Source organism: Limanda limanda, chromosome 17, assembly GCF_963576545.1.
Source record: "Limanda limanda chromosome 17, fLimLim1.1, whole genome shotgun sequence".
NCBI classification, from domain to species: domain Eukaryota; kingdom Metazoa; phylum Chordata; class Actinopteri; order Pleuronectiformes; family Pleuronectidae; genus Limanda; species Limanda limanda.
The window spans coordinates 18,775,418-18,893,242 of record NC_083652.1 but is presented as its reverse complement, the minus strand read 5'-3'; the positions used below and the strand labels follow the sequence as shown (position 1 = coordinate 18,893,242).

General features: G+C 43.0%; 5 protein-coding genes and 1 long non-coding RNA gene across 6 annotated transcripts; 5 read left to right on the top strand and 1 right to left on the bottom strand.

Annotated features, from left to right (window-relative positions):
• Positions 1–11,029: 11,029 nt before the first annotated feature.
• tex2 (testis expressed 2) lies at positions 11,030–22,129 on the top strand. Its single transcript, XM_061089393.1, has 11 exons — positions 11,030–12,745; positions 13,720–13,920; positions 14,930–15,293; positions 16,110–16,414; positions 17,035–17,178; positions 17,303–17,402; positions 19,044–19,164; positions 19,572–19,694; positions 19,980–20,189; positions 20,813–20,933; positions 21,656–22,129. The coding sequence occupies exons 1-11, from the start codon at positions 11,030–11,032 to the stop codon at positions 21,803–21,805; spliced, it is 3,555 nt and encodes a 1,184-aa protein (XP_060945376.1). The 3' UTR covers positions 21,806–22,129.
• Positions 22,130–24,280: 2,151 nt separating this feature from the next.
• On the bottom strand, positions 24,281–25,221 carry LOC133022568 (uncharacterized). The gene is made up of 4 exons (XR_009683022.1): positions 24,996–25,221; positions 24,830–24,899; positions 24,590–24,632; positions 24,281–24,408 (listed from the first exon to the last, which is right to left on the bottom strand). It is a non-coding gene; the product is annotated as an uncharacterized LOC133022568 (long non-coding RNA).
• Positions 25,222–25,366: 145 nt separating this feature from the next.
• Positions 25,367–43,333, top strand: LOC133022567 (serine/threonine-protein kinase/endoribonuclease IRE1-like). Its single transcript, XM_061089391.1, has 22 exons — positions 25,367–25,629; positions 30,520–30,640; positions 32,766–32,799; positions 32,980–33,052; positions 33,282–33,354; positions 34,718–34,840; positions 35,647–35,748; positions 35,837–36,098; positions 36,660–36,738; positions 37,112–37,271; positions 37,650–37,765; positions 37,898–38,092; positions 38,592–38,850; positions 38,939–39,029; positions 39,131–39,320; positions 39,631–39,730; positions 39,863–40,062; positions 40,207–40,354; positions 40,495–40,622; positions 41,093–41,216; positions 41,854–41,921; positions 42,009–43,333. Exons 1-22 carry the CDS (start codon positions 25,549–25,551, stop codon positions 42,549–42,551), a joined length of 3,270 nt encoding a protein of 1,089 aa, XP_060945374.1. The 5' UTR covers positions 25,367–25,548; the 3' UTR covers positions 42,552–43,333.
• A 2,117-nt stretch (positions 43,334–45,450) lies between these two features.
• On the top strand, positions 45,451–64,466 carry samd9l (sterile alpha motif domain containing 9 like). Its single transcript, XM_061090160.1, has 3 exons — positions 45,451–45,487; positions 58,220–58,280; positions 59,156–64,466. Exons 2-3 carry the CDS (start codon positions 58,277–58,279, stop codon positions 63,748–63,750), a joined length of 4,599 nt encoding a protein of 1,532 aa, XP_060946143.1. The 5' UTR covers positions 45,451–45,487; positions 58,220–58,276; the 3' UTR covers positions 63,751–64,466.
• A 670-nt stretch (positions 64,467–65,136) lies between these two features.
• gaa (alpha glucosidase) lies at positions 65,137–73,652 on the top strand. Its single transcript, XM_061090162.1, has 19 exons — positions 65,137–66,076; positions 66,641–66,792; positions 67,038–67,203; positions 67,672–67,768; positions 67,902–68,021; positions 68,217–68,335; positions 68,514–68,645; positions 68,893–69,003; positions 69,095–69,208; positions 69,383–69,467; positions 70,048–70,165; positions 70,421–70,554; positions 71,046–71,197; positions 71,385–71,533; positions 71,631–71,772; positions 72,088–72,186; positions 72,347–72,511; positions 72,639–72,791; positions 73,019–73,652. The coding sequence occupies exons 1-19, from the start codon at positions 65,582–65,584 to the stop codon at positions 73,082–73,084; spliced, it is 2,769 nt and encodes a 922-aa protein (XP_060946145.1). The 5' UTR covers positions 65,137–65,581; the 3' UTR covers positions 73,085–73,652.
• Positions 73,653–79,850: 6,198 nt separating this feature from the next.
• On the top strand, positions 79,851–96,678 carry tbc1d16 (TBC1 domain family, member 16). Its single transcript, XM_061090405.1, has 12 exons — positions 79,851–80,049; positions 80,720–80,882; positions 81,324–81,632; positions 86,247–86,441; positions 87,719–87,866; positions 87,996–88,160; positions 89,065–89,213; positions 91,440–91,574; positions 92,509–92,695; positions 93,551–93,730; positions 94,354–94,500; positions 95,108–96,678. Exons 1-12 carry the CDS (start codon positions 79,869–79,871, stop codon positions 95,405–95,407), a joined length of 2,259 nt encoding a protein of 752 aa, XP_060946388.1. The 5' UTR covers positions 79,851–79,868; the 3' UTR covers positions 95,408–96,678.
• The last annotated feature ends 21,147 nt before the right edge of the window (positions 96,679–117,825 follow it).

Here is a 117,825-nt window from a genome sequence, read left to right as displayed (position 1 = left end):
GCTGCGCTGCTGGGAACACTGGGCACCTGGTGGAGCTGGTCCAGGTGCAGGCTGCAGGGTTATGAACACACGGGATCGACCTATAGATTGATTGATTGATTGATTGATTGATTGATTGATTGATTGATTGATTGATGTAATGCTCTGAGTGGATTTCGTGTGTGCTCCCCGGTGTGGATGCTGCAGCCTTGGATTGAAGGTTTGACGCATTCCACACTCTCCTGCTGCAACACAAACCAACATGATTCACCGGATCGCCGACGCCGAGGGGGGGCTGCTCCGGCTGCAGGCACCGTGTGGATGCTGAGGTAAAGGGAAGGGGGGGTGGGGGGTGTGGCGCTCACCAGCTCCCATTCACCAAAACACACTACGCTCCCGGATGTCGTGCATTCGTCAGGGTCGCTTGTGATCGCTGCAGAGGTGCTCGGTCTCTTCTTCTCCGGGCTGCACAGGCCACAGAACCCGGGAGACAGCCAGCCAGCCCCGGGCGACCCGCCGAGCTCCGGTCCCCCGCCCCCCTGCATGCATACATGCAGGCTCCGGGCACAGGTCCTCCTCGTTACGCAGACACGAAGCTTGGATGAGGAGCGAGCCACCGGAGGAGGATGCTGCGATAACTACTGGTGAGATTATTATTCAATATTTGTCTTGCGATGTCTCCTCTGTCAGCTGTTTGTGCTCCGTGGATCCGGGACATCTCGGTTCCTCCTCCAGTCAGACACGGAGCAGGGCTGAGGGGTGTGGAGGACAAAGGGACGGATGGAGGTGGAAGAGAAGCAGATTGAAATGTTTTTTTTAATGCAAAGAAAAGCAGAGGAGCTGCAGGAGTGTTCACTTCCACTCTCAGCTGACACATTAAATGGAGCTGTGTGGATGCTATAGTCACTGTTTAATGTGTGTGTGTGTGTTTCCATATTAATTACTGTAACATGAACAACATCCCTCCCAGTGTTAACCACAGCTGAGGAACGTGGAACTGTTTTATTCGAGGAAGTGTTGCAGTCTGTAGGCGGCTGATGCATCTGTTGAGCTCATTATCCCACCGCCTGCTGTGAACACTCCACTTCTCCTCCATCGCCTGATTCCTCCTCTTTAATAACAGGCCCACAGCATCACAGTCATACAAGATCAACAGTCACTTCCGCTTTCATCCCTGTGACACTTAATCAGACCCCAAATCCCTTCTTTATTCCAGGCAGAACTGTGTGGGCCTGTGTCTCTTTTCTGCCCAGTGTCCTCATGTTTATAAAGTGATGGACAATCCTTAGGGAACTTAGCTCAGTGATAAAGTGAGTGATCATGTATCATGTCCAGCAGAGATCTTGCAATACAATTTTTTCTTTCCGATAACAATTACGATAAACTTTGTGTATCGGCCGATACTGAGTACTGGAAGTGATGATTGCTATTGTTGTGTTATGACCTGGCTCATGTTAAACCCTTTGAAAAACACATACGGAGAATAAATGCTATAGAACTTCTTGTATTCTCTAGTTTGAAAGTCATAATTGAAAAAGAACACAAATCAAGAAACCTGGGACTACAAAGAGCGCCACAAGTTTGTCAAAGTGTCTTTCTTGCTTTGTAGCTGTCCAGTTTGTCACGTCGCTTGAATGCCGGTTCCAAAGTTTGCTGCTGCACTTCGCACGTGTTTAATTTGCAGGTTTATCTTATTGAAATAATATACGTTAAACACATGGTATTGGATCAGGAAATAGACTCATATACTCGCCAGATGCTGGTATCGGTATCAGAGCATCTCTAATATCCAGGGCTCACAAAGGTCTGATCTTCCGTTTCACCCCTCATGTCAAAACATTTGTATAATTTAACATAAACTAACCTTTGTTTTATGTTATGACTCATCTGCTGATTATTCTTTCAGTTAATAATCGTGACAATTGAATGAATCTCTTCAGTTCATTATTGTTTTTTAAAAGGAAAAACATGTTTGTCATTTTTAATTTCATTATCAAAATAAATATCAGCAGTCGACTGATTTATTGTTAATCCCCAGGAAATAAACTGGGGTTGTAAATAAAAGATACTAGTAGCAGTAGCCCACGATGTGTCAAGTGCCAGTGAGACACTTTATGTCCACCTTTAAAACAAATTTATGTCCGTCTCTCTTTTCCCAGACATGTTAGGAGCCTGATCCATGGCTGTGCTGTGTGTGTCAGTGCAGGTTGTGTTGCGGGAAGAGATTGAATGCTGCTAGAATCTCAAGGTAAGACTCCTCATCTACTTCTTTGACCTTGTGTGAGAGTGTGTGTGTGTGTGTGTGTGTGTGTGTGTGTGTGTGTGTGTTTGTGTGTGTGTGTGTGTGTGTGTGTGTGGGAGGGGGGAAGTGCTCAAATTGAACCATGGTCTTGAATGGCTTCTCCCCCCCTGCCTCACTTCTCTTCTCCTTACTCGTGTCCCCTCCATCCCGACGACTCTCCCTCAGTCCCAGACCTCATTCACATCTTTGACCTTGTTACTCATTGCATGGCTCCGTCCCCGATATAAAGGTGTGTGTTGTACACACACATCCAGAGCTCTTTCTGCAGCTTAATTACACAAATTGCTGTGAGGGTAAAAGCAAACAGTGGCAGCCGGGCCGTCTGAATAAGGTTTTGTTCGAGTGACTAAAAAGAGGCTGTCACAAGGCCGTCGTTCTGGAACACTGGAGATCCACAGAGAAGTAAAAAAATGAAAAGTACATAAAAAAATGAAAACTCAATTTGAACAAAAAAAACACACAAGTGGATATGATGGGTGTGTGTTTATATCATGCATCTGGTTTACATGTGTGTGTGTGTGTGTTCATGCTGCAGGCTGTGAACCTTCAGGTTGAAATGCAGTTCACATATTATTCTGAGTTATGATTAATTTAGCTTGAAGGCATCTGCTTAGTCAGCTATCAACCCAGATGCTCCTTCTTGGTTTGAGACGCTGGGTCAGTGTATTTACACATATGTTGTGTGTTCTCCCTTATGGAGCCACATTACTCTGGTCAGGACAGTGTAAAATATGTGTGTGTGTGCGTGTGCGTGTGTTTGCACTCCCAGAACCAGTTTGGGTTTTACAACTTTGGAGAGACAAAATTTAGAGAAGTGCTGTAAGTGTTAGGTGTTAAGAGGAAGTTCAGAACAGTAACCACTGTAGCTCAACACACAATAAGCATTTGTATTACTTGCTATGTTTCTGCCAGCTGTTGTCAAACCACAACTTCTCCTTTTATAATGTACAAATTTTAAAATACTGTTGCATCACTTTCATTGTTTAATTTTATATACGAGAAAGGAGTTGAAGGTGCAAACATATCGGATATTTCCCCCTTTTTCAATGTTGCAACCAGCTGGTTTCATGATAAGATGATGGGAAGTGCCTCCTCTGTGAGGTTGTGAAGTATTGTAAGCAACACTGTGGCAGCAGTTTGGGGAATTCCCTCTCCTCTGTCAGTATAACAATGCCCACATGTACAAGTGAGAATCGTAAAGAAACAGTTGTTTGCTTTGGAGGAACTTAAGTGCACATTTGTGGATGCAGATCTCAGAACCAGTTCTTACTGCTGAGGGGGAGCAACTCTCCAAAATCCAATTACATTATAGCTCTGTGCTGCTGTGTGTCTGTGGACGGGGTTCTGGGGAAGAAAGTGCAGAAACCCAACAGTGAAGATGGACGTGTTGCTGACGATAAATGCTGCAGAAAGTGCAAAGTGCATAAAGACGGATGGGCAAGATAATTTTTTATGGAATCATGTTTTGATGTGGATGGAAAACACATGTACCGTATTTACTGCATTCAAACACATACTGTACATATGCACCTTATCACACAACCAGTGGTTTTAAATGAGAGGGCCAGCCGAGCAGCCAGCGGCTCTTGTCACTGTGATGAGCAGCCACAAGTGTCACAGCTAATGGCTTCTGACGCTGCCGTGTGTGTGTGTGTGTGTGTGTGTGTGTGTGTGTGTGTGAGAGACCAGCTATTCACCAGGATATGAATTTAATAAAAGCACACTGACAGAGCAAACACTCGGCTCCAGAGCTGAGCAGAGCTGTAAGCGGTGATTCGCCGCAGCTGGAGAAATACTGCGAGTGAATCTAGAGAGGATACACCTGTTTCCACTAAAGAGAGAGGGAGGGTGATGGGCGGCGCTGTCTTCTTATCTCGCCAAACAGGAAATTGACATTAGAGACAAAGGAGGAAGTCGTTGTTGACTAGATCACACACAGAGATTTGAGTTGCCCACAGAATTTATACTTTTATTGCACAAGCCTGTTGTGTGTGTGAACTGTGAAGTACCAGAATAGTCTAGTTTATAGTCAATATTTTCTCTTTTTGTTTTACACATTGTCTGTGTAAGACAAACCCCCAAAATATCTTATTCCTCTGCACAACAGAGATTCTTTATTGTCTAAAATATCTGATTAAATCATATCATTGAGTTTCATAATTAGTTACTCACTGATATACAACATTGAATCTGTATTAATCCGCAGCTCAGAATATCCTGATATACTGTTTGAGTTACATTTGCTTAAAACTACCCCAGACCCCCCCAGCTGTTTCCGGGAACTACATAGCCTCATAATAACAAGAGAAACTAGATTTTGCAGGTTGTTGTAATGTAACTCAGACATTTGCATTCTCACATACAGCCCTTCTGGATTATGTCAGGAAAATGAAAATGGATTGCAGAGTCTGAGGGAGACACAGGCAAAGCGTTAAATACAGTGAAGATTACACATTTCCACAGAACCTCTGCTGGAAATCCATCCCGTGTTATTCCATGTTACTAATATGCAAATTGTGCTCACTCTGTGTGTTGATGCCTCTATTGTTTGTGCACATCACTGTCAAAGATGTGGAGGGGAAATAAAATGGATCAGATATTTAAAGCTGCTTTCACTGTCCTACATTTCTCTAATGATGTCGATCTTCCAGACAGTTCTGATGCTGGGGTTGTAGCCGGAGTCGCTTGTGGTAAATACAGTACACGGGCATAAATGTAAATGTAATTTAAAAGAGTTTTCCCCAAAGGATAAACGCAACTTCACACAGCAACCCACGAATACTAATTTCAAATATTATACTATCTCTTATTAGCCACTGGTAATTGTCTCCCTTTCTTCATTTCGAGGCCTTTGATTACAAATCAGTCAACTCTTATGGGCCACATTTCTAATATTAAACTTTGTCTGTAAAAAAGACCCACGCGGGATGTTTTCCTTTCTTTCCCTGTCTCTGTTCTCCATGTCTCTCTCCCTTCATCCCTCCATCCATCATGTAATTGGGTGGATTATGAACAATACCAAACTCTCTGGCTGGTTGCAGGTTGTCTAGCAGCTTTTACACAGATTATTAATTGCTCAATATGTATTTCCCAATTCAGCGGCATTATGTGTAAATACACACACACACACACATACACACAAACACACACACACACACACACACACACACACACACACACACACACACACACACACACACACGCACACACACACACACACACACTCAGAGCAAACCCTTCCCTGTCCTTCATAAACCTTTAGGACACCAAGGCTGTATGGTGAGGAGGAGTAAGCGCAGAGCAAGATGAAAGCTTCAGTGTTGGCATGGCAACCACCCGACAGTAAGGCTTGATGTTTGACGTGTCGTCGGTGGATTCTGGGTTTTAGAGAACGAGAGAGAGAGAGAGAGAGAGAGAGAGAGAGAGAGAGAGAGAGAGAGAGAGAAAGAGAGAGAAGAGGTGAAGAAAACTGGTTTGATCCAGCACAGCAGCTCCCTGGCTGTTGTCTTTATTGTTGTTCTTTATTCCCTCTCCTCCTCTTCTTTGAGACCAGGCTGCTCGGCACCAGTGTTTCCTGCTGGATGCTGCCTGAGCTCGTCATGTGGAGCTCAAACAGGATTGTGTTGATTTCTGTGCACAGTTTTCATGTGTGCAATTGGAGATGTGTTTGTTGCTGTTGCTCAAGTAGATGTTCGACCGAGAGGCATATTGACACGTCACACATTAGTATCGCGTGTCAGGCAGTCGGTTGTGTTTACGGTCAATATGATGGAGGTTCCCTTCTGGAAGAGCTGATGGCTGCTGTGAAATTCAAAGTCAGAATTACAGATTCCTATTTGATGTTGGGTTGATCTAACTTAAAAACTGTGTGCTACATAACGTGATAGATATACTGTTAGACAGGATTTCCTGTTTTAACCCGCACATTATGTCATACTTGGTGAATAATGATACTAAGTTGTTAATTTACAATAATAATTGACGAATAATAATCGACAATAGTTTAAATGGCTAGTTAATCATTCAAAAATATTTTAAGGAAAAATGGCAATAACTTTCTGCCTCAACAGCCTGTTACAGATTCTTAAGTGTATTTTTTCGCTGGTTTGGAGAATGGTCCAAACCAAGGTTCACATCTTTGTTACATTATTAACATTAGATATGCCTACGTTGCCTGCGTCTATCTACACTTGACACTAATTGGTTGATGGATGGGTGTGTGTCTATTTTTAAACCATTTTGGGGGATTTTGTAAACTAAGTGATATATATATGCATTTATAGACATGCTTGATAATGAAAGTACTTGTTAGTGCACTGGCTTGTGTGTTGCAGTTGCTGCTGTGGAAAGAGCAGCCACGCGCACAGCTTCGTGCTTCCATCCCTCTCTCATATTTTTTCCTGGAAAGTCAGTCATCTCCCCGGAGGCTCTGTCCTCGGCCTTTCTCTCTCTTTTCTGCACACAAATCCATCTATTCCTCCATCTAACTATCTGTCCCCCCAGCTCGAGCTCTGACTGGCCAGCCCAGAGTTAGGGGACTAAGCCCCACCCACCCATGTCACCCCTCACCCACCTGGGTCTATTTTAAGAACCTGCTGCTCCTGTTGGTTCATCACTGTCTGAGTCAGGTCAGAGTTTCCCTAACAGCTGTAGTGAGGAGACAAAGGGTCGATCTCTTGTTAGTTCTGTCTCCTGTGCCCCTCGTCTTTTCTCTTGTCTTGTCTCATCCTTTTTTCATTTACAACAACCGGTGACACTATTAGTTTCTCACTCACTCTGACCTTTATATATTCAATTCCATTATCTGCTGTAAAGGGAAGTATATATCTGCCTGTTAACGTGTGTGTGGTGTAACCAGGAGGCTGGTGGTGCCGGGGACCTGTGCTCCCTGGGGAGAACAGTGGAGCCTGTAGAAAACTCTGGGGTGTGTTTGTTACGTGTGATTCCTTCTTTGCTCATTACCTGACTCCATCCTTCTCCCTCTCTCTGTCTCAGTTTGTTTGCATCCAGGCAGCTCCGTGCATCATGGGACCACGGGGTTCATTTGTTTTGTGCATACGTGTGTGTGTGTGTGCACTTGATAGTGAGAAAACCCAAGATTCTATGCATGTATGTGTCTTGGGGCTGTTAGTGACAATCCACTGCTCCATCATCCTCTCCCTGCGCGTCCTGCGTTCATCTCCCATCTCACTGTCTCGCCCAATCTATCTTCCCCCTGTCACCCTCCCCCCTTTTTATTGCCTCGCTGACTCGCTTTTTTCTCGACTTGCTCTCCGTGTTGCCTCTTGCCCCATTTTCCACCCAGTCATCCGCTCACCATGCTCCTGACGCCAGCGCTCATTTAGTTTCCACGTCTTCCATTGTCATTTGTTCTGTGGAGTGGATATTCGGCGTGCTCAGTTCACCTCCCTCCTCAGCGGACGTCATGTCCTAGTTGTTAATGCATCCAATCACATCAGCACAATGTTGTTTAAAGAGGTGTTAAGTAGTATCAAATTTTGATTAAATTACAACAAAGTAAGTACAGCACCACGGTCAGTAGACACAGTCAGACAAGTTAATCTGGCCAAGAAATAATTGCGTCTGTAAAACAGCAAACAGATTTTTTTTGTATTTGAGAGATGTTGACAGACAGATTGTTACTTTTGGTCAGAGCCAGCCAGGCTAGCTGCTTGCCTCTGTTTTCCAGTCTTTGTGCTAAGCTAAGGTAACTGGGCGCTGCCTGGCTGTTGCCTCTTGGACGTGAATAAAGATATTTCAATAATAATCCCTTAATGTTCAAGTCTATCTGCAGTCTCTGCTGTCGTGTGACCTCGGTGTAAGGACAGTGGGTCCTCGCTGGTTATGAAAGAGGACACATACACTCTCACACACACACACACACTCTCACACACACACACACACACACACACACACACACACACACACACACTCATCCCTCCCACTCCACACGCCTCCTCAGGGCAGGGGGATATTTGTCAGGATGTGTGACAGTTCAGAATCGGTCCGTCCATCAAATGCAGAGAGAGGAGAAGGGAAAGCAGGTGAGTGTCTGTCAGAGAAAAGGAAAGAACGAGACTGAAGAGTATGACACATGAAATCTGCTGCAGCATCTGTCAGGCCAAGTGTGTCAGCTCATGTGGTTTTAGCTGTGATGGAGCTGGAAGAAAATAATTAAATAAAATGATACTGTAGAGAATGCTTGGTTTTTGCTGGGGTTGTTGAATCAATTAATAGAGTAAGGGGAATACAGTAAATTAGTCACTTTTCAGTGAAGAGAGACACAAGATGCTGAAGGCGGCACAAACTCTGGACAATTAATACATCTCCATCTCTCGCTCTGAGCTTCCCTCTCTCCACCACTCCTCCTCCCTCATGTGTTTTCTGCAAGAAGACGAGTAAACGTTAATGGTGTCTGTGTATTTCGAGCTGACGATACAACTAAAACATTGTTAACATAGAAGCCGCTCAGTGCACAGGTTTTCTGTGCAGTTTTTTCTGCTTTTCTCTTCATGTTGCCTTGCTTACTTTGCTCCCTTTGTCTTTCCTATCTGTTCACCCTCTCATATTATTCTTTCACCCGGCTGCTTTTAACCTCCCTCCCCTTCTCTCTCGTCTCCCATGGTGCTGGCTTTAGCTGATTAGAGTGGCCCTGCTCGCTTTGATTAATTGGATGAGTCTTGTCTCTGTGCCAGACTCCTCCTCTCCTCTCTTCTCCTTCCTCTCCTCTCCTCTCCTCTCCTCTCCTCTCCTCTATGCTCCTCTCCTCTCCTCTCGTCTTGGAACCATTTCTCTCTGATCACCCTGTCGACCTCCACAATCTCTCCATCCGTCCTTCAGGCTAACATGACAACAACAACCACTTGCATCTAAATGACTCTGTCTCCCCACTTTTTCATTTACCCTCTCCTCTCCATCAATTTCGTTGTGTCATCCTCCCCATTTTCTCTCTCTCCATCCGTTGCCATTCTGCTGACTTTAATTTAATTTCACTTCACCACCACGTACTTATTCTCAAAATGACACAGACAAAACCCCATTGTAGCAGAGCCGAGTGAATGGCTGGGTGAACCCGACAGCCCCAAGGGGCGCTGAGGCTTTCTCAGAAACGCAGACAATCACATGTGCTAACCACTGTTGTTGTTGCCTCTGTCCGTCCTTCACAGCTGAAGATGAAAAAACAAAGCAGACTGTGTGTGTTTGTGTTTGAAGATACTAACCAGGCATGATGAAACAGCATGAGGCCTCGTTCAGTGAAATCCCTGCATGATGAATGACTTTGGTTCTGCTTTGTTGAGGCTGAAGCAGACACACTTCGCTCTTCTGATCACTGAAGCTGAACAGCTCCTTTGTTGTGTGATTATCTCCTGCATGTTGTCAGGCCGGGCTGGGGAAGGAAGCTTTGTCACTTGTATGCATTTGTTTATGTTTTTAGGGTCACACCATGGTATATATACAATTTAAATACTCAAAGACAGAGACAACTTATACAATGGGCAGTATCACAACAATGCTTAAGCAATAGATATAAATGGGTAGTAATATAAGTAATAACGTGCAGGCATTTTTGTTTATAGTTCCACTTTTTAGATTTATATATTAATTTAAAGCTATTTCAGTCAGAAAACTGAACTCAACGTTTGTGTTTGGCATCTAGGCTCCGACTTAATCACTCCCCCCGATATGATTACATTATATGATGGGAGTAACGAGTTTGTGATACTTGTAACCCCGCCCCCATCGGAACCTATAGGTGGATGATTGGGAGGAAAGGTATGTCACATGATATATGTCACATGACTGGAGCAGTGCAGCTCGAGTTGGCTGCCTGAACTAGCTTGCATGCAGGCGTCGCTCCATTTGTCACATTTACAGTCTCATAGCATTATAAACACATCATATTAAATCCTAATCAACAATCAATTTTTATATACAGACTTTGGGCTAAATCACTGTGTTTGATGTTGCTAACAATGGACATTGCTAACAGTGACGAAACCCTCATGAAACTGTCACCAGACTCAGCAGCCTGCTTCATCTCTGCAGAGCACTGTAGCATCTTTCAGCATATTGTTTTGGTTTAAATGCCACAACCCTGCTGACTATACTATACAGACTGAGCTCTTATGAGCTCGAAAACAGCTTGTGTCATTGATGTGGTTTCAGTGGAAAAAATTGATCAATTCAAGCATGTTTAAGTTCATATAGAGAAGGATAAATGTCCATGAATCCCCTGTGTATCCGTCTTTCCTATGCACCACCACACGGCATTTAGTCATCTGCTGTCTGCGCCCTGCGGAGGATGGAGTTATCTGAAATGTTGATGGCCCTCCTCCTCAGGCCGTGTATGTTCAGAGGTAACCCATTAATCATGATGCCATAGTGGGGGTGAATAAGTGAATAAGTATGGGCGCAGGCAAAACAGAGAAAGGCCAGGCCTGAGAGTGAGTCAGTCTGTCAGCTACAGGCCAGAGCTAATGGATCGGGGAGCGTGGACATACCTGTCCAGTCCACTCACATTAGCATAGATAGAGTTTGTTCTCCCCTGTCCGAGAGTGTGTGTGTTTGTGTGTGTGTGTGTGTGTCTGTGTGTGTGTGTGCAGTGACGTCGTTGATTTGCACTACAGTTTCTCAACCTCCTTCCCGGCTCTGATGTTTCATATCAGTGTTGTTTCTGTTGTTATTAACCGGGAATTGCTTGTGTCTCCGTCTGTCTCTCCCAGGCTGTGAGCCCTGTGCAGGGTGGTGATGAGCAGTCAGGGCAGCAGCAGCAGGGGGAGTGGCCAGCATGCTGACACCCCTCCCCCTCGACACGCCCCTGGACCCAAGCTGCAGGTGCAGCGCTCCCTCTCTCGTGACACCATCACCATCCACTTCTCTGCCCTGGGGAAGGAGGAGGACGATGAGGAAGAGGAGCTTTACGGGGCACCACTTGAAGCTAAGTTTGAGGTGGATGGAGCAGACGGACTGGAAGGCCCAGAAGCTCCAGGGCCTGATGACCAGTGTGTCACCACGGGCATGGAGGCAAAAGAGGAGCTTCAGTTTGAAGCCACAGTAGCAGAAGCCGGCTCTGGAGCTGCAGTGCTCCCTGTTTCCTCCAGCACCCTGTCTGAGCAGCCACACACACCCTCTGCAGCCATGACTATTATCCCCACCTCCACCCACTCCCACCTGAGCTCCAGCCCACCTACCAGCTCCTCCTGGCCCTCAGACCGACCCACAGCTAATCCTCCATCCACAAGCTCCGGCGCCTCCTCCCCTTGTAAGTCAGCAGCGCTGTCGTCCTCCAAGCCTTTTCTCAGCCTGGTCAGGTCTTTGTCCAATGACGTTGAATCTCGAGAATCCACAGCTGCCACCACTGTCGCGCCACCCCAAGCACGGCACCGGCACCTAATGAAATCTTTTGTTAAGTCTCTATCCACGGACACTTCAAAGGCCGAACATCAAGAGGGTCCTCTTCATCACTATCTTCATCAGCAGCCGCAGCAAACTCAACCCTCCCATCGGCCTCCCCCCCGCAACATGCAGCTGTTCAAGCAGTTCTCCCAGCCCCGACTCTCCTCCAGCCCCGTCACTGTCACTAAAGCAGGTAGAGACTCCAAAACAGCCCCTTCTTCCCCAATCATGTCCCCGGATGGTAGGTCTTTCTTCAAGGTCCAAGAGGTGGAGGCCAGGATAGAGGACACCAAGCGGCGGCTGTCAGAGGTGATGTCAGACCCCCTGCAGCTTTTTAGCAAGATGATTGGGGACGAGTCTGGCGCGGGAACAGGCGGAAGCGCCGCTCATCGCGCCAAATTCCTCTCCTCCAGTGCGTCCGAGCTGAGCGCAGTGTCGGCAGTGAACGGACACGCAGAAGGTACAAGCAACTACAGCATCAAGGAGGAGGAAGGGACGGAAGGAGAAGAAGAGGACGAGACACCCACAGGCAGAGGCCCGGACTCCGTGTTTTTCTCCTTCCCATCTCCAGCCGCCACGCAGGCGTCCTCGTCCACTTTCCACAAGTCTCCGTCTCTCACTCTGGGCCGCTGCTCCATGTCAGCTCTGGTCGCTCGACAGGAGGACGAGGACTTCTGTGAACTGTACAGTGAAGACTTTGAGTTAAGTGCTGATACTGAAACACCAGATGGGGAATGTGCACGGCCCCGACACCCCCACGCTGGTAGCACTGTGTTGTGCAGCGAACTCGATGCCGAGGAGGAGGAGAAAGCGGAGGAGGAGTTGGACACTGTGCCTGTGACTGGACTCCTCTTCTTAACACAGTTGTTGTACTTGTACTTAGTCCTTCCTGTGCCACCCTGTGTATCTGCAGTGGTGCATGGGATAGCAGCCGGGTTCATGTTGGCCTTACTGGTCCTCTGGCTGTCCTCTCCTCGCCGCTCCTCATCAGGCACGAGAAGAGGGAGGGGGGGGATAGGACACTGGAACGTGGCCCAGTTGGATATAAAAGAACCAGGAATATTCAAGGTGACAAAAAGCATGGATGTTGTTTTAAGGCTTTTAACTTCAAATTTGTCTAGTAAATTATAGTTTTCATCCAGCAATGGGTTTTTTTCTTTTGCATCTTGGAAGTATACGTTCTCTGCTCTGTAATTTGATCACACTTTCACACTATGTGCAAATTTCCAATCTTGCTGCAATTGAATTGGCTCTGCTCACCGAGCATCCACTGGCACTGACAAGGTAGAAGAATTAAACTCTACGGCCTCATGGGGACCAGCAGCCACATGCTGAGGTTTCATTACATCTCTCCTCCTGTTATGGCCACATTTTGAATCAAACTATCAGATGAGAGCAGCACCATATTTTCACCCCTTCCGCACCTCACTCTGTGATGTTTAGCAGTGTGAGGGAGTTATATAAGCATGTGTAGTTGTGTGTGTGTGCCTTTTGTGGGGATGTTGTATAGGAGAGCCTCATGGCTACAGCGCACAGCTGTTCCAAAAGAGGAGCTCTGACTGCAGTCGTACAAAAAGTGATATTCAAATATGAATAACACACCCGAGAGCAGACGAGTGGGGGGGTAACACCAGAGTGGACAAACTTCCATCGTCCTCATCATGCCCTCCCTCTTTTGATGATCGGCAAAGCCTTGGGTGTGGACATGTCCCACGTTATCTTTACCTCCAGGATTTTTTCTTTTTCACTTTCTATAACATTCTGAGATTTTCCCAACTATTCCTCTTGGAGACTAATTGATGGATCTTGATGAAAAAAAGCTGGCTTGTTTAGCAGACTGATATTTATGAGAGTGTGTATTTTGGTGCAGATCCATTAAAACCACCTAGATCTAGTTGGGCCTTGATGGAAGTGTGCGCTCTGCTGAGTTTGTTGTGGTTAAGGTTGTTGTACAGAGGGTCTGATGTGTTTCTGTGCCTTGGCAGCAAATGTTTGGTTCGGTAATGAAAACTCTTTCCCTCCTCTGTCCTACAATCTCTCAGGGCTGGATGAATGAGATCCACAACTATGACCCGGAGATGTACCATGCCACCCTGACCCACTCTGTTTACGTCCGTCTTGAGGGCTCCGTCTTGCGTCTGTCCAAACCAAACCGGAACATCTCCCGCCGTGCCACACACAATGAGCCTAAACCTGACGTCACCTACATCAGCCAGAAGATCTACGACCTGACCGACAGCATGGTTGGTCTTGGGTGTAGAGAGATGTCGACATAAGAGATAAAGAGGATATGTGTTAAGTGTGTGTGTGTGTGTGTGTCCAGCGTGTTTGAGTTCTTGATGATAAGCTAAAGAGATTGTGACATTAAGCATACGTCCGCTCACATTTGCCTTTGCCTGAGTGCATGATCATGCAAATAAGTCATGTTCCGTGACAAAGCTACTTATTATCAGAGTCACTGTGTATAAACATGGGGTGAATATCACAGGTCACTGACCCTGTGTGTTGTGTAATGGTGCGCTGTCTCAATGGTTTTGCATATTTCTCATTGTGGAGCAAAGGTCATCTACTCTGAATTGATACTCTCGATTGTTACCTGCATTTAGAGAAGCTTCATTTAGATTTTTTCAGATCAATTTAAGGTTTTTCTGAACGTGCATTTTTACCACTTATAAAAATTCAATGTCTCTCCCATCCCATGCTAGTACAACGCCCTGGTAACACAGCTAATACTTCAGGAAAGCCCACATCTATCGCTCCAATGAGTTGATGTCGAGCAAGACTTGATGCCACATGATATGTCATAGTAGAGCCCGACCAATGAGCATTTTTCGATTTTAGGGAATAAAAAATGAATCCATCAAAAATAAAAAAAACAATTGTAAATAATTCCTAAGATGTCGTAATCAAACCCTTAAAAAAATTGATGCTTGATTTTTAACAGTTTAGACATTATGTTAATAAGTAGAAAAAGACTACTATCATTTTGAAAAGAACAGGACATACTCTCACGTTGACGGTCAAATACTAATGGAGTTTAGGGTTAAATAAATATGAAAACATAATATATGAGTCATCTGCACTTGCTAGTAATGCGTTTTTAGGTCAAAATGTACAAGAACATTTCAAACCCTCAGTTGCTGCCATTTAAATATTGGCATTTTACTAACCTTAGAAAAAGAACAACAATAGAAAACTGTAAGATCCTCATCTTCATGCATTTGTTCGAACTCGCTCTGTTTGCCCCCCTAGATCTACCTAATGCCCCAGAGCTTGGCTCGGAAGAGAGTTTGGAATAAAAAGTACCCGATTTGCATTGAGTTGGCCAAGCAGGAGGACTTCATGTCCAAGGCCCAGGGAGAGAGGTCTGAAGCTGGGGAGGACAAATCAACAGCGCCGGTTGAGAAGCTCGAAAAGACAGACAAAGGCGAGAAGGCGGAAGGATCGACATCAACAGAGGAACCCAAGAAACCAGCTTCTGGAGGATGTGATCTGACAATCTACCTGTTTGGGAGGACGGGCCGGGAAAAGGAGGAGTGGTTCCGGAGATTTCTCATGGCGTCCCGCACCAAGTCAGATGGGAGAGGGGGCGGTCTGCCTAGCACCTGCAAGAGTGGTGAGTCTGTGACTGAGCTATGCATATGTAGTATCACACGGCAAGACTCAAATAGTACTGTAAATGGGTGAATTTACACACACACACGTCACTCTCCACAGTCAGAATATCTATTCTCTTGAGTTTGTAACTGCACAACCATCAGATCTATGCATAAGCCTCAGCTTAGGGACCGGCAATCCCCTCAACGGAGCGAACAGATGAGTGTGAATGGGTCAGCAGGATTACATGCACAGAGAGACAGCATATTATAGTACTGGTCTACTGTGCAGCATAAGCCTGCAAGGATAAGGGCCAATTCAAAGGGAAACACTGGCACTGTGTGGGTCCAGTGATAAAAGCAGTGCAGGGTGAACAGGATTACTGGGAAGATGATTTGAGCATGGAGCTGTTTTGTGGATACGCACAGCAGTTATGTTTAAAATGACTATTTAAGAGCGAATATGAATCACAGGATGATGCGTGACATACTCTTGAAAGCATTATGATTCAGTGTTGCACTGATAAATGAATACAAAGGGGATTAGATGCCAAATATCCAAAAACACAAAGTGCATTGCTTTGACGTTTTGCAAATTATCAGGGTTTGATAGAAGTGGTTGAAAATGTTGATGCCGAATTATATCACATTAAAGGTTCAGTGTGTAGAATTGAGTGACATCTAGTGGTGAAGTTGTTGCAACTGAATAGCCCTCACCTCATTGTAACCCTTTAGATTAAATAAAGAGCTCTTTCACCTGAATCTACATGCTGAACCTTTAACCTTCCTTTACTTTTCTCATCATGCTACCCCCCCCACCCCCTCTGTGCTTTTAGCCCTCCAGACCTCCCACAGCCGCAGCAGCAGCACCCAGTCTGGCGGAGGCCCGGAGGCCGACGGCAGGAGAAGCAGCCGGGAAAGCATGGAGGAGCTCCCACAGCTGCGTCACAGAGACACCGCCTCCGCCTCCACCTCCACGGCTCCCTCCTGTGGCTTCACCGGAGGGGTGAAGCAGAAGATGCTGTTGGACTATAATGTCTACATGGCCAAATACGTCAACCCCCAGGCACCACCGAGGAGCCCGACTGCCACTGACAGCCCCGCAAACAGCCCTGAGAGCAGCCCCCAAACTACCAAAAAGGTATGAGCCAGAGGAAAGGCTGAAAAGACATGGGCACACGACCCAGCAAAGAGGGCCACACCTCCAGGCCTGCAGACGTCTGCACTTTAAGTCGGTCCATGGTCTCTTAAAGATGCCTTGGTGAGCTTTTGACCACCGGTAGCACTATGGAGCTGTATGGTACCTCTTTTAAATCCTGAGATAATTATATTCTTTTGTTTTTTTTGTCAGTTTTGCATCTGTTGCGTGTTAGAAAAGTAATCAACATGGGCAGTTCTAAAAAAAAGTTAGTCCGGAGCAACTGAATCTGACATTTGCAATTTCAAGAACATGTCTGTACACAGCTTTTACAGAGTGCATGTTAATGAAAGGTATAAATAGGTTAATTTGCATTTTGTTATATCCGCATATTGTGTTTGATAAGAAAAAAACAGCTTTGAAGATTGACCACCATGTTCCTGAATTGTTTTCTAACTGGGAGGGTCAAAAAGTGTCCAAAACAAAACGTATTAAACTGGCTGGAGTTATATCGATACCTAGATGAAGCCCAAGCTTGATATACGCTGTTATCATACATGACCTAAACCAATAATGTCAAGAAAAGTGAAGCTGCAGTACACACCTGTGTGTGTCTCCTTCAGTTACGCAGGAGTTCAGAAGAGAGTGTGGAGCCTGAGGCCTGGGTCAACGCTTTCCTGGGGAGGATGTTTTGGGACTTCCTGGGAGAGAAGTACTGGGCCAACGTGGTCTCCAAAAAGATCCAAATGAAGCTCAGTAAAATCAGGGTGGGTACTGATGGTGGTATGAATCAAACTAGCTATAAGGAGTTTCCAGCACGGTCAGTTCAAGCCATAACTGTGTGTCTGTGTCGTCTGTTTTCACGTCTCAGTTGTGTCTCCTGTGTTTCAGCTGCCGTACGTAATGAATGAGTTGACTTTGACAGAGCTGGACATGGGCTTCTCCATCCCCAAGATTCTCCAAGCGTCCAAACCCTCAGTGGACCACCAAGGTAGGAAGAGAAACTTACATCATGCTTTTCACAGACTATCCTGGTGGTCTGCTATCGAGATTTATTATTTTTCCTCCGTCCTTCATTTGAACCTAGGGCTGTTTTATACATTGCTTTTCTGACATTATAGCAAGACAAGCTCCCAACTTTCTCTCCGTCTCAATCTATCCATCCGCCTCATTTCTCAACACATCTTCACCTCTCTGGATCTGGACATTTCCCCCCATCCACCCCTGTTCCCCCTCTCTCCTCTGGCGTCTGGCTGCTCTGCACGCCTCGCTCTATTAGGCCACAGTAATTAAACTTCACGTCTTGGGTCCCCCTCATCCATTACTGAGGCGCTGACTCACCGCCGCCTGCCTTGCGCCCCAACAAAGGGACTGGTTCAGCACACGGAGACTATACAGAGATGTAGAGCATATGGATTCTTATGGAGAGAAAATGACACACAAGAAGTGTATGAAGGGGGAAAAGATGAGGGACAGGTTGTGTGGTACTGGTTTCTTAAATGATTATATAATGTGCAGGTTTCAATATCTGCACTGTTCATATTGTGGATTTGTCCTAAGATGGCTTTGTCCACTTTGAGGTTGTGTCTAAGGACGTCGGAGAAAAAAGGCTTTACCGGTTTCTTTTCACTTGTGGGAGCCGGTAATGAGTCATTCTCCCGCCAGCCGCATTTAATGGCTGAGTCTGGGATGCTCATTAATGAGTTGTGTCTGAACCTCCCCACCCACAGATATATACCCACGAACCATCAGCAGTTGATCAGCAGTGCTCATATGATTCGCTGCTTATACCATACCTTAATATTTAATAACTTGTCATGATTGTTTTGTGACATTTGTTTATTGTTTTTTGCCATATTATTTAATAAAAACATATTTTCAGTTAATACAGATTTGTGTATGAAACATACATACATACATACATGTATAATAGTGGTGTGGTGTAAACCTAAACCTGCTGGAGGAAATCCCAGCTCACATTGGGGGAGAGGTGTTGTGCACCCTTTTATTTACACAGTCTCATGGACATCAGTCCCTTGAATCTGCCTTTTTTCATCAAGATCCGTGAATGATTCTCTTGTAAATTTGAGAAAATCTAAAAAAAATTAATAAATGCCCTATTTCATGCAGTAAAAGAAAACGATCCGCCCCTTTGTCTGTATCTTTCCACTGTGTCTGTTGTTCCAGACAGAGACAAGGAGACACTGTCCGACATGACCTGACTCAATACTGGCATTTAGCTTCTCGGTGACGCTGCTGACACACACAATCAAATCACTGAGTGTTTATGGAGAGTGGAAAATGAAGAGGAGGAAGGAGCAGGGAGGCAGAGAAATAATGATTAGCTGTACGGGGGGGTCAGGATTAATTTAAACAGCAGGGGCATCAAAATCGGATTGATTCTCCCGTTGTGATGCAAACACAGGAAGTGAGGAGGCAGCGCTGCTGACATTTTCAGATAGGTCTCCTTCCCCGGCAGCTCTGCAGGAGATCCTTGTTTAGTCACAGAAACTTTATCCTTCAGAGTTTGTCATTCTTTTGGATTTGTATTTTGGATCTCTCTCTCTCTTTATGTATAACTCTATATATATTTATATTTATATCTCTGTGTCACCTCTCATTTTCCATCCAGGTCTGTGGTTTGATGTGGAGCTGTCCTACACAGGCTCCTTCCTCATGACACTGGAGACCAAGATGAACCTGGCCCGACTGGGGAAGGAGGGCGAGGGACTTGGGGAGCACGGGAAAGAATGGTTACATTCAGTAAATTGTATATAATGCAGCCTAGAAAACTATCATTGAGGGCACCAAAATATAATATTTGAATGATTCTCTTGACCAAAACAGCTCTGAGCTAAATGGACAGATTTGAACCTTAGCAATATCAGATTATTCTTTTTCTCTTATCTTTGTGTGCGTACCCTCTCTCTGGACGCTTACTGTGGATCTGTCTAATAACTGTTGAGTTTGAAAATAGATGCCCACAAATGCATGTCACTCCAACAATACATTGTGTTCTCGATTGTCATTTATATCAGACGGGATGTTTTTAATAGGAATTTGTTTTGCTTCTTAGTGGTTCTGTGCAAAACCATTTGGGCCTGATTTTGCAACAGGGAGTGTGTGTTCAAATGTGTGTGTGTGTGTGTGTGTGAGACAGGCTCAGGCCCAGGACCTACTGTCTGGCAGACAGCGATGAGGAGTCGTCTAGCGCTGGCTCATCAGATGAGGAGGATCCCCAGGAGCTCGTCAGCGACAAACCTATTCTGCCCGGCGGCGAGAGGTGAGCTAATGTGTCTTTTCAACATCGGCACGTATCTGAATGGAAAACGTGCGGAAATAAAATCGTGTTGAAAAAGAATGTTCTGCTCTTTCTGTCCACCCACCCACTCAGTCCAACATGTTTAAAAGCTTGGTGCTGACTTAATGTAACACACAGTCACACAACCCCATCCTCTCTTTCAGTTGTGTGTGCTGAGTGGCAAGAGATGTTGCTATGAATAAATTATGAATCTGAGTCACTCCTTGCCTCCTCACCTCCTCCGTTCCCATCCCTCTGCTCACGTAGCTATGTGGGAGGCCACAGGCCCAGCAAGATCATGCGCTTCGTGGACAAGATAGCCAAGTCGAAGTACTTCCAGAAGGCCACAGAGACGGAGTTCATCAAGAAGAAGATGGAGGAGGTGTCCAACACGCCCCTGCTGCTCACCGTGGAGGTGCAGGAGTGCCGCGGGACGCTGGCTGTCAACATCCCACCTCCCCCCACGGACAGGATATGGTACGTTTACTTCTAGGGAGGAGTACATTGAAGAGGGATGTACTCTGTGAATGTGTGGGAATCTTGGAGAGAGAGAAATAACACTGCGCACTCTGCTGGGCAAATATAGACATGCATGCAATGAAAGAAAAACATTTTTTAATCACTGCTGAGATAAATATACTTAACATTGAAGAGAATAAGGTCAAAAGTGCCCTGCATGTTTTCTCATTATAGACGTGTAATATTAAATTATTAAATAAGCCCTGTGAGCTAGCACACAAGCTTAAGGCTTAATTAGGAAACCGTCGACAGCATGTACAGCAGATGTTCCTGACCGGGAAGTGAGGACCCCTAAAGCGCCACGAAGAAAAATCTGATGATAGAAAGAAAACATATATTTCTATTAACCAAATTAATATATTTTTTCTGATATTTCATTTTTTTCCCCGCTTGTGAGTACTGAAGGCTTTCACCTCCTTATGCCTCTCAAAATCCCTCAAATGAAAAACGAGGCACTAATCAACATCAAATACTATACTATTAAAGAAATAGTAACCTTTTGTATGTTGCTCTTAATATACTAATTCAGCTTGTATGAGATTATATAACTTTTCCCATGAACGTTTCCTCGCGGCGGCCAGGTATGGTTTCCGGAGTCCGCCTCACCTGGAGCTGAAAGCACGGCCTAAGCTGGGAGAGAGGGAGGTCACGCTCGTTCACGTGACTGACTGGATAGAGAAGAAGCTGAATCAGGAGTTCCAGGTAAGCAGTGGAAAGATTGGACCCTGTGCATGCTGATGTTTAATTAAAAATAATGTTTACATAGATATGAGGTGATGCTGTATTCCATCGTACACTTTGGAAGCTTCGGAAAGACCCCACAGAGAAGTTGGAAGTTAACTCGAGGACAAAGAGAATCTCCCCCTAGGTTACAATTTAGGATATAAAAGTGGACTGGGATTGATATATGGCTGCCCACCTCCACGCACTTAAAACAATGTGCCTGTGGCTTTCCCACCCCTCTCATATAGACCAAAGTAATGATACGCCCGCTCATAGATAACGACCCTGAGGCACAGCTGCAGCAAAGTGTCCCTGTCAGATCTACTGCACATCTGCATTTATCCCTGACTGACTCCTCTGAGGCTTAACATTATGCACCCCCCCTCCTCAACCAGGCCTCCAGTAAAATACCATGTTGCAGCATGCACAGGTCTCATTTGTGGGTGAGTGTGTACATCTGGCTTTCAACAAATGCCAAACCAGTGTCCAGACATAACAGTGTTGGGCTGGATGTGCAGTCGATGATGTAAATCATGTATTTTTCTCCAGTTCTTAACAGACATAATCTAATGTGACTCTATTATATTATGATCGATGTTTCCTGCTCCACACACTAACAAAAGCATGTGAATAAATGTCAGTGTCCCTCCTTCCCTTTTTTCTCATTGAAATAACTTTACTTGTTATTCTGCCTCCCACAGAAAATATTTGTGATGCCAAACATGGACGACGTGTGGCTACCCATAATGCACTCTGCCATGGACACACGCTCAAATGCCAACTTGGTTACTGTGACAAACGATGCCTTGAAGGACCCAGAGCCTGAGGAGTCTGAGGTCTCCGACATGTGAAGACTGCTGGTCAAAGCGTACGTTGATGGACATTTTTATCACCGTGGCAAAATGACAAGTCCCCGCCCACTCAAAAACCTGCGGGTGCAGCAATGGGCTGGGCCAGCTCCCCCGATGGTTTTACCCATGACCCTGCCCCATTGTGGCAAATGTCAGTGGACACGCTCACAAAAACTGGACGTGCTGGCGAGCTCGCAATCATTTGTTGCCACTGAGAGCAACACAAGAGTTGTTTTATTCCTGTGACATCAAAATATTATGATTCATTGTCAGATGAAATACACGTTGAGGCTGTTTAACGAATAAGAGTATAGGGGTGGGTCGAGTTATAGCCATCTGATTCAACCAGAAGAACCATAATACCTGTGATGTACAGCTGCACCAAACGTGGTGGTTGTACGGTGGAAGCTTTGTGTGCGACCTCTCTCTCTCACCGAGCGGTTCACTGTTGCTGTAACTCTACGAGAACTTTTGAAGCCACTGATGGCGAGTGTGGACGTCTGAGTGAGGGAAGAACCCTGGAACGTAGAGATGACTGTGCTGGAAGCCCCTTGCGTCTGTTTAACTGCACATTTCACAGGGTTATCAAGATTCATTTATCACCCATCCACACTGCTGCCTGTGCCAGCCGCCTGGCACTTACTATATGCAAACAGATCAGCGGCGCCGTGTGCGGAGGTACGAAGACAGTTTGAATCCGCTATGGACACTTATGGCGTTCAGCCTGTTTGCTTTTTACTGTGTCGTATAGGGACTAGAGCTAAATCTGATGTTAGTGGGGTAAGTTAAAATATATCAGCAAACACAGCAGCTACACATTGCCTAGGTCTGATGAATGTATAAATCGGAATGCAGCTCCCCAGCTCATTCCAGGAATATCTCATTCACTGACGTCGTGCTTCTACGCAACATGCTTCTTTTCATGATCTGTTCAGACGTGAGCAAAAGTAATAATTTCCTGTTTTTCTTGCCAAAGCAATCTTTCAGTCCTGTTTGAAGTCTCCTGTATGTGGTTAGCGTGACAAATAAGCAATCGGATAATTAACCCGTGCTCACGCTGAGGCCACTCCACTGATTGTACACTTGAATTTTGGATAATTACATAATTACAGCTGGAAATCCATAAGATAATTTTTCGAGGGAGCAGCAAGAGACTGAAACCCTGTCAACAGAAAGAGTCAGAAGCATACTGGCTCTTGTTTATTTGAATAAGTAACATACTGGATATTAGCCATATTATTTAATGTCAGCAGACATCCAGCTAATTTAGTTAAATTATTGACTTGCTGTTATTTCTGTACTGTACACATTAAAGAGGAATAACACCAATAAACTACAACAGCAAATGTGTAATCTGCCAGGTGACTTTTTACTTTACATGTTTTACATTAAAATGTGTGTGTTGGCAAAGTGTATGAGGCAGAAAGTGCCTTTAAAAATAAACATTCCTCCCTTGTGAACCACCTCATTTGTTGCATCGTTTTGAGGATAGAGATAAAAAAAAAAAAGAAGTCTTTGTGCCATTACTTGTCCGTTGAGACATGCCCTTTGTTTTCACAAGTTTTGGTGTTGTTCATTTTCACAGTGGTGAAAATATCAAACATTGCTGTTGTGTTCAGTGATGTCACAGAATGTCATGGTTCTGATCGTTGTGGATCAATAAAACCTTTTGCTTGTAAAGAATCACTGCGTCTTTGTGATCAAGACAGAAAAAAATAGCAGGATGCCAGATTCTCATAAGGATGAACTCATTACATATCAAAACTATTTTAACCTTTAGGACTGCAAGTATGCTCCTAATAAATTAATCTTTAATATATAATTTGATCTTATAAAAGTGACAATTTACAAGAGCTGGATATTTCAATGTATCTGACAATTCACAGGGTCGTAAGACAAAGATACAAAATCTTGTTATTGTTTGGAGATTTAAGTTCTGGTGATGACCTTACAATTGCAGAAGTAACAGCAATATTTCTTTGATTATAGTGTTTACGTGTTGCTAATGAAATATTATAATCACGTCTCGACTCTGCACAAGTCACAGATCGGTCAGATTACGACATCAAGCAGATATGACTGCTGTACATGTCCATTAGCAAAATGCATTGAGAATATAATGCAATATAAGACACATACATGTCCACTTACTGCAACAAAGTCAGTAATGTACTAATTTGATCAAGATTCATTTAGCTTCAGGACATGTCAGCATTTATAGGCTCTTTCAACTATCTCCCAACATTAATGTAGTTGCATGAAAAGATATTACTTTAGTGTGTTGAGATTTTGTGCCTTGCTTAAAAAGAGAGACTTGGGAAAGTTGCCAAGAAACTCCAGTTATGACAAGAGATGATCTCGCACCGCTCTTGGCCTTTGTGAGCGGCCAATGGAAAAGCCGCTCAGGTTCCAAAGAGTGCATAGACAAAACCCACTATCAAAACATGTAAAGTGAAATTACAGAAGCAACACAGGTTTAAAAACAATGCTTTATTCAGATACTTTTACATTTACAGATCAAGAACTGATCAGGAAATGCAGACATTGTAAGCCATGGTGTCATCTGGTCCTTTACACGGTTCTGGTCCATTTCAGTCTGATGCCTGCAGAAGAGGAAACACTTTTAATGAGCTTGTTATTGTAATACAGTTCATTCAAATGTTGTATGCAGGTCATGTCAGATTGATAGGTTGTCTTCAAGATTTAATCAGAAGTCTAACGCATCATGATCATCACACGTAACCATTTAAAAAAAAAAAGGAGATTTCATTCAAAGACACTTACCATGTTGTTAATGCAGAGATCATTCCACCATCGTCAACAGCGTCTGTATATGAAGATAAAAATGAACGAGTGAGACACATTTAACACACACACACTATGGAATGGCGTTAGTGGGACATGTCAGATTAAAAGTTAACTTCATTTAAACATCAGAAGTCTAACGCAAAGAAATCATCACTCGTACCACCCAAGGAAAGAAAATAATAATACATATTTTCCCTAATAAATAATGAAACGCACCTTAGCAGGCCTCCATCTGCAGCTCCACGTGTGGGTGAGCCATCGCCTCAATCCCAGTTCATCGCCAGCTCTGTGGAAAAACATTAAATTACATGTAAGTGGAAGAAAAAACAATATTTAAAACTTCTTCTTCGTGCAATCTGAGACTAGAAAACATTATTTTTACCATGTGACCCTCCTGGCTGGTGCGGCCTTGTCTCCGTGCTCGTACACGCATGATTTTCAGCGCCTCATCAAATTCAAACTAATTTCTCTTCAACCTCCTGAACCGTAATAACGATTAGTCGATATAAACAATTGTCGATTCACTTCCATATTTAAGGCAAATATTTCGAGTCGAGCAGGTCGACCCGGAGAACGCATGCTTCCAAGAGGAGTGTTGCAGAAAGACATGTCCCCCTCCCGGATGTGGGTTTATAGCACATCCGGGAGTCAGTGGAGCCGCTTCTGATTGGTCCACAGCGGCTGTACGTCTCCCCTCCTCCACTCGTGTGGACGTCTGTCCCAAAGTCCAGCCCCCTCGGTTCTCATTTCAGGAAGAAGCGTATCTCCCCAACGCTGCTGCTCTGGATCAAAGCTTCTAACGCCACAGCGCCGATATAAAAAAAAAAAGAAAAAGATTTCACAACGTCCACTAGTGAGCCGGAACAATCCAGGTTCTCTATGTAGTCGACGGCCGTCCGGAGCCCCTCGTCTACCCCGGTGTGAGACCTCGAAACATGGACTGGACGGTGAGCAGCCGGGCCCTGGTGTGGTGCATCTTGTTGGCGTTGCTTTGCTGCGCTGGGCTCCCACAAAAGGTAAGAGGGCTAACCGGATAAGCTAGCTTAACCCGGGATAAGGTTAGCGCGGAATTTACCCGTTAAACCACATTTTTATCCCCAACATAGGCCGGTTATCTCGCTTCAGTGTTGATACCGGTCCAAGACAAACATTGTCGTTTATTCAAGTGTGTATAAGTGTGTGTGTATCCTGCAGAGAATGGTCTCATAGGTGTAGACATGCTGGAAAGATCAGTGTGAGAGGTTACTAGAGAATTGTGTGTGTGTGTGTGTGTGTGTGTGTGTGTGTGTGTGTGTGTGTGTGTGTGTGTGTGTGTGTGTGTGTGTGTGTGTGTGTGTGTGTGTGTGTGTGTGTGTGTGTGTGTGTGTGTGTGTGTGTGTGTGTGTGTGTGTGTGTGTGTGTGTGTGTGTTACTCGTTTTTGTTTATCATCTGGACCGTTTCCAGTATAAACACTTGTCCTCTCAGGACCAGGGACCTCATGGGGACCAAAGCTCAGCACTACTGAGGCAAACGTCGCTTTTGAGGTCCTAGTTAGGGTTCAGGGGTAAGATGTTAGTTGTGGTGTAAGGTTAAAGTTAGTGCAACACATGGACTGGTTATGGTTAAAGTTCAGGGGTTAGATGTGAGTTGTGGTGTAAGGTTAAGGATAAATATAGGGTTAGGCATGAACTGGTTATGTTTAAGGTTCAGGGGTTAGATGTGAGTTGTGGTGTAAGGTTAAGGATAAATATAGGGTTAGGCATGAACCGGTTATGGTTGAATTTTAGGCTACAATATGAATTAGGGTTAGGTTAAAGTTAGGGTTAGGCACGGTGAAGGTTCGGGGTAAGATGTGAGTTGTGGTTAGTTTAAAGTTAGGCTTTCACACGAACATAGTTACGGTTTCAGTTTTGCTGTCCCACAATGCATGGGAATCAATGCAGTGTCCTAACAAGGATAGCTGCCTAAACCTGTGTGTCAACCATATGTTTATCATTTTGTTTATCTCGGACCCATTCACCAGCAGCAGCCTTGAAAAATACATTATTTGAGTTCTGTGTGTTACATGTTGCAGAGGTGGCAATCCAGGCAGCGTAACCTAATGACCGGGTTGTGTTGATAATCCACAGATTCTTCGATATTGGGCTAAGTAATACATATATACGCTTTGAAATGAATGACAGCTAAAGTAGAGGCTTGATGCAGGAGAGTAGATGGTTCTTACCCGTACCTGTCATCCACACATGGTTTACACTTTAACTCTACCTACCACCGGAACTTAAACTCGTAACATAAATCTGGTAGTGGTGCGGCGTTATCGAAATTTCATGCTCCACAGTGTTGGTGGCTGGTACAAAAGGGAGCTAGCTAACTTGTTGAAACTGATCCAGGTCCCTAGAAAAGCTTGAGGCTGAGACTAGTGGCTTCCAAGTTACTAAACCACTTCAGCTGGGCAGCAGATTAAAGTAGCTTTATAATCCCCTATCATGTCTCAGGTCCTCTTAGCCAGCTAGACTGTCTATTAGAGTAGTGAGGGTGATAGGCTATCTATAGTGTGTGTGTGTGTGTGAATGAGAGAGAGACAAATGTAGTAGGGGCAGCAGAGCTCGGACTCGTTAGATTCCCCTGTAACTGTTTTCTCTTCACAATAGAGCTAGACCTTTCATCAGCCCTTCCGGTTTGTTTATCCTCTCACCGTACGTTAACCGTCTGTGGACCCTTCATAACAACACCAATATTCCTTCCCTTTAACTAGTTTTACAGTACTATGTGTAACGTGTGTTCATTGTTGACACTACCACTTTGGTTTATCTCTTCAAAAATGTCAGGTTCAGTTCGAACTTAGATATGCTGATTTGGTTAAAAACGATGTTGTGATCTTTGACTATCTTATCACAACAGTAGATTGGCTGTGCTTTGACTGAGTGTGCCATGAGCGACGGCCAACACGTGACACTCGTCCCACTGTAAGCAAGACCAGGCCGAGAGCAACTGATAGTGCCTGTGTTGACACGGAGGATTTCAAAATGTCTCTCAACTGTTTTCTGCCAAAAAAAGGACATCAAACAATCACAGACTCTTTGTTTGGTGACACTGTGAAGGAAATCAAACTTCCTGAGCCCTATAATCATTTTCAAACTAACAATTGCCACTTTCCTGTCGGAGTTTGAGACGGTTGGATCATCAGGGTGCCTTTTGCTCACATTTCCGCATGTGCAGAAAGTTTTTTTTTTTACTTTGTAAACACGTGTGGCTGCGCTACATCCTCTAATAACAAGTAAAGACGTGAGATAAATATTTCTTGGTTTCTTATCTTGGTTCCTGTGTTGAATCTTGCTTGCTCCAGATGAGTAGATGCTGTGAGTTTGTGCCACTCTTCAACACAAATTTTGTTCCAGTTTGGACCCAGCTTATATATTTAGTTAAAATTAGGATACCTTTTTTATGAATAATCTCTAGAAATTAGATTTTCTCTCTTGAAGACACTGTTTTCAGGAGTTTAAGGCCTGTGTCTGTATGATTCATCTCTTTACCCTTACAATTGTCATTCCTCTGAGACAAGTGGTTTTTACAGCTTTAAGCCGCGGAGGAAAGCGAAGACTTCAGAACTTGCCAAGACTTTTCGCCCAGTTCTGCTCTCATTATGTATCTGGCTTGCACAACACCACACATTATTTTGTTTTACACACAGAATAAGGAAGTGAGAGGGAATGCCCCGATGTTCCAGTGTTGTAACAAGCTTCATAACTCCCCTCCTCAGTTACTCTAAGCAGCCAGACATTGTAAACTAGAGGTTTCTGAAGACAAACGCTAAGCAGTATTCAGCAGTTATAGGAATATCAGTGTCCATCCAAAACAAGCAGGCTAACAGATGTTCACAAAGTTATTTGCTTGCGAAACCAAAAGGCCTGACAGAGGCTATAGTGGGGCTTTCAGGGGGTGGGGGCATATTAGTTATGATTCTTTCAGTGCAGTTGTGTGATGCTTGCAGCTTTGCAGGCAGCCCAGTGGGAACAGTCACAGGTGCACAATATTGACTCAAATGCTTGTATAAGATGTGAGACTACCACATGGGTTCTTTAGGCAAATTTGGAAAGACTCTGTCTCTTTGTGGGAAACGTGCAATTCATGAGATTGTCTTTGCCTCTGTTTCTGTCTGGCCAGTTACCACATGCAAGCATTATCCCAAATTTAAACTGAAGAAACATGACTAAGAGAAAACCCCCTGAGTGGTGATGTTTGTGCTCACTGTACCACATACTGAGGCTGGATTTAATAGCTCTGGCTGATTTGTTTGTGTTTGGCGTAATTGCACTTCCACCCATCCTTCTTAAATCCTGGATTAATGCTCAGAGGTGTGTGTTAGTAATTAGAAACGGGTCATCTACATTATATGTAAGGGGATATTTACATTACCCCCTGGGGACCTGTTCAGAGGGATTAGCCAGGGTTGTTGATCAATACTGGGATGATTCAGCATGAGATTGATGTTTTTCTCAGCTGCCCAGAGTTCCTAAGACTGAGTAAAGATGGCACTCCCAGGTTTTCATTTCAGAGCTGATCCTAATCGTTGGCAGCTGAAAGGGGCTGATGTCAAATCATAAGTTGGGTGGAAATCAGTTCGAAAAGTACATCACGGACAACCGTTAGATTTCTTGAGCTGCTTTCAGAGTCTTCAACTCTTTTATATGTGAAGCTTGTGTGTTCTAGTTGCTTATCGTTTTGAAGAAGAACAGTAAAGGTTTGGCTGAGGTCGTCCGATTTCCTTTGGTTTGGTGGTCAGTCACAGCTCTCAGGCTCCACCACTGGAACTCTTCCTGCACGTACGGTGGTTTGAAGAGCAATGTTTTTAGAATTCCATAGTGGGTGAGTGGAGCACAGGTCACCCACATACTTGTTAATTCTGGCATAAGCCAAGTCATGAGGGCGGGTCACTTAGCTGCTGTAGTGGTTTTTGGTTCATTTGTTTTCTCTGGGTTTCTTTTGTTTGTTTTTTTCCTTTGTGTGTCTCTTGCCTCCTGGTTACATTTACTATCCATGACTGTCTGTCCTACTGAACCCATCCACCTTTGTGTTCACATGTCTGCTTATCTTCCCTGTGTTTCTGAGTGGGAGGGAAAGATCCTGGAAAGCCAGGTTCCCATATGGCCTGGCAGCTCACTGTGCACGGTGAAGATGCAGTGCTCTTTTCACTCAATTAATTGCAGAATATATCAAAAAAGCCAAACCATCACTGAAGTGAATGCTGTGTTGTAGTTTGAGTAAAGTATAAAACATGCACATGTGCTAATGGGCAGTTTGTTTGCCTTCTTCCAAGCTGCAGCGCTGTAGCTCCAGCTGTTACTTCAAATCCTCTGACCGAGCTTGTTCAGTAGCTAAGCCCAAATCAGTCACCTTGCTAGTCAGTCCCTTCTTAGTATCTTCTTCTTCCACTGTCATTGTAATGTATTGATTTGAGGTTAATTTATTCGTAAAGCAAGGGACCGGCTGCTTGGGGAAGCGCATCACCCTACTCCCTTCCATCTAAATCTAACCATACCAGGGTGATTATAGCAGGTGTCTCTTTCCAGAATGCAAACATTTGTCACACAAAGGATCGGCTGCAAGATGCCTTCATATCGGTGTGTGAATATTCTCAATCTTTGATCCCGATGTGTGTGTGTGAAGTTAAATGATGTCTGAGTGATTAGTGGTTGAAGTCATTATTCACAACCCTAATGCAGTTGCACACATTTTGACCGCACCTGTGGATTTAAGTGGGAACCATCATGCTCCCTCATGCCTGTTCACCAAACTTGATTGTGTGATCGTTTTAAAGCATATGTATTATGAATATATTTTATAAATATGTTAGTGCTGAATAGAATTATGGTTTATCACCACATGCATCCTGTTTTATTTTTGTGTGTGATGTGTCTTTCTGTAGGGGTTCTGCAGTGCTGGCACAGTTTCCCTCCCTGAAAGCCTGCTCTTTGTGTCCACCCTGGATGGAAACCTACATGCTGTTAACAAGAAATCAGGCTCTATCAAATGGACACTGAAAGAAGGTAAGAGGAGAGCACTAGGGTTGAGTTGTTTGTATGACTGGCTGAAGGCACGGTGTCTTATTCAGGTTACATTTGCAAAAACAAAAAGTGTCCTTGTGTGCAGCCACAGGTTCCCTCCGCCACCAAAAAACAAACTTAAGTGCAGGACCCCTGTTCAATGTATTTGCTGCGTCACCAATATCAACTTTTATAGTTGTAAAAAACATTGTATGTAAAAGCACAATCGGTGTACCCACAACCAAAGTATAAATCTAACAATTCAAACGTGATTCTACTTTTAATACAGCAGTTCATCATTTAATATTCTCTAATACTGTTTAGGGTTTGTTTCCACCACATTTAGTTAACCCTAACCCTATTTTCAATCATGTTGAGAAACCAACAGATAACTGATTGTTTATTGAAATGGTAATTCTTATTGTTTATTTTGTTAAAGAATGTACCAACGAGGTCTTTCTATTTATATTTTTAGCTGTAGGAAACATTTCCCAGGATTAAATCTTGTGTTCAAGTCCTACTTGAGGAAAATGCAGCGAGATGTTGCTGTTAGGCATGGACACAGGTTAATGATTAACGGAGAGAGGGGCAAATATAGCCTGTAATCAAGGTCAAGAGTGGGCAAGGGTTAGCACGTTCACTATAGTTTCACCTGCACACGCAGCATGGGCTGTGGTTACCATGATAATGTAAGCACTACATGAGAGTAGATTTCATGAGATAAGATTGACTGAAGTGTTATCGGAAAACATATTAAGAAAACTACTCTTGCTTCTACAAGGTAATATCTCTAACGCAATATGACATTGGAAGACTCCTGATTTTTTAGATGCAGTTTCTTACATTATCCTCACTAGTACAACGCTAAAAACTACAGTAGATGAAAGAGATTTGAGTCTACAAGTCCTGGTTGGCTGCACCTCATTCCCAAATCATTAATAATCAGAAGAGGCTGCTTCCTCCGCATCATCTGTTTTTCTGGAAGAGCTGTTGAATATAAATTTGCAGAGTTCTGCACCAGGCTTTGCACACACCTGTTGTTGTTGTGCTCTAGTCAGGAAACCATACACCTACATGATAATGGGGATGCAAAAATGTTTACCCTGGACCGCACCGGTACAGCTCAGGCCACACGGGCGTCCTCTCTCTGTTTGCTTGTCACTCCTCTTTGGCGTTACAAACATATATTTGCATTTAAGCCAACCATGGTTAACATCTTATTCTGCAACTCAGAAAACCATTGTTTTGTCGCCAGCCGCTGTAATTAAATCATCTAATGAATGAAGATGCTTCTTGAGCACAACAGTCATCCGCATTGGTAATCCTGCCCCCCCCCCCAACTGCTATTTTGACCCTTTCAGGCACCTCCACACGGATCAGCACCATCTGGTCCACGCCCTGTATGTTCACACTGCAGGGAGCTGTGTGTTTGTCTTCTAGCAATGAAGGTGTGGTGCTCACACTTTAGCTCACCTCTTAAAGAGCCATTGTAATTGGTTTAAAGATTCACTCTGGCATTTTTTTTTTATCTAGATCTAATCTATAGATAAATAGATTTCCATTAAACCGATTGCCGTTCTCTGATGGATGCCCAGCATAGCAGTGTAGTATAAATTATTTTATACATAACCTAACATTGGGTCATGAAATCTATTTATATGGTGCCTTTCCTTAAGCACCTCTTCATCTCATTTTAGTTCAGTAAAGTGTAGATTTTAAATTTCGCTTTGCCTCCCCTTAGACTTTTATCTTAAATAATCACAAACTCTTTTATTTCTCGAAAAGGACGACAGTGATGTGTGCTTTCTGGAGTGACCCAGCTGCTTTTTTGTGTCTGTCTGTGGGATATTCAGGGTCATCCTATCTGAATTGTCAGATATGATCTCCCTAAACAATCAATTTTTTTGTCCCCATTGATGTTACATGCTTCTTTTATGAGCAGTTTGCCAACATGACTGTTTGCCTTTTCGTGTTTGCCACAGGGGAATCAGTTTGATTTGGACTTTGTCTTCAGTGTGGACAAATGTCACCGGTGTTCATGTCATTCTCTTACACAACAGCCTATAGTCATGGTTTCCATTGTTGTCTAATATTCTTGTCTATCTTGTCTCCTTCACTCTCCTCACAGATCCAGTTCTTCAGGTCCCCACACACGTGGCTGAGTAAGTATCCATGAGTTATTTTCTGCTTGGGGACACTGGCATATGTCCTCATTCAGTTGGTGAATGCAAATGAATGAAGTAACCTGTTGAGCTTGTCTCGTTTCTGACTCAGACTAACTGCTCAAATACCTTTGCTTGGCTTAAGATTTGATGCAGTTTCTTCTTTCCTCTCTCCACCAGGCCAGCGTTTCTGCCTGACCCAAACGATGGTAGCCTGTACTCCCTGGGAGGGAAGAACAGCGAAGGCCTCACAGTAAGAGGAAATAATTTAATCACTGATTCTGATCTCCCCTCTTGAGCAAGTGACACTCTTCAGTTCCCTTTTCTATAGTAAAACACCACATGTGTCAGGCTGAAAATAATGCACCCTCATTCTGAAGTTGTAGCTGTGGGGGGAGCATTCAGGATGTTCCCCATATCTACGTTATTACGACATACGCAGTGTTGTGGCTAGCTAACGTGGATTCATGTCTCCCAAACAGAAATTGCCGTTCACTATCCCTGAGTTGGTCCAAGCTTCTCCCTGTCGCAGTTCTGATGGCGTCCTTTACACTGGTATGGCTGCCTCTCAAATAGAAATGATGCCTTTTGACAACGTGTGGTTCTGTATGCTGCACGCTCCTTGCCTGCTGAGCACTGGCATTTTGAACCATTCGATTGTGAGACTGAAATGAATTGCGGCCATGAATTTCCTTATCCACAAACGTGTGTAGTCCATGTCCCAGTGCGTCTCCTCACATAAATGAGGCTGGTGTTATCTGGCTTTGACAGAATACGTTGCGGTACCTTTCTCTTCCACTCAACCTCCGACCACAGCCTGTGCTCTTTTGAATTAACAACAGCTAGCGGAGGATAGTGGGTGACATTTGCCTCCCTACTGTCGTAATCGGTGAAGCTTTTGTTTTCATTCAACTGCCACTGCTGCCAGGATAAAAATGTTTGGCGAAGCAAAGGTCTGAAAAGGCTACAGGTGTGGAAGGTCGCTCTTTAAACGTCAGTTTGAGGAAATGCTCAGGTCAAATCTTAATCCTCAGAGAATCCCACAGTTAATAAAATGATTGAATCAAAGGGGTTGCTTCCCTATTTATGGTTTTACTGTTAATTTGTAAAAGTTATGTATGATTGGAGTATGATTGCCGCTCCCTGGATTGACAGTTGAGATGATAAAAGACAAAAGAGGACGTGGGACGATCTTTTAACGATAGAATGGTAACACCCATCACTGTCAAGGTTAAATGGCTTCATGTTATTCTGCTTGGCTGGGCTGGGCTTGTACATTGTGCTCCCATTTGGTCAGTTTGACAGTTTCCTGAAAACAGCCACGTCAGTTTTCTTTAGATAGGTTTAAATCTGAAATGTATTTGGTGTGATTAGCCCTCAGATAAAACACCACAAATATCTCTCCCAGGGCAGACCTGCATGCAGTGGGTGTCAGTTTCAGAGTAGATAAAGGTAGTAGCAGCTAAACCAGAATTATACTTTCGAATAAAGTAGGCCCGGGCTAAATGGCAACAAATTAAAGTTACATATCAGTTTATTGATAATTATCCTGATAAATATCACCTTATTATTTAAATTACAAGTTTAAAGACTTACTTCTGAGTGAAGTTTTTTAAACTCTTCTAAACAAAGATGGACAGAAAACATTTCACTAATCTGAGGTGTATCAATTATTATACCTCCTGTTTTTGTGTACCTCATATAAACATTATATTGATACATTTGACGTTTATATTTTTTTCTATTGATGTAAAAATAATGTTTATTAATTATATTGTTTTATTGACCGTTGCTGTGTTTTATAAGTACATAGATATGAAAACTGACATACCTGTGCTTTTGCCAGGAACAATATGAATGCAGCCATTGTAAGGGAGGATAATTGTTTCTGTGTGCTTGTCTATGTGATCATAAACAGGTAAGAAGCAAGACTTGTGGTATGTGGTGGACCTGTTGACTGGTGAGAAACAACAGACCCTGACTTCATCCTTTGCTGAGATGCTTTGTCCCTCTTCATCCCTTCTTTATCTGGGACGCACAGGTAAAAACTGACTATATTTCAACCCAATCAGCTATTGATTTGATTTGGCTGTTCAAAACCCCTATTTATCTTTCATGCTATAACTCCAGATTGCAAACACTGACACCTCTAAGCAGGTATACCCAGTTTTCTTTTAACTAAAAAGGCGATTTACTCCTCTCCAATTGCCAGTATAGGAGTTTGCCCCTTTGTTTTTTCCCCTGGTGAGTCATGTTTGACGTCATGAAGGTGCCGGAATATGAGAAGTTCTCTCACCTTGCTGTTCCACAGTGTTTCCACAGTGTTTCCTAGAAAAACAATAAATACACAAACATTTATGGGTATTTATGCACCAACACGCGTAGGTTCATAGGTCCATAATGTTGACTGCATCTAGACTGCTAAAATATAGAAGAACAAATACGTCTTCTTCAGAGTAATTTCACCTTGAAGTGAATGCTGATTGTTTCCATTCCCATTGCAGACAAAGGCCAAATGTTAGTGTGTTTTTTGATCAGTGGAAAAGGGGCTTTATTTACAACTTAACCTCCAATTTGCTCCTGCAGTGCTTAACATCTGAGAATGCTGGGACAGTAATTGCAGCCTTGCCTTGAATACTTACACCACATATGCAGGATTGTGTTTCACAGTTGCTCCACATATCTTAATCTATGAATCCCTATCTGAACAAAAGTAAATCAACACCACTTTGCATTTACACCCAGAAATGGATACTCGGTGACGGGCTTTTGAATGTGTTACATAAGGAAAGAAGTAGAAATGTTGTTCCCGTGTGGATAAATCTCTGTTGTTCATCTGCTTGTTAGAGTATACCATCACCATGTATGACACTAAGAGTAGAGAGCTGCGCTGGAATGCCACCTATTCAGACTATGCCTCCACCCTTCCTGATGATGACACTAAATACAGTAAGACCCTCAGACACTCTGCCTCATCTGTAGCTGTAGATTCCGTCAGACGGTGCCAATCACATGTCCACTCTTTGGCTCCCCACAGAGATGGCTCATTTTGTGTCCAACGGCGACGGCCTTGTGGTGACCGTGGACAGTGAATCTGGAGACGTTCAGTGGGTTCAGAACTACAACTCTCCAGTGGTGGCCATGTACATCTGGCAGCGCGAGGGCCTGCGCAAAGTTCCCCACACTAACGTGGCCGTGGAAACCCTGCGTTACCTCACTTTCATGTCAGGAGAGGTCGGCCGCATTACGCAGTGGAAATACCCATTTCCCAAAGAGAAGAAGCCAAAGAATACGTTCATGTAAGCAGACTGAGTGTAATGACTGATTGAGGGGCTTTTATTTTTATGATTGTTATGACTTTTTTCATTTGTATTTTTCTTAATAAGATATCAGCTAAAACAGTCTTTTTTTTGTACCATTTATGCTCTTTATTACTTTTCAGAAAATAGGATTAGAGAGATTTATTCAATGTGTTTGAAGCTTCGCTGTATTAAGTTTTGGGATTAATGTCAGATTGCTTAATGTTGGGATGGTGTCTAGACTAATGAGTGGGTGCCGGAGAACTTTTTTCAATTCTAGATTACCACTGCAGCACTGTTTTCTTTTTATATATTGTGTTCGCACCTGCTTCTGCTGAAAATGACACAGGACTTTCAGTGGTTGGTTCACTGTGAAGATTTGATCTATTTAGGGAAGTGACAAGGAACTCTGAAAACTCTTGCGAATTTCGAATTGGTAATGGTGAATGTACTCACTGTTCTCGAGATTGTATTAATAGAAGTATCACTCATGTATTATCATGATGAAGGTACTTTTGCACTTATGTTACCAATTGTTGGACTGTGTTTGTTCTCTTCAAGGCCCACTTTGTATGTGGGTAAACACTCTACCAGTCTGTATGCCTCTCCCTCCCTGGTGCATGATGGAGTCACTGTGGTGGTGAGTGACAGTTGCATGTGTATTGTCATTTAGGCAAAAGTGGTTAATTTACATTGAGAAATGAAGATGAAACATAATAAACAAACATATGTTTGAGTTTAGTAAGTGCTACCACTTTCCATGGTAATTTATCTCCTTTTTACACTGTTTGGTAATTACTCGTCACTTTTGGTGAGCGGCTTCTAGGTATGCCAGTGAGTTTGTATGCGTACATCCTGTTTCATTTGTGTCATAGCTTGCCCCGGCTCACAAGCCTTTTTCCCCTGGAATAGTAGTTTTCTTTAAGAATACCATAGCTTTTTCTTTCTTATTTAGAGACATCTGGTAGAAAAATCATCTGAGCTCCTAAAAAGTTTTGTGTGTGTATCCACAGCCTCGTGGCAGCACCTTTCCCATGCTGGAAGGTCCTAATAGCAAGGAAGCTGAAGAGGACAAGGAGTGTGTCATCACACCCAGCACCAGTGTCAAGTTCAAACCTGCGCTTCGGGAGCAAAACCGCATCAACTTCATGAGGAACTACCTGCTCCTAATAGGTATTGGAATAGTAGATACTGTAAAGGTGTAAATAGCAGGTCGTCTAATTTTCGTGTAGCTTCCCACTGTCAGTCTTACCTGTTATACTGAAGACCGGACTTTCACCACCATCACCCAGAAAGTCTTAAGCTTCACTTTAGCAATTTATTAGAAATATTATATATATATATAAAGAAAAAACTGCTAAATGGTAAATACTGTGTGTTTAAAACCTCTCATTACTATTCATTGCATGTTGAAGTTTTGGCTGATGATTGGTCTGTTGCACTTTGATTGTTACACTGAGACTGCCCTCTGCTGGTTGCTGTGTATAACAACAAAGGTTTGTGGGTGAGACAAATGCCCATGATTCAGTGCCTCCTGATGATGCATTTCAGGTCATCATGAGACGCCCCCTGAAGCTCCCATCAAGATCCTGGAGAAGTTCCCCGACAGCTTCCCTCGCAATCAAGGCAACGTCATCCCACCCGCCACTGACAAGAAAGTAGAGGAGGTCTGTGTCAGAGTGGGATACTTTAGATATTTTGCTAGATGTTCTTACAGACATAACCAAGCATGTGCAGGTTTTCTCAATCTTTTCCTCCCTGTCCTCACTTCTGCCACCCCCCCTCCCACCATGTTGAAGAAGGTGAATGACAGTGGTATGGATGACAGTCCCTCTTCTACTCTGCCTGACACATCAATCCAAGAACCTGGGGCTGGTGGTCGCACCGTGCGTCCAGAAGCTCCCATGGACTCTATGCTCAAAGACATGGCCACAATCATCTTCTCCACCTTCCTACTGGCTGGATGGGTGGCCTTTGTGATCACCTACCCTCAAGTAAGTTCGACATCACCACCTAGTGGACTGTTGCGTAGCTGCAAACACTGAAAGTAGATGGATGTAAACTCTCATTTTAGGAAATATGTTACATCCTTCCAAAGGGTCACATAATGAATCTGGAGGTGGGGAGATGATTGATGGTTAATTTGTTTTCATTTTTGTCTTATCTATGATCTTTATCAGAGTTAATGCCCCACACATCTTTTAAGTGGAGAAAACTTGTAAAACTAATAACTCAATAACATCTGAAACATGACATGGGTCCCCAACATACAATATTTTCCTGCGAGATGTTGTGGGAGTAGAAGTATTATGTAGGATAAAATAGAAAAAAGTAGCTTAAATTGTACTCAAGTACTGTACTTGGGTGATAGAAAATAGAATAGTTTGTGGTCACCAATAAGTCCTGAATGTCTCGGTGGGCCAAATAAAATACCAACAACACTTAGTTTTATTATTTTAGAATTAAACACAGTGTGCTTTCCTCTCGCCACAGAGTGTTAACAAGCAGCAGCAGCTGCAGCACAAGGAGTTCCAGAGACAGATGGAGGAAAGGTTGGACCTGCTCCAGAGACAGCAGCCGTTTCCCCCTGCAGACGTGGGATTGGCCCCAGACAGCGACTACCTGGAGGTGGCCCGCACTCGCTCCGAATGCTCAGACCACAGCAGCCCCAACGTCACCCCCCGCGCCTCCAACCACTCAAATCTGTCTGTGTCTGAGTTGGGCAGTTCGGCCAATGAGCATGAAGATGGAGGTAAAATTTGAGAGGGATTAAATTGTATTCCCACTAAAAAATGTTTTAAACTGTTTCAAAGTTCTCACTGATTAAATTTATCTTGCAGAGGAAGACTCAAATATTGTCCGAGTGGGCAACATAACTTTTCATCCCAAAGAGGTCTTGGGTCATGGTGCTGAAGGTACCATCGTATACAAGTAAGTCTGAACAACTTATCAATAGTTATTCATAACTTTTGTAAAATTTGTTGAACACTGAAGAACCTTACAATGTTGTATTTCCATTCTTTCTCCACAAGGGGTCAGTTTGACAACCGTCCAGTGGCAGTGAAGAGAATTCTCCCAGAGTGCTTCAGCTTTGCAGACAGAGAGGTTCAGCTGCTGAGGGAGTCGGACGAGCACCCAAATGTCATCCGCTACTTCTGCACCGAGAGGGACCGTCAGTTCCAGTACATCGCCATAGAGCTGTGTGCTGCTTCGCTTCAGGAGGTAATGAATGGCTTTATCATCACTGAGTAGATCACCTCAGTATTTCTTTGGAATTAATGTGTGTTGTCAAGTATTTTGGTTTTAGCAGCTTTATTTCAGTCAATGTTTTTTTAAGGATGCACTACCTTTTCTGTGTCATTAACACACAGGTGTATTATAAGTGGGGGGAAGGGGTAGCCACAATTATTTGTCTTTTGTCAAAGTCATTATTCACAGAGCATCAATAAATAAAACAAAATACCTTCCATGCTAAATTTAATTGAATAAATTTCGTTTTTTAACTTCCTGATTGTCGTCTTTATCTTTCTAGTATGTGGAAAGGAAAGATTTTGACCGTCATGGACTCCAGCCAGTCGTGCTGCTTCAGCAGACCATGTCAGGACTGGCACATCTGCACTCTCTCAACATAGGTATCCATCTGTGAATATGAAGTGACTTTCACATTCTCATTATTATTATTGGGTTATACATAACCTACTCTAAATACACCATTGATTTAGCTGACACCCTGTTTTTTTACACCTCTCTTTCTCATCCTTCAGTCCACCGAGACCTGAAACCACACAACATCCTGGTGTCCATGCCCAACGCCCATGGTCGGGTCCGGGCCATGATTTCAGACTTCGGCCTGTGTAAGAAGCTTGCAGTGGGCCGCCACAGTTTCAGTAGACGGTCTGGGGTGCCGGGCACTGAGGGCTGGATCGCTCCTGAAGTTCTCAGTGAGGACTGCAAAGACAACCCGGTGAGTCATGGTCAGGGTCTGACAATCATTTGCCCGGGGACAGTAAACATTTGTGCCGTGGAGGTTTATTGACCAGACACCGGCCCAGAGTCCTTTTGTTCAGTTTCATCAAATGCAACTCTTCCTTTTTACTTTCCCTCACAGACGTGCGCTGTTGATATCTTCTCTGCTGGTTGTGTGTTTTACTACGTGGTGTCCTTGGGGAGCCACCCTTTTGGCAAGTCTCTGCAGAGGCAAGCAAACATTCTGCTAGGCACCTACAGCCTCGACCATCTACAGACTGACAAACACGGTGAGGATCGGACTTCTGGTTTGGTTGTCTCTGATGAATTCAAGATCAGTGTAACAATAGGGTAGCGTGGATGTGGTCGGAACAGATTTTGGGATTCTTATTTGGTGACTAAAATATCTGATTGTTTGTGTGACTTACAGGGGACATTGTAGCCAGAGATCTAATAGAGCAGATGCTGAGCATAGAGCCTCACCGGAGGCCCTCAGCTGAGAGCGTTCTCAAGCACCCTTTCTTCTGGATCCTGGAGAAGGAGCTGCAGTTCTTCCAGGTCACTTTTTTTGAACTCCTCTTCCAGTTTCACTGCTTATTCTAAAGATCACATTTTTAAGGCTTCCCCCAGATGTGGTATAAACCTCTGCTCTCACAAATCGCATCTTGTACTCCCCTTCAAAATTATTTTAATCCACATTTTTCATTTATAAACTTCATCACAAATCCAGCCTATTTTAATTAAATCTGGAGAGTGATGCCAGGCTCTCTTTATCATACTGTGTAAAGAGCTGATTCTTCACAAGCCAACAACTCCAAATGATTGCAGGAGGTGTAAAAATCATGCTCTCTGGTTTTTACAGCCAATTATGAACCTGGTGAATCAATTTACAAGCAGGTTGCTTACACCTTCAGTTATAGAAATGTGAACCATTTTCTTCTAAACTAGAGACTTCCTGTATAATAACAGCTTTTTTCTGCCATAGTCATCGAAACTCACACACTTTCTTTCTTTGTGGTTGCTCGCAGGATGTAAGTGACAGAATAGAAAAGGAGCTGCTGGACGGACCAATCGTGAGACAGCTGGAGAGAGGGGGGAGGGCTGTTGTCAAGGGTGACTGGAGGGAGCACATCACAGTTCCTCTGCAGACAGGTATGACACTGGCTGAAAGTGAAACATGTCATCCTGTTTGTTCACTTGCATGAAACATGTGTTTAAAGCATTGTCCTGCACAAATTGACATTATTATTATTATAGAGGTAGTTGGAGGAATACTTAGCTACAGGCCTGATGTAAATTTATAAGAGTGAATCATGCCACGAGTACATAAGGGAGTGTTGCTCAGGTGATCTGACTGCATTCCCACCCTCCCAGTGTCACCACCCTATGATATTTTATTTTACTACTTATCTCTGAACTTTGCACTTTGTTTTATTGATGAATAAAACCAATGGCCCAGATAGTCATGGTTAACATTTTTGTTTTGAACGACAGATTAGTACATGTGAGCTTTTTGTGATGTTATATAGACATATATGCTATAGTATTCTCCTTCATTTACAAACTACCTTTATTAATATTAGCTAATTGTTTTGCACTATACACATTTTTATTGTCGACCATTTGAAGTATCACAGACATCAGATGTTATCTGGATTAAACACAAAACCCACACATCTCACCTTTATGTTCTTACAATTCCAAATTTTCTTCTTTAGGTAAATGATGAATAAAAACACAGCTGGGTCATATCAGCATTTCTTCATTTTCTTTTCTCTTTCTCTGGCAGATCTGCGTAAATTTCGCTCTTATAAGGGTGGGTCGGTCAGAGACCTGCTCCGTGCAATGAGAAACAAGGTAAGCGTGTATTCTCGTAGCTACTATTTAGTTTTAAAATGAAACAGTTTTCTACCTTCAGATTTAATGTGTTCCCTTCCTCGACAGAAACACCATTACCGAGAGTTACCTGCTGAGGTACAGGAGACTTTGGGCTCTATACCAGATGACTTTGTCTCCTACTTCACCTCCCGCTTCCCCCACCTGCTGATGCACACCTACCTGGCCATGTGGACCTGTGCGCCTGAGAGGCCGTTCCTGCCTTACTACTCTACTGCAGGGCAGCCTGCAAAAACACAGGCCCAGCACACACACCAAGGGCCACAGAGACAAAAAGAGCAAAGCACTCAACACCTGCAAACACACACATCACCAACCGTCTCACAGCCTCTGGAACCTGCACATTCATCCCAGCCAGTGCAGGTCGGTCACGTAACGCCGGCTGAATCAGAACCCTCCACCTCACCAGATGAGCCTGTATCTGCACATTTGCCCGTTCAAACTGTGAGGCCAGAAGCGTCCGCACCATCAACTGACGGGCACAGTCAAACAGTGAACTCCACATCTGTCCAAGAGATGCAAAGAGAATCAATTCAGTCTGAAATGCACACACTGCCAAATCCTCCTACACTGGACAATGATCCAGTGTGAGCTGGAGTCACTCGGACCTAGCACAGACAGGAGCATTGCCTTTTATCGAGTAGACAAATCGTGGGGCGCAGTTTCTGAGCTTTGAGCGGGTGAGGACCAGGCCTGCAGTGCCTGGGATCCACTGCCAGGAGCAGCAGCTGCACCTCTCTGGTTTAAGTGCCTTCTGCTCATCGGGGTCAAAATGTTCCCCAACAGAACCGTCCATAAGTCTGCCTCTGCCCAGAGTCAGACACCCAGGAGGGTGTGACCGGACAACTTCTTGTACCTGGACTGAGCAAAAACATGCCGGGGTATTGTTGAACATGTGGGTAATTTTATTGTGCAATGTTGCATTTCTGAGTGAGCCTGGTCACTGCACAGTGGCTATATGTATATTTTTGTATAGACTGATTCAAAACTTGAATCATCGATGATAAATCATTTATCGTGGCCGATGTGCCTTGTTTTTTTTTGATTTTTTTTAACATTACTGTGCTATATGGGTACAGATCTTTAAAAATTGAATATGCTAAATGTGCTTAATTCCACTTAATGCTGCTAGACCGCTTCTCTTTTGTCAATTAAGACTTTTGTGCTGACTCATTGAGAGTCCAGTAAGCGTGGACTGTTCCAAAGGGTGTTCAGGGCTTTGTCTGAATACAGTAGGTGATTTTACCTTCATGTGATTATGTAATCAAATGAGTTTAGGGGTCAGGTTGCAGAAAGCTTGTGTACGGTTACTTCTCAAAGGGTCTCAAAGTGAAGTTGATGACATGCATATTAAATTCTATTTTTTATACTAAGACTGTGTTTTCACGTTGATTTTGATGCATTTTAAAATGGGAATGAGGAAAATAAAACAAATAAATTCTGAAATTATTCGTTTTCCTCAGTTATGTTCGACCTATTTGTATTAATAATTTACCAATAAATGCTCCGCACACCTCCAGCTGACCAGAGATGGTTCCGTCCAGATTATCAACTTCCACAGAAACGAAACTGGGAGCGGCCCGAAAATTCCACCCCCGGTTTTCGTGTTCTCCTTCTCTCCCTCCCATTCTATAGTTACATTGACAACGAGTCCAAGTTCAGTGAGTGTTTTATTCATCAGAGACACTAGTGGTGACATTTTTTAAGCTTTACCCTGTCAACTTTTTATTTTTTGAAAACCGTAAGTACACGCTTTCTTATTCTGGCGCTGATTCTGAATTCTTTGAAGATGTGGTGTCGGTTTTGTGGGATCGTGAAGGTTTTATCCCCAGGTTCAGACACTGAAACATGTGACTTTTAAAGCATGAAGAAACATGAACAAGTCTCATTGGAACTGTTTCCACATTTACCATAAAGCTGTGAATACGGTCGCGCTGCACATTTTGGGGGGCGACAGGGAGAGGAAGCTTCGAGAATGCAGCGGAGCACAGGCTTCTTAAATGGATCCAGGGCGACACACGGATAAAAACTGACTTCCAGAAGAGTTTATCCAAGGTAAGAACAATGTCCGCCCTTTAGCTTGACTCTATTCTTTAGTGCTGTAACGATTTTTGATTTTTTATAACCTCGTGGTCCGGAGCAGGTGAATTTTCTGTTGGTCATCGTGACATATTAATTTCTAATTATACTTCTTTTACAGAAGGAAGTCGGTGATAAGGAAACAGCAGTTATTTTTATTGTGATGACCGAAGAAATAAAACCATGGGTGAGTGCAGCGTCGAATCAGTTTTTATTAGATCCGGATTTACGAGTCCTTTTTCAGAATATCCGGATTTCTGAATTACTGGTGGGAAATAGTGCTGGGTTTCCAAAAATAATAAACTGATTCAAATTCATCTTCATTTGAACATACTGATATTGATTCATTTAAAGGACAGAACGATCACACGAAAAAGTTTCCTTCAGGTGCCGTCAAAAAAACAAACACTACACAGAGGACAACCAAAGTCGCCAGGTGTTCACAGTTTGTTCATCTACTAAAGCAAACCAGGCTGTCGAACTTGTTTTTTTAACATATTTTGAATCAATGACACCTGCGTCATACAAAATATTTTCTTGTCCAGTGTTTAATTGCAGCATCGTCAGTTCACAGCTTCCTTACTGAAACTCATCACCTGCATGGGTGCTTCCATGGAGGGGTAAAAAGGTTCAGTGGTCTGTGCGTGACAAGTATAAACAAATAAATAATAATAGGAAATATTATTATTATTATACAACAGCCTTGTTGAATTTTCTATGGTGACACATTCTTTAAAATTTGGAGAAACCCTCAACAATAAGTTCACTGTGTGAAAAGGTTGGGCCACACCCAATCTGAGGAGTCATTTCAAAATATCTGAAATGGATTAGCGTCTTAAACCTTTTTAGAAATCAAACCTATTTTTCTAAGTAATGTACTGATAAATGCTCCGCACACTTCCAGCTGACATGAAATGGTTCGGTCCAGTTTTACAATTTTCACAGAAACGAAACTGGGAGCGACCTGAGAAATCCCAAACAGGTTTTCAATAATCCGTGTGTCCCTCCCATTCTTTTTCTAAATTGACAACTAGTTCAAGTCCAGTGAGTGTTTTATTCATCTGAGACCCTACCGGTGACATGTTTTATACTTCTACTCTGTAAACTTTTAATTTTGTGAAAGGCGTAAGTACAAGCTTTCTTATTCTCAAACTGATTCTGAATTCTTTGAAGATGTGTTTTCTGGGATCTTGAAGGTTTTATCTCCAGTTTCAGATACTGACACGTGTCACTTTTAGAGGAAGAGAAACATTAACAAGTCTCATTGGAGCTGTTTCCACATTTACCATAAAGCTGACTCTATTCTTCAGTGCTGTAACGATGTTTGACTCGCGGATGTTCTCGCATACATGTTTTATTTCTAACTGCACATTTTCTTTTATAGATGGATGCTGGTGATAAGAAACAGGAAGTTTTTAATGCAATGACAGAAGAAAGAAAAACCATAGGTGAGTTGAGGGAAGAGTCAGGTTTTATGAGTCCTTTTTCTACACTTTCATACTAACACATACTCTGGAGAACAAAAGGTAACAGGTTTGGCTCTGTAATCCCTGTGTAATGTAGGCACACCCAAGTAAAACAATCTTATACAAAGTTCAGTATGTTGATGCAGGCCAATAAAGTGGCCCTTATCACTCTCTCTCACTCACACACACACACACACACACACACACACTCACACACACACACACACACACACACACACACACACACACACACACACACACACACACACACACACACACAGAGAGAGTTCATACATGTAAATATGTCTCTGCCCTGGAATCTACAATTGTGAAACATTTTCATTTTATTTGTGAATATACAAAAATGGCAAAGGTGTAAAGTAACAAATTACATTTACTCACGTTACTGTTATTGAGTAATTTTTCGTGTACTTTGTAATTTTGAGTAGTTTTGAAATGGGTAATTTTACTTTTACTTAAGTAGATTTTAACCGAAGTATTGTACTTCGCTACATTGAAAATTACATTCGTTACTAAGTAAAAAAAAAAACATAGTTCAGGGCGCAAGGCAATTCTCACTGCAGTGGTAGATGCTGCATAAAGTGTATGGCGTTCCCTAACGTGCACCTTCAACATATGAAAACTGATTGTAAAGTTCACTGTTCGCGAAAAATATGCACGACATGCACAACACTGCACAGGGATCCATTGCGGAGGGGCTGCAGAGCCGCGAGTTGCCGACCCCTGGCTACGGCGAAAGAGCAATTTTTTTACTGCTCTACCGTTAAAGAGATGCGGACGTCAAAACATGAGTTCGGTTTAATATTAGATCCGCCTCGCATTTTCTCCTCCCGATCGCGCGTCCCACCTGTTATGCCTCAGCACCCCATCGGTGGGGCGCACCATACAGAGAATCACTGCGCTACACAGGGGCGGCCCTAGCACATTTGGCGCTCTATGCAAGCTTCACTCCCCGAAAAAAAAAGTTGAAAAACAGAATTGCAACTTTCAGATGGTATTTTGCCCTGTAAGACTGCATTTCTTTTCAAATAAACACAACAATGATCGAAACGACCTGGTGCAAGCATTCGTTTTAGACAGCGTCTCTCCTCAGGAGAAGGAAAACATAACGTAACGTTTTAGCTAGACCTCAGATAATATGAACGTGTTCACCGTTCAAATTCATTATTTGTCATTAAGTTGCGTTCAGTTCAACGTTCTCATAAAAATGAACGTGTTCAATGAACGCATTCTTTTGAACTTGTTCATGCACAACACACAACACTGAAACTCAATAGCCTACTGGCCTACCTGCCTCGGCCACCTGCGAGTGACTCTTCAGCTGTGCTGGATTGCTGTTCACTGCAAAGCGAGCCCGGATGAGCTCTACTCACCCTGAAAATCAGCTGCTGCTCAAACTCAACAAGAAGTTTGTAGACTAGTGCTCGAAAGGTGGACCAAAGTTTAACCAAAAGTTTAAATATACAGTGGGACAGCGGCATTTTAACTTTTTATTTTAGCTGTCATGTCCCAAAAGTGCTTAAATTTTGTGTTGACATGTTAAATATTTAATGTTTGACATGTTTAGTGTCATTGCACTTACATTTGTAAAGATCTCCTTTAATCAAAAATAACCGTTTTTGGATTGGATTTATGACCCCTTGTCCTTTTTTGCACTGTATAGGAGTGTCAAGTTGTTGGAAGTAACTAAGTAACTTTTACTTAAAGTACATTTTAAATGAACTACTTTTTACTTTTACTTGAGTAGATTTTTAGTACTTTTACTTGTACTTAAGTAAAATTTAATCAAAGTAAAGGTACTTTTACTTGAGTACAATAATTTAGTACTTTTTACACCTCTGAAAAATGGTACATGCTTTTTCACATCGACACCATAACGACCCAGGTCCTGGTTAAGAAACATTATACCTAGATTTAGCCTATTTAGTTCCCTTTATTATGATGAGTGGTTTTCCATGTTTATATCTGGATATTTAAGGCAGGGATTTTTGTTTTTCTTTAGTTGTGACTACTGAAACATATAACACTCTAAGGAGCAGTGTGTTTTTTGTTGTTGTTTTTTCTCTGGGTATGAAAGCGCAATGGAAGAGTACCAAGTGTGTATTGGGCTTCTTACCTCTCGTTTGGGGAGAGGTAATTTGGGGAAGGTGGCATAACGTTTTTTCTGTCTGTATGTATAACTTATTATTTTGTATTAATGGATGTGTGGCAGTGTCAGCGATATCCTGTGGATTCTTTAAAAGCAGTCAAATTCTTGTCTACCTCTGATTATGGTTAATTCAGTGCTGACCAGGAGTAATGATGATATTACTGTGAACTGTATTAGTTGGAACACCAAGGGAGTTAATCACATTATCAAACGTAATAGAGTTTTATCCCATTTGAGAAGTCGTGATGTTAATAATAACGTTTTCCTTCAAAAAACCCATCTCACGTCCTCTGATCATAACAGATTATGTAAAGGGTGGGTAACAAGATCAGCGAAGATTATTACTTCCTTCCTTCAAGTATACAATATGATTGATCCCTGGCGTTTCCTGTACCCTGATCTAAGACGTTATTCATTTTTCTCCCCTGTGCATCATTCCTACTCGCGCATTGATTATTTTTTAATTGATAGCCAGTTGCTGACCTCAGTCAGAGATTGCAGGTATGAAAGTATCGTGGTTTCTGATCATGGGCCTGTAGTTTTGCAAATATCCTTCCCTAAGAAAGTAAATCGGCGCCCATGGCGCTTCAGCAATACTTCACTCACTAATGAAGAGTTTGTTAACCATATAAACACACAAATAGATTTTTTCTTATCCATGAAGGATACACCAGATGTTAGCAAGTCCACTCTTTGGGAATCGCTTAAAGCTTTTTTGAGAGGAGAGATTATTTCATACACCACCTGGGAGGGCAGGAATAGAAAACAGCGCCTTAAAGATTTTACAGACCAAATTCATCAGCTGTACTGTAAATATTCAACTGCTCCCACCCCTGAACTTTTAAAGGAGAGGTCAGCTCTGCAGACAGAGTTCGACTTGATGACCACCCATTATACAGAGCAACTACTGCTTCAATCTCGCTCTAATCTGTATGAACACTCAGATAAGGCAGGCAAGACTCTTGCTCAACAGATTAGGCAGTTCACAGCCTCTACCCTGATCACAAATATCCGTAAACAGGGGCGTTTCTAGGATTGAAAGAAAGGGGGGGCTTAGCCCCTAATGAAGTTGAATGTTTGCGCGCGCAACACGCGCCAATTTTTTTTGAGCTCATTTGGGGCTGCGGATATCCATTGTTTCAGACAGTCCATAGATTGGTTCAATCAGAAAGACTGTGATTTTTCTCTGTATCTTTGCTTGCATTCATTCAGTATAAGATTACAGAAGAGACAGAATTTCAGGGTCATTGTGAAATTTGACAACACAAATATGAACTTTTCTCAAATAGAGAGAAATAATTTTCCTGCTTGTTAAGGAAAGACGGATATACTAGTTTTGACTAGCATTAAATGATTATAAACATCAACATTCTATAGGCACTGATATTATTGTTTTAAAATACTAGAGATAGATATTAATGCAAAGAATAGAGAGCTGTCGATAGTTATTTCTTACATTTCAAATTTGCTCGTTCACACTCTTGCTCACTGGAGAAATTTTCTAACAAAATAGCTAGCTAGCTAGCTTAGTGTTAACATAGCTCATTACAATATTCCCTTTCATTTGCCTCAAGTAAACCTAAATTCAAGCAGGTAACAAACGTTAGAAACTACAGTTAGCCACATTCTGTAACCACCTGTACTTACAATTTCACTCCGTGCATAATTTACTATGAGCTAAACTCCTTGGCTGTAATCCTGCTGTCTTGATGAGAGACGATACTTGACAGAGAGAGAAAGCCAGCGCAGCAGCGATACAGACTCCCCAAGGTCCTAGTGCCCGGTCTTTTATTGTTAAGTATGATGAGAGGCTATTGGATTGTAATTTCAAGGGGGAGAAAACATACAAACCAGAAACGCACTCACATATGTAGCATGTTAGAGTTATAAATAACTTGTCCATCCATGTGTAAAACAATAGTTTATTTTTTTATTTTTTTTATTTTAATTTTTTTTTTTTTAAATCCCAATAATTATTTGGGGGGGCTGAACAACATTTTAGGGGGGCTTCAGGCCTAACGACGCCCCTGTCCGTAAACATGACAGTCAGATCTCTAATGACGAGCAGGAGATAAATAATGAGTTTAAAGCATTTTATTCCTCCCTTTACACCTCTGAGGTGATCCACAACCCTTCTAGGCTAGAGTCATTTTTTCAGAGCATGGACTTGCCTCATATAAGTGAATGATTTATGGAGCAATTGGAAGAACCTCTGTCTGTGGAGGAAACTAGATCAGCTCTTTACAGTATGCAGAATGCTAAAGCTCTAGGACCTGATGGTTTCACGGTCGAATTCTTTAAAAGATTTGGAGATAAGTTGCTGCCAATTTTACTCACTCTTTTTGAGGAATCCTTTGTCAAGGGCCAACTTCCACCCACACTCTCTCAGGCTTCTATCTCAGTTATATTGAAAAAGGGTAAGGATCCCCTTAGCTGTGGGTCTTACCGTCCAATATCACTCCTGAACGTGGACTGCAAATTGTTAGCCAAGGTCTTGGCTCACCGCCTAGAAGCTACCCTACCTTCGATTATCTCTCCTGATCAAACTGTTTTTTTTTTTTTTTTTTTTTTAATATTCTTTTTATTGGTTTTTAACCATTTTATAGAACAAACATTAGAAAATGTTTGTTCAAAACAAACAGAACAACAACAAAAATCCCACCCCAAACTAACAATGAGCACTGCAGTATATATCCTTACACACATATATACATATATTTATATACACACATACACATACCCATACATATATACATATATACATATACACATATATATATATATATATATATATATTTACACACATACATATATACACACATACATCCGTGTATACACAAACATACATACATACACAATCAGCAGGATGACAGGAGATAGACAAGGGAATAGCGTATATAAAATAAAAAGAATGAAACAAATAAAATAAAAGAGCAGTTAGTCCTCCCCTTCCAGAAAAAGAATATGAGTTATGGCTTTTGTAAGAATGAATGCACCGGTTCCCAGATCTTCCAAAACCTGACTGATTTGTGATTGAGGTCGTGGGTCAACTTCTCAATGGGGAAAAGAGCAGAAATCTGCGATATCCACATGTCGACTGTAGGGACCTGAGGGGTTGACCACCTCAGCAAAATACATTTTTTAGCCAAAAATAAAAGAATTATCAACAAAGAATTAGTGTCCGCATCAAAGAGATTGTCTGGGGTATGACTGAGGAGACAGAAAGAGGAAGTCAGCAAGAATATTTTACCCGTGACCTCCTGAATTACAGAGTGTACCCCCTTCCAGAAAGTCTGTATAAGGTCGCATGACCAAAACAAGTGAATAAATGTACCTTTATGTACTTTACATTTATAACAAAGGTTAGAGGTGTCAGGGAACATTCTCTGGAGGCGAACAGGTGTGTAATAGGTTCTAAAAAAAAATTTAAAGTTCTGTTCATGTATGGAGATTGAGGTACATTTGGGGAAAACCCCACTACAGATCTTGTCCCAGTCTATAGGGTTAAACGTCACCTCCAGGTCGCGCTCCCATACCGGCTTCAAAGAGTCATAACCTGAAGATTCAAAATAAAAAAGTGAAACATAAATCTTTGATATCAGTTTTTTGGGAGACTTAGCCAGAATTATTGTGTTTTCCAACTCTGACAGTCCCATGCGAATCTTGCCTGTCCTCAGAAGGGACCCTATGAAGTGACGAATGTGGAGATACTTATAAAAGTCTTTGTGAGGAATATTAAAATCAGCCCTGATTTGCTCAAATGGTTTAACAGAGTCGGAGTCCAACAGGTCCATAAAATTAGATAGGCCCTTAGATGCCCACTCCATCAGACCAATACTCCTAATCTGTGCTGGTAAATCTGGATTCAGAGCCAGGGGAGATCGGAGAGAGAGAACAGGAGGAATATTCTGGTATTTCCTCACGTCTCGCCAGACTAGTAGTGTGTTATAAACAATTATGTTATTCTTGAGATGATTTAAATGATCTATATTATTGATGAATGGAAGGGAAGTAAGTTTTCTGGGATAACAAGATTGAGATTCAAGACCCAACCATAAGGAATCTTTCCTATTCAAAAACCACTCTGACATCATTTTAAGTTGTGCTGACCAATAGTATAGTTGTAGAGAAGGCAATGACAAGCCTCCGAGATCCTTTGGCTTAGTAAGAGTAGAGAACTTAACTCTTGGATGTTTATTGTTCCAGATATAGCGAGATACATGAGAATTCAGAGACTTAAAAAATGCAGAGGTCAGGTAGCACGGGAGATTTTGAAATAAATAGTTCAATCGAGGAAGAATATTCATTTTTATAGTGTTGATTCTCCCGAGGAAAGAAGTTGGTATCGAGGCCCATTTTGTCAGATCGTTCTTAACCCTTTGAATTAGAGGTGAGTAATTAGTTTCAAACAGATTATTTAAATCAGGGGTGACAAAGATACCTAAATATTTAAAACCCCTCCTGGACACTTGGAAAGGAGATTGTATAGACATATCCTGGGGGATATCAAAGGGTGTAACAACCGACTTCCCCAGGTTGATCTTATAACCCGACAGGGCACTGAATGTGGCTATTGATTTCAAAACTGCCGGAATTGATTTCTCAGGTTTATAAATATATAAAAGGACATCATCTGCAAATAAGGAAATAATGTGGTTTTCCTCACCCACCCCAATCCCAAATATATCAGGGTTAGTTCTGATGGCCTCGGCCAGAGGTTCAATAAACAGTATAAACAGTAAAGGTGACAGGGGGCACCCCTGTCTGCAACCCCTGCGCACCTGGAAGCCATCAGACATCAAACCATTTGTATTAACTGTGGTTATTGGGTCTGTATAGAAGGTTTTAATCATGTTAATGAAATTAGAGCCCAGGCCGAATTTTGCTAACACCGGAAACAGAAAAGACCATTCAACCCGGTCGAAAGCCTTTTCGGCATCAAGGGAGACTATAAGTGCTGGATTTTTGTGTGCGTTAAGATATTGAACAATATTAAGAACGCGACGTACATTGTCTGTGCCATATCTTGATTTTACAAACCCCGCTTGATCTGGGTTTATTATTTTCGGAAGGATGTTTTCCAATCTCCGAGCCAGTACCTTTGCCATAATTTTGTAGTCCACATTGAGGAGACTAATAGGCCTAAATGATGAACAATCTAAAGGGTTTTTATCTTTTTTTAGAAGTAAACTAATGGAAGCGTATCTCCAGGAGGGGGGCATGCCATCTCTCAAGATACCATTAACGGCAGGCATAAAAATTGTGCGGATCTCTGGCCAGAATTTCTTAAAAAATTCCAGTGGAAACCCGTCGGGGCCTGGACACTTCCCATTTGGCATAGACTGAATTGCAGCCCAGACCTCCTCTGGAGTGAATGCAGCATCTAGGTTGTAGCGATCCTCCTCCGCAATAGTAGGTAAAGGGACATTGTTCAAATATGAAGCAATGTCAGCCTCGTCAGCCTTATCTGTACTATACAGGGATTTATAAAAATCCCGGAAAGTACTACTTGACAATCGTTGGATCATGTGTGACATCCCCATTCTGTGTTCTTATCATATTAATTGAGCGATCATTATTTAGATTTTTCAGTTGGTGGGCAAGCAGGCGACTGGACTTATTGCCAAATTCATAATATTTCTGTTTAGTGTAAAGTAACAGTTTCTGAACATGGCGAGTATGATCCAAGTTAAGTGCAGTCTTAACAGCGACTAGCGCCTTTAAGTTTGCTAGAGTAGGTGACTGTTTATGTATCTGCTCCAGCCTAGTCAATTATTTTTCAAGATTCTTTCTGTTTTCCTCTAAAACCTTTTTCTGATGAGAGCTGTAGGATATAAGGTAACCACGTAAAGTGGCTTTAGCTGCATCCCAAATTGTGGCAGAGGACACTGGAGAGCTTTTATTGTCGAGCCAGAATTGTGATAAGTTGTTCCGGACAAAAACGCAAAAAGAGTCACTATTTAAAAATGATGAATTGAATCTCCAAATGGGAGTTCTAGGAATGTTAAATAATGGGTTAATGCATAGATGTACCGGAGCGTGGTCTGATAAGACAATAGAATCTATACAGCAAGTCTGGACAGAGTGTAAAAAGTCTTTGGGAATAAAAAAATAGTCTAGTCTAGAATACGAGTTATGGGGATTTGAATAAAACGTGTAGTCTCTCCTTTTAGGATTTAAATGTCGCCATATATCTATCAATCCGGTATCTGTGTATAAGTTTTTAAGGACAGCAGATGCTCTCGGGTTAGACTTGTTTGCAGGAGAGGATTTATCCAGAGAGATGTTCATTATACAATTCAAATCGCCGGCTAGGAAGCCCAAGCCCTTGCAGTGATGGTTAAACATCAAAATCATTTGCGACATAAACTGGGGTGAATCAATATTTGGTGCATAAATATTGAGAATAGTTATATGTTGTCCAAGAATCGAACCCTTAATCAAAATAAATCTCCCCTCTGAGTCCTTTTCTTCATGTTCCAAGATGAAGGGAAGGTTCTTATTTATAAGAATGGCTGTACCTTTTTTATTCTTTGAATGGGAGGAAAAGTAAACTTTGCCTACCCAGTCCCTCTTAAGTTTCAAATGTTCTGTATCAGATAGCCTGGTTTCCTGAAGTAATGCTATATCACATTTTTGTTTTTTCAAATATGTTAAAATCTTCTTCCTTTTAATTACATGGCCCAGTCCCTGGACATTCCAAGTTATAAGTTTAAGTGAACTAGACATGAGAGCCGCAAAGCCGGAAAGTGATTAAATAGCAGGTGCTGAGTGCGGGGGAATGAGTCAAAATGCAGGCAGTTGTATGAGAAAATAAACCTAGACTCCAATCATCCAACAAAAGGAAAATGAAACAAGAAAAATATAAACAGCAGCGCTTACCCTCCCCTATCCTGTCCCCGAACGACAGGAATAAACTACCCCAAATTAAGTCACTGGGCATACTAAGCCTAGTCTAAATCCTAGTTTAGCAGGTAGATCACAGTAACAACTAGGACACCAAAAACATTATCCACACCCCAGGCTGAATAATATACAGCACTATGAGGAACCCCCGAGTAATGGGTTTCCAAGTTTTGCCTGGACCACAACATTAGTGCAAAGTGTTCTTTGAATACAGACTACACACAGAGCTGATACGATAAAGATATATGAATTAACAAAACTAAATTAAAAGTGCAAGTGCGGTATTTGTAGCAAAAAGAGAAAAAAAGGGGAAAAAAGCACTGCAGTAGAGTATGAAATCACACTAAGTATAATACAAAATGAGAGTAAAATAAAAACACCTTATTCCCAAGGGAAAAAACTACGAGTCGATCAATCAGCTCCGTTGATATTAAACTATTCTCACAAAGTTCATGTGGTGGTCACAGAAAAATACACAATGTTCAGCGGGGGCTCCGTGTGCATGTAAAGTCTGTTCTTTTCCATTGTAACTGGTAACAACTGAGATGCAGAAGAAATTACCTCATTCAAATCAAACTGATCAAACTGGTTTTAATATTCGTAGGCTTTTAAATATCATGCAGAACGCGGATCCCAATCGGCCAATACCCTAAGTAATTATCTCTCTGGATGCTGAAACAGCGTTCGATAGGGTCGAATGGGGCTACCTTTTTCAGTGTCTAGAGAGATTTAAATATGGTCCAAAATTCATATCATGGTTAAAATTGTTATATAAATCCCCAATGTCGTCAGTACGCACTTATAATATGGACTCCCAATATTTTCCGTTGCAACGTGGCACGAGACAAGGATGCCCATTGTCCCCCCTCTTATTCGCGATAACTATCGAACCTCTCGCAACATCACTGCGCTCCTCACCTGAGTTTCGCAGCATTTTAAGGAGATGAAAAGAACATAAGCTATCATTATATGCTGATGATTTATTGTTATATATTAGCGATCCCCAGAATACTTTATCTCACATTATGACTACACTGGATCGTTTTACCGAGCTTTCTGGGTATAAGATTAATGCTTAAAAAAGTGAGCTTTTTCCTGTCAACTCTGCTGCACAATCACTTTCTTTTAATTCCTATCCTTTTAAGGTGACTACTGATAAATTCACATACTTTGGTATAGTTGTAACTCGGAAAATCTCAGATCTTTTTAAACTTAATCTTACTCCTCTTTTAGAACACACCAAGATGGCCTTCGACAAATGGTCTTCTCTTCCTATCTCATTAGCTAGCAGAATTAACCTAATAAAAATGAACATATTACCCAAATTCTTATACCTGTTCCAAACTATACCAATCTTTATCAACAAATCTTTTTTTTCACATCATTTGGAATAAGAAACCACCTCATATCCGTAAGGAATTTTTACAAAGACCCAAATCGGTGGGTGGGATGGCTTTACCTCATTTCCAACTATACTATTGGGCAAGTAACCTGAGAGCCTTGGCTTACTGGCTTCAAACCTATGCTAACAACGAAACCCCTGCCTGGGTCCAAATGGAGGCTGATGCGAGCCTCCCATTATCCCTCCCAGCCTTGTTGTATTCAGCAATGCCTATCACACCACGCCGTGCCTCTATTGCCCCCCTTGTCTATCATTCTCTCTACGTATTTGGGCTCAGGTGCGAAAACACTTCGGTTGGCAGGCTAGCTCGCTTTGTGCCCCAATTGTGGTAAATCATCAGTTTCCCCCCTCACTTGAGCACGACTCTTTCTTAGTCTGGCTTGAGAAAGGTATTGTCTCATTTAAAGATCTGTACATAGCAGGTATTTTTCTTAATTTGACCAGCTCAGAGCTATATTTGATTTACCAAAATCACATTTTTTAAGATTTCTACAGGTCCGAGATTGGATTCGTAACCAAACTAGATCATTTCCCGCAATCCCTGAACAAAAGCCCATGGATACTCTGTTCCCAACAGCTCCATCTAATAAAGGCATAATATCCATTATGTATATGAAACTCTAATCTTTACAGACAGCATCTCTTGATGCATTGAGAGAAGCATGGCAGGCTGATCTGAATTTACAAATCACAGATACTGAATGGTCAGATATATTTACAAGGATACACTCCTCATCAATCTGCCAGATATGGCCTACTTCAATTCAAAGTAACACACAGACTGCACTTGTCTAAAGCTAGAATCGTGAAGATGTATCCAACAATTGATGATTCGTGTAACGGATGCAATTTTTCACCTGCAACATTAGCTCATACGTTCTGGTCCTGTCCGAGACTCTCGGGTTACTGGTCGTCCATATTTGATGCCCTACCCAAGATATTTAAAAGGCCAATAGAGCCGAACCCGCTCACGGCTATATTTGGTATTCAATGGTCTAGCACAATCTGATCGCATTGCTTTTGTCACCCTCTTAGCGAGAAGAATAATTTTACTTAATTGGAAACAGGCTGCCCCGCCCTCCTATAAACATTGGGTTAGAGATACGCTGCAACTCTTGAAGCTAGAAAAGATCAGACTGGTTCTGCAAAGTCCTAATGAAAACTTCAGCAGGATATGGCAACCTTTTATTACATACCTGCTTGAACAGGTGGGAAGTTTTGTTCTATATGTCATGTACAGTATATATTGTCATTTATCATTACTGAAAACCACATGAATGTTCTCTCACACACACTTTTTGTTTTGTCTGTTTTTTTGTTGTTTTGTTTTATTGATGACAATGATGTGTATATATATATATATATATATTTTTTTTTTTGTTTTAAATTATTATTATTTAATTTTTTCTTTTCTGTTTGTCCCCTGGACAAACCATTTGTTCATATACGTCTGTATGTAAGAGGTTTCATTTTCAATTGTGAAAACCAATAAATAAAGTTAAAAAAAAGAAACATTATACCTACATTTGTCAAATCTGGGGTAGTTTATGACAGAGAGGAAAAAGACCGGTTCACTTTTGTGATTGTCTGCTAGCTAACAAAATTACCAACTACCTATTTTGACTGTTTTAACCATCACATGCCCTGTTCGTCCTAATCCAAGCCTTATAGGCCTACTAACCTTAATCTCAAAACAAATCGTATTCTTAAAAAGTCGACATTAAGTGTCTAAATGTCTCTCCCTTCCCTTTTTTCTTTTTCTACATAGCTTTGTTTATTTTTTTTAGTTCAAAAGTCAAAGTCAACTCTCCAGACTAATCTTTTACATTTGTTGTACTGGAGGCAGTAATAACCTTTCACACCACACAACTGAGTTTGCTACCATGTTTAGAGCAGCAGTATGTTTTATAGCATCGATCACCTTTACAACGATCATCACCTGATGGACTGGATTGATTTAGTGTCACCATTACTGAGTTTGTCCACCAGAGAGCACTGTCAATTTAGTTTTGTGGGGATCCTTATCAAAAATAAATGTGCTTGTTAACATTAACACAATATTCTTTCAATCAAAAATACCGATGTCTATATTAGCTTTGTAAAGTAACAGTGTGATAGTTTCACCATCAAGTCTTGTTAGTTGGTGACTGCCTGTGAGCCAGTTTTTTTTAACCATACATTTACCTGAATTCAACATGATAATGGACTTATTGGAAGTGTGCATCTTTATTTACAGAAGCTGGTGATACATAAACAGAAAGATTGTTAATGTGAAGACAAAAGAAAGAAAACCATGGGTAAGTTGATCGACAAGTAATATTTTATGAGATCTCGAGCTGTGATTCCTTTTTTTGACTTGAATACTAAAATACTTTTTTAAATAATTAACTTAGGTTTTTTGTCTGGCATAGGCATGTAACACAGACAAAACAAGTTTCAGCCTTAGGCCCAATGTACATGTAGCAGAGAACAATAATGCACCATCTCCTGGTGTTATTTATATGAAAATTAAGATTCATAGGCACAGTAAAATATACCAATATTTTTACCTTACTGTGAGTCCAAATTATTGTCTAATGTTAAAAGGGTCACTGTTGTCATTTTACAAACCTGTAAAACTGTAGTGTTCTGATTCATTTTCACTGTTCATTTTCCTCAACTTCATTGTCAGCCACAGCAGTCAGCTGTTTTCAGCAAAAGTGCTGTTGGGTGTAGTTCACCTCTGACACACTGTACATCAGGAACAACACAACCTGGTGGATGAGGTTGAACATTAAGCTGCTTGACTCATTTTTTGCTCAGATTGGTGGAGACCAGACCAAAGCTAGCAGAGGGGACAGAAACATTAGTTCAAATGAATGCTAATGATCCCATGTGTCTGCTGTATGAGCAAATAAAACACATAATGTTTTAGAAGATAATATTATGTCCATGTTTAAGTGGATTAAAGTTGCTCCAGGTTTAGGTGAAGCCATAGTCCATCAAGTCCATAGACAGGTTTGGGAAATAAAAAAATTAAGATAAGGACTAACTCACTAAGTATGCACTACCACCAAAGATGTCTAAATTTGCTAATTAAAATCATTGCTGTTGTATATAGGGTAACTATAGTGTATCTCTGATTCTATAGGTAATTAAACCTATTGCTCTTGTGTCTCTTGTCACTATTTAGCAGATGAACTTTGCCAGTCACCCAAGAATTGGACTGAAACTCAAGTGAGCAACTGGCTAAGATCCATTGGTGTAAATGAAAAATACACTAAAAAGCTCTTTGAGGAAGAAGTAGATGGAGAGATCCTTATAACACTGGATGAGGACTTTTTGAAGACAAAGATTTGCATGAAGTTAGGCCCTGCTCATTTGATAATTAAAAAAAGAGATGAGCTCCTCAAATCCCAGCAAAAATCTCAGGAGAAGAAAAAACCCGACATTGCTAACAAAACTGAGCTGGAGCAGGAAAACGTTCAAAAATCAGTTCAATGTCAAGTTGCAAGTGAAGCCCCTTCAGCACAAGTTCATGTGGGAGGCTTGGAGGAGAGCCAAACAAAGGAAGACTGCAAACCAAGACCATTTGATCAAGAGGGGGATGATCACATATATTTTAAGCACAGGGTCCTGCAACCTGAGTCAGGCGCTTTTAATTTGATACAGCCATGCCATGAATTTAAGTCTCTAACTGTAGCTGCCGGATTGGATCGCGTGAGGCTCCAAGCCAAGTTTGCCAAAGAGGTTCTTAAATTTGCAACTGGCTGCATGAATATCAGATCAAATGGCACAATACACTTTGGTGTGATGGACAGCAGGGAGGACACAGGATACATGCACGGTGAGGTAGTTGGCATCCCTGTGAAAGAAAGGGACGTATATGTAGATGCTTTGGACTACATTGAAAGGAGTTTCTCATCTGACGCAGAACATGTGCGCCAGTGTGTGCGACCACCAAGATTTATTGATGTTATGGATCGGGAAAGTACAGAAAAGATGTATGTGGTGGAGGTTGACATTGTACCTTCGATCAGCATTGTTAAGAGCAAGTGGTATGCAGTCCGTCTGCCCTACTTCAATAAGTCGGCCAATAAAGTACAATTCGAAAAGGAATCAACTCTGCGGAGGGTGGGTTCAAAAACAGAGCCTGTGTTGGACAAAGATTTGAGTGAATTCATCCAGCGAGTCAAGGATCGTGATGCTCAGAGAGAAGAAGCAGAGAGAAATCAGTTCCACAACGCTCCACTGGTCGGCCAAGACCTTGGAAGGAAACTCACAATGCTAATGACCAGTGGGAAGAAGTTCATTGAAAATGAAAAATTGTTAATACTTGTCACAAACAAATTCAAACCTGATGATCTTTGTCACATTGACTGGCTGCTTAACATGAAGATATTCTGCGTGTTTGACTTTGACCCTGAATCAAAGGTATCAGGTCTTTGCAACAGATACCTTCAGCATCATGCTGCAAACATGCACTCTCTGCAGAGCTACAGGAAGTCCAGCGAGACAAGCATCAAAGAGTTCACTAGCAACCTGCATCTGTTTGATCAAACCAGCTGGATCTTCTGTAATGGCCGTTCTGACTTCAGAGGAAATGATACACCATGTGAAGAGATGACTTGGATCAAGACAAAAATAACCCTCTTAAGGGAATCTGTGTCTTTGATTTGTAAACATATCTTGCCAAAAGGGGCATTCCAGGTCATTTTTCTTCTCACATCACCAGTTGAGAAACCATTGTTGCACACCTTTTATGAGTTTTTCACAGACATGGAAGGCCATGATGACATCATCTGCATCTGTGAATCGGAGAGTAACTTCCTGAGGTGGCAAAGCTTTGCACAGGGATCGTGTGGAACAGAAACCGTGAACAACTTCAGTGTTGTTGGGATGAAAATGAGTCATGTTAATGCAACTGTGCAGAATGTACAACCTGTAAAAGCCTGTAACAGCAAACATTTGCCTGTCTTTGTGAAAGGGATCTGCCTACTTGAGACAAACAAAGAGGAAGAGATGGCTTCTCTAGAAATTCTGACTGTCAATCATTGTGATGAAACAACCGAAAACTTCATCAGTGAGGAGAAAGAAAACGTTGAACAGCAGTTCCTACGTGGTGGGAGAGTGACCTGGCTGAATTTCTGGCTTGCTGAACACAAGCATGTTGGAGAGGTAATTGAAAGAGATGCTTATAAAGATGTCTCCGAACTTCTCAAGAATGCCTTGAAGTACAATGCAGAACAGACTCCGGTGAAGAGTATAAGCATCTACCATCATCCAGGAAGTGGTGGAAGTACTGTGGCAAGACAAGTGTTGTGGAAAAACCGGAGAGACCTAAGATGTGCAGTTGTGAAGCCTTCATACTCAGCTTCAGACGTTGCGCAGCATGCTGTTGACCTCAGAGAATATGAAGAAAAGGATCCACAGAGGTGTCTTCCAGTGCTGCTCCTCATTGAAGACTCAGACAACGAATATCTAGATGATCTCAGGAATGAATTACAGGTTGCAATTAACAGCAAACAATTCCAGTACGGAACACCGTGTTTCATTTTGTTGGGCTGCAGTCGATCCTATGACCCAGAGAGAAGATGCAAGGAGTCTCCCTTACAAAATGTCTCTGTCACTCACAAACTGTCTGCTAAAGAGAAGCGAATGTTTGTTAGAAAACGAGAGAAGCTCGAAGAACAATACGAGTATCAGTTCATCCTGACTTTTGTTCTGATGAGTGAAGAATTCACTGAGGAATATGTTCAACAGTTTGTGAAGCATTTGCTCCAAGACATTGACCATGAATCTGCTGTCACCCGCCTCATTCACTATGTAGCACTACTTAACAGTTACATTCCGAACTCTTTCATCTCTCAGTCCCACTGCGAAGCCTTGCTAGCTTTGAAAATGTCAATGGAAAGGTTTCACCAGTATGAGTTTGAGAGACAACTCAGTGATCAGGCTAAACTCGTCTTCTTTCACCTCAGAGATGAGAAGACCCACATTAAATCTATCAGAATCATTCACCCACTTGTTGCAAAGGAAATTCTCCAACAACTTCTTGGAAGCCAACAGACCCACAGTGGTTTGGCAATGAAATTGCTCTGCGAGAATGTGCTCTTCGAGCACAGATTTGGAAAGGAAGATTATCTGTCGTTCTTGAGAGCCCTTCTCATAAGGAGATCCAGAATAAGCAAAGGAGATAAATGTGACAGTTTTTTCTCTCCTCTGATTGAGCATGTGTGTAAAAACGAAAAACCAGACAAAGCAATTGAGTTACTCAAGGAAGCTTTCAAGCGTTTCCATGATGATCCATTCTTTGCACAACAACTTGCTCGTCTTCATTATAAATATGAAATGTTCGAAGAGGCGGAACACTGGGCAGACACGGCAGCAAGACAGCTGCCAAACAACTCACACATACTTGACACAAAAGGACAGGTGTACAAAAAATGGTTCCAAGCCAAATGCAAAGCCATTGACAATGACTCCAAACCAAACACTGCCAAAAATACAGCAGATGCTGTGAAGACTGCACTGAAAGCCATGCAGTGTTTTCAAGATTGTGAGAGAGCAGCTGCAGCAGATATGGAAAGGATAAACAATTATGGATATTTTGCTGAAGCTGAAGTAGGATGCAACCTGCTCAAGCTGATATTTTCATTGCAGCTTTTTGCAAATGGAGCCAGAGGCCATGGAGAATGTCTGAAGTACTTGTGCAGTGATTACATTCCAGAGGAACTTAAAGATGACTGGGAACCATTCCATGGTTGTTTGAAAAAGCTTTACAAGACAGTGGAAGATGCCTTGGAGTGGATTTCAGGAGACCTCAGTTACTTCCAGACAGACACTGTTGCAGGTGAAGATGAGATTCATTTAAGTCCTGATGGAAACATAAACAATCCACTGAAATGGTTGGCAAATATATCCTCTGAGTTTGGAAAGTACTTCAGTGATGCTTTTTCGACCGCATTTCTTCAAACTGGCAAGTCAACCGCAGCCAATCTAACTCCTATTCAAAAACGCATGGTCATCTATCGTCTTGGCGGGGGTAATGTCACATCCATCCTCTCTAAGCTAGGTGAAGAGAAGGTTGCAGTAGATATTTTAAACAAAATCCTTTCTCTCTACCCCAGCAATCCACTGAAATCAAAGTTGGACCAGCGTGATATTGTGAATTACACACTGGCCAGCATTACTCTGAACTGCTTGTCACCGATGGCTCCGAGAGTTCCTTCCCTCAAAGTCCTTCAGGACCTTTGTCGTCAGTTCCCAGCTGACAAAAAGAAATGTCAACCAAGTTCCTTGTTCCTACTTACCTTACTGTTCTGGCCCGAGGATAAAGACACAAACCCTGAGAGGGAAGACAAATATGAAATTGTCCAATCAGCTGTTCAACACATGGAGAAAAGTTACTGGACCAAGATGAAGGACATTCTTCCACGGAAGAGAAGACTTTACACCCATTTCTTTCTGGGCAGTGGAAATGGATTGGACAAATTTATCCACAAGAGAAAGTTTGAAGGACTTGTAAAGGGGACATCTCTCTCTGAGAAGCGGATGAAGTGGTTAAGTGGTGAGGTGTGGAAGAAGCCTGAGATTGCCAAGTTGTTAAAACGTGTTTCTGGATGGACTGATGATGGAGTGGTGTACCTCGAGGGCCCTCAGAAACAGAAGTTCAGGATAATGCCGCTTCATGTACCTTCACTGCCTCATAGCAATGAAAACATCACCTTCTACCTGGGGTTCACCTTCAAAGGTCCTGTTGCCTACAACATTGTGGTAAATAAATAGGATCGTTGTTCAAAGACAAACTGTCATTTACCAAGGCATGGGATTTTTGGTAATAGGAGAAAGACAAGTTTGATTTGGACTTAAAAAACATGCAAGGTTTCCTTTGTAAGTTTGTCAAGCAGGAAATATTTTTTAAAAGATTACGTTATTAAGATATAAGTTGTTTTGAAACATTTTGCATTTTCCTCTCTTGTACTTGTATAAACAGTGTAATAAGGGTACTCAAAACACAACCACTATGTTTCATTAATGTCCTCCTTTTTTATACATAAACAAACATTTCTGAAAAAATAACAATTTAAACAAAATGTGCTACTTTGTGATTTTATAAAAATTAGTCTTTTTAAGACCTGTGTTGAACTGTTATTTTCGATTGTTTGTGGATGTAGTTCAGATGGATTGAAGTTCACACCTGTTCACGATAGCATACACTCACTCCTTCATGCTTTCCAAGATACATTGTAGAAAGGAAGGGAAGCTAAATATATTTTTCATGGGATTTGTATCAGCATTTTAGTCAAAGATGTATCAAAAACAAATGAACACAACAGTGTTCAATTCAATGCCTGTGCATATTGATTATGCAAATGAAAAATGTTTGAATAAATGTCTGTATATATTGAAAAGAATGTTCTTGTGATGTGTTTGTATAGATATTGAATATATTCTATGCAAGCTATGGAACCTACTTGTTCTCAAAATGAAACTGCACATAAAGCCAGTTGCACTATTTAGCATTGTACCTGTCACAATGAATAATAATAAAGTTTAAAATTATGTGAAAATGTGTGAGATTCATCAATTTTAAACTCCTCCCTAAAGGCTGGTTACGGGTTTAACGAACACAGGGAACATTAAATATTGAATGGATGTTTTAGTCTGAAAAGAGGAAACGATGTTTGGTTTTGTTGCTGCAGCCACAGATGATCACCGCTCTATCTTTCTCTACAGCAGGGGTCTTCAACGTTGTTCAGTCCAAGGACCCCCAAACTGATGGAGAGATAGAGCAGGGACCCCCTACTATATATATTGTATGAAATTGTGTGTTTTTTTATTAAACTAGGCCTAGTGCCATGTGTAAACATAGCTACCCTGTTATTGTGCAATCAATACTAAGCTATTCAAATAATACACAGAAAGATAACGTCTTCTGCCTCCATTTATCCGTTCGCTATAATATGTTGGATTCATGTTGTGTATTTAAAGACATTGCAATTTGTGAGAAATATATCGGTTGAAAAAAAAATAAAGAATTGTCTAATCAAGCAAAATTTCGCGACCCCCCCTGCAGTACCACCGCTGACCCCCTGTTGAAGACCTCTGCTCTACAGCACAGCAGAAAGTCCCAGCAGCACGTTTTGCCCCAGTGTGCTTGCCCTAGTTTAGCATTAGCCTACATGCTGCTATGGTAGCTTTAGCATCAGCAGGCTTGTGACGCCCTTGTAAACATCGTGTTTTGTCTGAAACGCGCTTTGCTCCACAGTCTTTCAACAAAACGTGTTAAACGCTGCTCCCACGTCATTTATCTGGAGGAAACAGCCACATATAAGCTCCGAGCTGAGCGGTGTCCTAGCTAATCGCAAGCTAACAGCTAGCTAAGGTAACTCCAGCCTCGATTGAGCCACTGAGAAACACTTCATCTTCCGGAAGTAGAATGTAACAGCCCGACGACACGGTTCCTCATTTATTATTATAAGTTAACTGTGGCTTTGGCGACAGCTGCAGCTTATTCTACTCTTGAATATTAACACCATATAATGTACAGTGTACGTGCTGCTGCGTTCGACTCTCGTTCCCTTTAACCCGGAAGTGCACCTGAGGTGACAGCACGATGGGTTTGTTGTTCGGTGTCACTACAGCTGTTGTCCTCTCAGCGTTTGCTTTGTGCACATGTTTCTACATCAACCACCTGTCTGACCCCGAGACCAAACCTGTTAGTCCAGTTCAGGCGAAGCTACATGAGATCCATGGAAGGCTTGTTGATGATAATCCAGACAAACCAAGATCCCCACAGAGGAACACGTCCATGGGTAGTAAATGCACCATGGCACCAGCAAGTCGGTTTGACTGTGCCAGGGACAGGGCTCTGAGCCGGAGACAGTGTGAGGAGAGAGGATGCTGCTATGCCCCTCAGCCCACCTCTGCAGGCCCCCCCTGGTGCTTCTACCCCAGTTTGTACCCCGGTTACCAAATGGGCCCCCTCGCTCCCACCATGAAGGGCCAGGCTGCCACCCTGACCCGTGCCAAGCCCTCCTATCTCCCCAGAGACATCTCCACTCTCAGCCTGGAAGTCACAGAGGAGCCTGCGGGCTGCCTGCACCTCACTGTGAGTATAACCCCCCTAAGTATCATGCCATTCTAAAAGATGCACTGAAGAACGTGCAGGAGGGCCCACTGGAATTCCCAGTTGATGTGCACATAAGCATATAATAGTAGAATGTAGTTAAAATGAAAAATACACTGCACACTGAGAAAACTATGTCTTTCATTGAGTTTTACAGATTCAAAAGTATCAAGGAGGAATACAGATTTTGAGATCCCATTTTATTTGATATTTTATATATGAGGATTTAAAACTTGAGTTTCTATAATCTTCTATAAGCGACTCATGCAAAACATTTGCTAGCTTGGTCTCTAAGGCCTGGAAAAGAGACAGGATGGATTATTTAAGCGATTTAGATATTAATTTGGTTGCAGACACAATCTGGCAATCTCAAGATTTGTTTGTAAATGTTGATAGTGAGCTTCACGTAGCTGTATGCATGAACCAGTGATAAAATAATTAAAGCTTTATTCATTCATTCATATGCTTTGGATTAAGATACTTCTACTTTTACTCAGAGTTCTCATTAGGACGCGATTGGACTAAACTGAACTGTTTTCCTCCAAGTTGAAGGACCCATCATCTCAGCGATATGAAGTCGAGCTCCCAGCGGGTGTTCCTCAGAGCCAAACTGATGGCGATGACTCCCTCTACACAACCGAGTACCAGTCTGACCCGTTTGGTTTCATAGTGCGACGTAAATCCAACGGAAAAGTGATGTGGGTACTTTTCAGTCATATTATTGTAGCTGGTACCATGCACTTTCACTAATATGTTCTTTTTTTAAATTTAATTTAATTTGCTTATTTTTCTATGTTTGTTTTTTTCAATTTCACAAGTATATATAGGATTTTTTTTTAAAAAAACGTTCCCCCTGGTTTCGCTCAAATGTGTGAAATTATATTCTGTGTCATGCTCATTATATTGAACGTATTTGTTTGTCCTCTGTGTCATTCCTGTTCAGTATGAACACAACTGTGGCTCCTCTGCTGTTTGCTGACCAGTACCTGCAGCTGTCAACCACACTGGCCTCTTCCCTCGTCTCTGGCCTCGGGGAGCATTACACCTCCCTCCTGTTGGATCTTAACTGGACTTCGCTGACTCTCTGGAACCGAGACATGGCTCCTCATGTGAGTCTAATGCAGCTCTTCTCAACTAGAGGTTCGGAACTCCTCAAGCACAAGGAAAATTCTATAGGGTCAAGAGGTAATAAAAGAAACAAAAAAATGGCATAATTGGTTTATTTTTTCTTGTATTGGAAGGAAAGTTTAATGTCTTCCAGTTTCAAACATTGAAATATATTTTTTAAAATGAAATCTTGAAAGAGAACAGGGTTCCTTGGTTGATCTGCTCATGCAACTTAAATCTTTGCTAGTAGTTGCTTAATTTTAAATGGTAATAAGCCAAAATGTGTATCACCTGGTGTATGGTACATGTCAATATATCAAAATATTCACACGCTACTTATTAGATCCTAGCACATTAAAACATCCCAAAAACATGTACTATTTAGTTGTTTCTGTAGAACAACCATTATTATGATTTTGTCATTTCCTACTTTGACCTGGTGTGTTAACGTTGTGAATGTTTCTTTGCAGGCTGATGCAAATCTTTACGGCTCCCACCCATTCTTCTTAGTACAGGAGGAGGATGGTCTAGCACATGGAGTTTTCCTTCTCAACAGCAATGCAATTGGTACAGAGCTATTTCATCCATAAGACACACAGCAGCCATTGTCTATCAGTCATTTTCAACAGAACATGATTGTTTTTTTATCGCAAGTGAAGATACAAATTATTGCTGAATGTCTTCTTTTATGCCTCTGTAGAGGTGATGCTGCAGCCGACCCCTGCTCTCACCTGGGTGTCCACTGGGGGAATCCTGGACCTGTATATTTTTTTGGGTCCGGACCCTGAAAGTGTGGTTCGACAGTACCTCCAGGTCATTGGTATGTCTTTTCAGTGTCGACATTGAAATATACATCTCTATGTCGCAACACCAATAGGCTAATATATATTGAAAATACAGAAATAGAATTGTGTAATTTTTAAAACCTGTGTGCATGTCAGTGTTAGTATATTTGAAGGGCCCCCTGGTAAAAAAGTGGACTAATTAATGTGTTTTGTCACTTATCTATTCCCAGACTATCCCATGATGCCCCCCTATTGGTCACTGGGCTTTCATCTGTGTCGCTGGGGTTACAAAACCACTGATACAACCCGCAAGGTTACACAGCAAATGCACAATGCCAACTTTCCACTGGTAAAGGACATGAACATGATATTTTCCAAATCTAACGTATTTGCATTTATTATGAACATTGTGTGATAATCAGAGAGGTTTTGTGAAGGTGTTACATTTAACATTGTGTTGTTACGTACACAGACAATTGATAATTTTGTACATCAAATTTGACTCCTGCTTAAATTGTCACCCTCAGGATGTGCAGTGGAATGATCTGGATTATGCAGATAAGCGCAGGATTTTCACATTTGACCCCCGGCGATTCGGGGACCTCCCAAAGATGGTGGAAGAGCTCCATGAGGGAGGCATGAAGTACATCCTTATTCTGGTGAGACATCTTTGAGTTTCATAGACTTCACAGCTTTGGCATAATCCTGCTGAGAAACAAACAAATAAACAAACAAACCAACAAAAAAAAGGACAGGAGTGAAAACATAACTGTATAGTCGGAGAGAACAAACCACAAACGCGATGCTTCACTTCTTTTGTTAAAACCTAGTAACATTTAACAGTGTATCTCCAGCAGATGGCAGCAAAAGGTTCTGAATTTGTGTGTCGTCTGGTTTCTGTCCCAGGACCCAGGGATCAGCAGCACTAGCCCCCCTGGAACCTACCCCCCCTTTGATGACGGACTGAAAAGAGATGTCTTCATTAAAAATGTTACAGGACACATCCTGATTGGAAAGGTTAGAAGTCTTTTTTCACGGGGGATGAATGATTTTCTGTCCCGTTCTAACCTTTAACCTGGGCGCACACACTCTCATACTGGTTATCTAGGTTTGGCCTGGTCCAACAGCCTTCCCTGACTTCACTAACCCAGAGACCAGAAAGTGGTGGGAGGACTGCATCAGAGATTTTCATACTAAAGTCCCTGTGGATGGATTGTGGATTGTGAGTATTACAGACAAACAGGGCACATGTTATTTAGATACCAATACTACTAAGATACAAGATATCAGGTTTGTGTGAGATCAGAAAGGTACATTGTCCTTGTGTGTTTAGTTTGCGCCTTAACACTAAAAGAACCACTTATCTTTTGTTGTTTATCTACCGTGCTCCACCCAGGATATGAACGAACCAGCCAGTTTTGTGCAGGGATCAGTGGAGGGCTGCCCTGACAGTGATCTGGAGAACCCGCCTTACACACCCAGTAAGTGTACTCTGGTCAGTGTTGCAAGTTACCAGCATATAAAGTCAAACAAAAAGTTGTATTTCTGCACTTCCCAGGGTTTCTGCTACATCTTAAAAAGTCTGAAAAATCTTAAATTCAAGAATCTGAATTTTAGGCCTTAATTATGTTTTGTTAATTTAATGCTATTTCTGTAATGGGTTAACTATTTTAAGGACAGATGTTTTGGCTGCATGTATAGTTTGTGTGATATTATCCAGATATTAGCCCGGTGCTCTAAGACTTTGGATATCTACTGCCTCTGGCTTTGGTTTGTGAGATAAAGTGGTGTTTTGGGTGATTCTCTACACAGCTACTATACCTATCAACTCTCTTTAATTATGAGGAAGGTGTTAGTAATTCTGGGACTTTAATTTCGTTTGTTATGGTAACTTAACTATTTGAAACCTTCAGAAACCCTTAATCTACATTCAGTTCTTCCATTAAAATAGATGCAGTATATGGATGTAGGATTAAATGATTAGATATTCACAACGGATCTGTTCACTGCTTCATTCAGTATGTTGCATCAATGTGTTGCATCTGACTGTCTCACAAACAGGAGTGGTCGCAGGCCGGTTGAACTCAGGGACTCTCTGCATGTCAGCTCAGCAGAGGCTGTCCACTCACTACAACCTGCACAATATGTACGGACTGACTGAGGCGTATGCCACTAACAGGTTAGACCGCCACGTAGAGCTCTTTTTTAAGGGGGTTATAACACAACATAGTGACGATTAATAAAGTCAAATCACAGCAATTGATATATATGCATTTGCTACAGTTAAATACACTTTCAACAAGCCAGGTTATTTTTGGTTTTAGTTTATTGGAACTAAATGTGACACCACAGACTGTACAAAAGGCGTTCTCTGGGTTTCGCCCTTTGCTGTATACACTGTGTATTTATTCTTGTTCCTGGTGGCCAATCTTAGAGCTCTTGTGAAGATTCAAGGGAAGAGGCCCTTTGTCCTGTCCCGCTCCTCGTTCCCCGGCATCGGGCGCTTCTCCGGAGTGTGGACAGGTGACGTCAGGAGCGACTGGGAGCAGCTTCGATACTCTATCCCCGGTGAGATGTAGTTTCTGAAAGGTCTGTGTGCGCAAGAGTCGCACTGTCTGAAATGTAATAACACGTCTTGCTTCAGGGTGCGTTCAGTTACTGGATATTGGCTTCTTTTTTTTTTTTGCTTTTTTGATAGCCGTATAGCCCTGTATGTAACACACATACTGTTTCCTTACCTATTACATTTTTTATTTATATTTAGGTGATTATAATAATATAATTATCATCATCGTTACTGTTATTACTGCTACTACTATACTGCTATTCTGATGAGTTTTATTTGTTTTTCTTTTGGTTATTTTTCTTTGACCTATTCTTCCCTTAGGTTGGGTTAATTGAAGGGTTGGGTTGTTTCTCTTGTTGTTATGTGGTAATAACTTTGTAAAACTGTGTGAACTATACTTTTAAAAGTATGTTTTTTATGCATCAACATCCCAATGCAGATACATGTGAAATTACCACAGTGTAGACTGACCTTTTGCTCCTGCTTCCTCCAGCGGTGCTGCAGTTCAGCCTGTTCGGGGTGCCTCTGGTGGGGGCAGACATCTGTGGCTTTGGAGGCAACACCACTGAGGAGCTGTGTGTGCGATGGATGCAGCTCGGAGCCTTTTACCCGTTTATGAGGAACCACAATGACCGGCCCAACGCTGTGAGACAGACTTCTGACTTGTGTGTGTCTATGTATCTGCAATTTTTGGTTGGTTTGGATTAAGTGCATGAACTGTGTACTTGAAGTAGAGGTCTGCCCTGCATGTTTAGAGTAACTCCAACTGTTTCATGTATTATGAATAGAGGTAACTCTATCTGTCCTCATTGTCTGTTTGTGTGTCCTTCAGCCTCAGGAGCCCTATGTGTTTGGGCAGAAGGCCCAGGCTGCCATGCGGAGTGCGTTGAACCTAAGATACTCCCTTCTCCCGTTCCTCTATACACTCTTCCATCATGCACACACCTCTGCTGATACTGTGGCCAGGCCTCTCTTTATGGAGTACGTGTGGTTTTCATTTTGTTTCTTTTCTCTATCGTACTATGTACTTAATTCAAAAATAATAAAGGGAATTTTTTTGCATATCTATCCCCTTTAGGTTTCCCTCTGACCCCAACTGCCAGAGCATAGACCGTCAGTTCCTGTGGGGGAGTTCACTTCTCATTAGCCCAGTCCTAGAGCAAGGGGCAGTAGGACTGGAGGCCTACTTGCCCCTCGGCACTTGGTACAACCTGCATAACGTGAGTCTCTCTAGCCTATTGAACTTAATTTTTTTCACAATAAGCCAAGGTTCACCACAAAGGTTCAATCCATAGACTATATATAAAGATACACAACGCGCCTCCACTTCTTTTCTCCATCTTACACGGCTTATCCAGAATCTGCGCAGTAGTGAGAGTACGATCAAGGTGATTTGGCTTGAGTTTTGAGGAGCAGTCATGTCGTCCATCTTCATATACAGTCTATGGTTCAATCAGTTCTTGTGGTGGTAACACATGACTTTAGTATTTAACAGATTCTCTCCGGGTTCCGTTCTGCTGTGTTTTGCTCTCTAGGGTCAACCTGTCTACAGTAAGGGTCAGTACATGCTGCTGCCAGCCCCTCTGGACACTATCAACGTTCATGTGAGGGAGGGACACGTTATCCCACAGCAGGTGGGTGTCTGCACTTAAAACACAACCCAGGCGTATCATTTTTGGGTAATTTGGAGACAAAATGATGAATTATTCATAAAATGTTTGAGGATGTATTCTGTAATCGGTGTATTCTGTAATAATCTATTGTGTTTTCTTTGACCTGTCTTTACCTGTGAAGGATCCTGCCCTGACAACCACAGCCTCACGCAGAAACCCGTTCTTCCTAACGGTGGCGCTGTCAGCAGGCGGCTGGGCCTGGGGCGACTTGTTCTGGGACGACGGGGAAAGTCTTGATACCTACAAAACAGGAAATTACTGTTACGTCACCTTTGTGGCTGCTCAGGTAAGGTAACAGGCGAGTGGTGAGGAAATGCTACTGAAAAGCCGATTAACAGTGATTTGCATTTTCCTCCAGTGCCAACAGAGTCAGAAGTGTCTTTACTAGTTTATTGACTTTGCTTCCACTCCAGTGCCAGATAGTGGGTGATCCTGTGAGGCTGAATGAGGCCCTGGACGGTCTGGTGCTGGGAGGCCTACAGGTGTTTGGGGTGCCCTCACCCCCCCGCTATGTATTGGCCAATGGGGAAAAAGTCAAGGATTTCATGTACCACAGTGACACCAAGGTGAGGCTTTAGTGACTTGGCTCTACTTCCTGTGAGGTTTGTCTTCCACAGAAAGTGAATGATATCAATCTGTGAGTTAGTTTCTGACTGTTTATGTATTTGTCTTGTCTGTCCTCCCTTTCTACTAATGATGTCTTCTCTCTCCTCCTTTACAATATCAGGTATTATTGAGAATTCAGCTGTTCTGTCAGCCTGAAGTAATTTTACTGTCTCGTCTCTCCTCACAGGTTTTGACAGTGAGCAACCTGGCCTTGCCCATGTCTAAGGTGTTTACAGTCCAGTGGGCTCTCTGATGCACTGAACATTGTTGCTTAAAGGTCTTTGGGAACCTTAACATGTCCCACTTGTGCGTTTTATATGATAAAAGACTTATTTTGAATGAAATAAGCTGTAAATGCCATGACTGAATATTTCCACCTGAACCCTGAAGTAAACAAATGGAAGAAAAAAAAGTAAAACAGATTCAAACAGCCAGGGTTTGTGATGTCACAAACCTAACAAAAGCAATCCCATCAACTGGTGATTAAACAACCATCCCCCTACACACACACACGTACACACCTGAACGCTCTGGACCACATTGTCTGGACATTGATGTCTGAAAACGGCTCAGGTGACCTGTGATGGTGGGGAGACGGGCAGCAGTGGGGGGGCCAGATTAGCATATTCATAGATCGCAGTCATGAAATGAGGAGGGAAGGTGTAGAATTACATTCAGGTCATTTTAAGGTCATGAGGGGATTTGTTTCTCAGGACAGACCTTTTGAAATGTTATTTTTGCAGGTCCTGTAATTATATCAAACCCTCGTTTGGATTTGAAGCAATATTTTCCTGCTTTCTGCTAAACTTGATCAAGATTTGTAATCCCTTGTGAATACATAAATGTATATATATATATAGTTTTATAGAATTCATAGTCCTTTTTATATATTTTTTAAATCGCGTTTGTGTGTTTTTGGTAAATTTTTAATAAAAACTGTGAGAAAAAACATTAGTTTGTCTCTATTTACACTACATCTGATCATTTATCTGATCTATCTATCTATCTCAAAATGAAGCATGTATTTAATTATTGCATATATCTGGTCAAGCTGTTTTAAGAGCTTGTCTTCACCGCTGTCTGTTTGTTTGTGTGTTTGTTAGAAAGCAGGATTAGGCAAAAACTACCAATCGGATTAACACAAAACCTGTTGGAAGGATCGAGGCATGGATCAGGGAAAAAACATTTTATTTTCTCCTTTTCTTATTTTTCATAAAATGAACAGTTCAAAGAATACGGTGCTGATGTGAGACGACAAACTGTTCCAAGATACAAGTGTGTTGTCAATGTGATGCTCTGACTTCAGCTCTGGTCCTGATGCTGCTCGACCAACTGCATCAAGCTTCTGCCAGTGACCTTAAAAACGTCACTCGTGATGAAAGAGGTCAGATTTTTATCAGACTCGGAAGAAGATTTTAGTTACTGTTTGAGAATGTATATTTATTTGTCTGTTTTAAAGTGTATTCATACCGTTCGTTGTTTTCTTTGTGAAATCTTTATATTCCCGGTTTTTGTGAAAAAAACAAAAACGTTTGACATTCCGGAAGCAGAGAAATAGGAGGGATCTGTCTGGACCTGCTGAATCAAGCTGGACATACGCAATCGAGTTATGGCAGGAAGTAACACACATTGAGCCTACAAATTAAAACCACACAAGTTATTTAAAATCATCTGCACCGGGATTTATAATAAGGAATGATTTTAACATGCAGCTTGTGTGTGTGTTTTACTTTTTCGTGTTACCGAGTGCTTTAAATTATGACCCACTTTGTTATGTGGCTCATTCAGGGGAAGATGAGGTTTCTTTAAATCAGGGGCCAATTATATTACCTGTATTATCAGTAAGATGCACATTTAAGTCTTTCCTTGATAACTTTGAGCAAAGCTACACATTGAGCTCATTTTGAAAATTAAGCACATTGTGTGCGTCAAAAACAAACCTTAGGAGAAAAAGATTGGAATGGATAAGGCACTGGATATGATGATGATCATTCAAGGATTTGACTTATCATTATACTCCGGCTCAATTAAGTTATTGGAGGCTTTCTCTCCAAGATATATATGTAGTTATATAAGTGTAAAAATATGTAGAAATATGGCGTGAAAAATACTAAAAGTCTCAGAATGTGTTTAGTTTCCATCACAACACAAATAAGTGTGTTTTCAAACAAAATAATTAACATTTATGGTGTTTTCCAAATACATAAGGACATTTGACAGACACATATAGATTTAGCCAAAGGCATAAATGTAATTGCTTTTCACAATTTTAAAGACAACAAAGATGATTTCAAATGTCTTTCAATCGATTTATGAACGAATAATTGAATAATTGTTTTGTGTGTTTGTGCAAATTAAAAAAATGCAATTAAGAAAAACTTTGAACGAGGGAAAGGGGGTGGGCTTTACGTTGAAGGTTCAAACCGGAAGTGTAGTTTTTGCTCGAGTAACGGCATCAGTCGGGTGTGCGTGTGTGTGTGTGATTGTGTGTGTCTGTGTGTGTGTACGTGTATGTGAGTGTGTGTGTGGTGTCACTGTCGGAAAACACAGGGGTGCAAACGGGACTCCAGCACCCGACACCTGAGCCGGATCCAGGGGGAAAGGAGGCGAGACGACCCCGGTCCATGCTGCTCGCTCCCGCCCCGGTGACATGGATGTGGGACCCGGGCTGTGAGCTCCTGCGGCGGGGCTGAAGGTGAGCTCTCCTCCGCCCGGTGCCTGTTCTCCATCTATTCCCCCGGGTGGAACCGGTGCATGTCCGCAGGGAGGACACGTTCCTTCGGGTAAAAAACTAACTTTAAAGTTGCTGCGTTAACGTGGACGTGTTAACTAGCGGGAGATGTGGGCCGAGCTCGGGGGCTGAGGCAGCCGGACTGAAATATTCATGTCCGGGATGGAACCGGGAGAGTCCCCGGGGCTCCTCCGGACACGAACACCACGGTGCATGTTATCAGCGTGGGCCCGGGTGTGAATAATGCTGAGGTGGCAGAAGCCTGGTCCCATCCTCCGGTCTGTCATCCTGCTGTCAGCCGGATGCTGACTGTCAGAGCCGGCGTGGAGGCAGCTGATGGAGCCCAGACATCCCGGCACGCCTCAGCTCCACAGCCCCTATGGTTACAGCTACTATTACAGTTACTATTACAGTTACTATTACAGTTACTGCTGAGGGTACAGAAGGTTTGGGGCTGACCTGTATTCTCAGTATTCCCTGACTAAGCAGAAAAAAACATGAACCTCCTGTGCAGTGTGCTGGACTTTAATAATCTGTTTTAGCATCAATGTCAAGCTCCTAGCCTTAAAGCAACACTATCTAACTTTTTATCTGTGCAACAGCGCCCTCTGAGGCCATACGTGGTGACTACAGATGCTTTGAGACAGGACATCCGGATGATGCCTGGAGAATTAAGCTCCTTTCTACGTGCACTGGCCTTCGCAGATCCCCCGTATTTTCCTTGTGAACGCAAATGTCCCAAGTTAGAGTCAATGCATGTTTCTGCAGACGTTCTCGACCTGGCCCCCTTGTACAGAGTCCGTAGAAAGTCTGGAGAGTCCGACAAATATATGAAGTTGTTGTAAACGTCCCGCTGCATTGTGCATTTGTAACAAGCAATGTCCGAACCCAATTCTCCGGGCTTTACAACGGGTCATGTCTGAAAACGGCTTTAGAAAATGACTTACAATAAGTGCATTCAACCCCGAGGGTACAAACCCAGAACAACTAGAATCAAGAAAGTACAATTTCTTCAAAAATAAAGCAAAACAACAAAGTGCTATAAGCAAGTGCTTCTCCATGACTCCATCGCTAACTATCGTCTCTGCTGCAGCCGTGTGGGCCTCTATGGCGTGTGAAGACTCCGGTCAGTGAGAGCTCGGGCAAGGTGTTCGCAAAGCAGACGGGTTAGCTAGTGACAGACAGGAAGCCAGCGATGTTTTCATTGGTTGTGTTTATTAAGCTCTTTTCAGACTTGACCTCCAGAGGAAGTCAGAGAATTGGGCCTGCACTTTCTCTGCAGGTTGCCAATACAGACACTGGTATATGGACGATATAATGGCTTTAAAATTTATTTTTCAGTGGAGCATTTAATAATTAAAACACAAACTTGTGAGTTCTCTTTGGGATACAGTCTATATTATGCTGTTACTGTTGAAATAGCCTCAAGCATATTTCTTACTTCTTACCAGCTGACATACGCAAAGGGAGGTTGTTTTCACAAATAATACCGTGAATAGATTTTATTGTGCGGTAATCAGGAAACCCCCCCACCACTGTGTTTGGTGTGAACACCCTGCAGCTTTTAAAGCAGCACCAGTTCTCCTCTGTACACATGCACACAATGTTTAAAGGTTCCTGTGTCAGGTACTGCTCCCAGTAAAACATGCTGCACACTGGTCGTGGGTTGAGAGCTTAGACTGTATAAGGATGGACGATGCATCTCCACTTCCTCCCACTACACAGAAATGAAGCCATGTTCATGTTCTTCATATTTGTATAGAGGCTTTGCATTTCCCAAAGAAGGTCCCATTACGTTTCGGAGCAGATCTGGATAGACAGGCTGATCCAGGAATTTGTTCATGTCTCTCCGAGCTCCCCTCAACAAGTTTGACAAGTTGTGTGAGTGTAAAACCGTCACAAATCCCAAAACACTTTTTTGTTGACCAAAAGTTTGTAATGTAGATGTATGTGTTAGATTTAGCTTAGCTTTAAATATGAACACACAACACCACTGAGTCACCAATGCAGTTTCGTTGTGCAGAGTCCAAAAGAACCTTGTTTTTCATGCTTCTTTGTGGCAGTTCTCTCTTCAAGCCCCAGGCCTGTTAGTATACAGTGCAGATAAAAAGGGGTGGGGGGGTCTGTATTGGCTCATCTATCCAAATATCACCTGACAACTTAATTAACGTGGCCCAGAGGTGAGAAGCTGAGACCCTATAGAAGCTTGGGCGTCTATTCTTTGAGCCAAATTTCCACGGTGCAGGTTTCAGGTCTTTCATTGTGGCAGGCGACTTGTTAGAAGTTTGTGAAAAATGTGGAGTATTCTGTGGGTCACAGGTATTAGACAGAGTTTAGGATGGTGTTTCAGGCCGTAAGGATGTGAGCCGTTTGATAAAAGAGCGAAAGGTCAGAGAAGAGAGGCCGTGTGTGAGCACACTGAGGTGTTGACAGCATAAAAGATGAAGCAAGGAGAAAGGATTGAGAGGAGTCTGTCCCCTAACAGCCCGCATGAAGGAGCCAAATCAAACTGGCCCGGCTCACCCTCTAATCACATACAGACCAAAATAACCACTGGATAGTAGCTCATTATTGTTGTTGTGAGTCCACTGGAAACAGTTGTGTGTCTTATTGAAAATGCCAGCCTGTCATTCTGCACATGATGCTTGGGTGACATATTTTTCCGTCTGTGTGTATCTGGAAGGAAGAGACACCGTGTGAGTCCATCCTGGGTTATTAAAGTGGTTCAGTCGGGCGGCACTGAAGGAGTTGGCATGTGCAAATAGCCCAGTGGCTGCTAATATTCAGTAGTTCATTCTAATGTTGCTGTTTTAGATAACTAAGTGTTTTTAGAATTATTTCCAAAAGAAAAAGTCTGTAAATGTATCAGATCGGTTTCGTCTAATGTTATAACAGATTATTGTTGAGTCAATTATTGAATCTGGATTAAATGTGCGTCCATATGATGTCGGAATAACTGGAAAAATTAGTTCCAAATGGGTGAAAGTCTCTATCTTTCACAAGCACCTGACACCAGACTATGATTCAGACGTTTCTATGATTAAAATGTACGTTGTTTTACATTTATGTCACAAGTAATCCTTTATCTTTTCTTTTTGTAATTGGAAAGATTTGACACGGTGATCTTAAAATACTCTACACATAAACGCAACACATGTTCTTCAGCTTCCATGTTTTTCTGAACTAAACAAGACTTAAATTGAAAGAGGATAATAATAATAATTTGTTAGGATGATTGCCAACTGCAATAAAGCATCAAGGGTAAAACTCTGACCAAAGAATTCAACATCCACGGTCACACTTTTCAAAATCTGAGCCAAATGATGACAACCTCTGAGTCCAGCCTGCACTCGGTGCCAGCTGCCCTCCTGTCTGGGCCCTGGCATCAGGAAGTGGGGTGCCTGCTTCATCAGGCAGAGGTAAACATGCCCTGTGAGGGGAAGAGGAGGGAACATTCCTCAGACGGAGTAGGGAGTATGTGACAGAGTGTTCAGCCAACATGAGAGCAAGGTTACACACATGGAGAAGTTCCAGAGATACAAACGCACATGTCAAAACAAGAGAGGGAGAATGAATCAATGGGTTCTCCTGTATTCAAAGGGGATCAGACAGTAGCAACAAAAAAATCAACGATGTTTTATTAGATTTGCTTTTAGCGTCCTTTGAGCCTGATAGGTAAGATCCCATCCGAGCCTCTTCAAAGCTCCGCGCCCGGCATCAGAGAGCTGCTTCACTTTGTGCTCGACGTGAAGTGTGTCTCAGACGAGTGGAACACTGGTAGTGGGACAAGCTGATCCCAGTTCACCACTGATGTTGGCTACATCTGTTTTGCTACTGATAACAGCGAGGAATTTCACACTGATGGAGTCAAGTGTGTTTGCTTTACACAAGTCCTTATGTACATAGGTGGTACGTGTGTGTGTGCTCGTGTGTGTTGTGTACTGAAGGAGGGACATGTTTATACACTAGAACAGTATCCACAGAACTTGTGAATGTGAGTGTGGTGCAGGTGTTGCACAGGGAGATGTAGGTACAGGGCAGATGGGTGCGGTAAGGACACTGCAGTAAGTCCAAGCACACCGGTGAGAAAGGAGGTGAAGTGTAGGTGATGGTCTCTGCAGCCTTATAGTGTCTTTTTTATCTGACTCATGTTTTCTTTCTCTCTTATATCATCCTCTCTTCCTGCTCCTTATCTGTCCCGTGACATTTTCATCCTGGACACTGTCCTCCCTTCCTCTTCTCCCCAAAACTCCCACCTCCTACTCCCCATTCAGAGGATGGGCCCAGTGTCCCCCTGCCTGAGGAGATGTCTCTGGGTCGGCTCCTGCGGCGCGCCTCCTCCAAGGCCTCGGACCTCCTGACCTTCAACCCCGGGGCCGGGGGCTCATCGCTACGCTCGGGACTGGACGGCGAGATCATCTTCTCCAAAAATAATGTTTGCGTGCACCCTGCGGAGCCCCTGCCTGGCCTGGCTGAGCACCACCCAGGTTAGGCCGGACTGATGTTGAACTGGTCTTTCCAGCTGTTTTTCTTTGTGGTGTAAACACAGCTGCTGATTCAGGCCACAAGGAACATGAGAACTGGACAAAACAGGAGACGACAAGTTACACTGCAGGGCATAATCTACAAATATACACTAGAATCTTATTTGTTCCCATAATCTAATTTTAGCTCCCTCATAGATAAGATTGAAAAAGGATGTTTACAGCTGTCAGCATCATTCAGGCTTTTATTTTCACATACTTCGGCCACACGAGCTGCTGCTGTAAACATGCAATATATCTCCTTCGAATTACACTTCTGTAACACAGAGTGAAATGATTTTAACCTGGTTTGTTTTTCTCATTCGTGCATGTGAAGGATGTACGATTCAGTTTTTTTTCCTTTACCCTCAACAGTATTGACAACTCACAGCATTTCCTCAATTTCCCATCCCTTACCTCCTGTGATTCTCCTTCTGCCTTTATTTAAAGTTTGTTACTCACCCCTCAGGTTTCCCTCCCTGTCGTCATCTCACCGTGTGCTTATCTCTTCTTGGGTTTCATGTTTGCCAGCTAATTACAAAAACTGTTGCCCTCTCCTCTCATGTGACCTGACTAATCCCAGCAGAACTCCTCCTCCTCCTCAGGTAACGCTTGTTTATGTTTCCCCCTGCAGGCTACCTGTGTGTCCACGTGGAGAAGGATGAGATTCTGGGCACCACTCTGATTCTGACCTGGGTGCCCAACTCCCGCATCCAGAAGCAGGATGAGGAGGCGCTGCGCTACATCACGCCCGAGAGCTCGCCTGTACGCAGGAACGCACGCCGCCGAGGCCGACGGTGGGGGATGTCGTTACTTAAAATGTCTCTGGTCCATTTAAACAGATTATTATAAGTTCTAAATTGAATTTGAAAGTTAAAACACAGAAAATCATTCAGACATGATCTCCCTCAGTTCTGATCATGAGGATGATCCTTATTAATATTTAGAAGCGGAGATCTCTATGTCTGATTCTTAAGTGTGAATTCATTTCCAGCAATCAATGTACTAAATAGTCTCTAGAGTAATAAGAAAGAAATTGGTTTTCCATGATGTTCAAGCAGTCAAAAAATTACATTATGTCCATTTTGTTAAATGATCCATATCAAGAAGACTCCTCAGTATATCTTCTAGCAAGTTATCAGTGGAGTTTCAGGGATAGCTTCACTACAATGAAATTTATATCAGTATTATTCATGATAGTGATTGTGATTGTGTTTTAAACCAACCGTCCCCTCCAGACCCCACTCCCGTCCTCCAGCAGCTCAGGAGGAAGATGAGGAGGAAGAGAGGAATATTACCAGCAGCACCTCCACAGAGAGCCACAGCCTGGTGGTGGAAGCCGGAGCGGACGCCTCCTCACACCCGCACCAGCTGCCCTTGGCTGTGGAGGAGGGGGACGAGGGCTCCTGCGAGCTGTCGGACGAAGTGAGCAGGGACAGCACCATGGGTTCGGACTCGGATACCTTCTCCTCCCCCTTCTGCTTGTCCCCCGTCAGTGAGGCCCTCTGCGAAAGCAGCGGCTCCGTCTTCCTGGACAATGAAACCAGGTCGGTGAAAGTGTTGAAATTATCCATATTGTTCATACACAGCAGAGATTAGTTCAGTCTTTATAATTCAGCTACAAAAAACATTCAGTGTAAAACAATCAGATGAAATTATGCAGTTGGGAGGTTTTAGAGGTTCTCCTGGGGAATTCTGTTCCAAAAAGTTATCAAATAACTTGTGTAATTGTCTATAGAAGAAAAAAATACCAATTTAGTTTACATTCAGTAAGATGTACAGCCAGATGTATGTATACTGCTGTAGCAGAAACAATATTAAAAATTACTGCCAAATTTGGGTTGAGGAGGTTGCACCTGAGACTTTTTTGTTTGTCTGGTCATGATACACCTGTATATTGATTTTTGTGAACACGTTCCAGGGGTCTCGGGGGGCACCGTTGAGCCATTTTGCGACGCCCATTGAAAATTCCTTCAGAATACTTAAAATTTCACCACTTTCTAACTTTCTGCAAATTTTGGTAAGAATTTGAGCATGGTAAAGCCCTCAAAAAGCCAATTCATAAGCCTGAATAATTATAATAATAATAATAATCCTTACAATATCAATAGGGCCTCACCTGACCTTTGATCAGTGCTCGGGCCCTAAAAAGTTAGGGAGCCAGTCACAGAAAAGTTGACCTCTAGCAGTTGAACGTTCATGTGTTTTGGGCCTGTAGCTTGTGAGAGAGCGCCGATGGGATGTATCCGATGCATATTTTCAAATTGTTGCCTGCTCGTGCTCGTTTCCAGAAATACCAAGCTTTAATTCATGGCAGAGCCTTGGAGGTGGCCTCTTCCGAATTCATTTAATGTATTTCTTCAACAGCAATGATGATGGCAGGGTGAAATATTACCTGTCCGCTCTGATTGGATCAGTGGACCAATTCCATTCTTGTTAATTATTACTTTTAAAAATATTAAAAAACAATGTGAAAATAATCCCGTGGAGAAGATATAGATTGTGGAGTAAATTGTGGAGAAAAGTACCCAAAAATAAATCTACAGTGAAGTACAGATACATGAAAAATGTACTAAAGCACAGTAACAAAGTGAATGTACTTTGTTACGACCCAACACTGACTTACTGACTGAGCTCTTATAATAATAATGTAGTTTTCATCTGAGAAATTGTTAATAACATGTTTTAATAGTCTCTCGTTGCACAGTAACCCAGAATGTTCTTTGTTACACAAGTGACCATGTTAATGTTGTACCTATTACTTTATCCTGCCACAAGGTGGAGCCAAAAATAAAATAATTGAATTCAGGAGGAATCTTTTACACTCTTTGGCCGCATGGTGGCTTCCTGCACTGTGTGAGGAGCAGGTAGATGACTTCAGTAGTGGCTGTAACATGACTTCAAAGTGGGTTCACTTCGTTTGAAGCAGATTTCTATCCAAGTGTTTTATAATGACTCAGAGGGAACAAAATAAGTCCCCAAATCCTACGGGCCCAAGACCTCAGCTCTTCCAGAGAGAGTTCTCTAATCACGGGAGCCATCTGGACAGTGACTGTGGACCTCGCAGCCCTTTGACTTAATGATTCCCTCCTCGGTCGTTTCCTCACGCAGCTATTCGGCCTGACATGTTGCCCAGAATGTGTGAGTCTGTGTCAAGCACACACAGAGAGAGAGAGAGTGAGAGAGAGTGAGAGAGTGAGTGAGTGTGTGTTTAACCACTCTCAGACCCCAGCCTGCTGTAAGTGCAGTCAGTGTGTGACTTGGCAACGCTCTGAGCTTCACAGCTTCTAACCTTTACTCTGTCCTTCTCTTCCTCCTCTCCCCTGTGCTTCACTCACTATTAGTGCCTCTCTTCAGCTCTCTGGCACTCGTAGCCATCCTCTTCTCTGCCAGTTTTTCTCCCTCGGCCTCCGTCCGTCCACTCCTTCCTCTCTCCATTTTGCATTTTTCTCTCGTGCTCATTCTCTCCGTTTTTCTCAATAATGTTTCTGTCTGTGTTGCCCACCTCTCAAATATCTTGCCCTCCTCCCCTTCCCTTCCTAAAGTCTGTGTGAAGCCCTTTGATTCCCAGTGCTCCCGGGGTTGTTGTGCTGGGCTGAATGTCAGCTCTCCGGATTAGAGGACTGAAGAGACCGGAGCAGCAGCCAAAACCCTGGAACCCACTCAATCTCTCTTTCTCTCTCTCTTGCTTTAATTGACACTGTTAAGGGGCCAGGAACTGGAAACATGTCACTTGGAATCACTCAAAGAGAAAGAGCCGCGTATGGGAGTGCGAGAGCGGATGAAAAGGGGGCTGGGGGGGGGGGGGAGAGGGAGCGAAAAAGAGAAATCCACAGCAATCTCTGTCAAGCTTCTTAACGAGTTTCTTAAAAGTTCAACGGCAGTTTATTATGCCACTCTTCTCTGCTGTCTTTACTCTAAGCTCGAAATTATACCTCAGAACTGTGGGTTTGTTTCACAGGGTTTAATTACGATAGATCTAATGTCGTATTTTGACAGTGATCAGCAGAAAAATACCTAAAAGTGATTAAAATTCAAACTTTTTCACTTTGTATACACCTGTATCTGAATGAAACTAACCCCTCACATGTATCGTGAGATCCTGTTCGAGGGTCCTGGCCGTCTCTGTGGAGATGAGCCTGACATGTAGAAAGTTCTGGAAGAGAGTACATCTGACTTTCTTGTACCGTTTTTTGGTTCTTTGGAAGTTGGAATACAAACCATACTGACCACTCTGCGGTGTGTGCCAGCAGAGCCCGCTCAACCCCCTTCACCCAAGCCCTTCCTCGTCTCTCTGCTCCCTTCAGGGATTAGCCGAAGGGCCTGCGTGTCCCCAGAGGCCTGTCGCCCTTGGTCCTGGTTCACAGGGTGACCTGGCAGCACCTTCCCCCCGGGGTAGAGGCTGCTTCATGTGGAGAGAGGTGTTATGAGGAGCCTCGGGGCAGTTTGATCCAGCCCTGGCCTGGTGCGACAGGAGCCTGGCTTGTTTACATAATGTACTCTGTGTACAGTCTATGATGTGGCTGCTGCCTCCATTTGCTGCCCACGGTACATGGATAGATTCAGGCTGTTGACACTGACAGACGTTGTTAATCATTCATTGGGTTTCCGCTTGAATGCAGCACAGCGGGTGATCCATGCTTAAATGCCAAGAATCGTTTGCTTTCTGTCAGATTTCCAAGTTTTTTTCCCCCCGTTTATTTCAATGGGAAAAAATGTTGCATATGCACTTGAAGCCACCCACAAGAAGAATGAAGGAAACGTCGGCTGTAAATGGCCTCATAAGCCTTTTAAACACCCTGAGCTTGACAGTCATAGGAGTCATGAAGCAGTGAGTACGGTAGTCCTTTAAAAGAGCCGCTCCACATCTCAGATTGCTTAACTCCCTTAACAGAGCTCTCTGTGCCTCTGTCCCAGTCTCCTCCTATTCCACAGTCTGGTCTGTGGCGTGATACATTAGACAGAGAGCAGTAAATCACCAGATAGCAGAGGAAACTGTGCAGCTTGGATTGATCAGCCATGTTATTTTCCCATCTGCTTACAGGGAAATGATTAGCCAGACATGATTGATTCATGGTATAATAGATTAAACCTGGCCTGCCTCCCTCGTCTCAACCAAAATACCAACACAACACTTGTGTTTGCGTGTAAAACTGTATATTGTTTCCAGATGATTATAGTTTTTTAGAATAAAAATATTTGTAATTTTACAAAGGAGTACTTGTTAAATTCAACCATTTACAGAAGAAAGACATATTTTCTTTAATCAGAGACAATATAAACACATTCAAGTTAGATTAAGTTTTTTACAAATGAGAGTAGTACACAAATCTTCATTCAGACGTCTACTTCTCAAATATCAGTGCAGAGCATTTCATATGTTGGTCAGTTTCTCAGCATTAGTGTCTCTTGAGACGTGTTTGCATTATGGTCTTTGGCTCTGGTCAGTTCACTTGTGTCTGTGTGTGTAAAGAGAGAGAGACATAAACAGGCCAGCCAGTGTCTCTTATAACTGAAGAGCTTCTGTGGGTGTTTGTGGTGGTGCAGGGTGCGTGTTTGTATTGGCCACACATGTAGATTTGTCTGTTTTTCTGGATTGTGTGTGTGTTTTCTCTACATAAATGCATTGTGTGTGCGTGTGGATAGGTGTGTGTGTGTGTCTCTGCTCCTGCAGCAGAGGAACCGTCAGCTCAGGTTTCGGTGCCGGGAACAACATGCTGGCCATGGGGGAATGACAGGGGAAATTGGACGGCAGGCAGTGTGATTTGTGTGTGTGCAGATCTCCTTATGTGTGTGTGTGTGTCCTCAGAAACCTCCATGCATTCCTCCAATTCTCAGCCCATTGGAGAAACCATATTGAGACGCAAAACAACAAGGCAGAACTGAGCTGGGGATAATCCTATATGTCTGCACAATTATCACCGGCTAAATGCTGCTGGCTACTGTCTACATGATATTTATTATTAATGTCCCACATAGAAGAATAGATGTGGATCTGAATGTGAGGCACAAGAGAGGAGAGGTTTTTGTGCAGAGAGGATGAACGGCGTCTGAACTCTTCATGGAAAATATGTCTCAGTTCACAGTCAAATTCCCCCAATAATCTGAGCTCCTGATTCACAGAAAACGTGTGCATCTTTTATTTGTATGTTTTTTGCCAGAGAGCTGTGTGAAGAGGCCATGACCCACTCGGCCAGCTCGGCCTCCAGCCTGGACGGCCACGCCCCGTCGGAGAGCAGCGGCCAGTCGCAGGGCGTGCGCTGGGAGGAGCAGCAGAAGGTGCTGGCTCTGGAGCAGTTGTGCGGAGTCTTCAGGGTGGACCTGGGTCACATGAGGTCGCTGAGACTCTTCTTCAGGTCAGTCCTGTTCTCAGAGGTCACAGGGAGGTCAAGAGGTGTCACCTCATCTCGCTACTGTGCAATGCTCCACGCTGTGTCGCCGGGTGTGGGACGGTGTTGGTCTGGTTCATGATGATAATTTGAAAATAAGTGATGATAGATAGATAGATGGATGGATACTTTATTAATCCCGTGGGAAATTAAGGTCATCCAGTAGCTTATACACTTATACACTTATACACCTCACCTACATACATACTTACATATTATATATACATATACATATTATATATATATATACATACATATTGGTATAATTACTATCATATATAAATATATATTATGTTATATTATATACTATATATACTGTACTATTTTTATATACTGTCTAACAATAACATTACCATCATATCATCAGTACTATTACCATCATCTTGCCACTGCACCTTATCTACCTATTTATCTTGTGTTTCTGTTTTTATTCTTTCTACTTCAATATTTTTTATTTAATTCTATTGAATTGTATTTGATTGTATTCAAATATACCGGCTGCTATGATGACTTAATTTCCCTTCGGGGATGAATAAAGTAATCTATCTATCTATCTATCTATCTATCTCATCTTTCTATCTATCTATCTATCTATCTATCTATCTATCTATCTATCTATCTATCTATCTATCTATCTATCTATCTATCTATCTATCTATCTATCTATCTATCTATCTATCTATCTATCTATCTATCTATCTATCTATCTATCTATCTATCTATCTATCTATCTATCTATCTATCTATCTATCTATCTATCTATCTATCTATCTATCTATCTATCTATCTATCTATCTATCTATCTATCTATCTATCTATCTATCTATCTATCTATATACATAGGGAGAACATATAATATACAGATACAGGAATGGGTCTGACCCTAGGGTTCAGAATGCAATGATTGTGTAAGTGTTCAGTAGGAAAGTGTTCTTGTGCTGCTGGATTGGATAGTACAAAAAAAAATATATATATAAACAAAAAAAAATATATATAAGTATATAAAAATATGTAAGTGGTAAAGTCTGTACATGGGGCTAGTATAGCCAGTAGAGGGATGGACAGTGGGTTGGTATATAATGAGATGAGATGAGATGAGAAGAGTAAAGAAGAGAGGAGAGTGGAGGATATTATTATAAAGTAAAAAATACAGGCTGTGTCTTTTAATACATTAATGACATATTGCTTTAATGGGTCTTTCTGTTGTTCTCTTGTCTATATTGTTCTTAATTGTGTTGCTGCAGTGACGAGGCATGTACCAGTGGCCAGCTGGTGATCGCCAGCAGAGAGAGCCAATATAAGATCCTGCACTTCCATCACGCCGGCCTGGACAAGCTGGCTGAGGTTTTCCAGCAGTGGAAGTGCTGCAGGGAAACTCAGCTCAAAGACCAGGTCGGGTTACGATCCAAAATGGCTCAGATTTTTTATTGGGAAACAAATGAATTTTTCAGCCTTTCGTTTTTGTGCCCAGAAATCTTACCCGGTTGATATTCTTAAGTCGGTTGTCTCTCTACCGTTCAGGTGTCAAATGAGAAATCCTGCATGCAGTTTTCCATTAAGAGAGCCACGCTACCGTCAGCGGAGAGCCACCCGGAGGAGAAGCTCTACCGGCGGCTGGACGTCACCACCTGGCTGCGCCATCTCAACCACACTGGACAGGTTGAGGAGGAGTATAAGCTTCGTAAGGTATGTCTGTGCATTGATTCATCTTTTTTTAAACGCTGTGGGATCAATTAGATAAACAAGTCATCCAATACATTTCTTTCTACTGCTGCAATCCATACAGCCAAGCTTTTTTTTTTTCGACTGAAAGTCATTTTGAAAGTCAACTACACAGTCGGTTACTCTCAGTTTTAATCAGCTCCCCTATTCTGTAAATAATGACTGGGTGGGACGCGGCCGATTCCGCCGTGTGAGTCACTTCACTTCTGTGAAATTGACTCTACCGAAGAGTCACCATCTTACTGAAATGAGTCAGTGGCAGTTTGTCTGTGACCAGGACGTTTCCTCAGTAAACACAAATATAGAAACCTTACATTGCTGCAACTGCTGGACGGTGTTTTTTTCAGGAAGTTTCAGTTGTGCAACATTTTGCAAAACTCAAGAAATAAAACATCTAAGCCACTTTTTGGACTCAGAGAATGCCTGCACATTGGGGTCTGGCTTTTCTCTGGCGTTTGCCTTTCACATATGACCAACACAGCGGGAAATTATCTGGTCAGACGCGTTCACAACAACACTGAAATCTCCGGAGCGTTCAGGTGATGGCTGGCGCAGCAGGCAGAATAAATTAATCTGTTGTTGTTTACAGCACATCTACGCCAGCGTCGGCCCTCATCACCAAAAGCTCATCTGCATCATTATTTTTCACACACCCACATGCTTGGATCCTTCAGAGAATCTCCTGCTGTGTTCTCTCATGGGCTCATTCGGACATTATCTGGAGTTTCTACTGGGCTTGTCTTGTTTGCATGTTCCCTGTCATCTTTTTGAAGTGATCCCCGTTGTGTGACCCCTGTTGGCCCGCCGGGTTTTTGAGAACACTCCCTTTTTTGCTCACTGTGTTTGTTCACCTCCAACTCCTCACCAGGCCATCTTCTTCGGTGGTATTGACCCATCCATCCGTGGCGAGGTGTGGCCCTTCCTGCTGCACTACTACAGCTACGACTCAACCTCCCAGGAGAGGGAGGCTTGGCGACTGCAGAAACGCACCCACTCTCATGACATCCAGCAGAGGAGGTGGGGAAGTGTGTGTATTCTGTGTATAAATAAGGCTGTGCGTTTTCTGTGCCACAAAAATGAAATGCATCAAGGCATTCCAAAGGGTTTATTTGACGTTATGGAAATCAATTTGTGTTAAAGCGTCCGACCGAGACCCAGCAGTATTTTGACATGTGAGGCGGCAGATAAACTGTCACATGGCTGCAGAATCGGCTGCCAAATGCTCAGTCAGTCAAACATGAAACCATATGTGAGTCCATTGTGGCTTTTTCATCGCGGGCGCCGAGCAATCAATAGGCACAATCAGGGAGGTGTTAAGGGGAGGTGCCGGGTGTGAAATAAAAGGTCTCTGGAGAAAAAACATGTCAGTGCTTATCAGATCATACTCTCTCATCAGACGCCGCACATGCACACACGTCACACACACACCAGCACTTCCACAAGGCTTTATTTATCTCCGCCCCGCCATCAAAAGGGTGAGCGAGCGCATATTCAAACACATTCTGTGTCTGGAATGAATAAGATAATTTGACACGTTTCATCTGTATGGCCTATTTACATTTTGAGTACATGAGAAGGTCTTATTAAAGTCAGGTAATTAGAGCCCCTGTTCTGACTATGATATGGATTCCTTTAAAGACCATTTGACTAGAGCAGCCTCCAGGGCCACTGGTTGATCATTAGGAGTAAGGATACATGTCTGTGGTTTTCCTCCTCGTCTCCTAACCTCCCGTCCCTCCCTCGGCTCTGATCACTGAGCGGCTAGAAATGGAAGCAATGCAGCTCGGTAACAAAGACCAGCAGGCAAAAAGTGAACAGAGAGAGGAGAAGTGAAAGAGAAGAATAGTGAAGATAATGTCATTGTGGGAAAAATGCTACGGAAACGACATATTTAAAAATGAGAATTATTTAGGTGTATTTATTGGTTTTCCTGTTACAAACTCTACACAATCTGAATTTGTTGCATTTAATTGCTGGCTTATTGGAGAGTGAAATTCCAAAAAGCCCCATTTTTGGTTACGATTTTTGGAGACGAGACCAGGACCTAAAATACACCTTCACACACTGTTTGTTCAGATAAATTACAACTGATTCTTCTCATAATTGCTTATTACACAGTCTTAAAATGTCCAAGACCTTCACACGTCTTGTTTTGTCCCACCGTCAATCCAAGATAGAAAAACCGAGTCGGATCCGAGCCCGCGGCGCTGCAGGAAGTCAGTCCTCCGTAGGTGCTAACAGGGTTTTCTGCTAAATCTACTCTGCTAATCTGCTTAATCTTCTGCAGTTTGAGTAATTACTCAATAGATTTAGTTCAGACTGTCTTTTATTTTTGAGCTCGAAGGTAATTTATCTAATTTGGCATCATGAATAGGATCATTTTAAACTCAAGCAGAGACATTTGATCAGTCACGTTGATGATCTGGTGCTTCTTTTATATGCATTTCATTTTACAATTGATTGGGTTTTGTGCTGTTTTATCTTAATTTCCTTGTTAATATTTCTACGGATGGACATCCCAAACAAATTCTGAATACAAATGCTGTGGTTTGCTGTATTAGTCCATGCTGTATACAGTAGTAAGGGCCAGTGGTAGTTGAGAATTGACAATGTTCCTGTTTATTTCTCCTCTGTTAACACCAACCTGAGTGCTGAAAACCAAACTCCAGAGCAGCATCCTCCAGAGAGAGAGAACCATAGAAATGAGGCCGGGCAGCGTCCAATGACACGAGCGCACGGTGCCGAAACTAAACAGTTGCGTGGCATTGCATCAGGTGTGCGCTCACTATTCCTGGTGGGGCCACACGGAAAACAAACAGTGTTAATTAAATCCCCTCTGCTTGTTAGGACTTGAGTACATTAGTGCCATACACAGAGTGCATTGCTAATACAGTCCCTAACATTTAGAGGGATGGTTGGGGGTTTTATGGTTGTGGTATTATCCTCAATGGAGTGCTTGATGGTGAAATAACCCTTCAGACTACTGCTCGCCCACCCCCGTGCTTTTCAGTTCGTTTTAGTAAGGTATTAGGTTTTTACACCAGAGTAACATTTAAGGTAAAGAATATTTTAAAGTGTTTGTAATCCTAATTAGAAGGCATTTCCTTAGAGACTGTGCTGTAAAACTTTCTTTTATCGCTCTTTACTTTCTAAGCAAGTTAACTTTGGACACCAGTTAAGAAAACAGCTGCAGTATCTTTTTTGATCTAACCGTTGTACCTGGTGTCTGCGTGTTTTCCTCAGACTGTCCATGAGCCCAGAGGAGCACAGTGAGTTCTGGAGAAAGGTCCAGTTCACAGTAGATAAAGACGTGGTGAGAACAGACCGCAGCAACCACTTCTTCAGAGGAGAGAATAACCCCAACGTGGAGATCATGAGGTTAGACCCACTTCTCTCCCCCCTCCTCTCCACTCCAGATCTCTATCTCTTTCGCCCTCTCCTCCTTTCACCTTTTCTCAAACCATCCTTATCATTCCATTTCCTCAGTCCAGCGCACAGGCGTACCTATTCATTTCATATTTCAAACTCTGGGGGAGCCACAAATGAGTTTCATGCTTTATTGACTCTGACTAAGCCGTCTGAGTACTTCTGATGCATACCCAGAGCTAATGGCTTTCTAAACGAGGAGCAAGAGGATTTAAATGGCATATTAGTTCAGTGACTCTCATCAAGGCTCCTTGTATTTGTCTAGGTAATATGCCTTCTGTGTCTGTGGTGGGGTGATAGCTGTGCCGCACATGTCCAAATACAAAGCACTCATGCTTCCTCTGTTATCTCACATCTATTGTCCTGATGCTATCTTCAATATTCCAGATTCAAAACCACTGCGAAGTCCGCTTCCTCAAAAACTCTTCGTCCTTTTTCCAAATGACTTCTATTCACGTCTCAGTTAATATCGCAGCAAAACAATAGAAACGTCCTCTGGGTTTTGACTTTGTTTATACAACACTTGCTAATGCGTGAGGCCTGCCAGGGAAGTCTCCTTCAAAGTAGTAACCATATACAAAAAAGGAACGAGAGAGATCATTAATTATCTCCCTAGTTACCAGAGGAGTTGGCATAGCAACCCCTAAGCAGGGCTCGTCATGTTTTTCTGGGCATCACCAGCAGTGCTGAAACACATGCTGGATCATTCAGAGTGTTTGGGTGGGACCGGGCTTTGCAGTGGTTTGGCTGAGCTGTGGGGTCGTCAACATTTCTATAAAGGAGAGTCAAAATGTACGTGATGCTTTATTGCCCTGTCATGTCAGTGTGTTTTCTGCTGAGAGATGTAACGTCGGCACTAACATGTCCGTGGCTGTTCTTGCCCCAGGCGGATTCTGCTCAACTATGCAGTCTTTAATCCAGACATGGGCTACTGCCAGGGCATGTCTGACCTGGTGGCCCCGCTGCTCACCGAGATCCAGGATGAAAGCGACACCTTCTGGTGCTTTGTCGGCCTCATGGAGAACACCATCTTCATCAGCTCCCCGCGCGATGAGGACATGGAGAGGCAGCTGGTAGGGCGTCTCTGTGTGCGTCTTTGGTTTTGGTGAAATGTGCTGACGTGGAGATAAAGGGGCCAGTGCACTCAGTCAGAAGTACAGGAGGGATGGTCAAACAGCTCTGGGAAACTCCTTTCACACCTTTCTGGTGTCAGAATTTGGAGGGTGGGGTGCATCCAATCATTTCTATAAACCTCTGACACCAAGAATCAGACAGTTACACCCACCTCTCGCTGTGCAATGCAGCGAAAGAGGGTGTAAATGTTTGCCTTGAGCTTTATTCATTATTCTTTGCACAATAGATTCCGTCCCTTTTTATATGTGCAACCGACCAAAATGATTATTATATCCGCCCCTTTTGTATGAAATCTCCAGACTATAAGCACAATTGACTTCTGATATGATCCCTCACTTAAGCATGACCCAAATATCTGTGAGAAGCTAAGCAGAGACCAGTGGGTCACAGTGGGAGAGGCTCGCATCGAGCAAGCTGATTGGTGGATACAACATCCTGTCTGGAAATTGCCTCAATTCTTTTTCTTTCAAAATTTGGGCGTACATTTCAGCCTAAGAAGCGAGTATATGTGGAAATTAATCAGATTTATGTTGACCATCATGTCGTGGTTTCGGCCATTTCCATAAAATTTTAATTTCAAGCTCGTTTCACAGATGCAGTAGCTTATTTACGCTGCCACTGGGGGGAGATTGATTTATAAGTCCTCATTTCTTATAATGTTTCTGGACATAGTGGTTTATTAAATGTGACTCTGCTTCCTAGTGGACACACACGTATTAAAAGAAACACATGCAGCCATGTCCTTATGACTAACTCTAGTAACATGGCATGTACTGATCCTGACCCGCCTGCAGATGTACCTGCGGGAGCTGCTGCGCCTCATGCTGCCCCACTTCCACCAGCACCTGACCCGGCTCGGGGAGGACGGCCTCCAGCTGCTCTTCTGCCACCGCTGGATCCTGCTCTGCTTCAAGCGAGAGTTCCCCGACACCGAGGCTCTGCGCATGTGGGAGGCCTGCTGGGCACACTACCAGGTCAGGGCAAAGTCTGCACGGCTCCTTTGCATACACCAGTTCGTAAGAAAAAAACACTTTGCATATATGAGTGGGCGTTTGGCAGCGTTTGGTTTCACTACAGGCATGTGAGGATTTTTATCAGGACACAAACAAAAAGGAATTGTCAGATCAGTAAGAGCTAATGTTACTCTTGTGTCACTACAGATGATTTTTAATCCTGCATAATGCCTTTTATTTCCTCTTTAAATTCAACAGTGATAAGATTTATACAATTCATTAGAATCCAGTGACTTTTCAACCCCACACTGATGCAGTTCATGTTTCATCCAGTGAACTCGTAACTGTGTCGTGTTCCCTCTCAGGACACAGGGTTTAACACCTCTCCTTGCTGAGGTCAAATATCACTACCATCTGTTCAAACTCTCTGCTCTCCCTCTAATACTGTTACTTTTCTCTGTATTATTATCATTATTGTATGATTTCAAATTTGATATGGTCTTTACCTATTTTTTTGTTGTGTCCCATTGTATTAAATCTATGTTTTTCAGGTGAATATATGTATATTTGTGCATTAAGGGCATGAAATACAGAGGTCTGAGAAGTGTAGATCTCTTCATCGCCCTCTTTCCTTCTCTTTACAGACGGACTATTTCCACTTGTTCCTGTGTGTGGCCATCATTGTTCTCTATGGGGAGGATGTGACCGAGCAGCAGCTTGCCACTGACCAAATGCTGCTCCACTTCAGCAACCTCTCCATGCACATGAATGGAGAACTGGTGCTAAGAAAGGTTACTTCCTACTTTTTTTTACCCTCCGACATCAGAGCGTGTTTAATTATTTATATTTGCACCTCTGTAAACCGAAAGTACACAAGTAGCCATACATAAAGTATTAGAATAATCTGTGTTATGTTATATTCATGCTGTACTAGACGCTGTCATGTTTGCATCAGGCCCGATGCTGCAGCAGAGCCCACCGAGGCCTTGAGCTTCTGACTGGTCTGCTGCCAGGCCATGCACAGGATTTATGATCTGCATCTCTGCTATTGTGTCTGTGCCTTCGCCCTCATGTTTATGGATGCTGTGTTAGCACTGCTGCAACCACAGGCAGTGAGTTCATGTTAGCGTGCAGAACACACAACTCCTTTTGTTGTTGCCCGAGATTTTGCATCCTGCCTTTCCGAGAGCAGGCGGAGCAGCTTCTTAGCTGCAGGTAAAATAGCGCAACTGCAACCTTGACAGCAGCTTTTGGTTTTAGCTGGAAGTCAAGGCTGTATTTCAATGTTTCAATCCCCTAGGTCTGACATGTGCCACTGTTTTGTGTTTGTCTGTTTCTTCACTCTTCTACATTTAGCTATGTTAGTTAATGCTGCCCTCTCTCGCACCTCTCTCCCAGGCCCGCAGCCTCCTCTACCAGTTCCGCCTCCTCCCCAGGATCCCATGCAGCCTTCACGACATTTGTAAACTATGTGGCCCGGGGATGTGGGACAGCCGCTACATCCCCACTGTGGAGTGTTCGGGTGAACACCCAGACTCACAGAGCTGCCCCTATGGAGGCACGTCCACCCCACAGCCCTCCTCACCCTCCCCGTCATCGACACCCTCACCTTCTCCAAACCCCACCCCCACGCCTCCAGCCGAGGGCAAGAGAGGATCCAGAACCCGGGAGATTTTCACTTTCCGGAAACAGTCCTGAGGCGGAGGTTATGGGGAGTTAGTCCAGACGAGTTTTGGATCCATCCTCTGGATTCCTGAACTATTCCCTGACCTCTGACTCCTCTCTCTCCACAGTCCCTGCTTCTTGTTCCACTACCGTAATGTGGACTTTTCTGTCACTTGATCCTTTCCTGTGGTGCATTGTGGAGCAATGCCTTACCAGAATGTTATTTCAAACGTTGACTGAATATGCGATGAGGATGGTTCGCCGTTCGACCGGCTGGAGGTCAAGGGGCTGCTTTCCCCTTGGAGCAGAATGGACAATCACCAGCCACTATGTTGGTCTGGAGCTACTTCAGGTTTTCGACTGCTGCTGGTCTGGCAAGCTTCCATGGGCTTTGTGGGCAGTGGGTCACACAAGGGTCCGAGGCAACCGGCCCGAGTTCTCTCTGACTCTGACCACGGGTCAAACCAAACTGGAGATTCATTCACAGGACTTGAACTCGAAGTATTGAAAATGTTTCTGTGTTCTCACAAAGGAATATCTGTGTGAATATTGAATCATATTAGGTGCATATCTCCAGTCGGTCAGAACAGGACATTTTTAACATGAAATACAAACCCTTGATGTTGACATAGAAATGTTAACCCAGAAATAGAATTATGACAAATTACTGGAATGTTTAAGTTTTGTTTTATTTTTATTTTCCAACAAGTGAATGTTTGCGTTTATATCGACAGTTACAAAATATTTAGCAATATTATATCCTTGCATGAAAAGATTATTTCCATATAAAGGGCACTGTATGTTTTTTTTAAAAAACACTTAAGCCCCAAACAGAGATTTGTTTACACGACAAACACTCATGTCGTGATAGGGCTCTGCATATTTCCTCATCCGATTGTGGTTGGGAACATTCTCATCTTTTGTTTTCTGACAAACGGGAGGAAGCCAGCCGTATGTTTCCTTCTGATAAACTCAGAGGCAGATGTTCATGTTACCTGTCGTGCAATAGGAGCTTCACCATTTACACGTAAAGCATCGCAGGATATAAAATGACTTTCCTGTCAGAGGATTGGACGGATACGTCTGCCGCAGCGAGCATAGATCATGTTTTATCTTGACGGAGAAATTGATGGCCTCCTGTTTTACTTGAAGTTTTGTCGTCTACGTTGAACCATGTTTAGGCAGGGTTGTGAAAAATCTGTTTATTTTTTCCCTCCTGCATCATCACCACTCTCACCTGAAAACGAATGACACTATCAACACTAAGAATCAGTCCACCGGAATGTAACATGTTTTTGCTTCTTTTCGCTCAAATAGGGAAGCGTGAAACTCTTCTGTGTGTGTGTGTGTGTGTGTGTGTGTGTGTGTGTGTGTGTGTGTGTGTGTGTGTGTGTGTGTGTGTGTGTGTGTGTGTGTGTGTGTGTGTGTGTAGAAACTGATGTGTCCTCTAAACATCTGGTAATGAGTCGGAGAACAGCCGTAGAAGGCCTCCCCCTCTGACCAGTCTCTTTAATTATAGCAGTCGTCATGGGGAGAAGTAGGCAGAGGAAAGAAGAAAGAAAAAGTTGGCTCTTTGGACTCCTCTGAGAAAACAACACACGAGAGAGATGGAGAGAAAAGGGACGATTAAGGCTTCGTACAGAGATGAATAGTGATCTGCATCTTGCTTCTGTGATTTGCAATTCCCAGATGCAAAGACGGCACCTGGAGGCTTTCACCCCTGGGAGCTTCTGAGTCCCGGGGACAAAGACATCTTGAAATTGGTGTTAAAATGAAACATTAGGACCCTCAATCAGCCTCCCTCCACCCCTCCGTCTCACTCTCTCTATTTTTTTGGTCTCTTCCGCTCTCACTCAGCAAGCAGTCGCTGCAAATGACATTCATAACTGCTCCTTTTTCCTATTACTTATCGCGTGCAGCTGCTCATTGGAAATGCCCGCAGAGTTTTGAAGATTGGGCGGCTGCATTGAAATGAGCATAGTCGGAGATGTACGATGGGATAATCAAAGTCCCTCTCTCTCTATCTCTCCATCAGTGTGTGTGTGTGTGTGTGTGTGTGTACGCCTCTATGATCTCATGAATTTGATTGAAGTCTTCATAGAAATCGCACTGTCTGCACAGGCACTGTTAGTCACATGCTTAATTATCAACGACTCCTATTTAAAGGGGTTGTAAACCAGTCACTACTGAATGTACAATGTTGCTGTTGAGCTCCACGATATGTTGATATGTCTGAATTCATCACAGAGAGAAAGAACGTGCTCATGTTCTCAGTAAAAATACAAAGTACAATCATACTTTCATGAAAAATTGGTAGAAAATGTTTTCACCAATTCTTTTCTCATTAAACACTGCTGAAGTAATTGGATCTAGTCTATATATTTATTGTATTTTTGGAACATACATAACAAACAACAATATATGCATCAGCTTTATTATGAAAGGGCTTATGAAATACATGATTTATATATTATAAATTCAGTGATGGAGAAATAATGATATATTATCCAGAGGTATATGTTTAAAAAGTAAATCTAAATCATGAAAGACATTTTCTAATCATATAAAAGATAAAATAGATCTTCTGAAATCCATACAGTAATAACATTAATACTCAAGGGATCATTGTGTCCATCCCTACTTGATATATATTTTTTCATTATATTTTTTAAATATTACTATTGATATTACTTTAATTTTAAAATCTTTTCTTTCTTGATACATTCATTTGCAAACTGTTAGAGGGAAATTCACTCAAACACAGACTCAATAAAGACAATATCTGCTTAGAAAAACACAAAAAAAAGAAACAAAATAATAGCACAAAAAGATGCAAGATTACCATAAATACATGTAAAATGATCAAAATTAAGAGGTTGTATTATTCAAGGTCATTTTGTTCCTTTGTCTCTCCGGGGGTCCCATATGAGAGGAGTGGGGGGCCTCTTACTGGTTTGCCCCAGCCCATTTTCTCATAATCTGTCCATTAAGAGAAAATGGGCCTCATTTAAATGCAGGACAACTCAACCTGTGGTGAAGAGCGGCCACAGAAGCCACAAATACTGGATCGTGTTAAATTGTAAAAAACGTCAGAACAGTTGCTTTAGTGGAAAAGAATCATAAAATCTGTGCAATGACTCTGTAGCAGTGTGGGAAAAACAAATAGTGTTATAAACATATTTTTCTATTTAACTTTCTTCAATGTTTTACTTGTTCTTCCAGCAGCCGGCAAAACCATCAATAACTGGGCGCGAGGGAAGAGAACACCGCTGTGCTAATTAATTAACCCGACTAGCTCCGCATCAGCTGGCAAGAAGATTTAACTAAGTAGAAAAAAATTCAACAATTAAGCTTGTGTTTTTTCATTTGAGACAAGAGGAGACAAATTACCAGAGCACGCACGGGCGCTGCAGATTGTGGAAAACCTGAAATAACCTCATAGAGAGCACATAGGGCTTTTATTTTCATCTTTCATCTTTATTCAGCTCAATTTCTATGCCTGCCTCTGATCTCTAAGGCGAAACAGGGATATAAGCTCGGGCCCTTTGTCAAGTCTCCTCTGCACTCCGTCGTGATTCATCTTTCAAACTGCTGCAGTGCCGATCAAATATAGTTGATAACGTTTCAGTGGCGTTTCTGTAGCTGCAGCTATCTCTGCTTGTGGAGAAATATTAGTTTCTCTTGCAAAGGGGCTCATGTGTTGGCCTTTTCTAGATTTTGTCAGCCACTGTGCAGACAGCTTTTCCTTTTGGGGCCTGCAGGGATGTCTGGAGCCAATATCAGCTGTATCTAGGCAAGAGGCAGGGTCTCCCATAAAACAGTTTAATAAAATTGCAGTTACGCGTAATGCTTTTATCTCTAAACATCAGAATTACACCTGACGGGCTGTCGTCCTTCCACGCCAAAGCACAAAGACTCCCACGTTCCCCCGAACAGCTATAAAATATGAATTGTTTTTAAGTGTGCTGCCTTTAAACTCTGCAAAGATGAAAAGGACGAGGTGTGAATTCTGGCTCACGGGGGATTTCCTCTGCAGCTCTCTGACAAACAATACCAGGCCTCCCGTGAGAAAAGGCAGCGGAGGCAGACGATGCGTTTCCCAGAGTTTAACCCTAAACGATCCAGCAGTCTTATCAGCCTCTGCTACTTGTTGTGGTTGTTTCAGTGTGTGTGTGTGTGTGTGTGTGTTTGTGTGTGTGCGGCGTCTCAACCGCCTGCCGGGGCCAGCTGTGGAGATACCATCAGACACCACAGTCAGGTGGCTGTTTCCTCGAAAATGAAAAGGAAAGATTTAGGGCTGGGAGTGGTCTTTGGGGTATATTGCTCCAGTAGCTCAGGTATTCAGATTTACTTGAGAGTTGTATTAGGAAAACAAAACTTCAACTCCTGTTTGTCTTGAAGTCCAGAGAAGATCCTGAGTGTATGTTTTGGTCCACGGTCAACGCACTTCCTCAACATCCAGAGACTAAGTAGTGGTTTCATGGCCCCAGACCCCCTTTCTCTCTCCTCCCTGTCTCTCTGTTTTAACCACTCACTATATTAACCATGATGATTAATGCAAGACATCACCGGGATGAGTATAATGGGTTTCAAAAAGAAAATGAGTTGGAAATTACCTCAACCTTTACCCCAGGGACCCAATCCATTGCAAGCAATTCTCTACTGTACGCGTGATTATTCCGCCATCCAGAGACCCTGTTGCCTCTGATGTGGGGGGGCCGGCCTCCCTGCAATTACAACCCATTAGCCCCTGATTGATAGCCTCTCTCAGGGCTAATGCATTTCTATGGCCGAAAAACAAGATGGAGGGAAAATGACAATAAATACATAAATGAATAAAATGCCACTTCTCGTTACTCACATCCGTGGCCCTCCTCGAGCGACTAATAGAGTTTTTATCCACAGATTAAAAGAAAAACAGCTGGCGTCATAAAACCTGCATCACGCCACTGGAAAGTCCACCTGACGGCCGCGGCGCTCGTTGGAGCCACTTTGCTTATTTCCACGCAGCATTAGATTAGATGAGTTTTAGTGCGTTGTAACGATTGATAAGAGACGTGAGTCCAAAGCGAGCGTGTGGAATGTAACACCCGACCTGTTGTCCTCGGGATATTACACACTCAACAACGACCGTATCGCATGCGCCACACGCACGCTAATCAGTCACCTAGGCAAAGCACTTGGAGGCTCTTGGTGGTGAGATACTCTTTTCTCTGCTCTTTCAGCCGTTGCAGGTGCTGTGCTCAGGTTATTGCTTCCAAGTAAGCACCTATAAAAAATAAGCCAACACTTAGCTCCCCTCGTTGGATTACGGCTCCTCCTCCTCCCACCCCCCAGTGTTCTCTCCTTTCCCCTCGGACTGAGCGACAGTGGGGGGGGGGGGGGGGCTCTGGGCCACTCGCCGGTCGTGAGGCCCTGCATCGAACGCCGGGTTATTGCCCCCTAATTTTCAATTACGGCGCTCGGCATCCACACCTGGAGCAGGCCGGGCTGGGAATGAGCTCGAGCCCATTAGGATGGACCTCCGGCTGGGCTGTTTATGGGGGGGGGGGGACTGGGCTCTCCCCTCTGGAGGTGTTAATGGACCTTCCCGGGGTACAGTCAGCAGCCTGATCCATCAGCGTCTAATGACAGAATCGGACGACCGCTTCATGCTGCATTGCTGTTGGGATTTAGGAGTTTGATAAGAGCATATGGAAAGACATAGCGTGCATGCAGATTTCCACGTTTCCCCCTTGCAAGTTCTGGCAGGAAATTTCTGAAAAAGAATTTACATTTTATTTTCCCAGAGGAGTTCTTGTCATGTACAGTGCAATGATAAATCAGTGTTGTATATGAAAATCCATTTCGTACGATGGTTTACATTACACAGTAAGGAAAACTCCACCAATTCAAGTTTGGGATTAGATTTATTTAGCAGACATCAAAAACATACAGAAAAATTACAAATAATAATATACACTGCAGCCCAGTGGGCTTATTTAAAATCCTCTACCTAAGTATTTTTATAATTTCAGGAAATAAGACAATAATCACATGCAGACAATAATAAGACTATACCCATGAGAGGCAACAAAAATAACTATAACTATAGCCGAAAACAAAAAACAGCAACACTATTATCTATCCAAAATAAAATATAAACACCTGAATGTGAGTGTGTGTGTGTTGGGGGGGATGTATGATTTATACACATGCATTGACTCCTGAGCAATAGTAATCTAAAGCCATTCCATTATTTAGCCCTCTAATTGAATATGGACCTCTGCTGCTGACAAATCTCGGCGGATGAAGATCTGAAGATTGTCGAGTTGTGCGTCAGAGTTGCATCAGATTTTAGCAACAAACTGGAGACATGGAGAAACCAGATGAGAAACGTGGGGCCGTCACCTATTGAATTTACTCAGGACGACATATTGTAAGTATGAAAAACCATGTGCTACTGCCGCCGTGATTTGTAACGGCTTAAGAAAGAATCTGCTCATCTGAATTATTGCCTCACTGCTCTGTTAAAGTTCCCGTCCTGCTCTGCTCTCACACGATCCTCCAGCTTCAGACTCAACATGCACCGTGAGATATTCACAGGAGGTGCAGCACCGAAAAGAAAACTACTACAGCTTGAATTGTATTTGCTTGTACTGATACCGTTTCTGTACGGTGAGTGATTGAGTGTGACAGCAGACATGCACAGGTCGCTGCCACCTGTATCCTCCACTCTCTTCTCTCCATTCATGTATGAAGGCGCCCAAGAATAGATGTCTTTTCACCCCTGAATGCAAATAGATTGACTTGGCCTCTTATCATTATAATAGTGGCTCTGACGCCGGTCTCATCACTGCTCTTTTCAACTGTTAGTGGCGTTAGGTGAGGAGTCGGCAGCTGTGCGCTATATTGCACAGAAGATTGAAATGAAAATGAGGCGTTTGTCAGACTAGCTGCAGGCAAACCTGGTGGGGGGGGGGGGGTAGTTGACTCAGAGGATTGAGGGTGACGGGGGTGAAGATATATGTTGTGACGTCCTGTGTGTTTTAGAGCTCCCGGCTTGTTGTGGAGTCTTTTCCATGGTGAACGCCTCGGAGATATGTCCCAGGTGTTATGATGGATTGGCGAGTGTGGTATGTGCTGCATTCACTTTGTAATCGGCGAGAGAGACGCATGCATAGAGTGCAGGTATATGTGTGTGTGCGTGTGTACGCTTGAATGCAAACACATAGGCATCATCATGTGTGTCTTTCAGATCCTCTCCCTCGCCACCATTGGTCTTCATTCTGGCGTGTGTGTGTGTGTGTGTGTGTGTATTAGTTTTCCACCCTCTTTGGGACCTTTTTCCAGTATAAACACCGCCCCTGTCAGGATCAGTAAACCTCATGGGTACAAAAGCTCGGTCCTAATGAGACAAACATAATTTCTGAGGTCCTGGTTAAGGTTAGAGGTCAGATGTGAATCGTGGTTAGGTTTAGGTTAGGGTTAGGCATGAATTTGAGATGGTTAAAGTTAAGGGTCGGGTTCTGGTCAGGCTGTCCACAATGAATAGAATTCAAATCCTATAGTCCCTAATATGTGTGTGTGTGTGTTTGTGTATGTGTGTGTGTGTGTATTTTCAGATTCTGGTAGAATAAATTAATCACTGAGACACAGCTTTGCATTTACTCTCTATTATAATAAAAAATTGAAAAAACTATTTTGAAAAACTCCCTGATTCGTAAAAACACTTTTTCTGATATTTCATTTTATATTTCTCATTAACTTATCAAACATTTTTAACTCGATGAAATCAAAAGTCAACTCAGTGCTTATTGATAACTAATGCTATAAAAAATACAAAACTAGAACTGATGTGTTCACCATGAATGTGATCACTGTGGTGTGTAGTGAAGGTCACATCTTTTCATCAACATATGGCTACAACAAGTAAAAATGTAAGTTTTTCATTGTGTATTATAAGAAGCAAAATAGAATTGAATAGAAAAAGTAGGTTTTCTGTCTTCGTTGATGAAATTCAAAATCTTCAACTCCAAATCATCTTGGCAACCATCGGTAATGTTGCCATGATGTGTCCACACGCGGCATTAGGACTCCCCTGGTGTCCCCTGTTGTGCTTCGCTGGGGCCGTGGGACATGTGCACTGACGCAAGCTCCAGGCTCTCTCGGGCGACCATGCATGTAAATAAACTGGTGATTGTGCGCCGAGGGAGGGCGTCACGTGCACCAAAAGCCTGTTGATCACTGAGCGCTTTGTGGAGCTAATAACGCTCCGTGCCCTCGGTTTGAGCCCCGGATCAATCGTTAACACAGCCACCGAGATACAGATTCTGCCATTTACTTGTGTTCGGTCCCATCCATACCTGAGCTCGGCAGCCAGTACGTAGAAGGTGATATAAATTGCCTTTCGCCTTTATCACTGATCAATGTAAAGAAATTGAAAGCTTTTATTTAATATGTAATGACATCTATAACTCTCTACGTGTGGCGAGGACGACTTTCCCACTTCCCTCTCATCTCACCTCAGAGGTTTGGGACGTCTCTTTGGAGTTGGATCAATCTCAGTGTGACATGAATCATTTATTACTCATTACTAAGGTCTGGAGAATCTCTGCGGCCCATAACCTACAGAGTCTTTATCGTTACCTTAACTGTGAACGTCAATGTTTTTTATTACTTATTTATTTTTTACTCTGATTAAGGGCTGATCCCCTTATTTATTTTTTACTCTGATTAAGGGCTGATCCCCTTATTTATTTTTTACTCTGATTAAGGGCTGATCCCCTTATTTATTTTTTACTCTGATTAAGGGCTGAAATATATTGAAATGTGTGTAAATAAGCGAGGTGTCATAACTTGATCCTTTGAGGGTGAATGCAACCTTTATTTTTTCAGCCTTTTGCATTGATTCCTCGCTTGTGCCACAAATGTGTCTGAGAAACATTCTTCTCCCTAAAGAATACATGCGTCAAGGAAGGAAGTTTAAGGTGGGCACACACACACACACACACACACACACACACACACACACACACACACACACGCCAGGCTTCTCAATAAGACAATAGCTGCCATTTCCAACAATGCACCAATTAGGGTGTATCCTGTGCTAACAAAGTGCTTCGTTGGAGGCGCAATTCCTCGCATTCCTGATTCCATATCTTTGTCACCTCAAATGAAAAGCACTTGTAACATCACACGGCCTATCCACCATTATCCCTCTTTACCATTATTCATCTCTGGTAAGCAGCAGCTCCCCTCAGGGCGACAAGGCGAGGAGGTTTTGATGCAATTCCATCCTAATCAGACACTATTTGCCTGTTTTTTGGATTGGGTGTTCCATTCATTCCCGATATGAAAAGGCGCTGCGCCTCAGGCACAGCTGACTGTGACGGGGCCCCCATGAGGGACCCCATGGCCGCTCCACGAGGAGGAGTTCCCTAATCCAGGATTATTCCCCCGGACCCGCAGCCAGCTGGATTAGGGGATATTCGGCAGAAAAGGGCACCGTCAGCACTCTTTCCTCAGCAGCTCAGTGGATTAGAGCGGTGCAGACGCCGAGCTGCCTGTGAGGTGCAGAGACCGAGAGGAACAGTAAGCCTCCCCGGTCCCCTCACGGCTCCACAGCAGCACCATACATGGAGATGGAAAGAAGGGGATGGTTGAGTGCACACTCATACGCGACTAAGAGTTGATTTTTCCATTCTTGACTCGGTGTGTTCAAATATGGTGTCAGGAGATAATGGTTGCCTTTACGGTCGGATGGTGCTAAACTAAAATTGAGGAAAAGAACATTTAAATTTAAAAAAAACTGCATACACACTTTATGAGTTAATTCTGTGGTGGAGTCCAGATCTGGCTGCCCTGTGTGTGTAGGCCGAACCGTCTGACAGATCCCTATCCCTCATTAGAGAGATTATCTACACTACAGTCAGTGTGGGCGTGCGTTTGTACACTGTTGTGTGTGTGAGAGCGAACGTCTGCACAAGAGAGCAGCTACTGTGTTGTGTGTACCTTGTGTTTTTCACTGTGGTTTGTGTGTGTGAAACAAAGCGGTGGCAGCAGCCGAGCTGTGTCAGATCCCCCCCAGCTCTAGCTTCTCCAGCCAGTAATCAGCTGCCATTGATTGTGCAGTAGTCAATGAGAGTAAAGTCTCAATGTGCTGCGGGTGGATCGATCCCGGGCCTGCTGCTGAGCCTTTGTATCGCCGCCATAATGGAATGTGCATGGCAGCGTGCAGTGTTTGCTTTCCCTTGATACGAGGAAAAAGAACATCTCACTCTCACTCTCTGCTCAGTGTCGTCTGCAAGGTGCTGAAACAATAGGAATTTTAAATTTTCTTATTTTCTAAAAATTGAATGCAATTTGTTTAACGCCGTGCAAACGAGTGCATGTGTTTGTCCAGGAACCCGTGCGTGCATGAAAGCAAGCACACCGCCCCCCCCCCCCTTCCATCAAAACCACATCCTATCAGCTTAATGCAGAGAAAGAGGCCATATTGAAATTGCCAGGTGCCTAATTTGGTCTTTGTCGCACATAATTGAAACCACTCATCCCACCACCCTGCCCCCCCCCCCCCCCCCCCCCCAGCGGACGGGGGAGAGAAAGTGAGATGGAGAGGGGAGAGAGAGAGAGAGAGAGAGAGAGAGAGAGAGAGAGAGAGAGAGAGAGAGCGAGAGAGGGAGAGATAACTGCCTTATAAGGCCGTGGGCTGTTATGAATGTGACGTCTCATTCCCAGCAGTGTGCTGGCAGATGATACGGTAAAGCCCACTTCTCAAATCCATCTGAAGGAGGCTGGCTCTCGCAGGCTTTGGTTTGATAGCTCCAGCTGTCTCATTTAGAACTGCATGGGGGTGTGTGTGTGTGTACGGGTGCACAGATATGTATGTGTGTGTTTGGAAGGGGGGGTGGGTGATGTGTATAAGTGTGTTTTTAAGGAGCAGGAGCATTGTGTGTGAGGAGGTGTTGACTCCTGAGTTACTTCTCTGATTTGGTTGGAATTCTGTGTGTGTGGCGGCAAGAAGGAGAACATGGATGATGAATAGAGGCGTGTGTGTGGGTGTGTGTCTGTGTGTCTGTGTGTGTGTGTGTGGGATGCTGCTGAGTCAGGTGTGTGATTTACAGTGTTAACATTGCAGTGCAGGTGGAGACGCCATGTGTAACATACATTTTCTCTTCCTCTTTTGTTGTTCTGTATCGCCGTCCCCCTTCCCCTCCCTCTCTCCTCCTCCTCTTCCTCTCCATTCCCTCTTTCTTCCTCAACCTCCGCATCTCTCCTTTCCTCCCCTCCCTGCTGCATCCTACTTCATCGCCCTCCTCTCCTTCGCAGAGCCTCTCTTCCTCTCTCCATCACTATCCCTCGCCGTCTCCCTGCATCTCGGCGCTCCCCTCCCCCAACCAGACAGCCGGGCTGGATCTGGATGTATGTGTGTGTATGTGTGTGTGTGTGTGTGTGTGTGTGTGTGTGTGTGTGTGTGTGTGTGTGTGTGTGTGTGTGTGTGTGTGTGTGAGTGCACTCCCAGCTGGGGGCAGCAGTAGGGAGGGATGTTCTTTGGGGAAATGGAGGACGGCAGGCAGTCTGCTCCTCTTGGAAAACCGTCAGTATCATCGCCTCCTCTCCATCTCGCTGTCTTTTGTCAATGGCGAATTCCCTCTCCTGATTTAAATGGGTTTCTATATCTGATTCCTCAATCTGCTGAAAAAAAAGAATATTCCCCTCTACCTGTCACCCCTCCCCCCCCCCCTCCTCTCTCTCTCTCTTGTCCTGCTCTCTCTCGTGTCTCTCTCCACATTGATGTGCCAGGATTTCTTCCCCTGTTGCCGGTGCCCTCTCAGCATGTGCTGCCCACCCCCCCCCCCCCCCCCCCCCCCCCCCACAGAGAGGGGTTTCTCCTGTCACCACACACTCCTCACAGGGTTCTCACTACCAACAGCCTCTTTAAAGTGCAGCCCTCCATTTGTCTCAGCCCTCCATTTTTTTTTTAATCTCCCTTTCTTTTTCTTTTTTTTTTTTAGAAGTGCCGCAAGCTCCTTTCAATTATCTTCCTCTTCCACTCGGTGGTCGCTGGGAGACAGCTTCTCCGTGCAAATATTTGCTTTTCATGAATACGCCATCATTAAGCACCCTGCATAGGTGTGGGCGCAGCACCGACGAAATGTTAATTGCCGCTCGGCGAGGCCCTGCCGTGCATTCCTCCCCTTGCAGGAATCTGGCAGGAGCTCAGACAGGGAACAGACGTCTGGGTCGGGGCAGGCTCAGGCAGAGAGACGGAGAGCGAGAGGTGGGAGGAGGGCGAGGAGAAGGAGAAAACATGGGGAGGGTGAATTAGAGTGAAACTTAGTCGGACAGATGTATACAGATGTAACAAAAAGGGAGGAACATAACCTCTGTTTGCACCATCACAGTCAAATCCCCCCGGCCTCCAGGTCTAATGGGAATCCCAGGGGGTTTGGACTTTGTACCTCAGCAGCCCACTTCCCAACGGCACATCAGACGCTCGACTTATTAAAGAAATCCTTAAACATTATCGCAGTATTTCGATGTCATTAAAAAGGCCGACCTCTAATTCGCCCTCTGCTTCAGATTTTGCCTTCTCCCTGTTGTTTTACCTGCTTTTAATTACCTTGCGGCCTTATCCTTCCATTTCCCCTTTGAGTTTTGCATTTAATGAAACATGTGTTATTTATCAAATGCATTATCACTATTATTATTACGGCCAGAAACAACAAGGGTGCGTACGCCCAGGGGAGATCGCTTGTCAGTTCCAGCACAACTGGATGACGACCAAGAGGCCAGCATGAAAAGACGGATTAGAGTCTGTTTCAGCAAGGAGCCGGTATCTGTTGCACGATCGCCTTAATATGCTGAACAGCAACGGCTTTGTTTTAGGTGAGGAATGCAGCCAGTGCAGCTAATTTAGAAACAACCATTTCCGTTGGCATGGGGGGGGCTTTGCGACGTTGGCAGGGCTCCTCGATGGGGAGAACACGGAGCCGATCAGAGGCGGAGGCGTTCAGGTGATACCAGGGATCGGTGAGAGATTCTCTGGCAAAGTCAGCAGAGGTTTGATCAGAATAAAATCGAATGTGCTCAATTTAATTTCAACTTCAACAGCGTATATCCAGTTGTTGCATGGATCACATTAAGCCTTGTGTACTGGGTTGTATATATATAAGTATGTATAAATATCTAAAATACATATACATAATAATAATAATAATATATAACAATCACAGTGAGTGGGATGGACGGCGATAGCAAGGTCTGGATCGATCATGAGTGAGTCTCAGCTGTCATTCATGTCTAACCCCATATTTATATCATCATCAAAAAATGTCTAACCTTATCAGAAACATGAACATTTGTGATAACAACGACCTAAAAGGACAGAAACCATATTTGACTTTTTAGTTTGGTCCATATCCCATTTACTCACATGGAGGAGGCTGGCTATGATGCAGCCCGCCCCCAGGGGGCGATTGAGACGCTTTGGCTTCACCTTTAAGGGGGCTGCCATGTCCTCCATGTTTAAATACAGTCTATGTTTCAAACACATGTCAGATGGATGCATTTGTCAACTGAAAGCAGCTTCTACCTTCACAACAAAAGATCAAATATTTCCTGCTGTGATCTTGATTTCTCTAGATGTGTGTTTTTGTCATTCGATACACTCGGCCTTCAAAGTCCCACTTCTGAACCGGCAGCCTGGGAAACAGACAGACACATATGCATAATGAAAAGCCGAGCGACAGGAGGGACGGCAGCTTGGCCTTTAGATGCTGGGCAGATCGGTGAATATACAGCAAATGTGTGTGAGGATTTCAATGTTGTTTCTCTCGGAGCAGAGGGTGAGTGTGAAATTGCTGATGCAGACAGGCTGTGGTCACACGGCTCACACATGACAGGATTTTGAGTTAGTCACACCAGGCCAGCGTGACTGCTGCCGCCGCTGAGTGAGGCAGCTCTGGTTTGTTGTGGCCCATCGCTGCAGCTGTGTCTGTCCGAAGCTTCGTCGCATTACAAGTTTATTTTCACACTTTATGGCGCATGGGAAGATGCTTGTACATCGGACAAACACGTCTCTTTTCGTTGCCTCACTCCATCCTATCCAACCCCTTTCTGCCTCACTCTCAGAATCAGAATCAGAATCAGAAGGTATTTATTGCAAAGTAGGTTTACACCTACCTGGAATTTGCTCTGGTTATTGGTGCATACAATGACCATAGAAACATAAAAACACAATAAATACACCACACATAAGAAAAACAATAAAAACCAATATATATTTACTCACTATTTACTTCTTATTTATTCATTTTTTCTAATATTTATACAAAGTAACATTTATTTAGACATAAACATATCTATATAAAAATATATGAAAGATAAAAGATATAAAAAGTGAAATTCAAATTGCAATATGCAATGTAATGAAGTATAACATAATATAATATAATATAACACATGTTAATTTAACACATCCTTGAGGTGTTGGGGCGGAATAAAAGTCCTCTCCTCTCTCTCTCTCTCTCTCTCTCTCTCTCTCTCTCTCTCTCTCTCTCTCTCTCTCTCTGTCATTCTCTCTCTCTCTCTCTCTCTCTCTCTCTCTCTCTCTCTCTCTCTCTCTCTCTCTCTCTCTCTCTCTCTCTCTCTCTCTCCATCGCTGTCACCCACAATCAGATGTGAACCTGTCGTGCGCTGGCACGTGCACGTGGGCAGGGCGATGCTTCACCTTTCGGCACAATCCTCTGTTTCACACATTTGCTTCAACCCAAAAAAAATCCTCCTCTCCTCCCCAGCTCTGTTTTCTTCCTCTTCCACAGGTGAATTCTCCTGCACCCTCCTCTCCTTTGTCTCTTCGTCTATCGCTCCCCCCCACCCCCCTCCACCTCCTCCTCTCCTGCTGCTTTCCCAGAGATGTCAACCTGTTATCGGCAGGGTCTATGAATAGCACAGGGTTGGAGCTGCGACCCACTCACCTCCCCGACATGGCTCATGCCTTATGCATTGCTCCCGAATCCCTCAAGCAGCATTTCTCCTGTTACTTGGCTGCAGCTCTGCTTCGAATACCTGGTTCCCCCAAAACTCTGTGCTGGAATGGAGAGATTGAGAAACCATGTGATGCATTGAATAATGCTGTGAATGTGCAGATTTAAGGGCACTACTCTGCAGCGATTAAATAATGCAAACACATCTTCCGGTTAATTAACCATTGACAGTTTATCTCAGGGTCTGAATGTGGGTGTCTCAGGTGATGTGCATCATCTTTCTGCTGCTCTCATGCTGATAAAGACAATAAGAATGTGTGGAACTGCTAATAAATAATTTTACGCTCATTTGCATTCTGCAGACATCCTCTCCTGCTTTTTTCCCTGCACCAGACACCGGCGTACACTGTATGTTCTTCTGAGGATTGCAGCTCAGCACTCATACGCAGATGCAGCTCAGAGATAAGAACCCGCGGCCGTCGATGCCATCATTCTTCCCACGTTTGCTCCTGGAAATTCAGTTGTGACAAGATGCTTATTTCCCAAACCTGTTTACATGCGGTGAGCAGCGGCATCATCATCCTCCCAGTGTTTCTCCTCCATGCCACAGCTCCAATAATACACCAGGGACAAGGAGCTTAGCGGTGACAGCCCCAAATCCCTCTTTCCACAGCACTGATTTCTGGATTAAGGAGGGGATATTTTCACACCTCTGAATTGTATTGTGTTGTCGGGGCTCACGCATCTTTTCATGCATCTTTTCCTTTTGGGTCGTGCATCGAAATGGGAGCATTCCCTTATTTTCACAGATTTAGAGCGATGGGGACGGGACATGGGCGGCTCTGACATGGATGGGGTTTGAGGCAGAGAGAAGGTGGAGAATAATGCTGATTATTGTGGTAAACCCCCTTTATGGTGGGATTTTGGGAGGCTCATAATAAGCAGAACACCTAAACACAGTGCTTATGCATATATTTAGTTCCTGAAAAGCATGTTCACACAAGGCAGGGTTGATATTCTTTCTTTCTTTTTTTTTTGGCTCGAAATGCAAGCGACGCCTCAGATCTGGATTCACACTTCTCCCGTTGCTTTGACAGATTTGGATGCCTCTGAAAGGTTGGGAATATTTTCATTCCAGTGTGATAAACCTCCCGCCTCATTCCTGCCTGTCCTCCTCCACGTCTTGGCCACTCCTTTTTTCCTCTCCCTCGCTCCTGATATTGAGTCCGGGACCCTCCTCGACTCCTCCGTCATTTCTCCCCCCCCCCCTTATTCCATTACTGAACACTGTTTTGACTTTCCTGGTTCCGCATTCCTCCACACACTGCATTCCAACCTGCCGGAAGAATTCCATGGCCTGTGATTATCCACTCATATTTCAAACACACAAGCACACACACACACACATAAGCACACACACACACACACACACACACACACAGGGGGAGGCAATAAATTAATCGAACAGGCTTTCCTCTTTTATTGCTGCTGAAGAAAGGTTTATTGTTTCTTGTTGCAGGGGGTTGAACTGATTTATTGATACATTCCAAAATGTCTAAACGCCATTGATTTGCCTCTGAGTGATCAATCTGGGGTTATTTGTGTTTTACAGCAGACGCTGTATGGCAAGCAGAGTGTGTGTGTGTGTTTGTGTGTGTGTGTGTGTGTGTGTGTGTGTGTGTCTCTTTGTGAGCCAAACTAAACACACTTTCCCTGTCTGTGTATTTTACATTTACATCTTCTGACAAATTAACTTCTGAAGAGCAATTAATTAGGGGACGGCAATTATGAGAATCTAAATCTTTCAAACAGTAGTTTCCCCCATGATGCATCTGCGGATGTTGTGGATTCATAATTATGGCAAAACACACATTTTGTCATAGAAACAGTAATTTTTGCGTGAATGAACGAACAAATCAAAGCCTTTTATGTATCTGGAGCAGACATGTTAATGCATGTGCGCTCCCATGCACACACACACACACACACACACACACACACACACACACACACACACACACACACACACACAAACACACACACACACAAACACACACACACACACAATCTACCAGTTGGCAGTGGGTGTTAATTGTGCTGGGCCTCAGGGCAAAAATAACATTGCACCAAAGACAGAGAGATTGAGTGTGGTCCGTCTTTCAGCTGCCTTCGCCTCTCAAGACAAAACAACACATTCATGTCCCAGTCATAAAATACACTGTAGCTCTTTTATCTACCTGGAAATCATTACCTGTTTCATTTTAAATCCATTATGGAAAAACACAAGAATTCTTCTCTTTTGTTAAAATGTTCTTTTCATATTTACAGCCCAAATCCCCAGTGAATCCCAATAGACAATGTTTTCATGACTATAAGACTGTTAATTGCTAATTAGGCTGGTGTAGCGACAGACCCTGTGTGAGGTGACGGCACTGTCGCCGTACACAGAATAATTACAATGAAAGGTGTCGAAGAAGTGTGTCAACATCTGCTCCCTGTGTGGCTGAAAGACGAGAAAGGGTTTGTGAGAGGAGCTCTCACCCGCTCCTGACAGGTTGTACTGGATTTGCACAGTGGTACCTGCACAAGTAGATCCAGTCAAACATTCCACACGGTGTTTGCTGCAGTGCAACAATCAAGAGATTTTAAGAGCGAAAGCTGAGAGAATATTTTATTAACACGTTCCACAATTTACACAGAAGCTCATCTGATTCTTACTAGACCGATATGGCTTCTTGGATCCGAGTAAAAACAATTCTAATTTCATATGATATATAATTAATTGTTTTAATTGACAATGGTTCGTAAGATGTCATCAAACCTTGACAAACAATTGTAATTTGAGGCTTCATATTTTACAGATTAAAGAGAAACTTGCAGGTTTTAGATAGCAATCAAACAATGTGTAGCAAAATGATTTGTTAAAACTAGATTTTCAAAAAATAATACTTATATTTGCTACTGCACCTAGAAGGATAAACTTGAAGTGATGTCGCATAAGAGAGAATAGATACAATTTTACAGACATACTCATACATTTACTAGAATTGGAGCCCATTACCAGTTTGAAGAGTGAAGAGGTTGAAAATGTCAATGCATATACCTACGACGGACCCAAATAATTTGTTAGAAATAACGAACATTTATAAGATAACACAAATATAGTCAAATATATATAGAACTTAGATTAAGAAAATATTTTTTTTAAGGTCAAAACATAAATGCTTTTCCATATTGTTTTGTTTTCATGTCGCTGATCCCAAAGCTCATATTGATATATCATTTAGTCTCGTCTGTGCTATTTGATTTAAACTGCATCATATTTTTGAGATTTCTAGGCACAGGTCTTGATATGTCTTGGTAAAGTGATACAATGTAAACTGACTCTTTGTGGGAGGGGGAATTTCTGAACTAACACAGTGTTTGGGGGTGAAAAGCCGTGACCACATTTGTGTTCACACACATCCTCAGCATGTCAGCAGTGCATCGGTCATGGCCAACGATTGGTTTCCTCTTGTTGCAGACTGTGTCTCATACGTTGTCTCCTCAATGTTCTTAAAGTGTGTGGTCCGTCACAAGACTTGTTCTCCTCATAGGGACCAAAGGAAAGTCCCTCTAACGAAAATCTTTCATTTCTTAGATGGTGAGTGTGTGTGTGTGTGTGTGTGTGTGTGTGTGTGTGTGTGTGTGTGTGTGTGTGTGTGTGTGTGTGTGTGTGTGTGTGTGTGTGTGTGTGTGTGTGTGTGTGTGTGTGTGTGTGTGTGTGTGTGTGTGTGTGTGTGTGTGTGTGTGCGGGTGTGTGTCTGTGACAGGCAGACAAAGTGACAACCAGGTCTTTTGCTGGAGCTAAATTCATTGCAACCAGTAAAATCGGCTTTGGAAGATTAGAGGGCCAAACAAAGATCTTCTCATGAAACAATTGTGATGCTCTTCCTGTCATGTTGTAGCTCGCATGCAACACACACACACACACACACACGTCCACGCAGCCACACATCCCCCCATGATCTTCTTTATTTGCTGCCTATGTAAAGCATGTGTGTGTGTTTGAGGTCTGGGGACTGCAGCACGCTGAATAGCTTGTCTGTGGGCAGAACTATTCTGAAAACACATGTTGGTCTAATGGATTTAATATGGCTGTAAATTACAGTCAACAGAGTGCTGGAGCATCAGTACCACTCACATGGAAATGAGCTCTACTTGAGTGCCTTTAACATTGTATTCAAAGCTTTATCAGTGTGTGCGTGTGTGTGTGTGTGTGCGTGTGTCATTTCAACACGTTTTCAGCGGACTAGGGTGACTGTGTGTGTGTGTGTGTGTTTGTGTGTGTTTGTGATCAGTAATGTCTTTCATTGTCGATTTCAAGACGACTTCCTCCCGTGATTTTCTTTTCTTTCACACATTTCATGCCTTGTTTCTTAAACTGGAGCAGATTGCACGGATTTCTCATCAGTCTATGATTCATTTCACGCTTCATTTGAACGGGTTGTCTCATTATTCAGACAAGTGATTAAACAAAAATAGCTCATGACGGCTGTTGCTTTAAATTTGAACTGCAATTTGTCTGCATTGTTATTTATTTCTCAGTTCATTATCGACTCTCTGCTCTTTCTTTAATATGCTAACGCCAGGAGCAACAATGGTTCTTATTCATCTAAGTAACAGGTTATGAAACCTATGAGTGGTTTGCATGTGTGCGATGTTTTCATGCATGCACAAGTGTGTGCGTGCATGTGTGAATGTGAGTGTGTGTGTGTGTGTGTGTGTGTGTGTGCGCGCTTGTAAGAGTAAGTGTGTGTATTTAAACTGTTGATTGTGCGAGTGGTGGTAACATGCAGGCAGATTTTAACCTGCGCCTCTGCCTCATTAGGCCTGCCTCCGTTGCCATGGTTGTCTATTAGAGCAGCGGAGATTAAAGACTCATTTACATGTGAAAGACGAAGAGTGGAGAGGGAGAGAGAGAGAGGGAGAGAGAGAGAGAGAGAGAGAGAGAGAGAGAGAGAGAGAGAGAGAGAGAGAGAGAGAGAGAGAGAGAGAGAGAGAGAGAGAGAGAGACTCACTACTCTCACTTCTCTCACTTGAGTATATTCTGGACAAGAGGGTCACACAGGGCGCAGGCAAATGTTTGCAGAAGCTTTGGCCGCTTACGTAAATCTGTGCGTGTTCGACCTGGGTCGAGCTTTGCAGCCGCCTCTGTTGCATCGAGCAGCTTTTGTCGGCAGAAGCAATGATTATTAGTTTTAATGCAGTTAAAGATACAAAACAACAACGTCTGACATTAGCGTGCTGAGAAACATTCATGTGTTCTGTCCTTGTGGTTTGTGGTCGTGTGGCTGTGCTGCATTTGCTCTCTCTCCATATTTCCTGTCTACTTCTTCTCTCAAATAAGAACTCTCCTTTTAAAGCCTTTCATGTGATTTATAGTAATTGTACATTTTGAACTTTATGATGACAAAAATCTCCTGGTTTGTACTTATAGTCATTTGGCTGCTTTAGACTTAAGATGCATATAATATTAATTTATTTGTCACTGTCTCAGGGATGTTATTTCTGAGATCATTGTGATGATGTGCATATATGTGTGTGTGTGAGTGTGTGTGTGTGTACATTATGTATAAACATTTTAGAAAGACCTCTGAGAATTAAAGTCCAATACAACAGCACGTTTAACTCTGACCTCAGTAATAAACACATAATTAAAATTACACTTTTCTGACAAAGTCGTACGAGCTTTGTAGAACTCGTACTATATGAACCCATTGAAGTGGCCACTGAGTTTATTGTTTGTGTGTTTGTGTGTGTGTGTGTGTGTGTGTGTGAGAGAGAAACAGCTGTAAGTTTTTGCATACTGTATGTAGGCCAACATCTGGCATGCTGCCACACCTGATCCTCAGAGCGAGAGAGAGAGAGAGAGAGAGAGAGACAAGGAAATGGGAAGAGGAATATGAGGGAAAGTGCAGAAGAAGAAGACATTTTGAAATAAGTTACAACTCAAGGGAAACAACTTGTTTCAAAAGCAAACAAACAAAAAAGCAAAGACTGACGTGACCCTGAGAGGAAATGCTGTAATGTGTTGTCATTGTGGAGATTGTTGTCGGAGGTGCACTTAATGACTTTGAACATGTAATTACTGAGGCTGTTCATGAGGCGTGAGTCACTCTCACACATACACACACACACGCACACACACGCACACACACACACACACTCACACACACCCCTTAGCATCTCCCTCTCTTTTTCTCTCTCTCTCTGTGTCTGTTTCTCTCTGTGTCTCTCTCTGTGTCTCTCTCTCTCTCCCTCTGTCCCTGTGTGTGTTTCTCTCTCTCTCTCTCTCGCTCTCTCTCTCTCTCTGTCCCGGTCCCTGTCCCAGTCCCAGTCCCTGTCCCTCTCTCTGTCTCTCTTTCCCTCTGTCTCTGTCTCTCTCTCTCCCTCTGTTTCTCTGTTTCTCTGTCTCTCTCCCTCTGTCCCTCTGTCTCTCTCTCTCTCTCTCTGTCTCTCTTTCCCTCTGTCTCTCGCTCTCTCTCCCCCTCTGTTTCTCTGTCTCTGTCTCTCTGTCTCTCTCTCTCTCTCCCTATGTCGCTCTGTCTCTCTCTGTTTCTTTCTCTCAGGTTCATTATGACCCAGAGCAGGAAACACAAAGTGGAGCGTCCTGCTCTGCTCTGACTCTCTCTATCTCTCACCACAGCGGCTGCGACCAAAACACACAAGCTCCATCAGTGAGTGTGTGAACTCACACTGCAGCAGTGGATCTTTTACTGATTTTAAAAGAAACTAGAGAAACAAAAAGAGCCGCAACAACAACTCTAGTCTGGTGTACACATAACAAGGATATGTGCCAAGTATCACCTTCTTATAATCTATCTGTGCAGGCTGTGCAGTCTGGGAAAATCACAATAGCCTTTCCCAACAGATAGTCTGGTAGCCAAATTTAAGATTCCTAATAAGCCAAGTCTGTGGGCCACAGGCAGCAACAGACAGCAAGGAGAAAATCTTCTCTATGAATATTAATGTGTGGTACGGGGGAGATTGAGGGGCAGGGAGGGTGGGGGACCAAAGCCTCCCCCAAATCCTCTGCAGATAAACTGAGAGGGGAAGAGAGATGATTACACGCATGGTTTTTCACAGGGCTCTCCCCAAATCTCATTTTCTGTAGTGCATTTTAATGGGATCCTCGCGCACACCTCAGCCGGCTAAGTCTCCGGACGCTGCCGTAGAGAGAGAGACCGAGGCGGCGCTGATAAATCCACAGCTCCCGTGAATTTTCCACGCGGCCCGATGAGGGTTGAGCCACGGCGTAGGTTATTGTCACGGTTTTTATGCGAGCGAAAACGGGGCCTTGTCGACCTTTTGTCTTTGTAATGTGCCGTATGTATCACTGTCATTTAAATTCAGCCTCAGACAATGGAGAGCGGCGAGAGATGGATGAGACGAGGCGCTGAAATAGGAATCAAAGTCATTCTCCGCTGCGGATGATGG

Excerpts from the sequence above, each read along its gene's own strand:
- gaa (XM_061090162.1), top strand. The coding sequence starts at position 65,582 with ATGGGTTTGTTGTTCGGTGTCACTACAGCTGTTGTCCTCTCAGCGTTT. Across the intron at positions 70,166-70,420 it reads GAGGCGTATGCCACTAACAG|AGCTCTTGTGAAGATTCAAG; the intron begins GTTAGACCGCCA and ends GGCCAATCTTAG. Across the intron at positions 71,198-71,384 it reads ACAATGACCGGCCCAACGCT|CCTCAGGAGCCCTATGTGTT; the intron begins GTGAGACAGACT and ends TGTGTCCTTCAG.
- tex2 (XM_061089393.1), top strand. The coding sequence starts at position 11,030 with ATGAGCAGTCAGGGCAGCAGCAGCAGGGGGAGTGGCCAGCATGCTGAC. Across the intron at positions 17,179-17,302 it reads TGAAGCTCAGTAAAATCAGG|CTGCCGTACGTAATGAATGA; the intron begins GTGGGTACTGAT and ends CCTGTGTTTCAG. Across the intron at positions 17,403-19,043 it reads ACCCTCAGTGGACCACCAAG|GTCTGTGGTTTGATGTGGAG; the intron begins GTAGGAAGAGAA and ends TTTTCCATCCAG.
- tbc1d16 (XM_061090405.1), top strand. The coding sequence starts at position 79,869 with ATGTCTCTGGGTCGGCTCCTGCGGCGCGCCTCCTCCAAGGCCTCGGAC. Across the intron at positions 86,442-87,718 it reads TCGCTGAGACTCTTCTTCAG|TGACGAGGCATGTACCAGTG; the intron begins GTCAGTCCTGTT and ends GTGTTGCTGCAG. Across the intron at positions 87,867-87,995 it reads AAACTCAGCTCAAAGACCAG|GTGTCAAATGAGAAATCCTG; the intron begins GTCGGGTTACGA and ends TCTACCGTTCAG.
- LOC133022567 (XM_061089391.1), top strand. The coding sequence starts at position 25,549 with ATGGACTGGACGGTGAGCAGCCGGGCCCTGGTGTGGTGCATCTTGTTG. Across the intron at positions 36,099-36,659 it reads AAGCCAAAGAATACGTTCAT|GCCCACTTTGTATGTGGGTA; the intron begins GTAAGCAGACTG and ends GTTCTCTTCAAG. Across the intron at positions 38,093-38,591 it reads TTGTGATCACCTACCCTCAA|AGTGTTAACAAGCAGCAGCA; the intron begins GTAAGTTCGACA and ends CTCTCGCCACAG.